General features: G+C 36.8%; 13 protein-coding genes, 3 long non-coding RNA genes and 4 pseudogenes across 28 annotated transcripts; 12 read left to right on the top strand and 8 right to left on the bottom strand.

Moving 5' to 3' along the window:
• Positions 1-447: 447 nt before the first annotated feature.
• LOC104724026 (polyubiquitin-like) lies at positions 448-1,260 on the top strand. Its single transcript, XM_087472595.1, has one exon. The coding sequence runs from the start codon at positions 448-450 to the stop codon at positions 1,258-1,260; it is 813 nt and encodes a 270-aa protein (XP_087328721.1).
• Positions 1,261-1,302: 42 nt separating this feature from the next.
• LOC147934330 (ubiquitin) lies at positions 1,303-1,601 on the top strand. Its single transcript, XM_087475476.1, has one exon. The coding sequence runs from the start codon at positions 1,363-1,365 to the stop codon at positions 1,597-1,599; it is 237 nt and encodes a 78-aa protein (XP_087331602.1). The 5' UTR covers positions 1,303-1,362; the 3' UTR covers positions 1,600-1,601.
• Positions 1,602-16,376: 14,775 nt separating this feature from the next.
• LOC147934329 (uncharacterized) lies at positions 16,377-17,816 on the bottom strand. Of its 2 annotated transcripts, none has more exons than XR_015570921.1 (3): positions 17,728-17,816; positions 17,570-17,651; positions 16,377-16,570 (listed from the first exon to the last, which is right to left on the bottom strand). It is a non-coding gene; the product is annotated as an uncharacterized LOC147934329 (long non-coding RNA). The 2 variants fall into 2 exon arrangements; XR_015570922.1 differs by having other exon boundaries at positions 17,570-17,656; positions 17,728-17,810.
• A 2,937-nt stretch (positions 17,817-20,753) lies between these two features.
• On the top strand, positions 20,754-22,919 carry LOC104724023 (uncharacterized). Of its 2 annotated transcripts, XR_015572597.1 has the most exons (7): positions 20,867-21,071; positions 21,808-21,855; positions 22,007-22,050; positions 22,115-22,144; positions 22,240-22,370; positions 22,450-22,486; positions 22,590-22,919. It is a non-coding gene; the product is annotated as an uncharacterized LOC104724023 (long non-coding RNA). The 2 variants fall into 2 exon arrangements; XR_757486.3 differs by lacking the exon at positions 22,450-22,486 and having other exon boundaries at positions 20,754-21,071.
• A 564-nt stretch (positions 22,920-23,483) lies between these two features.
• LOC147934328 (uncharacterized) lies at positions 23,484-24,493 on the bottom strand. The gene is made up of 2 exons (XR_015572598.1): positions 24,122-24,493; positions 23,484-24,042 (listed from the first exon to the last, which is right to left on the bottom strand). It is a non-coding gene; the product is annotated as an uncharacterized LOC147934328 (long non-coding RNA).
• Positions 24,494-33,815: 9,322 nt separating this feature from the next.
• On the bottom strand, positions 33,816-36,764 carry LOC147934327 (uncharacterized; annotated as a pseudogene).
• Positions 36,765-46,498: 9,734 nt separating this feature from the next.
• LOC104724022 (receptor-like cytosolic serine/threonine-protein kinase RBK2) lies at positions 46,499-49,931 on the top strand. 2 transcript variants are annotated; one of them, XM_010442474.3, is made up of 8 exons: positions 46,499-46,916; positions 47,653-47,998; positions 48,201-48,452; positions 48,544-48,698; positions 48,787-48,866; positions 48,957-49,092; positions 49,272-49,421; positions 49,498-49,931. In XM_010442474.3, exons 1-8 carry the CDS (start codon positions 46,914-46,916, stop codon positions 49,603-49,605), a joined length of 1,230 nt encoding a protein of 409 aa, XP_010440776.2. In that variant the 5' UTR covers positions 46,499-46,913; the 3' UTR covers positions 49,606-49,931. The 2 variants fall into 2 exon arrangements, with proteins under 2 accessions (XP_010440776.2, XP_019087175.2); XM_019231630.2 differs by lacking the exon at positions 46,499-46,916 and having other exon boundaries at positions 47,371-47,998.
• Positions 49,932-50,220: 289 nt separating this feature from the next.
• Positions 50,221-61,027, bottom strand: LOC104728203 (jacalin-related lectin 41 pseudogene; annotated as a pseudogene). Its single transcript, XR_015571356.1, has 3 exons — positions 61,023-61,027; positions 50,836-51,301; positions 50,221-50,698 (listed from the first exon to the last, which is right to left on the bottom strand). The product of XR_015571356.1 is annotated as a jacalin-related lectin 41 pseudogene (transcript).
• A 5,042-nt stretch (positions 61,028-66,069) lies between these two features.
• Positions 66,070-66,530, bottom strand: LOC104728202 (heat stress transcription factor A-4a-like). The gene is made up of 2 exons (XM_010447223.1): positions 66,321-66,530; positions 66,070-66,243 (listed from the first exon to the last, which is right to left on the bottom strand). Exons 1-2 carry the CDS (start codon positions 66,528-66,530, stop codon positions 66,070-66,072), a joined length of 384 nt encoding a protein of 127 aa, XP_010445525.1.
• A 1,582-nt stretch (positions 66,531-68,112) lies between these two features.
• Positions 68,113-76,215, top strand: LOC104724021 (putative acyl-activating enzyme 19). 5 transcript variants are annotated; one of them, XR_015571721.1, is made up of 17 exons: positions 68,113-68,528; positions 68,642-69,037; positions 69,635-69,831; positions 70,378-70,581; positions 70,885-71,604; positions 72,113-72,778; positions 72,989-73,064; positions 73,143-73,229; positions 73,339-73,427; positions 73,929-74,037; positions 74,169-74,228; positions 74,491-74,575; positions 74,654-74,718; positions 74,855-74,914; positions 75,004-75,048; positions 75,511-75,620; positions 75,706-75,790. XR_015571721.1 is itself a non-coding variant. In XM_087473694.1 (16 exons), the coding sequence occupies exons 1-16, from the start codon at positions 68,662-68,664 to the stop codon at positions 75,917-75,919; spliced, it is 3,135 nt and encodes a 1,044-aa protein (XP_087329820.1). In that variant the 5' UTR covers positions 68,627-68,661; the 3' UTR covers positions 75,920-76,215. The 5 variants fall into 5 exon arrangements, 1 of the variants encoding a protein (XP_087329820.1); XR_015571722.1 differs by having other exon boundaries at positions 73,326-73,427; XR_015571723.1 differs by having other exon boundaries at positions 72,113-72,791.
• A 373-nt stretch (positions 76,216-76,588) lies between these two features.
• On the bottom strand, positions 76,589-78,788 carry LOC104728201 (TATA box-binding protein-associated factor RNA polymerase I subunit B-like). The gene is made up of 3 exons (XM_010447222.3): positions 78,384-78,788; positions 77,421-78,283; positions 76,589-77,314 (listed from the first exon to the last, which is right to left on the bottom strand). Exons 1-3 carry the CDS (start codon positions 78,772-78,774, stop codon positions 76,670-76,672), a joined length of 1,899 nt encoding a protein of 632 aa, XP_010445524.2. The 5' UTR covers positions 78,775-78,788; the 3' UTR covers positions 76,589-76,669.
• Positions 78,789-86,868: 8,080 nt separating this feature from the next.
• Positions 86,869-90,125, bottom strand: LOC104728200 (uncharacterized). The gene is made up of 3 exons (XM_010447221.2): positions 88,877-90,125; positions 87,720-88,793; positions 86,869-87,630 (listed from the first exon to the last, which is right to left on the bottom strand). The coding sequence occupies exons 1-3, from the start codon at positions 89,184-89,186 to the stop codon at positions 87,287-87,289; spliced, it is 1,728 nt and encodes a 575-aa protein (XP_010445523.2). The 5' UTR covers positions 89,187-90,125; the 3' UTR covers positions 86,869-87,286.
• Positions 90,126-90,611: 486 nt separating this feature from the next.
• On the top strand, positions 90,612-96,614 carry LOC104724020 (protein RRP6-like 2). The gene is made up of 14 exons (XM_010442473.3): positions 90,612-91,506; positions 91,900-92,055; positions 92,400-92,558; positions 92,639-92,722; positions 93,227-93,306; positions 93,393-93,443; positions 93,520-93,628; positions 94,310-94,392; positions 94,549-94,594; positions 94,689-94,776; positions 94,867-95,036; positions 95,347-95,526; positions 95,602-95,700; positions 95,770-96,614. The coding sequence occupies exons 1-14, from the start codon at positions 90,814-90,816 to the stop codon at positions 96,388-96,390; spliced, it is 2,619 nt and encodes an 872-aa protein (XP_010440775.2). The 5' UTR covers positions 90,612-90,813; the 3' UTR covers positions 96,391-96,614.
• A 166-nt stretch (positions 96,615-96,780) lies between these two features.
• LOC104724019 (phytochrome C) lies at positions 96,781-100,693 on the top strand. Of its 2 annotated transcripts, none has more exons than XM_010442472.3 (3): positions 96,781-99,062; positions 99,204-100,023; positions 100,130-100,693. In XM_010442472.3, exons 1-3 carry the CDS (start codon positions 97,046-97,048, stop codon positions 100,626-100,628), a joined length of 3,336 nt encoding a protein of 1,111 aa, XP_010440774.1. In that variant the 5' UTR covers positions 96,781-97,045; the 3' UTR covers positions 100,629-100,693. The 2 variants fall into 2 exon arrangements, 1 of the variants encoding a protein (XP_010440774.1); XR_015571540.1 differs by having other exon boundaries at positions 96,823-99,062; positions 99,167-100,023.
• Positions 100,694-102,587: 1,894 nt separating this feature from the next.
• LOC104728199 (ABC transporter F family member 4 pseudogene) lies at positions 102,588-116,492 on the top strand (annotated as a pseudogene).
• Positions 110,897-112,004, top strand: LOC147934326 (uncharacterized; annotated as a pseudogene).
• Positions 112,197-113,172, top strand: LOC109127316 (uncharacterized). Its single transcript, XM_019231911.2, has 3 exons — positions 112,197-112,403; positions 112,496-112,723; positions 112,810-113,172. Exons 1-3 carry the CDS (start codon positions 112,197-112,199, stop codon positions 113,170-113,172), a joined length of 798 nt encoding a protein of 265 aa, XP_019087456.1.
• A 5,639-nt stretch (positions 116,493-122,131) lies between the features above and the next one.
• Positions 122,132-123,124, top strand: LOC104724018 (uncharacterized). The gene has a single exon (XM_010442470.2). It carries the CDS (start codon positions 122,292-122,294, stop codon positions 122,883-122,885), a length of 594 nt encoding a protein of 197 aa, XP_010440772.1. The 5' UTR covers positions 122,132-122,291; the 3' UTR covers positions 122,886-123,124.
• Positions 123,125-127,817: 4,693 nt separating this feature from the next.
• LOC104728198 (uncharacterized) lies at positions 127,818-129,959 on the bottom strand. The gene is made up of 4 exons (XM_010447220.3): positions 128,992-129,959; positions 128,843-128,903; positions 128,184-128,320; positions 127,818-128,052 (listed from the first exon to the last, which is right to left on the bottom strand). Exons 1-4 carry the CDS (start codon positions 128,993-128,995, stop codon positions 127,835-127,837), a joined length of 420 nt encoding a protein of 139 aa, XP_010445522.1. The 5' UTR covers positions 128,996-129,959; the 3' UTR covers positions 127,818-127,834.
• Positions 129,960-133,355: 3,396 nt separating this feature from the next.
• On the top strand, positions 133,356-136,748 carry LOC104724017 (glucose-6-phosphate 1-dehydrogenase 1, chloroplastic-like). Of its 4 annotated transcripts, none has more exons than XM_010442469.3 (8): positions 133,356-134,226; positions 134,536-134,773; positions 134,869-134,983; positions 135,095-135,300; positions 135,396-135,545; positions 135,617-135,737; positions 135,819-136,249; positions 136,333-136,748. In XM_010442469.3, exons 1-8 carry the CDS (start codon positions 134,001-134,003, stop codon positions 136,577-136,579), a joined length of 1,734 nt encoding a protein of 577 aa, XP_010440771.2. In that variant the 5' UTR covers positions 133,356-134,000; the 3' UTR covers positions 136,580-136,748. The 4 variants fall into 4 exon arrangements, with proteins under 4 accessions (XP_010440771.2, XP_087329865.1, XP_087329866.1 ...); XM_087473739.1 differs by having other exon boundaries at positions 133,887-134,226; positions 134,510-134,773; XM_087473740.1 differs by having other exon boundaries at positions 133,900-134,226; positions 134,326-134,773.
• The last annotated feature ends 5,297 nt before the right edge of the window (positions 136,749-142,045 follow it).

Here is a 142,045-nt window from a genome sequence, read left to right as displayed (position 1 = left end):
ACCTAGTACAATCTTATGAAATTTACATTACTGTACATGCTTTATTTACATACGTCTTAAGATAATTACACGGCAAAGTTTTCCTTTATCTAATTTGACACCAGATTTTCCTTTTTTTTTTCTCTTTGTAAGCTGATATTTCCAATTAGAATAGTACTAGATTTTTGTTTATTTTCCTTTTAAGTTTAACCAAAGGCGGTGTGAATTTTCTATATGAACAGACCTTACCCTCCTCTCATTGTATAATCATTCTTATTCCTCTCTCGAAATCGCAAACCCTAGATCGCTCTGCAAAAAGTTTCCTCAATACCTCTCTCAAGGTTTACGTTTCCCTGATCTCTTCAGCTCCTCTGTTCGATCTTTTGGTTCTATTCACTTCTTTACTATAAACTGAGATTATAAATTAGGGTTTCTCGTTTTTGCGTGTTTAATTTCCAGATGAATACGATGATGCAAATCCACGCAAAGACTCTTACAGAGAAAACCATAACCCTTGACGTTAAAAGTTCCGACACCATCAATAATGTCAAGGCACAGATTCAGGACAGAGAAGGGATTCCTCAAGACCAGCAAAGACTTATTTTTTCCGGTAAACTGCTAGACGATGGCCTTACTTTGGCTGATTACAATATCGAGAAAGAGTCTATTCTCCACTTGGCTCTTAGGTTGAGAGGAGGTATGCAAATCTTTGTTAAGACTCTTACTGGTAAGACCATAACCCTTGAGGTTGAAAGCTCCGACACGATCGACAACGTCAAGGCCAAGATCCAAGACAAGGAAGGCATCCCTCCGGACCAGCAGAGACTTATCTTTGCCGGTAAACAGCTTGAGGATGGTCGTACGCTTGCCGATTACAATATCCAGAAGGAGTCAACACTACACTTGGTTCTTAGGTTGAGAGGTGGCATGCAAATATTTGTAAAAACCCTCACCGGAAAAACCATTACTCTAGAAGTTGAAAGCTCTGACACCATTGACAATGTCAAGGCGAAGATCCAAGACAAGGAAGGAATCCCTCCGGACCAACAGAGACTTATCTTCGCTGGCAAGCAACTTGAGGATGGTCGAACCTTAGCAGATTATAACATCCAGAAAGGGTCAACTCTGCATTTGGTTCTTCGTCTGAGAGGTGGCATGCAGATATTTGTCAAGACCCTTTCCGGAAAAACCATAACATTAGAGGTTGAAAGCTCAGACACGATTGACAATGTTAAGGCCAAGATCCAAGACAAGGAAGGGATCCCTCCGGTCCTGCAGTGACTTATCTTTGCGGGCAAGCAACTTGAGGATGGTCGGACCCTTGCGGATTACAACATCCAGAAGGAGTCTACACTTCACCTTGTTCTGCGTCTCCGTGGTGGGATGCAGATATTTGTCAAGACTTTGACGGGCAAGACCATCACTCTAGAGGTCGAGAGCTCTGATACGATTGACAATGTGAAGGCCAAGATTCAAGACAAAGAAGGGATCCCACCGGACCAGCAGAGACTAATCTTTGCCGGAAAACAACTCGAAGATGGTCGCACTTTAGCGGATTACAATATTCAGAAAGAGTCAACTCTTCACCTTGTTCTCCGTCTCCGTGGTGGAAGCTTCTGAACAAGAACTATGACGGTCAATGGTTGCTCGAGCGTTAACCACTTAAGTCTTTAATTTTAGTCTAGTGATTCAGTTTTCATATACTTTTTTCAAGTTATATTTTTTTCATGGGGTCGTAATTGGGCTTATATTTTTCGGCTTCATTTTTTTTTTGTTTTTGTTGTGCACCTTTCGGCTTCATAATGTTTTGTTTTTCTATATTAATTTAAGTTCTCTCTTTGGTTTTTTGCATTTGCACAGAAAGATGAATGGTGATATTAATCATATTTAAGATTTTCGCTAATTTGAAAAATATACATGCCCGACCATCTATGAAAACATTATTAAAACACTCTGTTTAGTTCAGTATATTTTCTAATAGAAAAAAATGAGGTAAAAAGCTAATGATTGTGAATATGAAATAAAACAATTTGAAGCTCAAATAGTATTTCAATATTAGCTTTCTACATTTAATGGTATTTCAATATTCCGTAAGGATTAGCTACGCGTCCTTGTAACAAATTAGCTTCTATTACATACGATTTGATGAGTAATAAGTAATCTATGAGTTGTAACAATGACATTGTAACAAATTAGCAACAAAAGGCTTCGTGGAGACTGTTAGCAATAGTTTTAAATTGCTTCGAAGTCGTTTCGTAGAAACAGTTTTGTAGCGTTATACGTATCGAATTCGAAATGTAAGTTTGTTTCGGAAATCGTTGCCTTGTGATGCAAGGTTTATATGTAGCGCCAAATGGGTTATCTGAAATTATATATGGAAAATGAAATTATACATGGAAAATGAAATTACAAAATAGATAGATAGAGTTTTACCAGCAGACAAAAGACAAAAGACTACAGAGCAGAGTTTTAAATCAAATTACGAAGCAAAGATTTAAACCAAAAGACTACAGAGCAGAGTTTTAAACCAAACCAACAGGGATGAAAGAAAGCTGAGAGAACAAGTTCATCCGAGGAGAGCACTACCTACAAGCTTCTCACCGTCATCGTCTTCTTGCTCATGGATGTCAGCAGCCATTTGCGGAGGTTCAGTCACAACTTCAGGATTGGCATCTCGGTTTTCTGTGTTGTTGGCTTGAGAGGAGCTGGTCACTAACGCACATATACCATTAGTTGGTTGAGCCAATGGGAAAGAGCTTGAGGAACCTTCAAGCAAATATTGCTTCATATATTCGACAACAGTGGCCAGCTGTTCTTGAAGAGAAGTCAATTGACGTTCAAGAGAGATTCTTTCCACTACACCAGCTGAGCTTTCTCCACGCTCACGTATGTAGTTTTGGCCCCCGAGATCGAAGATCCTCCCATTCTGAGATGGTACCACCTATTGAAAATAATATTGTCAATATCTTTTCTCATAAACACCAAAATCTGGTCTCATAAACACTAATGCAACTCCAAAAATCAATTAAATAGTTATAGATTCTCAATAAGTGTAGACAACAAAACCAGTAAATTCGTTGAGTTAATGATAGATGAACAGTATAATATATAGTGTAAACTGAAACCAAACTTAGAGTAAGTACCAAACTGATCAAAATAGATATCATATGAGAAAATGTTACCTTATAGAACAGGTCATCTTCCTCAAGCCAAGTCAAACCTGTGGAATCTGAATCTCCTTGTGAGGCGCCATCCGAAATTTGAGAGATTGCATCAATCTGTATTTGACTCTCTTCTTCGATCGACCTCGCCTTATCATCCACATATGTGCCATCAGCTTTGCGGTGAGTCTCTCTCAGAATTCGACACATAGAAGGCAAGATTCCTTCTTTTTGTCGCTATAAAATAAACACACATAGTTAAATCACATTACAACTCTACTATATATATTTCTTCAAACATAATAAACTCATGGTCTCAGTATAGTTACAATTAACTCTCGGAGCTGGTCGTAGGAACGTGAACCAAAGGTGTGAGCATGTGGACCAAAACCATCACGAGAAGCCAAGTGATTATCTGAAGCTATCTTGCTCTTTTTCCTAGATGCGTTGGTGCCTTAATACTCCTGCATTGTCTCTCAGATCTTCCCACTTATCCATTATGGCTTATTACCAAAAACTTTAGGCTTTTAGATCATGTCTCTAAGGCGGCCACCAAGAACATGATACCACAAATGATACACTTCTTTGCCAAGTGCATCATCCCAGTAAAAACTTTGCTGGAAAAGGAGACAAAATGTTCAGTAGTTAACAAGTATGTTATATATGGAGATGTTTTAAAAAAAAAGTGTGAACACATGACTTACGATGAAATCACCCCACCATTGCATGAGTGCCTCATTGTGAACAAAAGATATGTTATACCATGGTCCATCAAAGTGCCTACAAATTGAAGCAACGATTGCTCGCCGTGGAGGGTTATCAAGACCAAACCTGCCATCAAAAACACAAACATTTTGTTTGAGAGAATGTTATAGTATTGTTTTGTTCATTCACTATCTAGGATTGTGTTTTACTTTCTTCTGAAGTAAACTGGTTTGTACCTGCAAATCGTATCTACCAAAATGTGATGCAAAAGACAATTATATAAAGACACATACCACATTCCACCATAAACATATAATTGGTCTAAGACAACACAATCAACTTACTAGGACTAAATTTTTTAAAAACTAGTCAATATATTCAACAACTCAATCATTTTAAAGACACATATAGCTTCATTTAGTCTCTCCAGATGAAGAACTGTAATCACTCTATTGGATTCTTGTGCTAGTAAGGCATCAATGGTCAGTTGGGCATTGTTTATTCCCCTTCCGCCGTGTCCATCTCTGCCCTGTCCGTGAAGTCTCCCTCCACCGCGTCCACCACAGCCGTCACCACGACCATCACCAAAACTGTAACACCCCCGAACCGTTCTAGGACTAAGAACGAATCGGACGCGTCACGTATGATGCTCGTAGACAATCCAACCAAGGTTATTCGAACAAATCTAATACCTTTGTCACTCCATCCGCGGGTATCGTTCCTCTCGTACACGGCCTAAGGCTTTTCAACCCGTACCATGTGCGCGAGTTGTGTTAGTCCGGCCAAGACTAATATCGAGTGGAACACAAGGCTTTTTAAAAAAATCTCATTTTATTAATTTAAATCGTTGAAAACACTTACAAAGGATTGGGATCCCAGAGCATAAGGCCCAAATCGAGTCAATAACAATAAATTTAGTTTTACAAATATTTCTTTACAAAGGCAACAAACTCTACACCGGTGTCCAACGTCCGTGCTTTCCCAAAAGGTCTCCCAACTAAGGTTACCTGAAAAACAAAAGGTAGAATCTTGAGTAATCTAAGATTACTTAGTGAGTCCGGGATCTAACAATCAACAACCCCAAACCCAATCCCCCAAACAACAATCAAGCACACAACACACAATAAAACTTAAACAAGCAATCATACTCTATACAGAGTATTCACAACGGAAGCTAACAAACACAAACAAAATGGCACCACAACCATCACACTACTCACTACCAATCCTAAAGGCCTTTACTACTAATAATGAGATTCTGATTTCCCACAAGGAAATGTCTTCTGACCCTTAGCCACAAAGGCTAGAAGGATCACATCCCTTCTCTAAAACCGTGTACAAGGGACCTATTCCCTTACGGCAAAATTTACTACTTCGTCAAGTAGTGCCCGGTGGTAGCGAACCGCTCCGAGCCGCTGGGACACTCACGACCTCGCCATACACTAGCCATAGAAATGACTAACACCATACTACTAATTACGAGCCTGACATAAAGTCAGTACTACTCACAACCATATCTACTAACATAAACATGTTAATCAAGCAACAACAGGATTAACTAACAACAAACAAACAATCAATCAAAAAACAATCAAACAATCAACAAACAAGCAAACAAATAATCAAACAATCAAAGAATCAAAGAATCAAACAATCAAACAACTACACACAAAACGCTCGGTTATCATGCCAATAAATACCAATTATTGACTATGAACAACCAAGCAGCATAACGGCTATACCAGCGATAGCCTAACCTCATAAAATTGCATAAGCAATTTCACCACATCAAATAGATCTGGAAACTATACCAAGTATATTTCCTAAACCTCACACACACTTCACAAAACAAAAATAGATCAAGCAAGGATGCTAGATCTAAACCAACCAAACAAATCGATCTAACGTAAAAACGTAGATCTAACTATCAAATACAAATATAAACCTACAAAATCAATCCTAAACCCATACACAAAATAAGATCCTAGGCATGTGCTACTACAAATGCTTCGGTACTCACCTTGGCCTTAACGTCGAGAAAACGACATCTACCCTTGCCCGCCCATTGATCTCGATCCGACTAGCTTTCTCCAAGGATGGATGTATGCTTCGGACCGAACCAAGAACTTAGAAAAATATTCTAAAAAGAATAAGAGACTAAGGGCAGGAATTACTTACCGGAAACCCAACCACGACTCTCGACTCGACCAACTTCTGCCCGACTCGCCTTCGCAAGCTTCAAGATCTAACTACCTATCTAAGGTGGGATTTTGGTGGAAAGTTAAAGAACTAATCTAGATTTCGTGGCTTATATATAGGGAGAGGAGTCTTAGCCTCCAAACTAAGGCAAGCATGAGGTGGTGGATAAACATTATCCAAAAGCTTATCGTTATCCACTTTCATTTTTATCCTTATCCAAGCTTGTGTCAACTTACACTCAACACACGCCAAGCTCATCCAAACGTGTGGCACCTCGTGGTCCACACACACCAAGCTGGTGACACACCTACTTACACCACAAGCACCTCTAAGACAAAGCAGCTTCGCGGCCAAAACTGATCCGAGAGTCCTTCGTCCGATTTTTACAGCTAAACACATGTAATGTGGCTTGTCCTTAACCACTTACTAACCTTGTTGTCCCGTATCCAAACCCGTTCGATCATCGCCCGCTTGTCTCGGCCATAACAGCTCCTTCTCGGTAAAACTAGTTTTCTCGATACAATTGATCTTTCCATCGACCAAATTTTTTAACCCTTGATAGCAAACTCAATAACCTTTAGTAAACATTCGATCATGTCCTTTGACCGAATGCATATCATCTTCCCATAGCCTTACTGCCCATTGCCACTGATAGCCGGTCTTTCCCTTCTTGATACTTGACGATAGCCGATAGAAATCTTTAACTCGCTCATGGTTTGATATAGAAAATCAATTCAACCATTTTTCTTTGATCAATCCTTCGGATAAGGCCTGGTTCGCTGATGGCTCCATCGAATTTTTCTTTTCGAAAATTTTTCTAAGTCTCGGCTGCACGGCCATGTTCGCGGCCTTCCGTCCGTATACTAGGTCAAAATCAAGGGTATTACATTCTCCTCCCCTTAAAAAGATTTCGTCCTCGAATTCTAAGCATATACAACTGAAAATTCTCTTGATCTAGTCTGTAATAGTCTTCATCTCTGGAAGTAACCCTTCTCATTCTTTGGTTCTTCTTTCGCGCGTTGACGCTTTGTCTCGAGTATTTTGATAATTACCTTTATTATCAAATAGATTCGTACAATCCTCCTCTTCTTACCATGGTTTTACTAGGAAAATTTGTGTGGGCATCAACTCCATTCCCTTTAGCTTCGCTAGCCATTACTCTTCAATCTCTCTTTTTCAATCTTGATACCACTCTGGGTACACTTCCCTTGTGAAGCACTGCTCAGGCAGCCTTCAGAATTTATTCTTTCATCTTTGTGTCGCTTCCATTACAACTCTGAATTGGTTTTCAGAATTACTTCTCCATCCTTGATAGGCTGGTACGTACTACGCTTCATACATTTTCTTCTTCTTCATTATTTTCTTGCAACCTCTTTGGAGTCTTTAGCTCTTTCTTCTTCTTTCATTAGCTCTTAGCCCAACATCTTCATCTTCTGGTTTATTTCCTCTTTACTTTTACATGTCTTGATTTAGACTTCTTTCGTTGTACAACTATCCTCCTCTTTGCTTGTTGTACGGGTCATTTCTTGTCTTCACCCTCTCCTCAAATATGGTGTAACAGTCCCCTTTGGTTTACACCTTTCAATCCTCTTCGACTTCATGGTCTTCTTCTTCGTCTTCATCTTCGTCTTCGTCTTCGTCTTCGTCTTCGTCTTCGTCTTCGTCTTCGTCTTCGTCTTCGTCTTCGTCTTCGTCTTCGTCTTCGTCTTCGTCTTCGTCTTCGTCTTCGTCTTCGTCTTCGTCTTCGTCTTCGTCTTCGTCTTCGTCTTCGTCTTCGTCTTCGTCTTCGTCTTCGTCTTCGTCTTCGTCTTCGTCTTCGTCTTCGTCTTCGTCTTCGTCTTCGTCTTCGTCTTCGTCTTCGTCTTCGTCTTCGTCTTCGTCTTCGTCTTCGTCTTCGTCTTCGTCTTCGTCTTCGTCTTCGTCTTCGTCTTCGTCTTCGTCTTCGTCTTCGTCTTCGTCTTCGTCTTCGTCTTCGTCTTCGTCTTCGTCTTCGTCTTCGTCTTCGTCTTCGTCTTCGTCTTCGTCTTCGTCTTCGTCTTCGTCTTCGTCTTCGTCTTCGTCTTCGTCTTCGTCTTCGTCTTCGTCTTCGTCTTCGTCTTCGTCTTCGTCTTCGTCTTCGTCTTCGTCTTCGCTTTTGTCATATAACTCTCCCTTTTTGATGTCTTCTTTTAATGAACTTATCGTCCCACATTTCCACGTTTTCGCGAAAGCAACACTTCCTTTGATTCTTCATATACGTCCTAGGCTCACAACACGTTCCATTGTGTGTAACCCAACCTTTTCTTTCTCTACTCCTCTGTCATATAATTTCTTCTCCTTCTTGTCTTCACAGTTCATCTTCTTGCATTTTACAACTTTGATTTTTTTCCTTATATCTTGCTTTACTAAGCGTCTTCCATCCCTTCACTAGCAACTGTTACAAACTTCGCCTTCTCTTTGCTTCAGCTAACTTCTTCTTCAGATAATGTCCTCTTGGCCTCATGATTTCCATCTCACGGCTTTTACGTTACCCTCCTTCTTCTTGGTTTGCATAATTTTTTTTTTTTTTTTTTTTTTTTTATAACATTTGCACTCTCTGCTTCCATGTTAGACTCCAACGCCTCTGTCTCTTCTTCTAATTACCCTTTCCATCGGATTATTCTTCCTAGTCCTCTTCTTCTCTGCTTCTAAGTTGAATCTTCATCGCTCATCTTCTCTTGATTTTTTGGAAATGACAATTTCTTGACACTAAAGCTTGATCATGAGCTCGTGTCCTTCTAGCTCCTCCAATTAACTTCATGCTTTTGTTCCTTGATGATATTAACTCCTTCCTTCGAGTTAATATAACTTCTTCGTGGATCCTTAGATATTTGGACTCCACATCCTTCAAAGTTGTTATTACAACTTCTACGTCAACTCCTTTCTTGATAACTTCTTCATTTGGCTGACACGTTCCTTCAACCTCCTCTGGATCGCCTTTCGCCTGTACTTGACTAATCTTCACTCTTCTCTTGCCAAACTCCTTTTGCAAGTCGAATGACTACTCCTTCTTCTTTGCAAACTTTCTTCACGCTCAACTCATCCTTGCAGATTATTCTTGTCTCGTGAGCAGAATACCTACTCCGCTCTCGCTTCTTCCCAACAATCTCTCATTCTTCGTACGGCTATCTTCTGCTAAATTCTTGGTGAAGGTTCCTTCCTTCATGGATATTGGCATTATAACCGTACTAGGGCTGTTCCCATAATAGATTTGGCAGTGGCTCTTCCTCTTTCATACTGACTCTCTTTTCTTCTTCTGAAATGTGATGTCCTAATCACATGACACCTTGACAAGCTTACTGATCTGTAGGTTGGATCTTGCACGGTACAACTTCTACGTTATCCTGTAACTTCACTCTCGCATATGTGATTCCCTATCACATAAAACCTCACTATACTTGTCACTCCAACCTCTGCTTTTGCTCCCACACACCCCTAAAGCCCCACAAAAACAACTAACGGGTTCGACCTAAAATTCTAGGGTTCAACTAAACTCTCAGATTCTAACTCTTAGGGTTCTCAAGGCTCCTATAAACACTAGAATAACAACCCTAATTCTCTCCAAATCCAACACTCGAAACTCTTAAGCCGACAACACAAACATGGGCTTACCATTCCACATGCCTGGTCGCACTTAAGACAAACAATGCAAACACTACACTACACTATACCACCAATGCAAGCAACAATTTCTCCAAATTAAAGCTAGCCACCTACCAAAATACTATATGCTAGCACTATAAAAATAATGCAAGCATCAACCACACACAAAAGAGAGTTAGAACCTATACTTACCTTCGCCGAAACCTCATAAGGTCATAGAAGTTAGGGTAATCTATTCCTAAGGTATAACACAACTTACTTGTGCCTTAACTTCCTCCTCCTCTGGATTACTAGACAGGGCGGAGTGGATAGACCAACGACTACAAAGACCGAATCGGGTGAGAACTCATATTCTTCGTCCTCTTTGCTCGATCCTTTGCTCCTTTTTCCATTAACTTACTTCACGAAATCTCCTTCTTCTCGGTTGTTCAAGCATACACAACTTCTTGAACGATCTTCTTGCAACATCTACTAGCATGGAGACGCCTTACACCATTATAAGCATGCGTCTGATCGTCCTCCTTCATCAATCACTCGGAAACAACTACTCTGCTCTTGCACCATAACTTAATTTTCTGACTCTTCTCGAAGAAAGTTACCTTTGCAACCTCCACTTTCGTCTTCTACTCCAACAACTTCTTCAACGTATGAGTTCTCCACCACAATTCTTAGCCTTGTCGCAGTCTCCACAAACCTTCCTTCTTTCACCCCTTAACTTCAGATCTGCACCAACATCCAAAGGGTAAAACCTAACCTATCCTATCCCCTCTACCTATAGCACATGGACACACCGGTTTCCTAAAGTTACCTTTGCGACTCATTTTGACTCGATAAAACATATTGAAAACTTGTGTCCCTTGAGCATCTTTAACCATGCTCTGATACCACCCTTGTAACACCCCCGAACCGTTCTAGGACTAAGAACGAAGCAGACGCGTCACATATGATGCCCGTAGACAATCCAACCAAGGTTATTAGAACGAATCTAATACCTTTGTCAATCCATCCGCGGGTATCGTTCCTCTCGTACACGGCCTAAGTCTTTTCAACCCATACCATGTGCGCGAGTTGTGTTAGTCCAGACAAGACTAATATCGAGTGGAACACAAGGCTTTTAAAAAAAATCTCATTTTATTAATTTAAATCGTTGAAAACACTTACAAAGGATTAGGATCCCAGAGCCTAAGGCCCAAATCGAGTCAATAACAATAAATTTAGTTTTACAAATATTTCTTTACAAAGGCAACAAACTCTACACCGGTGTCCAACGCCGTGCTTTCCCAAAAGGTCTCCCAACTAAGGTTACCTGAAAAACAAAAGGTAGAATCTTGAGTAATCTAAGATTACTCAGTGAGTCCGGGATCTAACTATCAACAACCCCAAACCCAATCCCCCAAACAACAATCAAGCACACAACACACAATAAAGCTTAAACAAGCAATCATACTCTATACAGAGTATTCACTACGGAAGCTAACTAACACAAACAAAATGGCACCACAACCATCACACTACTCACTACCAATCCTAAAGGCCTTTACTACTAATAATGCGATTCTGATTTCCCACAAGGCAATGTCTTCTGACCCTTAGCCACAAAGGCTAGAAGGATCACATCCCTTCTCCAAAACCGTGTACAAGGGACCTATTACCTTACGACAAAATTTACTACTTCGTCAAGTAGTGTCCGGTGGTAGCGAACCGCTCCGAGCCGTTGGGACACTCACGACCTCGCCATACACTAGCCATAGAAATGACTAACACCATACTACTTATTACGAGCCTGACATCAAGTCAGTACTACTCACAACCATATCTACTAACATAAACAAGTTAATCAAGCAACAACAGGATTAACTAACAACAAACAAACAATCAAACAATCAACAAACAAGCAAACAAATAATCAAAGAATCAAAGAATCAAAGAATCAAACAATCAAACAACTACACACAAAACGCTCGGTTATCATGCCAATAAATACCAATTATTGACTATGAACAACCAAGCAGCATAACGGCTATACCATCGATAGCCTAACCTCATAAAATTGCATAAGCAATTTCACCACATCACCTAGATCTCAAAACTATACCAAGTATAGTTCCTAAACCTCACACACACTTCACAAAACAAAAATAGATCAAGCAAGGATGCTAGATCTAAACCAACCAAACAAATTGATCTAACGTAAAAACGTAGATCTAACTATCAAACACAAATATAAACATGCAAACTCAATCCTAAACCCATACACAAAATAAGATCCTAGTCATGTGCTACTACAAATGCTTCGGTACTCACCTTGGCCTTAACGTCGAGAAAACGACATCTACCCTTGCCCGCCCATTGATCTCGATCCGACTAGCTTTCTCCAAGGATGGATCTAATCTTCGGACCGAACCAAGAACTTAGAAAAATATTCTAAAAAGAATAAGAGACTAAGGGCAGGACTTACTTACCGGAAACCCGACCACGACTCTCGACTTGACCAACTTCTACCCGACTCGCCTCCGCAAGCTTCAAGATCTAACTACCTATCTAAGGTGGGATTTTGGTGGAAAGCTAAAGAACTAATCTAGATTTCGTGGCTTATATATAGGGAGAGGAGTCTTAGCCTCCAAACTAAGGCAAGCATGAGGTGGTGGATAAACATTATCCAAAAGCTTATCGTTATCCACTTTCATTCTTATCCTTATCCAAGCTTGTGTCAACTTACGCTCAACACACGCCAAGCTCATCCAAACGTGTGGCACCTCATGGTCCACACACACCAAGCTGGTGACACACCTACTTACACCACAAGCACCTCTACGACAAAGCAGCTTCGCGGCCAAAACTGATCCGAGAGTCCTTCGTCCGATTTTTACAGCTAAACACATGTAATGTGGCTTCTCCTTAACCACTTACTAACCTAGTTGTCCCGTATCCAAAGCCGTTCGATCATCGCCCGCTTGCCGCGGCCATAACAGCTCCTTCTCGGTAAAACTAGTTTTCTCGGTACAATTGATCTTTCCATCGACCAAATTGTTTAACCCTTGATAGCCAACTCAATAACCTTTAGTAAACATTCGATCATGTCCTTTGACCGAATGCACATCATCTTCCCATAGCCTTACTGCCCATTGCCACTGATAGCCGGTTCTTCCCTTCTCGATACTTGACGATAGCCGATAGAAATCTTTAACTCGCTCATGGTTTGATATAGAAAATCAATTCAACCATTTTTCTTTGATCAATCCTTCGGATAAGGCCTGGTTCGCTGATGGCTCCATCAAATTTTTCTTTTCGAAATTTTTTCTAAGTCTCGGCTGCACGGCCACGTTCGCGGCCTTCCGTCCGTATACTAGGTCAAAATCAAGGGTATTACATTCTCCTCCCCTTAAAAAGAATTCGTCCTCGAATTCTAAGCATATACAACTGAAGCTTCTCTTGATCTAGTCTGTACTAGTCTTCATCTCTTGAAGTAACCCTTCTCATTCTTTGGTTCTTCTTTCGCGCGTTGACGCTTTTGTCTCGAGTATTTTGATAATTACCTTTATTATCAAATAGATTCGTACAATCCTCCTCTTCTTACCGTGGTTTTACTAGGAAAAGTTGTGTGGGCATCAACTCCATTCCCTTTAGCTTCGCTAGCCATTACTCTTCAATCTCTCTTTTTCAATCTTGATACCACTATGGGTACACTTCCCTTGTGAAGCACTGCTCAGGCAGCCTTCAGAATTTATTCTTTCATCTTTGTGTCGCTTCCATTACAACTCTGAATTGGTTTTCAGAATTACTTCTCCATCCTTGATAGGCTGGTACGTACTATGCTTCATACATTTTCTTCTTCTTCATTATTTTCTTGCAACCTCTTTGGAGTTTTTAGATCTTTCTTCTTCTCTCATTAGCTCTTAGCCCAACATCTTCATCTTCTGGTTTATTTCCTCTTTACTTTTACATGTCTTGACGTAGACTTCTTTCGTTGTACAACTATCCTCCTCTTTGCTTGTTGTACGGGTCATTTCTTGTCTTCACCCTCTCCTAAAATATGGTGTAACAGTCCCCTTTGCTTTACACCTTTCAATCCTCTTCGACTTCATGGTCTTCGTCTTCGTCTTCGTCTTCGCCTTCGTCATATAACTCTCCCTTTTTGATGTCTTCTTTTAATGAACTTATCATCCCACATTTCCACGTTTTCGCGAAAGCAACACTTCCTTTGATTCTTCATATACCTCATAGGCTCACAACACGTTCCATTGTGTGTAACCCAACCTTTTCTTTCTCTACTCCTCTGTCATATAATTTCTTCTCCTTCTTGTCTTCACAGTTCATCTTCTTGCATTTTACAACTTTGATTTTTTTCCTAAGATCTTGCTTTACTAAGCGTCTTCCATATTACACCCTTCACTAGCAACTGTTACAAACTTTGCCTTCTCTTTGCTTCAGCTAACTTCTTCTTCAGATAATGTCCTCTTGGCCTCATGATTTCCATCTCACGGCTTTTACGTTACCCTCCTTCTTCTTGGTTTGCATAATTTTTTTTTTTTTTTTTTTATAACATTTGCACTCTCTGCTTCCATGTTAGACTCCAACGCCTCTGTCTCTTCTTCTAATTATCCTTTCCATCGGATTATTCTTCCTAGTCCTCTTCTTCTCTGCTTCTAAGTTGAATCTTCATCGCTCATCTTCTCTTGATTTTTGGAAATGACAATTTCTTGACACTAAAGCTTGATCATGAGCTCTTGTCCTTCTAGCTCCTCCAATTAACTTCATGCTTTTGTTCCTTGATGATATTAACTCCTTCCTTCGAGTTAATATAACTTCTTCGTGGATCCTTAGATATTTGGACTCCACATCCTTCAAAGTTGTTATTACAACGTCTACGTCAACTCCTTTCTTGATAACTTCTTCATTTGGCTGACACGTTCCTTCAACCTCCTCTGGATCGCCTTTCGCCTGTACTTGACTAATCTTCACTCTTCTCTTGCCAAACTCCTTTTGCAAGTCGAATGACTACTCCTTCTTCTTTGCAAACTTTCTTCACGCTCAACTCATCCTTGCAGATTATTCTTGTCTCGTGAGCAGAATACCTACTCCGCTCTCGCTTCTTCCCAACAATCTCTCATTCTTCGTACGGCTATCTTCTGCTAAATTCTTGGTGAAGGTTCCTTCCTTCATGGATATTGGCATTATAACCGTACTAGGGCTGTTCCCATAATAGATTTGGCAGTGGCTCTTCCTCTTTCATACTGACTCTCTTTTCTTCTTCTGAAATGTGATGTCCTAATCACATGACACCTTGACAAGCTTACTGATCTGTAGGTTGGATCTTGCACGGTACAACTTCAACGTTATCCTGTAACTTCACTCTCGCATATGTGATTCCCTATCACATAAAACCTCACTATAATTGTCACTCCAACCTCTGCTTTTGCTCCCACACACCCCTAAAGCCCCACAAAAACAACTAACGGGTTCGACCTAAAATTCTAGGGTTCAACTAAACTCTCAGATTCTAACTCTTAGGGTTCTCAAGGCTCCTAGAAACACTAGAATACCAACCCTAATTCTCTCCAAATCCAACACTCGAAACTCTTAAGCCGACAACACAAACATGGGCTTACCATTCCACATGCCTGGTCGCACTTAAGACAAACAATGCAAACACTACACTACACTATACCACCAATGCAAGCAACAATTTCTCCAAATTAAAGCAAGCCACCTACCAAAATACTATATGCTAGCACTATCAAAATAATGCAAGCATCAACCACACACAAAAGAGAGTTAGAACCCATACTTACCTTCGCCGAAACATCATAAGGTCATATAAGTTAGGGTAATCTATTCCTAAGGTATAACACAACTTACTTGTGCCTTAACTTCCTCCTCCTCTGGATTACTAGACAGGCCGGAGTGGATAGACCAACGACTACAAAGACCGAATCGGGTGAGAACTCATATTCTTCTTCCTCTTTGCTCGATCCTTTGCTCCTTTTTCCATTAACTTACTTCACGAAATCTCCTTCTTCTCGGTTGTTCAAGCATACACAACTTCTTGAACGATCTTCTTGCAACATCTACTAGCATGGAGGTGCCTTACACCATTATAAGCATGCGTCTGATCGTCCTCCTTCATCAATCACTCGGAAACAACTACCCTGCTCTTGCACCATAACTTAATTTTCTGACTCTTCTCGAAGAAAGTTACCTTTGCAACCTCCACTTTCGTCTTCTACTCCAACAACTTCTTCAACGTATGAGTTCTCCACCACAATTCTTAGCCTTGTCGCAGTCTCCACAACCTTCCTTCTTTCACCCCTTAACTTCAGATCTGCACCAACATCCAAAGGGTAAAACCTAACTTATCCTATCCCCTCTACCTATAGCACATGGACACACTGGTTTCCTAAAGTTGCCTTTGCGACTCATTTTGACTCGATAAAACATATTGAAAACTTGTGTCCCTTGAGCATCTTTAACCATGCTCTGATACCACCCTTGTAACACCCCCGAACCGTTCTAGGACTAAGAACGAAGCAGACGCGTCACATATGATGCCCGTAGACAATCCAACCAAGGTTATTAGAACGAATCTAATACCTTTGTCAATCCATCCGCGGGTATCGTTCCTCTCGTACACGGCCTAAGGCTTTTCAACCCATACCATGTGCGCGAGTTGTGTTAGTCCAGACAAGACTAATATCGAGTGGAACACAAGGCTTTTAAAAAAAATCTCATTTTATTAATTTAAATCGTTGAAAACACTTACAAAGGATTAGGATCCCATAGCCTTAGGCCCAAATCGAGTCAATAACAATAAATTTAGTTTTACAAATATTTCTTTACAAAAGTAACAAACTCTACACCAGTGTCCAACGTCGTGCTTTCCCAAAAGGTCTCCCAACTAAGGTTACCTGAAAAACAAAAGGTAGAATAATGAGTAATCTAAGATTACTCAGTGAGTCCGGGATCTAACTATCAACAACCCCAAACCCAATCCCCCAAACAACAATCAAGCACACAACACACAATAAAGCTTAAACAAGCAATCATACTCTATACAGAGTATTCACTACGGAAGCTAACTAACACAAACAAAAATGGCACCACAGCCATCACACTACTCACTACCAATCCTAAAGGCCTTTACTACTAATAATGCGATTCTTATTTCCCACAAGGTAATGTCTTCCGACCCTTAGCCACAAAGGCTAGAAGGATCACATCCCTTCTCCAAAACCGTGTACAAGGGACCTATTCCCTTACGGCAAAATTTACTACTTCGTCAAGGAGTGTCCAGTGGTAGCGAACCGCTCCAAGCCGCTGGGACAGTCACGACCTCGCCATACACTAGCCATAGAAATGACTAACACCATACTACTTATTACGAGCCTGACATCAAGTCAGTACTGCTCGAAACCAGATCTACTAACATAAACAAGTTAATCAAGCAACAACAAGATTAACTAACAACAAACAAACAATCAATCAATCAACAAACAAGCAAACAAATAATCAAACAATCAAAGAGTCAAACAATAAAATAATCAAACAACTACACACAAAACACTCGGTTATCATGCCAATAAATACTGATTATTGACCATGAACAACCAAGCAGCATAACGGCTATACCAGCGATAGCCTAACCTCATAAAATTGCAAAAGCAATTTCACCACATCAAATAGATCTCGAAACTATACCAATTATAGTTCCTAAACCTCACACACACTTCACAAAACAAAATTATATCAAGCAAGGATGCTAGATCTGAACCAACCAAACAAATCGATCTAACGTAAAAACGTAGATCTAACTATCAAACACAAATATAAACATGCAAACTCAATCCTAAACCCATACACAAAATGAGATCATACTCATGTGTTACTACTCATGCTTCGGTACTCACCTTGGCCTTAACGTCAAGAAAACGACATCTACCCTTGCCCGCCCATTGATCTTGATCCGACTAGCTTTCTCCAAGGATAGATCTAAGCTTCGGACCGAACCAAGAACTTAGAAAAATATTTTAAAAAGAATACGAGACTAAAGACAGGACTTACTTACCGGAAACCCGACCACGACTCTCGAATCGACTAACTTCTACCTGACTCGCCTCCGCAAGCTTCAAGATCTAACTAACTTATCTGAGGTGGGATTTTGGTGGAAAGCTAAAGAACTAATCTAGATTTCGTGGCTTATATATAGGGAGAGGAGTCTTAGCCTCCAAGCTAAGGCAAGCATGAGGTGGTGGATAAACATTATCCAAAAGCTTATCTTTATATACTTTCATTCTTATCCTTATCCAAGCTTGTGTCAACTTACACTCAACACACGCCAAGCTCATCCAAACGTGTGGCACCTCGTGGTCCACACACACCAAGCTGGTGACACACCTACTTACACCACAAGCACCTCTACGACAAAGCAGCTTCGCGGCCAAAACTGATCCGAGTGTCCTTCGTCCGATTTTTACAGCTAAACACATGTAATGTGGCTTGTCCTTAACCACTTACTAAACTTGGTGTCCCGTATCCAAACCCGATCATCGTCCTCTTGTTTCGGCCATAACAGCTCCTTTTCGGTAAAACTAGTTTTCTCGGTACAATTGATCTTTCCATCGACCAAATTGTTTAACTCTTGATAGACAACTCAATAACTTTTAGTAAACATTCGATCATGTCCTTTGACCAAATGCATATCATCTTCCCATAGCCTTACTGCCCATTGCCACTGATAGCCGGTCCTTCCCTTCCGATACTTGACGATAGCCGATAGAAATTGATATAGAAAATCAATTCAACCATTTTTCTTTGATCAATCCTTCGGATAAGGCCTGGTTCGCTGATGGCTCCATCGAATTTTTCTTTTTGAAAATTTTTCTAAGTCTCGGCTGCACGTCCACGTTCGCGGCCCTCCGTCCGTATACTAGGTCAAAATCAAGGGTATTACAACAACCCCACCACATCCACCACCAAAGCCATAACCACGGCCACCACCACTAGCGCCTTCACCACGACCTACACCACGTCCACCACCAAAGCCAGGACCAAGGCCACCACCACAGCCTTCACCAATTCCACCACCAAAGCCAAGAACAAGGCCACCACCACGGCCTTCACCACGACCATCACCACGGCCACCACCACCACGACCACGGTGACCACCAAACCCACGACCTGGAGCAGCAGAGCCATCAGAACCTTGTGATCCATTTGGATTCATCTACCACGATTCATCATTAAGAAATAGATATGTGAGTAATATAAAGCACGAGTTTCTTATTACTTAAAGGAGTGTACCAAATAAAAGATATTCCATATTAATGAACTCATGAAAAACCCTAGGAAATGAAAAACCTACTTAAAGATCTGTTATTTTAAAACCCTAGCTTCCTTACCTTAGCGTTGAAGAAGGTAACGACATCGTAAGCTTCTCTGATGGAGAGAGTTTGTACGAATTGATAAAGTGGAGATGGTGTAAGAAGGGGAGCTGAATTACCGGCTGTAGCAGTGGCTGAATTACTACGTGACAGACTTCTTGATGTCCAACCTGACGAACTTCCCAATAGACTGCCTGAAGTACTTTTTGGAGAGAACCAGCTCGTACCAGTTAAGGAGAACTTTGATATCCTTCTGATATGTGCAAGAATCAGAAACAAAACATACTTTGGAGCTGACCACTGGAACTAGAAGTGATGCATACATTCAACGAGCCGGAAGATCATATCGTTGGAATGGGACCGTTGCACTCTTTTTCCCTTATCTAGGGTTTTTCCCAATGGGTTTACCTAGAAAGGTTTTTAACGAGGCAACATCCTTCCACATATCCTCCTATTCATATTTTAAGGAAGAAGATCAAAGAAAGCCACTCTTGTTTCGAGCTAGTTCAAGACATGGTTCAGGGAACCTTTCCATAAGTCAATTACCACTCAAAATGGATCTTTCCATAAATGGTTCAAACCAAAGCATCCCTTGGCGTCCTGGAGAGCTTCTATATCATTTGGAGACTTTACCACACATCTTAGGATGCACCCCACCTCACTTGATTAGGCGGATCAAGTTAAAGTGCAACTTTCCTTATTTGGATCTGTTTGTCTTTATGACACAACGACTTTTTCCTTATTAAGTGTTGCGCCTTTGTGAGACTCTTAAGACCATCCAGAAGCTTCCTAGAATGTATCTAGACGTCTCAAGAAACCACAACTTCGGCCCCAAGTTATCAAGACTCAAGGTACATCACAACTTTCCCAATTTGGCTGATATTCTCATTCAATTCCCAAAGACCATAATTATCATTAATTGTTGAGATTTCTTTCTTTATTTCAGCATATAGATGTTGTACTTGAGCCTCTATATAAGCTCTATCACGTTTTACTTTTCAATACACGTTTTTTGAATAATAAGAAATTTCAGTTTGCTTCAACACTTTGTGTTTTGAATCAAATCATTGTTCATGCAAGTTCTAGGTAGTTTGTGGAATCAAACAACTAGCTTTCGCGTAGAGTCTCTGATCCTTGCGAGGAATAGGCCTTGGATCATATTCTCTAGCTCTCGGTGTTGTGGAATCAGCATCAAACCGGTTACTTTCCATCAAATCATTTCCACCCAAGCTTCTAAGTTTTTGAGTCCGTGAGTTTTGTTTTGGTGGATTCTGAGGCTTGTATCAGGAGCGGAGATAGAAACAGGGAGTGAGGTATGAAGGTTATGGAGACAGTCAAACTAGTGTTTAGGGAGAGTCAATAGGATCCCGGAGATGAAGTAACAAGAGATAAAGAAGCTGAATGTTGAGAGAGATATGAATATTCTGAGTTGGTTACCAAAATTTCACTGGCGATGGAGATGGAGAAGAGTGATTTTGGAGAGAAGCTAAAGAAGCACACACAAAACAGGTTCTTCAAGAGTTTTCGGCAAAACCCATCAATAGTTTATGTGATTATATTTTGTTACAAAAGTTATAATTACACACCCACTTGTGTCAAATTAAAATCTTAGATTGACGTGTTAATGTGTAGATGAAGGACAGATGTTGTATGATAAGAGTGCATAATTATTTTATACCTTAATTAAGTCCCACTTGCAACATAATTTCGTGGGAACACACATACTGTACTGGGCCTGTTGGGTTGTATTCAAGTTTTGCAATCCTGTTGGGCCTGATTAGTTGTCTATCGTATAGCCCTTGTGCTTCTCCTTTCCCAGATCTCGAGTGACCGTCTTCTTCTTTCACAAACAATCAAACATTGTCCTTCTCTGTCTAATTGGTCATTGCTGTGACGATGGAGGATTGTGTATAAGTTTCTCAATCTTATATTTCTTGTGCTTATCCACCTTCCTCCTCCTCTCCCCCAACTTTTCATCCCCCTGCTCACTCAACCCAATTAATCTCCGCGAAGCGTCCCTCTCTTAATCGTAAGTAATCGAAATCATGCCAGCTGCGTTCTTGTTGCGTAAATCACGATATAAATCTTATGATTTGTTAGGTTATCTAAAATCAATTGAGTTATTGATGCTCTTGTTTGATCGGTTCTTAATTTCTGATGATTAGGGTTCTTAATTTCTGCGAAGTTTCTTGTAGAGGAATGCAATATTTTTCTGAATACAGTTATTAAAATTTTGTAGAGTATCGAGTGGATGTCGATTAGAAAATCGTGGTCATAGATCTATTACTGTTTTTTTTTTTTTTTTTTTTTTTTTAAATCTATTGATTGATCTGCACTTTTGTCCTGTGTATGTAATGGTTCATTTTCATTATAGCTACTTTGTTGATAAACATTTTGATTCTCTTAAGAGAATTATGAATGCTTATATTTCACTTTTCTGAGAAGTGGTCAATAACACTTGTTATCCTGCACCTGCATTTTATGGAGGCAAATTTAGATTGTGAAATTGGAAATCTTAAGATAGTGAAATTTATTAGGCATTAATTTGGAAAGTACCTTACAATCTTATGTTATTTTAAAGTTTATGAAACGTTTCTATATTCAAACTCGTCGTGTTGATTTTTTTTTTTTTGTCTTAGTAAACATTTGTTTGTGTGGAAATATTATTCAAGAACGTTTGTCCATGTTTATGGATTCAATTTAAGAATTTATGAAACTCTATCTTTATTGTAACTGTTGTTTATGTTGCTTTCTTCCACAATCAGCAACTGAAACAAGGAGAGAGAAGATGAACCTCAATCTAAATGACACAGGTTTGGCCGTTTACGGATTCACTAAGGGAGCTTGCTTCGGATTTTCCTTTTGTTTATACACCTTTGATTTGAGATTCAATTGTTGCATGTATACAACTTCTATTTGTTATCATTGTCCGATTATAGTGATACTTTTTTCCTCATCATGTAGATCATTCTCATGAGGTTAAGAGCAACAAAGAGACAGATGAAGATGTAAGTACTTTTCAGATAAAACTTCCTGTGTAACAAATAGAATTTAATCTGTGGTCATTTTCAGAGTCGGCTCTTGAAGACTCCATAATCGTTGGTAAGTATCCTTTCCTTTATGGTAGTTGTTGATGCATTTTCCCTTACTGGTAAGTATCCTTTCACTGATGCTGGTTTGATCCGTTTTATGCACAGAACCTCCTCATATAAGGAATTGGTTTCCGTGCTATGTTTCTGAATTGCAAACAAGTGATGAAGTTTGTTTGTCTCCTATTGGAGAAAATAAATCTACAAAGGATACAGAAGTTAAGAAAGATATTTCAAAGGTATAGCTATTATCTTTCATCAAGTTTTAAAAGTTTTTTCAACTAATGAATTAGTCACTAGTTATTTGTGTTTTCTCAGGTTAAAGATATATATCACTTGTATATTGCTAATGCATGTGAGAAAATAGATGTTTGTATGTTCATTCTTATAAAAAAAAAAAATTACTCCGTTTTAATCATAGGAGATGACTGAACTTGTGTCATTTCATGTTCTTATAGACCAGATGGATGTCGGTGAGGACAGTCAGTTTGACGCAGACAAAACTGACAGTATTTCTTGAGAAACTATGAGGAAGAAAGAGACTTCGCAAACAAGCCATGAAGGTGAAGTCATTGCCTTGAAGAACAGAGTGAAATATGTAAAAACGGTAGTGGATAATTTGCATGATCTTATCAATCATTTAGTTAGTTCCAATGGCAAAAAAATAATGTAATGCTATTAGTTTATAAGTATTTTCGTATTTTATGTAATGGCTGATGGAATGTTATGTGTGGATGTATTCTTATGGCTTATATTATTAGATTATGAATATGGCTTATGATTGTTTATTTTGTTGTTATTTTTTAAAATGATACTTAGACATGTATGTTGAACTTGAGAATGGATGCGTGTTCTATAAACTTCTTGTTAAGAAAATAAGTGATGATTTCAAACAAATTAAATTATTACACTTTTCATTCTCCATCACTAACTAGTAGTCTCCAATATCATTATTTTACAACATATTATAAAACATATAAATTTTGAATATAAATAAATATTACAAAAGTGTCCATTTGAGAAACAAAAATACAAAAGAAAAACATGTCCTTTTAATTGGTAATTATTCTTTCTCTTCAGAACTAAAATATTCTGATTTATCTGTCATCTCCACATATGTATCATAATCTTCAGAATCTTGGATCTTCCAGATCTCCTCCAGGTAAAACAAGTGACCTTACATTCAATACATTAACTGAGGTCGGATACAGAAGTTCATTGTCGACTTCTAATGGTGCTCGTTGTTTGATGACTATGTTAAGTATTCCTCTCGGGTATACTTTCAAAACAACCAACCATTCTTTTAATTGGTGCTTTACACGTGGATATGAGAAAAAACAAACTTGATCTGCTTTTGTTGTCAAAATGAATGGATCATACTTTTCATACACCTGAGACGCACAAACTACAACAATACCAGCTTTACGCATTCTAGTCCTTGATCCCAAAGTAGTATTAAACCAATCACATTGAAATAAAGTTACTTTTAATACAACTGCTCCGTGATAGGCGATCTGAATTACTTGTTGAAGTTTTCCATAATATGTTTGTTTGTATTCAGAACTCCCCTGGACACAAATCACGTAATTGGTTGTAACTTTATTAACTGTAACGTCCCCACCGCCATCTCTCAATAGGCCCCATGTCCACTCTCAGTCCATGGGCCCACTTTCCTTAATAAGCTTCACGTCCTCTCACTAGGACTATGAGCCCATTAATATCTGACGGTCGGTTTGTTACGTCCGGGAGGCTTCAAAGACTTATTACCGTCACTACAAATCATCACATGATATTTCCCTGTGTTTTGTCCTCACTCGCACAATTCTGACAATGACTTCCCAGAAGGTCAGCCATCCTAAGACTACTCCAGCTCAAACACGCTTACCTCTGGAGTTCTCTCAGGACCGTTGACTGAAAAGATAAGTGCACTTTGGTGACATAGATGGCCAAATCAATTTTTTTAAACTGGGTAATCATATGAAAGTTATACCCTCGTGAAAAGTATGCATTCCAACATGTGTACTTCCTTATTGGTTGTCGCACAAGCTCATGTAACAACATTTGTGCGAAGAAACTCTCCAGTTTTACACTTCCAGCATGGAAACCAAATTCTCCCCCCCCCCCCCCATATAATCGTTGATTTGCAAAATTAACGAATTGCTCAGACCCAACTTCATATTCTACAGAAAATTTTGGCATATATGGATCCATACACTTCTACATCTATCCTTGCTGAATTTCAATATTATTACTTAAAGGTAGACATTTGAAGAGGAAAAAAAAAATCTTATATTGATGATTAAAGAAAGGAGAGAGCAAAAAAAAATATATAATGGAAAAGAATGAAGAGAAGACGATTTCTGAATATGGAAGAGAAGTCGTATTGTGTTTTTATAGAAGAGAAAAAAATGTATATATAATAGATTAAATAGAACCATTATTGCCAATGAAAGGTGATGGTTTCGCAACTTGTTGATGTGATAATCCACTATAATTGCCACATTCAATCTTTTGTCAGAAACCAATAATATTATCCACCATTATCGACAACCTGATGCGCTACTAAATCACTACGAAAAACGACAAGCCCACTATGTAGCTAAATTGCTACGCCCATTTTTTGAATATGATTGCTACGTGTAAAACTTGTTACTTTAGTTACTACTTATTTGTAGCAAATTATTAAAATATTATTTTCAATATTTTACATTATTTTCATAATTTTTAACTACATTTTGTGACTACTTATGTTGTGTGCAACTTGGCTACAATACGCTGTGTCACAAACTTTGTAGCAATTTTCCTACATTTTTCATTTGTTACTTTCCGTCATTATTGATGTTTATATATTTCACCTTGTTTTACTTTAGTATATTCACATCTTTTGCATGATTTACTATCTAGTTTGGCCATTATTGAGTAGTTTTAAGACTGTTTATGCATTAGAGTAGAATTGCATTGCATTTGCATAGTTTTTAGCATAAGCAGGTGATTTTGAATCCTAAGGAGCATGGAAGGATGCTGAGGAGGATTAGAGCTATCAAGTGAGGAAGACAAAGAAGCTAGAGCAGAAGAATCAAGCTTCGGAAGTCCACTCGACCACAACACTCGACCAAGCACTCGACCGTGTGAGGAGAGGGACTCGACCGATTGGAAGAATCAGAAGAGAAGGCCACTCGACCAACCACTCGACCGAGTACATGGTCGAGTTGACCGAGCCCCCCCCCCCCCATTTTGTCTTCTAGCTATTTTAGGGCTTCCCCTCTCTCCTATATAAAGCCTTGTACCCTGCAGCCACCAAAAAAAGGAGAGAGACTTTTTAGGAAAACAATATCTAAACCTAGTATTTACCCTTTTGGGAATATTAGCTTTTTGCTTAGATCATTAGCCACTTTTTGTATTTTCTCATAAATCTTTGATACTTGTTGGTTCCATAACTTTCTAAGTATTAAGACTTTGAGTTTGATTTCTTCTTCAATATTGTAGATCTCTGTCTTATCTTTCTAATCATGCAAGTTTCATTGATTTCTGGGTTTATGATTTTGTTCATCATGTTTAGTGATTGTGAGTAGTGTGTAGAGATCTTAAGGATGGATTAGGCTGGGTAAAGGTTATGGGTGTTTAGATTGATCAAGCTTTATTGTTATACATCTCTTCTAGATTAGATATGCTCTATGCTATTCTTATACTGAGAGGGTAAGGATAGATCTTAAGCTTCTTAGCATCACACCAATGTCTAAGTTGTTAGATAAGGCTAATGCTAGAGATCATCATGCTTAACCTAAGAGATTAGATGTTTAAGGTGATTTTTGACATTGATGATCTGGTTGTTTAATGTCTTCTTTTATATGTAATAGCTAGTGAGGACTAGGTCTAAGAGTATCTAAGCTTGATTGTTATTGTCATGAGAATGGATTAACAAGTATTAGAAGATCATTGTCTAGAGATAGCTCATTGTTGATTGAGGTTTGTTGATCAGTTTAGATAACCATAGCTTGAGCCCAACCCATGAATCCATCCTTAGGACCTTTCCTTGTTAATTGATTTCCCTGTTTGAGTATTGTTATTCGCTCGCTGTTTGATTTAATTTCGTTTTGCTCTGTTTTGATTGTTGTTCTATCTCTGTTCTTCATACTAAGTCACTCGATCGAGCATCCGATCAAGTGCCTGCTCGAGCATAATCCAGTGTTCTTGTTTATGTTTTGCATTTACTTGTTTCCCTACTTGTTTCATTTCCTGTTTCATTCATTTTATTTCTGTTTGATCCTGTTTCATTGCTTGTCTTGCATTAGTGTAGTACTTGTTCTTGCTTAGTATCATCACTGCTTGGTGTTCACTGTTTGCTTTGCATTTAGTATCTTGTTTTAGTAGCTTTACATTCTGCATTTCATAATTATCATTAAGTTGTTAGTTAAAAACATTCATCACATTTGGCTTGACTTAGATAAGTATTCATATCCTGATTGCTTGCATCACACTCATTATGGTTTGACATCCTTTATGCTACAACTACATAAGAGTAATTGAAACACCTTGCATCCATCTGTTCAGTCATCATCACTATCTTCATTCATATCATCACACACACAAGAAATGCTAGTTTCAATTATATACCTTCGTTTACTGACATATTAGTTACAAATTATATTAACTAATACTTTATCACTGATTTGTAACTTCTATAGTTATTGCTTGCTACTACTTTTTCCGTAACAATCACATGTAGCTTTATGAACATGTTTTACTAGTGATAGGTTTGTTTATTGAAAAAGAATTAAAAATACAAACTACCTTTTCCAAAGAGATGAGCGCAGGTAGTTACTAGTTTAGTAACTTAGTACAGACACACATCTTCTTCTTTACATCTCAAGTTTTCAATCCTTTGATGTCTTGTAAGGTTGAGATAAATAACACTCATTATTTCATCCTCTTTGATCATGGTAGAATGAGCAGAGCACCAATTCAGATCCCTAAGCAATTTGCATGTTATTACTAATTAAAGAAGACTATATAATATCATTCCGGGTCTTTCTCTTTGTGTATGAACTTATTATATTGACGGAACACATATGTTTCTCTTATACATGTTTTAACGGATATCTTCTTTTTCTTCTTTTTTTCCTAAAATTGAGTCATAAGTTTTTTTTTTTGGTCAACGTTTGCCATCATCTTTTTTCTTGCGACAATCTCCAAATAATTTATGTTTGCTCGATCACTTGGTGTGATTAAAACTTTGTAAAAATACTTCCAAGGATTTTTATCATACAAAAAAGATTTGAAAGCATAATTATTTTATATGCCAGAACCATATTTACGACAAAAATACAACATTAAAAACTATAGCAGCCAATCTATTGCCTCAAATTCAATAGGGCTGCTTTCTTTCACAAAACAAACTGAAGAAGGAAAGGTATACAATAGAAGAAAACTCAATCTAATTAAAAAAAAAAGCAATTTCGTCAGTTAGATCCAAATACTTTGGTTGTCTTATACCAATATTAAACCGAGCAACTAATAAATTTCAACCAATAAAAAAGATTTGATTACAGAAAACTGGTTGAGCTTATGCTGGAGATTCTTTTTTCTTTCATATGTCATAAGACAAGGGAGAATCATATCGATTAAAACTTCATAAATTAGAAAACTCAACTATATGATGGGCGTAGTTGTCAAATATCTACGGAAGTGTACTCAAAAATATTGAAATACAACTTGAAGCTCAAACATTAGCAAATGCGTAAAGTCAATTTTTTATAATTTAAAATTCTAAAAACATAACAGAAATTTAGGGTAAAGTCTTCCTTTTTGGGTTATCAAGATTTATTAAAATAATAAAATAAAATTTTTTATAATTAAATAAAATTAAATTAATTTCATGCTTCGCACACAAGAAAATACGCATTTTGCGACTACACTATTAGTCGCCTTGTAGTCGCAAAATCAAGAGTTACGACTAATTAGCGACTATTTCATACAGTCGTGAATCGAGAGTCGCTAATTGTTGTAGTCGTAAATTTAGTCGCCATTTTGCGACTAAATTACGACTATATACATGTTGTCACACAATAGTCATCATTTAGTCGTAAATTATAGTGACTATTTTGCGACTACTTTACGATTGTATACATAGTAGTCATCATGTAGTCGTTATTTTTAGTGACTAGGTTGCGACTATATGGTGATTATGAAACCTGAACACATGGGTTGTAATGTGGTCGGGAAATAGTCGTATAAGTTTTGGTGACTTTCTGGCGACTAATATATGTAGTAGTCACTATATAGTCACTTTAATTTTTGGCTATATTGTTAAAATTTGATGACTATTTGGCGACTAATGTTTTCTGAAATTGGATATAAAATATTGTAATTTCTCTTTTTTCTTTTTAATCCTGTCAACCAAACCAAAAAATTATTCTAAATTGGAAACCTAAAGCAACACATAATATTCATGCCAAAATACATTGTACTTAAAAGTTATTATAGTTTCCAAAACACAAAGTACAACACTTGAAGAGTTCATTAGTAGGTAACACATAGAGTAACTGTAATGCCCCCAGACCGTTCCTAAGCCCCGGACAAGAGCACAGACGACCCGGCGGAACGTCACGTGTGGGAACCGCACCCTGGTGGTCCGGCCGAGGGGCGGAAGCTGCAGCTTCCCGACCAGTCCTCCTGGACGCGACTCCGCCCACGGCCGAGGTTCGCTTAGGCTTTGCAACCCTTGCGGCCTTGGCGCGTTGTGTTGGCCCGGACAAGGCCAATTGTATCAAATGCAACATGCCATGTTTCCCCCCAAAAACCGAATTATATTACTTTAATAAAATATTACATCAAAATAAGTTATCAAAGCAATATACATAGCAGTCGGATATTTCCGTAGAATACATTTTAGGAAAATAATAGGGTTTTACAAAAACACAGAAAACAGCCCCTATCTGGTACCCTAAGCTCGCTCCAGCTCTAGGCTTTTTCTAGACTTCCTACAAGACAAAATATTATCATGAGTAATCTAAAGATTACTCATGTGAGCCTGGGTACCCCTTTCCTAAAAATGCTTCTACTTTCCCCACCCCGACTACCCCAACAAGGAAGGAAACAAGCAAGGCAAGCAATCAAAGCTACGCAACAGAAACAATAGCGGAAGCAACAAACAAGCAAGCAAAGAAGGTTAGTTCAAGCAAGACTCAACTTGGACTCGACACTTAGACTCTTTACTCCTACACGATGAACAAGACGACTAGAGTGGAACAAGGGTAACTTGAATACTCTAGACTCTTTCACCTAAACAACACAAAGACGACTAGAATAATTAAGGATTACTCAACTATCCTAGACTCTTACACCTATGGGCCCTCCATAATCTGTTCCATTCCTCACCTCTGTCCATGCGGAAACCACAAAGGGATCCCGCATGACCCCCAATGCTACGACATCAAGTAGTTGTCGCTCTAGTAGCTAGCTAGACGTCGACGTTGTCCTGTGTAAGTGGTCGTTGAGAACTTCCCACGAGACAATAACAACAGGTGGAACAGAAGATCGACTACTCTATCATAGCTACGACTCGAGAAAAATAACAAATATAATTCACGAGACTAGCTAAAATAAGTACTAAACTTCTAAGAGTAAAAACGCAAAGAATTTAGTACTAACACAAGCAATTCAAGCAAGATAAATCAAGCAAAGCATGCAAGAAAAATCAGGCAAGAAAACACACAACAATCAACAGGAAACAAGAATAATAATTCAAGCAATCCTAGATTGTTCTACATGCATGCACCCAATTTAATCCGATTTTTAAGCAAGAAATATTGCGACAAACTGCGCCTACGTACCGCATCTCTTGAGCAGCGTTCACGTACAGCGTCTCTCCCCGACCACGAACGGCGTTCCGACAGCACTTCGCTCCGGTCTTCCTCTCTCTCGACGACGAGAGAGCAAAACTTAGGGAAATTTTTAGAAATTTTTCTCCTTTGAGTGAGAATGAGTGAATGAGCAAATGAGTGAGGATGGGCTCCTATTTATAGGGGTTTTTGGGCGGCACAACTCGCCAGTGCATGGCGAGCACATGGCGACGCCTCCTCCAACACTTGGCGCGCAAGTCTTCACAAAATCGAGACATAATCTCATCATTCCTTCGCATGAATCTCGATTGGCTGATTTGAAGAATAAAAATCTTCCTTGTCTCCCACTTTTGTGCATGAATTCTCATTGGTCAGTTCCTTAGAGACACAATGATTTTGTCTCTCCTTTTTTATTTCAACAACACAATGATTAGCCTCCAAGCTTGCATGAAATCCCATTGGTTGATTCTATGAGAAAAAATCTTCTTGATCGCTAGACAAACGCTCCTTAAATTTAGGATCGTTGTTTGGTCCGTACAGCGTTTCTGCGCAAAACTGTGTTTGCCGTACGCTTCGTCCATTACGTATGCACATCCTTTTTCCTGTCCGTACGTTCTTCGCCCGCAACGCATCTATACCGTCATTACCACATCTTCCTGGCAGTACCGCATACTCCCGACTGTACTGCGTACTTCCTGACTGTACCGCATCCTATCGGTTTTTACCGGCTGTACTGGTCCTTGACCGTCTGCACTCAGCATGTGTTCGTCCTTCCCGTCCTTACTCGGCCTGTACCTTCTCTGTCTATGTACGTCCAACCTGCGCGTACCATCTCCGTCCGCGTACGTCCGACTTATGCGTACCATCTCCTGTCTGCGTACGTCTGACGAGTCCGACCATGTACATCCGTACGTACCGCCTCCGACTATGTACGTCCGTCCGTACTGTCCCTGTCCGTGTACGTCTGTCCTGACCGTACCATGACCATTTTGTGATTTTTGACTTGGCCATTCTTCTTCTTCAATCTTCTTTTTGGTCTTTGCCTTTTGACTTCAATCATTGGCCATCTTTCGACTGATTGATTTTTCTTCAGACTTTTCTTCAGTCATTCTTCTTATTCTTCTTTTCTCCACCTTGCTAAATCTTCTCCGGGTCCTTTTCTCCAAAATTTTAATTTGGATTTTTACTCTTGGTGAGGGTCATTACAGTAACACATAGAGTAACCTATGGAGTTGAAGTTGGATCTTCTTGTTGAACAGGCTCTGTGGTTGTGGTTGTCTCTTTAGCTAAATTGGTTGTCAAGAACTGCTTGAACCGTGGATCACATTCCCGCAGAAACTTCCCTACCAAGTCGAACTCGTCAATCTTCTCCTTCTGCCCAGCAATAATTTCGGATTGTTTAGCAATTTTCTGCATCACGCCTCAACATATGAGCAGCCTGCTCCTCTATCTTGCGTTGAGCTTCCTTCAGCTGTTCTTGCATAGCCACAAAGGTAGAAGTGTCTCCTGCTTGCTTCTGCTTGCCATTGACAATGTAGTCATGGAGGCTTCCAACTCGAAAAGGTCTTCCTCTTGAATCCTTCTCAGTGGACTGCAAAGTACGAGAAAATAAGATATTAGAGGATGGCAAATTAAACTCCAAGATAACATTTGTGTATTGTTAAAATAAACCGTAACCTGAAGAAAGATTTCTGTATATTCTTCTGTTGTTAGCTCCCGGGGCCGTGAATAACCATCTGAGATGGCTGAAGGATCTTCCTTGAGCTGAGACAACCTCTCTTGCACATTCTTCTCATATGTTTCTGCTATCTTCTCTGACTTCCGATCAACATATGTCCCATCAGGCTTTGTATGTGCCTTGATGAAAACCTCATCAATACGTACTTCTCTTCCCAATTCCTCTTCATTTAATGTTAAGAAACAGACAAGTAAATTTTTAATGTAACAGCTAGGTCAAAAATAAAAGTGGCGAAGGTGTAAGAACAGAATTGGCTCACCATTTCGCCTTGAATCTGTCGATACGACTTTCGCCCTGAGAGGTGGACATGAGGACCGAGGCCATTACGGTCAAACATACGGGCATCAGAATATGTTTTGCTCCTTCGTTGTGTTTCTTCAGTGTCCCAGTATTCTGTCATTGTTGTCCATAGAGTAGTTCCAATCCATTTAGGTTGGCGTCTAGTAGTTCTCACGGTGCTAACCATGTCTTTGAGCTGATTTTGACAGATGGTCTCGAAGTTAGCTTGAACAGTCCCAGTTATCAAAGGATCCCAAGTGTGGGTTTTCTACAAAAAAAACAAAAAGAAAATAGCTAATGTGAGTGAAAAGTAGCACAAGTAAATAAAGCAATATATGAAGAGTAAAGCAGTATAGGAAGATTAAAGCTATATATGAAGGCTAGAGGACAGAACACTTAACTGCAAACTCAATGAAGTATCTTTCATGTTTATCCCGAGGAACACATCTCCAGCTGTAGTAAGGACCTTCGAGTTTGTTTAAAAGAATTTTATTAATTTTCCGAACAAGCTTAGATCCAGTGTCACGATCAAACCTCCATACACATGAAACAATAAAACCAAAGTCAACCATCAGAGACACTCAAAAAAACAAAACCAAAGGCTAAAGCAAATCAATAATCAAACTTAATGCTAAGTCTATGATATCAACTAAACAAAGAAGAAGAAGGATGATCTCTTAAGAAACGATACACCATAGCTTCAAAATTGACCATCAAGAGTTGTGTGCACCATTATTCAAAGAGTTTGTAATCACATCAAACACTTCAAAACCAAGACCAATGAGACCTAAACAATGAGACCTAAACAAGACCTAAACACTAATATGAAATGAGACGAGACCTAACCATACCATTCGGTCTTTGGTAGGGGAATGGGAGAGAGGACGGTGGTGAACTCATGTCTGTTTGGCACCACAAGCAGCACATTTAGAGCCTGCAATGTGTCCTCCTGGAGTTCCGACAACACCGGAGGATAATCAGCTTCAAAATTGTTGCCTTGAGACGATGGATGCGAACGACCGCGAGTCTGAGAGACTTCAACTGGAGAAGGCGGAGGATCAACCTGAAGAGTTGGAGGATGCGACGGATTGTAGTGGACTTCTTCAGAAGGAGTCAGGTGTACTTGAGGTTGCGGTGGGTGAGTGTAGGAGTTCTGAAAAAGCTGTTGAGGCGGAGGATAGTTCCAGATCTGGGCCGCCGATGACTGTCGTTGTACTTTAGGCGTCTGCAGTGGAGGAGGAGATTGGACCGCTGGCGTGAAGTTGTACTGACTGGGTAGAGTGTGCGGCCGTTGATTTGGTGTTGACACTCCGACTCTCTGAGAAAGGTTAGGAGCAACTTTCCTCTTTCTTCCTCGATTAGGAATCATGTAAGAGATGATGCGAAGGATGCGAGATGAGAGATGAGAAGGATGCGAAGGATGCGAGATGAGAGATGGTGCGAAGGATGCAAAGGATTAGAGTTATAGATAAGTCGGGGAATTGAGAGGAGGCAAAGGATGCGGGATGAGAGATGAGAGCTTCGATGATGGATTAGGGTTTGGATTAGAGATGAGAATCGAGAGGAAGAAGAGAGTTCAGAATGTTTTGGGTTTGGGTCTGGGCCTGTAATCTAAGCCCAAATTTAAAAATTTGAATTACAAAGATTAATTAACCAAGGTTTATTTATAAAATTCTGAATAATTTTTACAATATTACACAATAATATTACATAATATTACACAATAATATTACATAATATTACACAATAATATTACACAGTAAAAAAAAAAAAATACAAATACATAGTAATTTTGCCAAATAATAATACATAATATATTAAATATACTATGCATATTGTTCTTCGTCTTCTTGTTCTTCATCATCAGAAGACGATAAATTACACTGAAATTCATCTTCTGGATCCGCATCTCCTACATCATAATCAAGGTTTATTGGATTAGCGTCTTCTACCAAACTGTCGACTATGAGATCTTCAACTGTAGTCATCAATACAGCATCATCATTTTCTGTTTGCAACAGAGTCGGTTCATTGTTTTCATATTCTCCTGAAATTTTCCCCTCGGATTTACTTTCAGAACACTTAGCCACTCCCGCTTTGGTTTCTTTGTGTATGGATACGGAATATAGCAAACTTGATCCGCTTGAGATGCTGTTTGAAAAATCGCAATTTAGTATGGATAGTTACATTAAATAAACTTATATCTAAATTATATTGAGTCTTACGTACCTAAAATGAATGGCTCATATTTGTTGTATTTTCTCGAAGAGTTCACGTCAACAACGCCACTATTGCTCTTCCGAGTCCCTCTACCAATGACAGGATCATACCACTTACACTTAAAAAGTGTGATTTTCAAATTGGTCATCCCTTCGTACTCAAGTTCTATGATATCAGTTAAGTTCCCATAGAAATCTGCACCATCAGATGCATCGGTGTAATTTTCACCTTTAACACATACACCATAGTTACATATCTTCCGTCCAGCGCCGTGATTCTGCGTATGAAACACATAGCCTCTTGTAAAGTATATTGGCCAAGTTTTGGCCTTGTGTAAAGGTCCATGCACTATCTCTTGAACCCAAGTAGGAAATGGATTTGTGGCGTTCCAGTATATAACCTGGATATATATATATATATAATAAGGTCAAACATTATTATATACATATAAATATTATCAATGATATAAATAAATATTATTATATACATATAAATATTATCAATGATATACTTACATAATCTTTCACCCACACATGGTATCCTTCAGCTCTTTTCGTGGACAGTTCTTTTTCGGTTAATTCAGGATATTTGGTAGAAAGAAAATCCTCGAACATATTTAGAAAATAAAATATATTTAATATATATGAGAAAAAATTGTGGAGTCTATATATTTGCGAGTTGATATTATATACCTCTCAATTGGTTGAAAATAGTCACAATTCCGTAAAACATATGCATGTGCGCACTGATAGTCTCTCTCTGAAAGCCATACTTCATGCATTTCCCCACCTGGACGACCGGCATGAGTAAATATATTAGGGACTCCAGGGACATGATGTACTGGGACTTCACCTTCATAGAATCTTGTTAACCTGATCAAATATGATAATTAAAAGTAATTCAAATTAAGTCTAAATTATAATTTCATTTACCTATATATGCATTTAATTATACCTTTATTTTGTTTGAATATGATCGGCAAAGTAGTGCTCAGAGAAGTAAGCAATCTCGTCATTGATATATGACTCAACGATTGATCCAACCGCATATCTTTTGTTCTTCGCTTTTCCTTTCAACTTTTTGAAAAATCTTTCAAAAGGATACATCCACCTATATTGGACAGGGCCTCCCAATTCTGCTTGATATGGGAGATGTATAGACAGGTGCTCCATCACATCAAAAAATGATGGTGGAAATATCTTTTCAAAGTTGCATAAGATCAAAACAATGTTATGTTTAAGAATTTGAACGCGACTTTTTTGCAAAGTTCTTGAGCATAAGTCCTTGAAGAATGCTCCAATCCCTGAAAATATATGCAAATTTCATGTCTTAGGAAATTATATTTAAACATATATAGTACTTATTTAATTAAATAAGTAATCTGTAATACCTGATAATGCAAGGTGAATGTTCCGGTCTAGGAGTTCTGTGAAGATAAATGGAAGAAGTCGCTCCATAAAAACATGACAATCATGACTCTTCATTCCTGAAAACTTGCCATTGATCAGATCAACACAACTAGCCAAGTCTGACGAATAACCATCTGGAAATTTCACCGCATGCTTGACACATTCCAATAAACTTGTTTTGGCCTCCTTTGTCAATGTATATGCTGGGAATAGAGCTTTACCCTTCCTATCAATATGTAAGTGTGGTCGAGAACAAAATTGTTCTATGTCCAATCTTGACATGATGCTGTCTTTAGATTTATCCTGTACACTCATAAGAGTATACAAGATGTTGTCCACAAAATTCTTCTCGGTATGCATCACATCAATATTATGTCGGAGATTGAGGTCTTTCCAATAAGGTAGCGACCATAATATGCTTTCTTTGTGCCAATTATGTTCCTCTCCATAGCCTGACATCTTCTTTTCATGACCGTTACCACCGACTTCCCTCGTTTTTGGTGGATTTACACATTTCAAACGCTCGTAATAAACTTGCTCACCAGTTAAAGACTGCGGTGGATAGTCGTTAGAAGCGTCTCTTCCCTTCAGGAAATCTTTTTTGGTCTTCCTTAATTGATGACCATGAGGCAGGAATCTTCGGTGACAATCAAACCAACATGTCTTCTTTCCTTTGGGTAGATAAAACGACTTTGTACTTTCCATACAAATTGAACAAGACAATTTACCGTGGGTGGTCCATCCCGATAACATGCTATACGCCGGAAAGTCGCTTATCGTCCACATCAGCACTACTTTTAGATTAAAGTTTTGATTCAAAAACAAATCGTATGCATCGACTCCAGTAGACCACAACTCTTTTAACTCCTCAATAAGAGGTTGTAGGAAGATATCGAGGCTTGCTCGCGGATTATTTGGCCCAGAATTCAGTATTGTAAGAAACAAGTACTCTGTATTCATGCACATACCAGGGGGTAAATTATATGGAGTCAAGATCACAGGCCACAACGAATGATTACAAGACATGCCAAATGGATTGAACCCATCGGTACATAATCCAAGGTAGACGTTGTGGGGTTCTTCCGCAAACCGAGGGTTAAGCTCTTGGAAATATCTCCACTCCGCTGCATCAGAAGGATGATTCATTTATCTCATTGCCGCTGCAGTCTTTTGGCTCTGCATGCCATCTCATTGCCGCTGTAGTCTTTTGGCTCTGATACATTCTCTTCAACCTATCAGCAATAGATAGATACTACATACGACTATATAGTACTCTTGTTCTCCGTCGGTCCTCCTTAGGCTTCCATCTTGGTGAACCACAAAGTAGACATGTCTCTTCCTTTTCGTCTTCTTTCCAGAAAATCATACAATTATTAAAACAAACATCAATTGTATAATATGGAATGCCCAAATTACGCATCAATTTCCCTGTCTCGTAATGTGAACCGGTAGATTGGTTGCCTTCTGGTAAATAATCCGTCAAAATTCCGCAAACCGAATTTACTAACTTTTCACTCATATTATACTCCGCCTTATTTTGCATGACTCAAGCAGCTAATGACAATTGCGAGTGACCTTCACGACAACCATCATATAAAGGAGTTTTTGCACTATCTAACAAGTCGTAAAATTTCTGCGAATGGTTTTGTACCAGTTCTTCCACATTCTCATAACTATTATTTTGATGATAATTATCATCTAAACCCACATTATAACGAAATGCATCATTCACCATATCCACATATGGATCTTCTACTACATTACCCATTTCTTCATGACTCCCATTATAAGTCCTATCAGTGTAACTACTTCCTATATCCAAATTGATTTCTTCTCCGTGGTTATACCAAACATAATAATCTGGCATAAATCCATTACTAAACAGATGACTCATAACTCTTCTACCCGAGAGACATCTATTGTTCTTGCAAACACTACATGGACAGAGAAACTTACCCCCATTATTCTGAACTGTATCTTGGCTACTTGCAAACGATAAGAACTGATCCACCCCCACTTCGAATTCAGATGAAAAATTTCTCGTCACTTCATCGAACCTCTTGTACATCCACTCCCGATAATTACCGCCGTTACCACCATAATTGTAATATTCCGCAATTATAATATATATATATATATATATATATATTTTGGGAGAAAATATAAGATTATATAAAGCCAAACTTGTTATTTTTATTTAGAATTGTTTTTTTAGGTAAGGAAAGTGTCTTGTTCGGAATGAAGAGAAACAAATGAGTGCAACTCGTTTTTATAGACTTTCCTAGGTGACTAATAGGCGACTACATAATAAAAGTTGGTACACCAATCCCCACATGGAAAACACGTTTTTTTTAACTGTATTTTGCGAGTATTTGGCGACTACACTATGACTATGTAATGACTCGCCGTATGAGTCGCCGTGCAGTTGCCAAATATCCGACTACCTAATGTGGTCGGTTACGTAGTCGTTAATATAGCGACTATTTTACGACCACATTACGACTACCTTATGACTCGCCGAATGAGTCGCAGCTTAGTCGCCAAAGTGTACGACTATTTGATGTGGTCGTACTGTAGTCGTTAATTTAGCGACTAAGTTGCGACGACATAATTCCATTAACAAAATAGTCGCCTCGTAGTCGTTAAAATATGACCAACATACCGACTGCATGAATTAGTCGCTAAAGAGTAACTCCGTAGCGACTAATTTCTTGTAGTCACAGAATAGTCGCTAAGTTGTCACTATGTAGTTGTTATTTTTGGCGACTTCATATGTAGTCGCTATTTGTATTCACTAATCACCTGTTTTCTTGTAGTGGCATGAGTCTTCTTCTAGTATTATATATCTGAAACAATTAAAAAATACTATTTAATTTCGAACACCGATTATCACAACAACATTCAAAAAAATCCATATCATTCAGACAAGTTAAACTATTTATTTAGTGGCTATCGTCTAATGAATATGAATTCAAATGGATGAACTTTACCTTTTTATTGGTAATTTTCTAGATAAGAATATTTACTAAATAATGTATACTTTATTTGCAAATTTCGTAAATCTAAAACAGCTAAAGCCGATAAATCTAAATTTTCTAAAAAAGAAAAATCGAAATTCAAAGACTTCTTAGTAAGAGTATTTTTGATTTTTCACGTTTTTTCATGTATTTTTAATGTGTAGATGAATATATTGCATATCTACAGAGGATAACGAAGAAAGAACAAAACACAAACATATATGTCTTCTGGCAAAATCTGTTTTTTGTTTGCTTTTCTCATTTATCTAAGAACAAATAACATGAAGCAAAACAACAAATGTAATCAGTAGGGTAATAAAGCAACTAATTCTGAAACATTCAAAAAAGCTCCTAAGGATACGGTAATTAATTTGCGAATCCTTTTAATCTAGCTAGAATGTTTAACAAACTCAATCAGAGCTACTCCCTAAACAAAAAACATCAATCAAAGCTAATCCCTAAACAAAAAATATCTCATGACAAGCACACTATTACAACATGTGGGCACGATTGCTTGAATTCACACTTGGTGTATTTATATAACCTCAGTGAACCATATTGATATGCCAACATCTCAGATGATTTTGGTTACATTGTATCATTCCTCCATCTCCACAATGATATTGGGAAGAGGCAAGACGACCTACTCAGATAACTCGAAGATCCAAAGAAGTTCCAGGTACAATCTTAGGCCACACTTTGTGATTCTTCAAACAATCCGACCTGTTTTTTTTCCACCTTTGCAAAGAAGATTCTCACTCTAAAACGACAGGTCTAATAGCAAGCTCCTACAACGATCCCACGTACATATCTCCACTCCACAGGCAAGATCTCTCAGGAAAAAGCTAAAAAACTCCAAAAACCTACAAGAACAGTTTCTCTCTTCTTTTCTCTCTAAAAAACGGCTAAACCTGACTAAAAACGACAACAACTCCTTTTAAACTCGACTTTTAGGGTTTTCTGCCCCAAAACGCAGCGTTTAACTTATTCGATATGCGACCAAACCGACTTTGTATCGACCGATGCAACACCTGCATCAAATGATGCACATCCCAAACCGGGATTCCGGTTACTGTCGTGGAATATATCCGCAAATCACAATCGATCATCTCGAAAGCTATTCAAACAGCTTTGAATGACTATTATTTTGTGTAACCAGAAGGAAAACATCATCATGCCAAAATATTGAGATTCTTTTGGTTTTTAATCATCAGATAGTGCAACAACAACTATTGAGAAAAATAGGAAAGAGAGCAGCCAGATGGTATATTAATGTTTTTGTGTACCTATTCAAAATATAAGAGAATTTTGTTTTTGGTTATAGATGATAATACGGAGAAGTAGTGATATTGCAGTTGTATTGGTTATTCACAAAAGTATTGTCAATTCATTAGAAGATTTGACGATACAAAAAATTCAGTTTTCAAACAAAAATGATGGAAAAAATAGATCTATTACTATTGCATTCATAAGTTATTTTATCATAATTATAAAATTTTAAATCTTAAAAAAATATTTTCTCATTTTCTCATTTTCTCATTTTCTCATTTTGGTTTTGGTTGTAGATGATAATACTGAGAAGTAGTGATATTGGTTATTCACAATAGTATTGTCAATCCATTAGAACAAATGACGATACTCAAATTTAGTTTTTAAACATAAATAATGAATAAATAGATCTATAAGATTGACTTCACAAGTTATTTTATCATATTATAAAATTTTAAATTTTAAAAAGAAAATTTTTCATTTTACAATATTCAAATTCTTACATTTGCACCACACAAAAAAAAAACACATTTTATTGAAAATATTGTATATAAAATATGTATTTTAGAATTAATTGGAGTTATTTTATATGGAGACGTTTTACCGCATCTAATTATGCATTGTTTATATTTTTTTTTATACTATTAATTACTCATAAAGCTTTTGTATTATCAGTTGGGTCCAATATAAATATACAAAATAAGTCTCTCAAAACCTCATCACACAAGATATAAAAGTATGAGTTTCAGCTAATAATTTTAAAGCGATGAATTGTAGTAATAACCTCTTGATCAAAACCCAAATTATAACGTTATATAGTAGCTTCGAGATAAAGCACTTGAAAAAAAACTTATGATACTGTTTCGAAAATTTTGAATTTTTTTTTAAACAACTTTATTCACCTTTTTTTGAAATTTTGTATTTGAGAAAAGAATCATGTTTTTACATGTGAATTGAGATTATTTACGAAAAGATCTTTAGAGTTTTTGTCAATACCATTGCAAATGTAAGATTATAGTATAGTAAAATTGTAATAAACAAAAATATCAAAACATTTGTAGTAAAAAGAATATATTCAGAAAAATATTAGAAACTATTTTTAAACACGAACAAATATTCTCATTTCAAAATGTAAAGGAAAATAAATAGTGGCTACATATATAGAATTTTAATTTCAATTTTAATTTCAATTAACAAAAAACAATACAAAATCTATTTAAAATTAACTTGAAACATTTCATTTGGAAAGACAAGTAATTTATGAAGTTAACCCATTTCATCACACATATCATCATATCAACACTATATCTTTGAGGTAATCCAATAGAGTTACCTCAAGTTGGCATAATTTGAACTTTATAAACCTTACCTTCCTCGCTGCATTAGATAATAAAAAAAAAAATTGCTCCTTGCTCCAATTTGCATTTCACTTTACTTAATATAATCTACTCATTTCTTCATATCCATTCAATAATGTCTTCACTGCCATATTGTGAGAAGTCCGGTTCATCTTTAAAAATTATCTTTGGAGAAATCTAGAGAAAATGCTAAAATTCCTCAATTACATTTAGAACAAAGAAATATATGTAACTAAAACTCAACTAACCATCTTAGAAACATTAAAGTATATGAAATGTTTCACACAAACTAAAATATACCATACCCGAGAGCTAATCCAAAACTAAGGTCTACATATATATACACAATATTTCAATGTTAGATTGTCGTTACATTTTTCTTATAGAATATTTAATTGACCGTTAAAAATAATTAGTGTCTAAGTAAATGATATATATGAATTTTAATTTATTAATACCAGTTATAAATAGTAGACGTTATAAAACCATTTGAAGAGGAGTTGATGAGTGTCAATTTTATTATCCCATAACGATTTACAATTTGAACTTTTGAAGACTCCTGGGAATAAACAGAATGAGGGTGAAGGTTATGATGAAACAAGGTATGTCTTCTTCACAAGTCATTATGTGATCCTCGACAGTCACCTCGTTATTGATATGCAAAATTTGCATCTGCTTTGGTTGATTACGGCTTCACTCAATGCATCTCTGACTGCTCACTTTTTTTATTTTACATTGATATAAAACTCAACTTACAATGTTCTTGTATATGTTGATGATCTAGTGATTACTGGGAGTTCTCCGGAGTTAATACAAACATTTAAGAATTACCTCAGTTCTTGTTTTCCTATGAACGATTTGGTGTTTGCAAGTACCTCTTGGGTATTGAGGTTGACCGCAGTCTGTATGGGATTTACATGTGTCAAAGAAAGTATGCACTTGACATTATCTCTGAAGTTGGTCTTCTTGGAGCAAGGCCACTGGTGTTCCCTCTAGATCAAAATCATCGGCTTAGTCTTTTCAAAAGAGCTGATTTTCCTGAATCAGCTCGTTATTGTCGATTAGTTGGAAGGTTAAGTTTTCTTGTAGTTACTCGACCTAATATCTCATATATTAATTCATATCTTGATACGGTTTATGAAGCAACCATAGATATATCGTTGGGACGGGACACTTTGGGTGGTCCGATTCCTAAAAGGTAATCTGGGTCAAGGGATTTTACTCCAAGTTGATTCTCCTCTAACGTTGACATCATAGTGCGACTCTGACTGGAATCGTTGTCCTCTTACAAGCTATTTCATGCAACTTGGTCAGTCTTCAATTTCTTGGAAAGCGAAAAAACCGAAAACAGTTTCCTTATCGTCTAGCGAAGCAGAATATCATCTTATGCAACACATGGTTCGGGAAATTATATGGCTCAAAGTCTTCTTCTTAGTCTCAACATTAATCATTTGGCACTTGTTGATCTCTATTGTGATAGTAAGGCTGCTATATATCTTGCAGCTTCCTGTTTTCCATGAATATAAGAAACATGTGGAGAACGACTGTCATTTCATCTGTAATGGAGTCAAGAGTAGAATCATTGTAAATCGTCATGCATCAACGACACAACAATTGGTCGATATCATGACTAAGCCTCTTGGGCGGGATGATGATGATGAATTTAAGTCCAAGATGGGCATTTCTACCTCCATGCTCCATCTTGAGGGGATGTTATGATATGTATTGAGTAAATATAAGGGTAGATTAGTCTTTCTATCTTTTATGCACATAGGTCTTACCGCTTGTATAAATATGTAGCCTCTTGACTTATTATCAATAAGAAAAAAAACCAATTTAAATCTCTTACACGTCTTTGTGATTTCTAACAAATAATGCGGAGTTGATCTTCGAATGCACATCTCACTCGGGTTCTCTTCTTACGGATTGGAGTCGAGCTTGAAATCATAAAGAAACTACAAAGGGTAAGAAATTGCTCATAAGGAAGAACCGAAGAAGATGAAGACAAAATTAAGACTCTAGATCCGAAGAAGAAGACTCTAGAAGAAGACTGAGCAATTTCTCTACAAGACGAATAAACGAACACAAATAACGAAGGAGGCAAGAACCAGAAGACGAAGACTTCAACGGAAACAACGAGAATGATTTAAAGACTATTTTAACTCATAGCCCTCTCCCTTATCTATACTAAACCTTCCTCTCTTTACAACAATATAAACCAAGTAACACGCTTCAGCTGCAATTTTGCAATCTCCACCTTTATTGTTACGCCCTTACACTTATTTTATGAATCCTCTTATTAGCTTCAATGGTGACCTTTATTGCTCCCAAGTATCTGAAGACTCAAGACGTTTTAGATCTGAATTCAAATTGTCAAGGCTGTGTTTATTGTCTTAAAGGTTTCTCTACCAACAATTCTAGCTAACTACTTCAGCCACCACCTTGTTGCCATCACTTCTACGATTTGGATCCTATAAGCCTTAGCTTGCCTTAAGGAAGGTTTAGACTCTTTAGTTAGTGTTAAATATGTTACATGCCCCGGCCGCCACTTTTTAGTGGATCTCATTTTCACTCCCAGTCCATGGGTCCACCTTCCTTAATTGACCTCACGTCCTCTCAATAGGCCCGTGAGCCCATCCATATTTGATGGTTGGTTTGTTACGTCTGGGAGGCTTTAAAAGACTTTTTTACCGTCCCTACAAATCACCACATGATCTTTCCCTTTATTTTGTCCTCACTTTCACATTTCCGACAATCACTTCACGGAAGGTCACCCATCCTGAAACACTTCAGCTCAAGTACGCTTAACTCTGGAGTTCTCTCATGATCCTTGACAGAAAAGTTAAGTGCACTTTGGGGACATAGATGGCCAAATCAATTTTTTTAAACCTCTCTGCAAGTCTCTAAAACTGGGAATTCACCCCCACTAATAGATCACAATGTCCTCGTTGCGCACCAAGACCATCACCCCCGATGGTGTGAGCCCACTCAAATCCAAACTCGTCAAGGTTTAGCTCTGATACCACTTGTAACGCTCCGACCACCACCTCTTAGTGGATCCCATGTCCACTCACAGTCCATAGGCCCACCTTCCTTAATGGGCCTCACTTCCTCTCACTAGGCCCATGAGCTCATCCATATCTAAAGGTTGATTTGCTACGTCCGAGAGGCTTTAAATATTTGTTTATCGTCCCTACAAATCACCACATGATATTTTCCTGTGTTTTGTCCTCACTCGCATAGTCTCGACATTCACTTTCCGGAAGGTCACCCATCCTGAAACTACTCCAGCTCAAGCACGCTTAACTCTGGAGTTCTCTCAGGACTCTTGACCGGAAAGATAAGTGCACTTTGATAACATAGGTGGTCAAATCAATTATTTTAAACCTCTTCGCAAGTTTCTGAAACCGGGGTGTCACAATGCTCCACCCGATTATAAAACCATAATCTCCCAGTAACATAGGTGGTCAAATCAATTATTTTAAACCTTTTCGCAAGTTTCTGAAACTGGGGTGTCACAATGCTCCACCCGATTATAAAACCATAATCTCCCATGGTTTGGCCTATGCACTACTTCAAGTAGCTCCGCTCGTGCTGGCGAGACTCACGACCATGACTACATTATCAACGTCATTTAGTCTTGTGACAATGACCAACTTGTCTACCATTGATCTAATCACGGAAGACTGTTCGACAAACCTTGATCACACATATGTCAAACCGCTTCTTAGCCTTTGTCTTAAAGCTTGTTTGATCTCTGTGTCGATCACTTTTATCTACCTTTGTTTGGCATTGGGAATGGCATTTCTTTATGTTTTACTTTAAAACTTTGGATCTTTGAATCATTTTATCTGTACTTGGCTTTATGGAAAAATGAAATCACGTCTTTGTTCAAAAAAGAAAAAAAAGAACGTTAAAAGTTGAATTCACATTATAAAACTTTGCAATAGGAAGACATATTGATGAATCACTGACCAGAGGGGGCCATTGGTAACACTGTTGAAATTGTATCCAGTATTTTTATATATTTATCAGTTTGATATGCAAAAATATGTATTAGAGAAAAACAAGCTTTTACGAGAAAAAACAAAAACCAAATGAGAGAATATAACTTATTAGAACTGAGTTCGTGACCCTATAAAACGCCTAATAAAAAAAATAAAAGTTCACGTTAAGTCGTTAACCATCCAAACTTGGTGAAATTATCGTATTTCGAAGTTGATATAGAAACTTGAAAGAAAGCAAAAAATATACTAGCTAGAATTTTAAGCTAACTACAATGTCTTGGTTTGATTTGAATATCATAATTTTCAAGATTTTCGTAACTAATAGCTTAGTAAATTATTGAAAGTGTAAGTCGATCGTACTGAAAAGAAACAAGAAAGCAAAAAAAAACGAATAACAAGTGATGGTTATAATAATTATGCCTTGATTTGCTCGTAAAGTATGCTTCGGTATTATTTGTACCACGTAAGACGTAACAACAACTAATGACAATCAAATGATTGTTTAGTCTTATATTAATGTAACTTCTCCTGGAAGAAAAATCCCTTAATTACTCTAAAATGATTGCAGTTTGGTAGATACGTTATAAGTAATTTATACTACTTATTCGGAGATTGGTGGATCTACTATAGCCTCATCATTATCTATATCCATACATGTACGTGTCTAATAAGACGCATTGTCTAAAAAGTAAAAGCATATAGTGTGTAGTCCAATATGGAGTGACAAGAGATCTAAACGATTCTTTTGGAGTTTCATTAGATTATTTGCACCATCTTGAAGTTTTGTGAAATTCAGCCCAAACATCTAGTTCAATCACCACCTTTCTAAGATTATCTACCCGATTGATAAAAATTATTGATTGGAAATAGCATTTGCACTCTTTTGATGAACCATCATAAAAATTTGTCAATGCTTTCATGGAATTGGACGCAAACCTTCACATTCTCTTGAGTAAATTACTAACGTGTCTTGAGGAGAACACTCTAGTTCAAATATATATTTATCATTCATGGCTTTTTCATATTTACCAAAGTGTACCCATAGCAATACACGAAAGAATTTCTCATTTTGACTTTATTAGGAGGAATGGTTTAAAGTGTTTCATACGTTTTATAATTTCGTCAATATCATATAAGGATTTTTAGAGTTTAAAGTTTATAAGTGTTTTAAATATTCAGTGAATGTGTGCGAATTACTATATAAATTTATCTACTACACACCAAAAAATATATATAGATTTATCTACTACATTGTGCATTACACATCTGAAGGAAAAAACGTCAATATAAAAAATTGTTATAAAAAAATAAACTAATTTTTTTTCTTGTTTTTGCAAGTTCAAAAATCCTTCTAACACAGAAGATTTTTTTTTCTTTAAGTTTAATTTTCAGGTCTCCTGTAAAATATATATCTAATTCACATATCTTATTTATTTATTTTGCCTATTTCAATTTCTATTTCTTTCATCGTGATCATTGAAAGAGGACAGGCATTAATTGGACTGTCCTATATATTTTGGTAATTAAGAAAGCGATGGTTTATCACACCTGGAGTGATAGTCTCCACTCTCCACAAACTCTCTCTAGCTCACTTCATCCAGCAGAATATATTGAGTTTCAGATATACTTGGTTTCTCTTCTTTCATGGTATATTTCTATTTTAAGATATTTATCTGCTTTTCTTATTTTCTTCTCATCATCTTCTTTTTATGTCGAATTGAATTTTTTATTTTCTTAATAATTTATTTCTTGGTTACTCTTCATCATCAGTTCTTGGCTACATTAGATAATAATTCAATATCGAAATAAAATTGGCTTGATATGTGTAAAAAACATTTCGAATAGGTTAATGTTCGGACATCAGTTCTTGGCTACATTGTGATGTGTCTTTCAACCGTATTGTCCGTAATTAAAAAAATTAAAAATTAAAAAAAAAGTTTGCCAAAAAAAAAAGATATTGTCCATCATCTTTTTTGAATTTAATAAACAAGAGATATGTTGTTTAATTTCTCATGCACAATGTGTACTTGTGTCACTTCCTTACCAAAAATGGTTTATAGAAAATAGTTTCATAAACGAATAAACATTTGTCGGTGCACTAGCTACGGTTGTTGCCTGAACATTCACTATCGCTTCGGACATTCTTCTCTCTCCTTTGATGTTTTTTTGCTTAACTTTGCTTGCAAAATTTCTATGTCTTTTACAACAACAAAAAAAGTATATTTTTTTGATTAGAAAGGGGAAAAAGAAGAATTAATAATTTTACCTTTTTTCGCGGAAAATTAAAAAAAAATGCGCCGCTTCAAGTTCAAAATTAGATGCTAAAAATGTGTCTGTCCAAATTCAAACCAGTTTTGTCTCTCTTCTTCTTCTTCTTCTTCAGAGCATTGCAATGAAAGTTCCAGATTCTTCTTCACCGACCGGAGTTCTCGAAGAGTTCTTCAGAACGGAAGAGTTCGGTAGCTCCTCGGAGACGGTAAAGAACCCTTCTTCTTCTTCTCGTTTCCGCAAGATGGTTCAGCTTCTCAGAAGCAGATCCAAGAAGTCTCTTGAAAATCTCAAGATTCCGTTTCACAACAATGGCGTTATCCAGAGCTCTTTGAGAAGATGCAATAGCATGAGGGAGAGTTTCAGATTTGGCTCCAATGATTCTCCCTTTCTTCTACACTCTCCTAGAAGAATCTTCACCTTCTCTGACCTCAAGTCTGCTACAAACAATTTCGCTTTAGGTTCGTACCAAATCCCATTTGTCTCCATAGGTTTGAATGTTTTTGTTACAATTCGTATTCTGAATCCAATTTTGGACTGTAAACATTAGCAATCCATTTTAGGTGAATTTTGTTTGTTTTGAAGTAAATTTGGGTCATGAATGTGTTATTAAGGATAGGTGGAAAGTTTTTTCATGTAATTGTTGAAATATTTTGTAAGCAGAGAATCTAATTGGGAAAGGAGGTTATGCTGAAGTTTACAAGGGGACGTTACCAAATGGACAAATGGTAGCGATAAAACGGCTGATGCGGGGAAATAGCGAAGAGATCATTGTGGATTTTCTAACGGAGATGGGTATAATGGCACATGTTAACCATCCAAATATTGCTAAGCTTTTAGGCTATGGGGTCGAAGGAGGAATGCATCTTGTTCTTGAGTTATCACCTCATGGCAGCTTAGCTTCAATGCTTTATAGTATGTTCTCTTTTTTAATTACCTTTTTTCTCTCTAATTACTTACATTCTTAATTGTTATTGTATTTATCAATTGTTTGATGATATTATAGGTTCCAAGGAGAAGATGAAATGGAGTATTAGGTACAAGATAGCATTGGGAATTGCAGAGGGTTTGGTGTATCTTCATAAAGGATGTCACAGAAGAATTATACATAGAGATATCAAAGCCGCAAACATTCTTCTCACACATGATTTTTCGCCTCAGGTACAATACCCAAATGATGCTCTAAAAGTAAAAACATACACTTTCAATTCTTAGCCATGTGATGAAAATGTCTTGGGGTTATATATAGATATGTGACTTTGGCCTTGCGAAGTGGCTACCTGAACACTGGACACACCATATTGTTTCAACGTTTGAGGGTACATTCGGGTGAGTCTACGCGTAAGGGAATATTCTTTCTTGGATATTGGTTTTTAGCAAGGAGGTCTTAGAGACAGATTTTGTGTCCTTTTGTTTCAGATATCTTGCTCCGGAGTACTTAACACACGGGATAGTAGATGAAAAGACTGATGTATTCGCCTTGGGTGTACTTTTACTGGAACTAGTTACTGGACGACGAGCTCTTGATTACTCCAAGCAAAGTCTTGTTCTATGGGTAAGTTCTCTTCCGTTTACTTTTCAGACAAAAGAACCTGACTAATGTGGGGTTGAGAAAACCCTTGAGAAATAGTTTCACGCAAGCGAGCATTGGTTATAGCAAACTGTGCCTGTGCCACCATGTGCGGGTTGAAATTGCACATTTGTTCTTAGTTCCTTCCCTTTTTTGTTTCTTAGGCAAAACCTTTGATGAAGAAGAACAAAATTAGAGAGCTAATAGATCCATCACTGGCGGGTGAGTACGAGTGGAGGCAGATAAAACTTGTGCTTTTGGCTGCTGCATTATCAATCCAACAATCATCAATAGAGAGGCCAGGGATGAGTCAGGTACCTAACCGGCCCCAATTTTCTTGTTGAACAAGTAAGAAACCGCATTGGTTTTGATATATTTTGTCTTCATTAGGTTGTTGAGATCCTCAAAGGAAACTTGAACGATCTCAAGTGCATCATGAAATGCAAAGTTCCCTTTTATAGGAAAGCTTTCAGAGACGAAACTGGCAAGAGAGTTTAGTAAAAAATCTACGAAGCTGAAGCACTTCTCTCCCACATGTAAAGTAGTTTTTGCTATAAAGAAAAAAAAAGGTATAGAGATGACTAAGCCTCTTATCATTTTTGTTGGTGATAAATAAGTATCATGGATCTCTCGTCAACAATAAGATGTTAATGGCTGTGGTATCGCGTATATTTAGTATTTGTTGTGAATTTTGTGTAATTTATTAGAGATCTATACATGTATTCAAAAGCAAAGGCCATATCCAGTTAAAAAAAGTACAAGTCTCCCTAGGGAGGAGGACAAACAGAGCATTCAATAAAATGTTGTGCTTATAATGTTTAAAACTCATTAGTAGGACTAATAATTTTTTTATTTTTTTATTGTTGAAGACTTATTTTATGAGCTCTTTTAAAAGTGGTTCATGTCTTTCATTACAAACTCGTTTTCGAAGTTTTTTCATTACAGAATTCCCTAATGTACTAATTGGAGTTTTTTTTTTCCAGCCGAATTCTTTTCAATTTTCTACTAATTTTGTATGGAAAAATTTCTAGAATGTTTTACCATCTCTATTTTTAATGTAGAACAAATTTTCTACCAAAATTTGTGTCGAAAATATAATAGGATTTCATGATGTTTTCTTGTAGTATATGAATCATAATAATACTGTAATTAAAAAAAAATCAACAACGACATGAATGACATGATTATTATCTTATCTGAAAAATGAAAATAGGTTAACGATGCATAATGGAACACAAACAACAAGCAGAGGAGAATATTAATTAATACAGATTCATATATAAAAGCAACAAAAACCAAAATTTGACAGAGGATTGTAATTCAACCAAGCTGTGGATGGTCACTCAGTGATGGGAACGACATGAACTCCAATCTGATGAAGCATAGTACTAGATTTTCCATGGAACCCAGTGATCTTGTGACCTTCCTTCTTGAGGACAAAGTTGACTCCAGCTTCAAGTCCAAAGGGTGGAGAGGTGCGTTTGTTTGTCTTGAACCTAACCATCGTTATAACTCCTGTTTCAGCTCCCATAACCTTGTCGTGGCAAGCCTCTACTGACGTGATGTATTCACTTGGATAATCCACCTCGAACTATATGAAGTGTGAAAATATTAATTAAACTTGAATGTTTTTGAGATTAGAAAAAATATATAACTCAAGATCTTTACCGATATATATAGTATAGTTTTAAACAAAAACAAGTTAATTAATTAAGGAGTAATCATCACCTCTTCGTATCCAAGCAATGTTGTCTTTCCATGTTCAACCCCAACAACCACCTCACTGGTGTCGTTCTCGTACTCAAACTTAACAGAGACGATACTATACTCGCCTTGTCCTATGTATACCTTCTTCACATTTTGGAAAGCACCATCGTCCCAAGACTCTCCTCCAGCACCACCTTGTCCCTCTAGTTTCTCTGTAGGAGGAGGAGAAGGAGTAAACGGAGCGTAATATGCACCGATACTATCAACACAAGAACCTACCCGTCCATGGGATCCAACAATAGCATTGCCTTGGCTCTGCAGAGAGAACTTGGTTCCAGTGACTGTTCCAACTACTAAGGTTCTCCCATTTGATGTTTTGAAAGTAAACGACCTAAGGACAATACATCCGTAAGGTTGGGTGTTTGCGTAGCTTCCTTCGACGGATGTGATACATTCATATGTGTAATTTGCATCGGTCGATGAATACCTTGTGTCGGTCGATGCATCCCCATGTGGTGTCGGTCAATGCATGTTGGTGTCGGTTGATGCAGAGTCTTTGTTTGTTATTTGTTGTTTGTTGATTGTTGGTTGATGGTTAGAGGTGTCTCTATTGCTTGTGTGTATAGCCCAGTAGATGGGAGGATTGCCTTACTGAGTGTTTATAAAATACTCATGCATTGCAATTTGTGTTTGTGGTGCAGGTAAAGGCAAAGTGTGATCGTGGAATCAAGGCAATGAAGAGGAGGATGTTCTAGGGACTCGATTGGATGTTGTCTGGCATTGCTAGGTTGCTAGAGTTGAGTCATTAGAACATTGCTAGGTTGCTGGTTCTATGATTATTGTTATTTGGTTATTTGATATTGCTTATGTTATAATATTGGTTTATTATTGGATATTTATTGGATATTGGTTTTGATTATTTCGCTGTTAGTTGTGTTTGTGGTTAGGTGGCTAGTGAGTATGGGACTACTAGTTGTAGTTATCCATTATTATTATTATTATTATTATTATTATTATTATTATTATTATTATTATTATTATTTATTATTCTATTTAAAAAAAAAAACGGGTCGGGTCGTTTCAATAGTTATACGAGATGGTAGATATTTTCATACGGATAGACATAATTAAAACCAATAGAGTTATGAGTTAATGAAGTGGTAGGCATATTTGTTACTAAAATAACAAAAGTTAAGTAGAGTTAAACATATAGACGTGATAGAGTTAATTGGTTTGACAAATTTATACAGTTGCTGTTTTAGGTCAAAACAAAGCATTTTACGAAATATTGCTGTGTTTATTTAATATTAGGTTTATATATGATTTTAATTGATAATAACATTGTAAGATAAGGTAGTCACTACAAGAAAAAAGGGTCATTGTGACGTTTGCTTGAGACGAATTTTTTTGGTCACAAATATGTGACATTTTAGATACTATGTTGTGATATTTTTTTTTAGTAATAAATTCGTAATTATTTCGTCACAAGATTATTACGAATTAAATCGTCACTAAAAATTGTCTCTATTAGCGACTAAATGGTGTCGATATTATTAACCGTAACAAAGTGTGACGGTTTTACTACAATTATGTAGTCATAAATAGTGATATTTATTTGAGACAAAATATTTGTCACATATTTGTGACATTTTAGATACTCTATTGGAAAGAAAAAAATTGTAACAAATTCGTAATTGTTAAGTCATAATACTACGGTTACGGATTAATTTATGACAAAAGTTGTCAGAAACAGTAACAAATTTTTTATGATAATTTAAGTAATAACAATTGTAATGGTATTATGACATTTTGTCAAACATTGATTAACCAGTTAAATATAGTTTTACATAGAGAATGATCATTATATTTTATTAAGGTAAATACAAACTAATAATTAAAAACTTTCTTTTGTAAACTAAATTAATTAGTGGCTAAACATAAAATAGTGTTATATTTCTTAATAATTAATATTTTTATGTAGGTTGTTCAATGAAATCATGGTTGCTGCTAATCTTGGCATAAATGGAGATAATCTAACCTTGCTTAGAGAAAAATAATTGTAAGTTGGTTACAAGAACATGTAAGGAATTATGATTATTATTTTTAAGCTGTTTTGAATTTATGTTTAAATAGGAGCCGATTAAATAGTCTCATTATTATTTAATTAAATTTAAGAAAGATGTTTAAGATATTGTAAACTAGATTTTTATTTTTTAGAAAAGATTTTATTTTTATTAATAGTTAGAACTTCTAAGTACTCAAAAAGCGCCTAAATTTTCAGAAATATTTAATAATTTTTGGAATTTCCCTCTAAAACTTACTAAATATTTATTATACCTTAAAACTTCTCTTGTATTATATAGGGGATATACCTAATACTTAAATTGTAACCCTAACTAAAAACTAGATTACTATTTCTTCTCGCCGCTTTGTTTCTTTGGTTTTCACCGATGCAAAGGTTAGAGGCCATATTTTTATTGAATCATTAAATCTATATTATGCAATCAACCATTGAAATTATCTTTTTCTACCGTCATCTTTTTCTATTATCACTCAGCATATATACTTGCGGAGTGATTTGGTTCTGACTAATCTTATGGATGTATATAATGTATATAGATTTTCTGTTTGACTATTCTAATCGATCTATATATTAGTATATATAAAGGATTTGAAGTGATGTCACATAGTTAAATTGATTTGAAGAAACTGTTGTGATGCCATCTACGTATATATTTTTTTGTTTATATTTCTATGGAGTTATTGCAGAGAAATTTGATGAACATGTGCAAGAACACTTGTCAAAGAGATAGTCTTCAAACGGTGAGGGTTTGGCAAGAGACAGTCTAACCCAAAATGAGAAAAATAAATTTATGTTAAGGTAATATTTTTAGACTGAATTATGCATAACTACATATTTGTTGATGAGTTAAAAATTTACTATTTTTATTTGCGTTTGAAAATATATATCAATGTTCATATACTTGTGTTTTTTTATAGATTGCTGAAATATGAAGATAAGGCCGTGTATTTGGACTAGTCAATGCAAAATGGAATTTTTATGTCTTTGGATGATTCATCAGTCTTCCCACAACCTACCGAAGAAGAAGTGAGAATATTAATCCACAGAGTTGAAGAACTTGTAAATAAATTGAAAAAGAGTCATGATGACAATTTACTACTCGAGAAATGTCTCCAAGCACTTGAAAACATCTATGTCTCCACAAGTTTCTGGAGTTGCTATTTAACTAAGTTTTGTTTTGTTTATTCATAATAGGTTTTCTCATATTGGTTTTGTTTACTTTAATTTATAAATGAATAATTTATTTTATTATATATTTTTTCTAGTTATTGATATACAGCTTATTTAATTATTATTGTGACAATAATTTAGTAAAATATAATATTAAGAAAATAGGAGACGATGGTTTGGATAATTCATTGTAATTATTTTGATACTACTGGTTGGACTTCATGAGCTAAACATTATAATGTAATAATAGTAACAAATTGCATTACGGTTTTGAGACTAAAATTTTGTCATAATAAATGACGGTCTTTAGTACATGTTCTTCGTTAGTAGTTGTGATGGGCAAGTGATATTTTACAGGTCACTAAGTGTGATGTTTTGAGAGTACAGCGGCGTCGTAAACAGTGACTAACTTGATACGTGATTTCGGTCATGAAGTAAAACGTATTTAGGACGATAATTTTAGTAAGCAATTGTGATATTTTAGATACCTTTACAAATCGTTACATTTGGTGACGAAATAGATACGTATGAGTTAGTCGCAACTCTTGTGACGTTTTAGTGACTAAAAAAAATTTGTGACTATTGTATTGTAACCATTCACCAATTGTCACAGATTCGTAACAATATTCTTATTGTGACGAAAAAAAATTAATGTGACGGAATATTACGTGACAATAGACTTATTTTCTTGTAGTGAGTGCAGTGGTTATAGGTTGTTTGATAGTAGGTTCGAAGCTTAGTAGTTAGCAAATTTTTTTTTTAAAACTTAATTGAAAATGGTAAATTCATAATTTGCTCAGGTCACATTCTTCCTAAAAATCCTAGCAGCCGCTACACATTTCCTGCATTTTGTTCTTCAGATTTTTTTCGTTTCTTTTTTTTTCCGTCACTTTCTCACATTTTTTGTCCAAAAAAGCTTAAGTACACCTTTCATTAGGGAGAAAATATAAATATTACAAAATATCAAAAAAAACCAACAAACCAAACTAGGGATTTGTTCCTAGATTGACTGATTCATCCTTTGATCAATGGAGAAACTTCTCTCGTTCTGTTAATTTTCTTCTGTCGATTACATGCATATAAAATGAGCAATCGATTACATGCATATTTGGTGTGATTCTTCTCTATAATTTTTTTTTTGTCGGCCAAATTCCATTGATGTGGAAAGCCCATTAAGAGTAATACAAGTGGTTTACGGAATAAGTCTAATAATCTAGACTTTTACATATTAAAGAACAAAATATTTTAGAATATTTTACACAATAAAAGTCCAACTTGAGGACATGTTTATGGACGTGTGTGATGCGTTTGATTAGATTCCCAGTGCTTGCTAACAATAGCCTTCCGCCGCAAGCTCCATTCATCTCATCACCACTTCACCATCAAAGGCTGATATCCTTGCAGATCCATCAAACTCTGAACACAATCAGCTAATTTACTCTGATTAGCCACTTGATAAATCCTTCTACAGAATAATCGCATCCCTCACGTTGCAAGCTCAATGATAATTGAGAAATTCAGATTCTCTTCATCTCAACCAAGACCCAAAGACAGAAGCTCTGCCTCCATACCTAAACCATGAGGTCTACTTCGTATTAACGAAGTAATTATGGCGAAGATATTACTCCATCGTTTGAGAAAGAGTTAAGTCGACGTCTACTAAAACCAAACCAACTGATGACAAGCGGAATTAAACTGAGGTTCCTGTAGAAAGATGAGAAACAAAACCGACTTTTAGCTATAAAACGATCTAACCTAAGTCGGAAAAGAGACTAATCCGCCTAAAGCGGAAAACGAGATCCGATCTATATATATATAAGGAGATCGGAAAAACTAAAAAACAAAAAAATCGGAAAAAGATTCCGGTTATTCGGAAATCTCCATTTCTTCTCTTTAATTTGCTCCTATAATATGAGCAAAATAATTTGTTTATATTTTGATTTTAATCCTTTTATTTTTTAACTAATGACATGAAGTATATAACACAAAAATATTTATTTTAAACTATAATGGCATGATTGTAAATAACAGTTTGACCTAAAGCTTTAACGTCATTTTTCAAATTATATGTGTTGTACGAGTAAAAATTTGGTTGCAAAGTGTTGTTTGAGTAAACGAACAACTTATAAGTGTTGTTTGAGTACTTTTCTCTTTTACATATCACACACAAAAAAAATTTGTTTGACAAAAAAGAAAACCACATGTATCATTTTCATCTAGGACGATCGGGCTGCTGTTTCTGATGAAATACCACACTGTATTTAATTTCGGTCAAAGAAAAAATGAATTTGTTATTGCTGCGTTAATCAACCATGCTCTTCAGTTGCAACAAGATCTACCTGTTCTTCATTTGCAACAAGCTCTATCCCGTTTTTCATGATTTGTACCAAGAATATTGTGGGTTTGAAATTAGTTTGATTGTGTTTTAGGTTTAATTGGTGTGTTTGAATTCAGTTTGATTGTGTGTTTAGTTTTAGTTGGTGTGTTCGAATTTAGTTTGTTTGTGTAAGGTTATTTATAATGACAGTATGTTATTTATACATCGTACCAACATTAACTGAAATGAGACATGAAGAAATTATGTTTTCCTATTGCCTCTTTTTATAATTTTAACATTTTTGAATTTTGTTTAAAAGTATGAAATAAAAAACAACAAAGGGGAGTAAGTTATATCTTAAAGACTTCCGCTAATGACCACATGTTGTTTAATAAAAAATATAAGTAACCACATGCACATTTTTCAATTTATAATGATCGGATTGCCAGTTCTGATGAAATATCACACATTATTTAATTGAGTGGAAAGAAATATTTGATTTGTCGTTGCTGCGAAAATCTATCACGCTTTGTCACCTCCATCAAACCCGCATCAAAGCCGCTCTTCCTTTTCTATATCAAAAACATTGTGTGATTGAATTTAGTTTGATTGTGTGTTTAGTTTTAATTGGTGTGTTTGCATTCAGTTTGATTGTGTGTTTAGTTTTAATTGGTGAGGTTCAATTTAGTTTGTTTTTGTAATGTTATTTATATTGATATAGTATACATCCTACCAGCATTAATTGATATGACACATGAAGAAATTATGTTTTCTTATTCTCTCATCACATTAAAATCATATAGAGAAAAAAATGGTAGTTGGATTTTCAATACCTAGTACAAAAAAAAAAAACAGTTCATTAGTAGAGCATCTATTGGTTCACAAGATTTTTGGATAGTTGTTTGACACTAGGAGTATGGATATTTGGGTTTCTAGTAGTGATTATGTGCTTGCACATCTATTGCACATAATCACTACTAGAAACCCAAATATCATTACTCACAATGTCAAAACTACCCAAAAATAACAAATCATATTTACTGATATGGAACTAACTAGCTTATTGGGAAAAAGTAGCATACAATTGGGTTCACAAACTATTAAGAAAATGCTCTTCATTTGTAACAAGATCTATTCCGCTCTTCATAATTTGTACCAAGAAATATTGTATATTTAGTTTTAACTGATTTATTTGAATTCAGTTTGATTGTGCGTTTAGTTTTAATTTGTGTGTTTCAATTTAGTTTGTTTATAAAATGTTATTTATTAGCCTTATAATTAAATAACTATATGATTGTCCACGCGATGCTTGGATGATGTATTTTTAATTGTTTATATATTTTTATTGATTTATGATTGTGATAAAATTATATATAATATACGTGATTTGATTGTTTGATACATATATTGAGTATAGTTTACATTAAAATTTATATAAATATAAATTGTAGGTGTGATTGTTTATATATGACAACAAATTTGTTATTTTTGTGGTTCTTTGAAATGTTGAATAGATATAGTTATTATTCACAAATCACAATAAAATTTTGTTCATCTTGTTACAAGAAACATTTTTTTTTTTTCAAAAGAGTTGATGGAGAACAAATTACATGTTGCTTAAAATTACTAAAATGTATTCATTATGATTTACATTTAGTATCTAATATCATCTTTTCTCCATAGAGAAATTTTCTCAAGCGATTTTCTAACATCATAAAATTGAAAACGTATTAAGTATTTTACAACTTATTTCACAGATAAAATCTTGCATTTAACATCTTACATATATATATATATATATATATATATATATATATTAATATCAAAAAGGTAATTCACAAAAAAAAAGTTAGCAAAATATATGTAAAATGTAAGCAAAACGTAAGTAAAGTACTTTTACGTATGTTTTTTACAACAAATAAAATAGACTATTAGATGTCATAACATCTCTTTTTTATTGTCAGGTTAGTATTTTGTTCATTAAAAATGTCTTTTCATATAAAATTTTAGTACAGATTCTCAAGTTTCATATGGTTTTTCATCTTCCTTTAAACATCTAATACATAATATAATACTCTCTTAATACAAATAAAAGAAAAAAATAGAAAATTGGATTCATATTTAATACTGTATTATTGGTTTTTATGTCTCTAAAATAGATCTTTAGTGAATTTTTAATTAATAACTTAATAAAACTAATAGATTTTAGACATTAAAATTTAATAGAATGACACAACTCAAAAGAAGCTTGATCCATGGCGATGGGTTTTTCTGATTTTACTCCTTGTTCTTCTTCTAGTTTTGATTTTCTTCTATTTTGTTATAAAACTGTTTTGTAGTTCGGTTGAAGACGTTGTTGATGTGGAGCTTCAACCTATTCTTTCCGACGATTTTTATTTTCGGTATAACACCAACTAACCGATATGTTTGGTCGAATTTAACCACTTCGGAGATGTTCTCGCATATACCGCATGAGCGCATGCATATCCCCTCCAATGCTTAAATAGGTGGAAGAGACAATGTCCATTTTGTGATCGTAGCTTTTGAGCAATAATATCCAATGTATTGGTGTTGATATATACTCTATATTGTTTTCTATATCTCTAAAATAGTTTTTTAGTGAATTTTCAATTAATAACTTAATAAAATAAATAGTATATAAGATTGATGGCTCAATAACTTAATTATCTACTGAATTGATTTTCTTCTCTGATCCTCTCATATGCTAAAATGCAAAAGACACCAAAAAATGGATTTAAGAAAAATTATCTTATTTTATGCATTCAGAACTTTTTTTCCTAAATCATCTAAAAACATGATAAAAATACTCAAGGTAGAGCAAATGTTAGATTGATCGTGGTCATGTTGTAAATTCGTTTTGGAAAATGGTAATTTCCTAATTAATATGGCCTAGTTGCTTTACTTTAGTTTCACCTAAAATGCAAAGGTATTTGGATTCCGGTCTAATCACGTTCTGAGTCTTCTCGAAAATCCTATTTGGCTTTGTGGTTGTAACGCTACGACCGCTATTTTTTAGTGGGTCCAATGTCCACTCCCAGTCCATGAATCCACCTTCTTTAATGGGTTTCACGTTCTTTCTCTAGGCGCGTAAGCACATCCATATCCGACGACCAGTTTGCTACGTCTGAGAGGTTTTAAAGACTTATTACCGTCCCTACAAATCACCACATGATCTTTTCCTGTGTTTTGTCCTCACTCGCACAGTTCTGACAGTCACTTCCCAGAAAGTCGATGACTACTCCAGCTCAAACACGCTTAATGGTTTGTGTCTGTGTTTTCTTACAGGTGTTTTGCACGCCTCGATGTTTATGTAGCATGCTCGATATTGTCGTCTACATGGCTATAATGCGATATATATATATATATATATGTGGGACTGTTGAATATGGGACTGCAACTGAGACCAAAGTAATTAGAACTTGTCTGTGATGACGGTTTGTGGGATCTAGACGTGTCTTGAAATCTTTTTTTGCAGTGTGGAGGTTTATGGTAAAGTCAAACTAGGATCAAAACTTGTTTTAAATAGTCGAACTCATTTCCAAATTTTGTTTAGCAATAGGCAAAGCTGACTCTAAGACAAATTAATTAGGAGCACAGGGAGTACCTCTACGACGGTATGGGAAGGCCAAAGATTTTACTAAGAGAGTATTGGAGAACGGGAAGCACACTGAGGCATGTACATTATTGGTGTTGGGTTTCGCCAGTCCAGGGCCCATAAGAGAATTCTGTTAGGCGCCAATTGTTCTGTAGCAATGGTAGGCCTGCGACGGGCCCATGAAGGGTGGATTGACTAAGAAGAGCGCCAAATCAAACCTCGAGAAATGTCCCGAAGAAGTTGAGAAGATCGTGGAGCCACGAGGCGAGATCGGAGGAGGAAATCCAGGGTTTGGTTTTGGGTTCTCCTTAGTTTAAATACGTTTTATCTAGCTCAGAAAAAGAGAAGAACTTGTAATCCCGAAATATCATAAAATCAGTGAATACAAATCCAGTTCGTCATTCTTTCACAGTTCATATCGATTTCTACCGAAAGCCTACCCTAGATCCTTTCAACCCAAATTACCATATTAGATTGTTGTTCTCTTTGTCAACAATTTGGCGCCGCCTGTGGGCACATAGGTCTTTCTATTCTCAAAAATCGATTTTGTCGAAGAGATTAAGACGAAATGGATCCATCTAACGCAACCATGCCAGAAATAACTCGCGATCACACTCGGGCAACATCACACAATGATCGCAATGTGACCAGTGATAGCTCGCCACTGCTAACGTATCAGCTTGCCACTGCTAGCAATCACTCCTCTTAGGAGGAGCGATCTCAAATCCAGTATAAGCATGGGAACCCAAGCTCGGCAGGAGTAGAGACGAGCCACATGCCCAGCACCATCCAAACAATGGACAAAGGCTCCTCCGATGGTCTGGGTATCATCCGCCAAGAACATGTTTCCCTTCAAGGTCTCAGAAGCGCGATCAAAGGAGGACTCTCTGCGGTCACATCCACGGGCCCCTAGATTCCCTCGGGAAACAGAAACCAGCCCCGAGTATGAACTCGCCCCTAAACAAACGGGACAAGCCAACCTGGGCAAATTCCGTCACCCCCCCGTCGCGTCAGCAACTCACAGCATAACCGATCTTGCCGAGATATGAGGAATGCTTGCCGTCTTAATCGACAAAACTCAAAATCAGGACATAACAAACCGAGCCCTAATGAGTAGAATAAAGCAGCATGAGCAAGAGCTCGCTCTTTGCGGAAACCTCGACGCATCCCAGGGGAACACACGCCCACCCAGCACGGTTCCCACGAGTCGCACGAAAACAACACTTCCTCGGACACGCCTGGACTTTGCGACGATCAACGTTACATTGCCTGGGATCAGAACGTTACCAGTGTTCGCATCCTCGACCGACCCTAACATTCCCGACACCGCTGGACATAGCGACAAAGCGAGCACTTAACCTGTTCACCCGCTTTCGGTGGAGTGTGGTAGCTTGGCATTACCGGGACCTGATACTCTTAGCGCACCCGTGAACCCCTTAACCAGAACGGATGCAACACTCACAGAGGAGCTCGTGGCAAAAACGGTCCCCTTCATGATGACCAATAACATTCGTCTACCTGAACCTCCAAGAGACGACGCAGTAAGCGCCCTCTTCCTCGCAAAATACATGAACAAGGAAAGCGCGTAAATAGCCGAGATCCGCTCAAAGGTTCATCTAGCCACCAGCGCGGCCCCAGATATCGATCGCGTTATTGCGGAGATTAGACAAACCCCGTTTACCGACCGAATAACGAAAGTTTGCCTTCAGGATGTTGGTAAACTACGCCTACCCGAGGACGCAGGTGCCTCGGATCCCGGGGCACATCTCCGTGCATTCAGATTGGCAATTACTAAAGCTTATCTTACTGACGACGAATGCGAGGCCGACTACTACCGCTACTTAACTAAGAATCTTGTCGGACCCGCTTTAGAATGGTTTGCCAGCCTCGAATCCAACTCCATAGATAATTTTGACCAGCTCGCCTCAGCATTCCTGAAGCAGTACTCTATCTTCTTCCAGGCCAAGGTGATGGAGTCAGACCTTTGGCTCCTCGTCCAAGGGAAGGACGAGTCACTCTGTGAATACATCACTCAGTTCAAGGAAACCAAGGCTAGAATAGCTAACCTAAACGACATGGTAGCTCTGGCATCCCTCCGGCACGGTCTATGGTATACTTCAAAGTTCCGAGAAGAACTCACCGTGCAAAAACCCCCATCTCTCGATGACGCACTCCACAGGTCCATTTTCTTATCCAGAGTCGAGGAGGAACGAGCCGTTATGGCCAAACTCCACAAATCGGCAATGACACCTTTCAACCCTCCCAAAAGAACCTTTCAAAACGAACTTGTGACAACCCGTCCCGTGACCACACTAGCCCACCGCTAGCTGCCTCTCACTGTGAATATGAACTATTCATCCAAATCCACCAGTAGATTATTGGTGCGCCAGACGTTCCTCTTACCCTGGTCCACACCATTTAACAATCTTTTCACAGGACAAGTTGTCACCAATTGATTTTATGTGACAACCCGCCCCAACAGACCCCAAGCTGACCCTGCTGGGCATCGATCCTAACCCCTCACTGTGGACAGGAACTATTAATCCGAATCCACCATTAGGTTATCGGTGCGTCACGCGTTCCTCGAACCCCGGTCTCCAAATGCTACATGGGCAGCTACGACCTGATTAAAAAAATCTGCCAAATAGCAATTAATGGTAAGCGACAAGCTCGAAGCTCGTCACCTCCTAGGCCATAAGGACCTCGTGGCTTGCAGCCCGCTCATGACTGCGGTCGACCAAGTATCCATCATGGAGGTTACGCCGACCGATGCATTGGAATCGGAGCCGATCTGAGCCCTAACACCAGGAGCAAGCTGGTTCAGTTCCTAGGACAAAACTGCAACACCTTCGCCTGGTCCTCATCGGACATGAAGGGTATCGACATCAGTGTCACTTCACACCAGCTTAACATCGACCCCACCTTCAAACCAATAAAACAGGGTCGATTTGGGAGGTTCAGTATGCCGAATGGCTTAGTCAAAAAGAAAAACGGGAAATGGCGAATATGTATCGACTTCAAGGACCTCAACATGGCGAATATCGATCCGCTCGTCGAAGCCACCGCCGGGTACAAGACTCCGTCCTTTATGGACGCCTTCTCGGGGTACAATCAAATCTTAATGGATCCTACCGACCAAGAGAAAACCGCTTTTAGATCAGACCGAGGCACTTATTGTTACAAAGTGATGCCTTATGGGTTAACAACTGCTGGCGCGACGTACCAGCGGTTGGTCAATAAAATGTTTGCCGACCATCTCGGGAAAACAATGGAAGTTTACATTGATGACATGCTCGTCAAATCAACGCGCGAGCAGGATCACATTTCCCAGCTCAAGGAATGTTTCAAGATACTGAATCAGTATGGGATGAAGTTAAATCCAACAAAATGTATGGCATCGCGTCCAGCAAATTTTTAGGATACTTGGTCACCGAGCCAGGGATCGAGGCAAATCCCAAGCAGATTGCTACGTTCCTTGAAATGCCATCCCCAAAAACCACTCAGGAAGTGCAGAGGTTAACAAGAAGAATAGCCGCTTGAATCGCTTCATCGCCCGATCCACAAGGATGGACACTGACTGCAGTAACTCCAGCCACCAAGTTAATGGCATGCTCTCTGCCACGAATAGGAGGAAGACTAATAAGCTCAACAAACACTGATGCAAATTGCTGTAAAGCACTGTCCACGGCCGCATGAACCACCATAGCTTGCTCCGAAGGAACGTCATGAGATAATAACTCACAAGGACCATCACACTCGAGAAAAGGAGACGAACCTTGGAAAGCACAACCGGCCAACTGCAGCTCACTCTCACCAACCAAATTCACCAACTGACCCTTATAAGTGAACGAGTACTCGTGACTGTCCCAATCAACATTACATTTACCCAAAGTCCGCAACCAGTAAATGCCTAAAATCACAACCACCTGTCCCAACTCCAAGATAATGAAATCCGAAGAAAAGGACCACCCCTGAATATTGAAGGCAAGGTTGTTACAGACTCAAGAACCATGTAATATCACTCCAGTTCCCAACTTAATTTTGAGATTGGCACAAGCTTGAGCTTGCAACTGTAACCTTGCCACCATCTTAGGAGTAATAAAATTGTGACATGCCCCACTATCAATCATCATCAATACCTCGCCATGATTAATAAGTCCTCGCATCTTAGTAGTCGAAGGAGAAGACAACCCCATAAAAAAGCTATAAGACAGTTCCATCAGTTGACCTGCAGCAACGACCTCAACCTTTTCCTCAGTTGGAGAATGATCCTGTAGGACCTCCACAAGGTAATCATCAAGGACCGTGAGGACCTGTAGCTCCTTGTTCGAGCATTCATGACCACGAGACAATTTACCTTGGCATTTAAAACAAATCCCCCGACGCCTCATATCATCCAAGTCAGCATTAGAGTGGTGTTTCTGAGGACGTTGAACTGCATTAGGCGCTTGCCTCTCAGTAACCTTGCTAGGCCAAAAAACAATCGGTCTCCCTTTCCAAGTCACCACAGACTTAGATTATTGTACACGCGTGGATTGATCGACTTCACTCACCACTGCTCCTGGCTGCATCACCCTACGAAGGTGGCTTGTTTCAATGGATAAAGCGACTGCCACCACCTCAGGAAGGCTCTGAGGCTTCATCATATACACCAATTCCTGCATCTTAGGTTTCAAACAATTAAGAAAAATCCCCTCCAGCTTATGATCATCAAGTCCCCTGACTTGAGAAGACAAATCCTCAAATTGGCGAACATAATCAGCAACCGAGCCAGTTTGTTTGATGCAAAACAAACTCTGACTAGGACCTTTGACCCGCAAATTCCCAAATCGTAACAGCAAACGACCCTTAAACTGATACCAGCTATCAAACAGCGCTCAATTAACCTGCCAATTAAACCAACCGAACGCATCTCCAGCTAGATGCACCGACACCAGATCTAGCTTCTCCGACTCCGAGAAACCCCCAATTCGAAAATATCGTTCCGATAAAAACAACCAACTATAGATATTCTCACCAGAAAACACAGGAATCTCTGAATTCTTAAGAAATACCTCACGAGATCTAGGACCTGACTCACGACGATGAGGACCCAGAGGAGTTGAAAGTAACTTGCAACGGCAATTAACCGAAGGATCTGCAGATTGAGATTCCGACGAGTCACAATCCACATCTCGCGGCGATTGATGCGTCAATAACATCTTCATCGATTGTCGCACCTCTGCGATTGCCTCCTTCACGAATTCCTAATCTGACACCAGCTCCTTCTGAATCGAATGGACATTCCGAAATAATTCCTCCACTTGCTTCTCTTCAAACTCCTGAGACGTCTCCGAAACAATAGACGAAAGCTTCGGATCATAGCCCATCTCTCTCTGAACTTGTGATTTCTCTCGATCAAACGTCACGACTCACCAATTTGATAGATTCAAGATATGAAACTGTGTATATTTCTATAAACGATGTATAAGAATACGCTTAGAGCATCAAGTTCTCTAAGTCGCCTTCCTTAAATCCTCACGCAGGAGAAAGTTATACATTAACTTACATAAGTGTTCTCAATTGAATAAAAGAAAGCTTTATACTCCTTCTGCAATCGAGTTAGTTGCATATATTATTCTCCACTCGAAAATATCTCCAACGGCCTTCACACGTGTCAGTCCCATGTGACTTCTTCTTATGCACGTACACACGGTGGGCTTATCAGATATCTGGCATTTGTAGGGTAGGTAACTCATATGCATAAGACGACAACTCAAAAAGTACCACCCTACCAACCACATGATTTGAACAAAGGGTTACTTGGAAACGGTATTTGTTTCATCGGACCACTACTAATTCCAAAGAGTGTTTTTTTTTTTTGTAAGCGCAAATGAACAATCATAAAGCTATATCTTACAGTAAGTAGCAAGATCTTGGGCATGGATATGTACATAGCAATAGAGTAAACATATCAACAAAAACATACATCGTATCAGTAACCTCAAACTTAAACAAAAGCCACCAAAGTAATCAACTAAAAGAAGAAGAGGAACAAGAACAGTAATAATAACAAACTTGTGAAAAAGATCAAATTCGCAAATGTTGCAAGCGAGCCGTTGCGTCCTCTGCTCTAACATTTGCCTGATATTTACGGAGATTCTTGTCAAAAGACTTCCGCTGCATCTTCCGCAAGAGCTCGGGTTTACCTCTCACAAAAGAAGCATTTCCGAATTCCTTTAACTCTTCAACTCTTTTAAATCCCTACAAACAAACAACATGATTCAAAATTGTGCGATAGAAGAGAGAGAAAGAGAGATGAATCATTTGTTAAAACTTACATAATACTTGAGGTCATAGAAGAACATTTTGATACTGGCGTAAGGAAGACGTGAGGGCCTCGAAATCGAAAGAAGCTTGCTGTGAAGCACTCTCAGATTCCAAATGATGAAACTGATGTTGCTTTTGCCCCACGATATTATTGAATCCAATGAATGATCGTTCACAACCTCATATACACAGGTGTAGAATGAAGACAAAAATTCCGCCATCGCTAAACACTTCGGATCTTAGAAATCCCCAAAACGTACATGAATGATGAAACAACCCCCCCCCCCCCCCCCCCAAAGACCACAACTTTGTACAATGTTAAAAAGACCACAGCTTTGGGCTTTTCCATATACAACCTAGTGTTTGGGTAAATATAAAATCAAATAAAATTGAAAATATTTATGTTTGAATTAGGTTGAGAGATTTTCTTATCTTTTAAATATTACCTAAAATTGATTTTAGAATTTTGGTAACTAAATATTTTAAATGTCTATGGATTTGGGATTTTAAATAAGTTGAAATTCCAAGATTTTTTTCCCAAATGTACTTCAAATATATATATATATATATATTATTATATGCAGAAAATAATGACAAATTTTATTAACTAAATCTATTATATAATTATTCAAAATAATTTAAATATAAAATCAAATAAAAGTGAAACAAAAATCACATATTTATGTTTTAATTAGGTTTTCTTATCTTTTAAATATTACATAGAATCCCGTTTATAATAAAACGGAAGTATACAACAATATTTTGTAGACTATATAATTTTAAGAAGTTGGTTACAAATGGGTTATAGATTAATTGGTTACAAGTTAAATAGTAGGTGCAACCTTAATTTATTTTTGGAATATTTTATTACTAGAGCACGTTGTTTCCGAAAATCATAAAGAGAATATCCTAAAGAATCATTTTATATAATCTAACTTACCATATTAATTTCCTTTATTAAATTATGCATCAAATAAAATCTTTTGATATCTAATTTAACATATTAATTTATTGATTATCATTATACTTCACCTCTCATTTTTATATATGAGTCTATTTTGTGAAACAAATAAATAATCATATTATTTAAAATAATTAAAAATAGTTTTATTTTCGGATATACCATAAGTTGAATTTTTAAAAACAAATTTAAATTGTTCAATCTATATAATATTTAAGTTTTAATAATATTATTTTTTAAAAATAATATCTATTGAATTAAAAATTTTACTGAGTAACATGTCAAAATTTGAATATTTAAATTCAATTTCATATTAACCTGTGTTGATTCACCTTAAATATGCACGCGTGCTAACGCCTAGCGATTAATATATCGATCAAGTATTAACCAGTGTTGATTCACCATAATTTATTTTAAATAAAATAAAATTTAATCAGCGTTATAGCACGCATACTTATCTTGAATTATTAACAATATAAAATTTACTAAATAGGTGTCTTTTTCAAATCATCATATTTAGCATATAATTTTATTGTATAATGTTTTATCCAAAAAAACTTTTTAAAAACAATACACATAAATTACATTTTATATAAAAATTATAATATAAATAAAATAAATTTCAACTTGTGCTCTAGCACGAGTCTTAATCTAGTTGATTTTAGCATTTTGGTAACCAAATATTAAATCCCAATGGCATGACACTATAAGCAAGATTTTCACTGAAATCAAAAGTCTGTTTGGTTCTTGTCTTTTCTGAAGCTATCCTCAAGGTATCCTTAAGGTTTATCTTATGTAAATTAAGTTATTTTCTGCCATTTATAGAAAACAAGCACGTGTTTGAGTGTTTGAGTGTTTGAGTGTTTGAGTGTTAAGAACGTCGACAGAACTAGCTGACCAACAGGCCTGAGGTCACTGATGCTTCTAAGGACATTTTTGTCATTTACCCAGTCATTTTTTTATTTCTACACTAAAAAAAGTAAACAGCTTTCTGGTGAAAGCGGCGGCAGATGAGTGAAAGCGGCGGCAGATGAGCCGGAGAATTGCTGCATTTCTCATGAATTCGTCGATGCAGCCTCCAAAAACCCTCATAAAATCGCCGTGATTCAAGCTTCAGGCTTGATGGCGAGGAGGATTAGCTCGGAATCAGTTGAACCTTCTACTTCTCCGCCTGTATACGACGGAGACAAATGTTTCACGTTCGCCGAGCTTTCCTCATCCATCGATTCCTTCACCTCTCGTCTCCGTCGTTTCCTCGGTGACGATGATTCTCGAGATTACCCTTTTAGGCTCTATCAATATTTCTAAGGTTCTGTGAGTGTTAAAGCTCTTTACTTATCTGATAAAGTTTTAACCTTTTTGACATTGCAGAGGCTGGTTCAGCTGTGTATATGCCAAAGGTAGTGGCTTTATATATGCCACCATCAGTTGAATACATAGTCAGTGTGTTCTCTGTTCTGAGGTGTGGGGAAGCTTTTTTGCCTTTAGATCCTTCATGGCCTAGAGAAAGGGTTTTGTCTCTTATTTCCTCTTCAAATGTTTCTCTTGTTATTGCTTGCGGCTCTTCTTCTGAGAAATCACATTGGCTTGTGGAGAGCAACGTCTGCCCTGTATTATTGTTTTCAATGGATGAGAAATTGAGTGTAGAAACTGGTTGCTCAAGCTTTATTTGGCCTTGCCAGAAAGAAAGGCAAAGAAAATTTTGTTATCTCATGTATACTTCAGGATCTACTGGGAAGCCAAAAGGAGTTTGTGGCACTGAACAAGGTTAGGATTTGTTTCTTTTCATTATACAACTGTTTGAACCTGTTTCTGCTAAATGCAAATAAATTGTTAGGTGTGATGATCTTGAAATTCGAAGTTCTTATTAGTTCGATAAAGATATACAGGCTTATAGAATTCGGCATTTATCAATAATAGATCACATGTTTGACCTTAAAATGGATGGGAAAAATAAACCTCTTCGTTCTGGGTAAATATAGTTTGCAATGTTGGATTGCTATTGCTTCTTTGTGAAGATGGTAGCTATAACTCTCTCGACTTGCATAAAAACTTAGACCCTTTGTGATATTTGCATATCTTGTTGGAATAGATATGCTATATAGCATATCTGTAGCTCATCTTATACATTTAGTTTGTCCAAGGTTTTCTCATAGCTGTTTTCATATATTTTAATCTTTCTGTTGATTGATTATTCTATGATTTATTTTCTATCCATTGTAAGTGACATGGTGTATCTAATGGTAGGTAACTTTTTTTTTTTTTTGTAGCTGATGGAAATGAATCCATCTATAGTTTTTTGGTCTTTGCACTTCTTTTTCATACAAAATGATAACATTTGATATTCCTGTCCCTTCTCTGCAGGACTTTTAAATCGCTTCTTGTGGATGCAAGAGTTCTATCCTGTTGTCGGAGAGCAGCGATTGGTGTTTAAGACTTCAGTTGGTTTTGTTGATCATCTGCAGGAGTTTCTTGGTGCTATTCTTAATTCCACCCCATTAGTCATCCCTCCATTTACTCTACTAAAAGAGAATATGCTATCTATCATTCACTTTTTGGAGGTGAGAGTTATGTTTTCTATAGTTTGGAAAGAAAAAAAATCACTTTCTGTAGGTGTCATATTGTTTGAGAACTCTATAATATTTCCTAACCAAAGTATTTTTGTTGCCAATATATTTTAGATGTTAATCAGCCGTTTCTCCTTTTTCTGTTCTTAACTATCCATTTCAAAATTCTGAAATTGGTTTAAGCATCTTCACTAGGCTGCATATTAGTAATAAACAATGCATAAAGTAGTACTGTATCATATCTTATCTTTGTTATGATAAATTCATTGGATGCCATGTTGCATAATGATAGTTTTCTAGTTTCTTTTATTTAACTTCATTCTACTTATGATTTATCTTTAAGAACAGCATATGGTGTGACTAGAATTTTTTGTTGGATCATGAATAATGTAACTTTATCCATGAAGAACAGATCTAGCTTTTCTTGTTGGTTGCTTGAGTTAAGGTTCCTATCATCAGAGTAAAACTGCTTTATCTTTCCTTTTATTACTTTTACTTTCCATTTAAGTAATGTTCATGAAAGTTTATCCATCTTGATAGGTGTATTCTATCAGTAGGCTCCTAGCTGTCCCATCGATGATGAGAGCTATTCTACCAACTTTACAACATCGTGGACACAATAAGCTTCAAATGTGCCTGAAGCTGGTAATTTTAAGTGGCGAACCCTTTCCTGTGAGCTTGTGGGATTCACTTCACAACCTACTTCCTGAAACATGTTTTCTGAATCTATATGGGAGTACAGAGGTGAGAAAATTATGCTTACCATAACTTGATATTAGAAAATCTTCTTAAGGTGGTGTATTTAAAAAGTTTGTAGCAGTGCCAGCTATTGTTTATGTTTTAAAAGATGTCGAGAATTACTATCTGCTTTTGATTTGAATGTAAATACCCTGAAGACTTCTTAATTTCACTTATTTGATACTTAGGCATTGTCTAACTTGTTGTAGCTGGTCAGAGTAATAATATATCCTTTATGCATTCTCTTTACTTATGGAGTAGTTTGTTGAAATTGAATGTGTATGAATTAGCGTTTTGTTTTGTTAGTAGGTGTCAGGGGACTGCACTTATTTTGACTGCAGTGGGTTGCCAAGACTCTTGAAGACAAACGAGATTAGTAGTGTTCCTATTGGCAAGCCAATTTCCAATTGCAAAGTTGTACTTCTTGGGGACGAAGATAAACCTTATGAGGGAGAAATATGTGTTGGTGGTCTCTGTCTTTCACAAGGGTACATGCATTCCTCAGTAGAGTCCCAAAGCTACGTAAAGCTACATAATAACTCGCTCTGTAATCATTTAAAGAATGATTGTGGAAGCCAGCTTTATTATAGAACTGGTGATTATGGACGACAGCTTCCTAGTGGTGATTTGGTTTTTATTGGGAGAAGGGATCGAACTGTTAAACTCAATGGAAAACGCATGGCCCTTGAAGAGATTGAAACAACTCTCGAACTAAATCCAGATGTTTTTGAAGCTGTTGTACTACTTAGCAGAGATGAGAAGCAGCTTGCTTCACTTAAGGCTTTTTTGGTGCTGAACAAGGAAAGCAATTCGGGTGATGGTATCATATTTGCTATCAGAAAATGGATGAGCGAAAAACTTCCTTCGGTGATGGTTCCAAACCATTTTTTTTTGGTGGAGTCACTGCCACTTATTTCAAGTGGAAAAGTTGATTATGAAGCACTAGCAAGGTTGAACTGTCTTACAACCCTTGCTCAAAATATGATGCATAGCAATGTAACTAATAGTTTACTGCAAACTATTAAAAAGGTCAGACAATTTCCTGTGCTTACATACACGTTTTATTTTCTCCTTATGAGTAAGCCTTTTTGGTATCTGATTGCTTCTTATTCTCTCTAAACCATATTAAAAATGAAATATTTGATCATTTTCTTTGGGTAACCTTTGGACGGTTGCCATTCTGGGTGGGAGATATAGTTGGAATGAGAAACTAGAGTTGGTCATAAAGGTAACTGTTTAGGGTGTAAGGGTGTTTAAGGGTATTTTTCTGTCAGATTTGTGATCATAATGTTGAGCCTGGAGTAAAGGAACACGGAGTAGAGAACATGAGGTGCAAGGAACTTAAAAGCAAATGCAATACTTGTGTTAGGATACTAATCTAAATTTCTTTGGAAAGAGAGAAGTTTAGAATCTCAGTTTTTGGTTGATTAATTATGCTTATGAAAAATGTAGAGAACATTGTTTGTTTATTTTTAATCTTCAGAATCTTATTGATGATAGAAGAGGAGTTATATCATTTCGTTAACTTTTGATATAGGCTGTCTGTGATGCATTACTGGTCAAAGAAGTTTCAGACGATGATGATTTCTTTGCGATTGGTGGAGACTCCTTAGCCGCAACACATCTTTCACATAGTCTTGGTATTGATATGAGATTGATTTACCAATTTCGAAGTCCATCTAGGCTTTTGATCTGTCTGTCAAACACGGAAGGTAAGGTGAGAGAAGATATGCAACACAACACCACTCAGAAACTAGACCACAAGACAAAGAGTCAGAATGGTAATGGGTTGGTTACTAGAACTGTGTCACTACATTCTGGTGTTACGTCAGGCCCAACACCTTCAGGAATGCAGTGTGAGAAGAATAATTCCCCAAAGCGATTTAAAATTGATTCAGAACATTTTTCTCCCAAAAGAATGAAAGAAAATAAATCATGGGATTCAGGATTTTCTCAAATACAATGTGCATTCAGTCGATGTAATAAGGTATATTCTATAAAGTCATGTAGTATTGAAGAGGCAAACCAAGAAAACTGGTTGGTGGAGATTCCAAGGAACCAAATGGTCTCTATGCAAGAATTATGGAAAGTTCATATGGAGTCTTGTGTAGATGCCTCGCCCCTAGTTGTATTGAAGCATTCAAAAACTTATCTATTCATTGGGTCTCACTCACGCAAATTTTCGTGCATTGACGCCAATAAGGTATGCATCATTGGTACGTTATCATAATCAAAGAGGTGTCATCATCGTTCTAGTTAAATTGAAATCACTATCTAGCATATGAAATTTTAAGTTTTTATTGAACTACTGATTATTGGAATGGATCTAATATGAAATGAGAGGTTTGTGTTTATTTTTGATACGAAATAGGCTGGACTTCTAACAAATGATACACTTTACTGTGCTAATTAGTGGCGCTATATATTGGGAAACTATTCTAGAGGGAAGGATAGAAGGTTCAGCCATGGTAGTTGATGATTTTAGTCAGGTTAGTCTTCTCATCAATTTGTAAACATCACTGTATCTTTCTATACTTGAACAGTTTTAGTGACATCTCCAATGCTAGGTCGTTATTGGTTGCTACAAAGGAAAATTATATTTTTTAGATTTCTCAACTGGAAGCTTATGTTGGACATTCCAAGCAAGTGGCGAGGTATGATCTGAAGGAAAATTGATCGTTCACCTTGTACTTTGTTTGTCTACCTTATTGCCGCTTTAATTTCTGTTTCATATATCTGCTCATTCCTAGAAATTGTTCTCAGATAGCTAGCTGACTTAAGACAATTTAATTTCTTTTTCGGATGAAGATAAAGTGCCAACCTGTTGTGGATACATCTTCGCAACTAATATGGTAATACCCTATGACTTATTCGTTTATCATATCCACCAAGTCACTTTACTGAATTGAAGAGGAGTGGTTCTGTGATCATAGTCATAATATTTGTGCCACATGTTGAATTCCTTTCTTCCAGTCTCGCTTTTGTTGGAGTGGACCTTACATTCATACTTACCAGTGGTTAATTTTATGGTTTTCTTTACATTGAACTGATGATAGTTTTATTTATTTTTCATAGATAATACGTTAGGTTCGTCAAAAATTGTTATGATAACCACTTCGAACTGAGTCTGTGACAGGATATCACCTTAGTGAAAATAAATAGTGAAAATAAATAGAAACTGACAAAGAAGTTTGAAGATAAATTTAGGAGCAGTGATTATAGTAATATAATTTTACTGTTTTAGCTCCCTTTGTGTTTACTTCAAGTTTTTCTTTGATTCTGTAGACTAGATTTTGCCTAGAGTTCTTGTAAAGTCACCAACCATTAAGCTTAATATTCCATCATTCATGCAGGTGCGGATCACATGACCACAATCTTTATGCCCTTGACTATAGGAGTCAACGCTGTGTTTATAAACTGCAATGTGGTGGGAGCATATTTGCTTCACCTATAATTGATGAGGTGCAGACTTTAACTACTTTATCCAAGGCATAGTTGCTTGCACAGCTATAACATGTCGTCTGTGCTCAAATATTTTTTTAATTACTGAAATCTCTTGATATTACCTGATTCATCTTTGATGCTTCACCCAGGGTCATAGTTCACTTTACGTGGCTTCTACAAGCGGTCGCGTGATAGCTGTATCAATAGAGGTATGTGCCTTCTGATCTATGTGTTGTTTATCCTATATCTTTTGTATGTAAAATTTTCTGCTTTACATAAATTAAGCAGAATAGTCCTTGGAAGCAATGGTTCACTACAAAATTTGGTCCTCTATGGTCTGCCTTACCCTATAGAGATGTTTAGCCTAACTGATCATAATTACATTTCATTTGGCTCCAGAGGGAGATTTGTTCTTATAGACTAATATTGGAGATAGAGCCTTGTTAATTCGGGTTAATTTTGCAAATGCAGGATTCTCCATTCCACACCTTGTGGTTACTTGAACTAGAAGCACCGATTTTTGGTTCCTTATGCATTAGCCCAACAAGCCGAAACGGTTTTTCTTCCTCCTTAACTATATTCTTTCTGTTTCTTTGATTCCAGTATCATTGTTAATCTCAATTTTCTGTCACAGTCATTTGCTGCTTAGTTAATGGCCAAGTTATTGCTATGAGTCCGTCTGGAACTATTATTTGGAGGGTATGTGTATGAGTTGATCCCAGTTCACTTGAATGATATCATAAAGTCCATACGGCTTTCCACATCTTTTGTTCCTGTCAGATTGTTTTGGTCATCTCATAGTGCTCAAACTTAGTTACTTGTTACATTGATGCAGTATAGGACTGGTGGACCAATATTTGCTGGGCCTTGTATGTCACATATGCTTCCTTCTCAGGTGCTCTTGATTACTGAGTACATCTGCATTCCACCCTTTTTGTGTAGAGATTTCTCTCTAAGGCTAATTACACGTCTAATTTTCTGCAGGTGCTTGTGTGCTGTAGAAATGGAAGTGTTTATTCACTAGAACCGGTACGTTCTTATATCCCTTGGACATCGGTCGTGTATAGTTCACTTATGCTGTCTACCGATATTTATTCCAAGTAGACTTATGTGCATGCAAGTACAACGTTATCATGTCTATGCATAGTCTAAACCATATTTCTTTCGATGCATCTTGAAGGAGTCCTTTCTGAGAGACACCATTTTTATAAAAGTCTCCTGCCTTCATTGGCTTATGATATCTGCGTTTAGGTCAAAAGGAATATACTCTCTTGAAATCAACAGCTTGTGAATGCACTAAAGATATACTTGGATCTGTAGCAAAATTAGTGGAGTCAAATTTATTCCAAGGGAAATCAGTTTTAGTTTTGTGTTAATCACCTTTATAATAGGTTTGACGTTGTTAGGGACGTTCATGAGGATTAGTTGTTGTGGCGCTAGTCTCAAAACTTCAGTATAATGATCATGACTGTTCTGTGGAATTCACTTCAGGAATCCGAGTGTCTTGTGTGGGAATACAGTATCGGGGAACCGATCACAGCATCTGCATACATCGATGAGAATCTGCATTTTGAATCGTATCAACTGCTTGCATCCGACAGGTATTAATTACACGAATAAGCACATATGAATGTATGTAATGATCATGAATGTATGATGATAGCTCCTTGTGTTTCCATTTTCCAGGTTGGTGACTGTATGCTCGAGCTCGGGAAGAGTTCGTGTCCTTCGTGTGAGTCCCATACTCAACAGAGATTCACATGACTCAAAAGTTGAAGAAATCACGAGGCTGGAGCTGCAGAGAGACATTTTCTCCTCACCAGTGATGATCGGTGGCCGGATATTTGTTGGCTGTCGTGACGACTATGTGTATTGTCTCTCTCTTGATAGTTTCAGGTAGGGGAGGTTATAGCTCTACATACCAATGGAAGAACCAAGGAAATTTTGTAGTTGTTGTTGTATAGACAAAGTAAAGCCTACTGTTCCCTAATGTTGTGAATGAGAAAATATCATAAAGCAGATGAACTTTTCAGTTGCAGCAACAATGGAAAAGAAAAAAGCATTAGTAGGTCATTGGAATTTGGAAATACATAAAAATAGGAACTAATGTTAACAAATGGATGACAATACTTGTAGACATCCACAGTAAGCTGACCAAAGATAAGGTTTATCTCAGATGTCACCCTCACCTTGCGATTATTATTGTTGTTGGAGTTCCCTTTCAACCTTGCAGGACCTTTTTTTTAACAACGAATCGGACGTAACTTACGGTGCTATCATATTCAAATATTAAGAGGTGCTGCAATTTGTGCTAGTTTGCTAGAGAAAAATAATTCAAAAAGGCCAAACGCGTCAGAAGCATCAGCAGACAGTGACAGTGGCAATAGAGTCCGGAGATTATGAGAAGTTTCTCTCATATTGCTATAAGTGAAGCCAAAACCTGTATCATATGGCATGCTTTCCATAGAATCCACAGACAAAGGGCGTACACCCACTGGGACTGGGGTAATAAATGTCTTAATAGCAAAGATAGGGATGAAGGGACACCAGGCATATGTACTCTTTCCAATAAAAGGCATAGGCGATCGGATCAGACAATGACAATAAGATTTTGTTAACATTAGTTCATATTATTATATATTCATCACAATCAGACACTGACAGTATCTCTACTCGCCAAATCAATGTGGATATCCTTACAATAACTCGAAACATCCAAATCTGAAAAAGATTTACTCTCTAGGCTCGGCTCATCCAAATGCGTCTTTGTGTCTCTATTACGGATAGAAAGTGGAGCTAGCTGCAAAACATGATCTATCTTTTTCTCAATCCAAGCCAATCTTCTCTCGAAGCTCAGCACAGCTCTATGCATATTCCTCGCATCAATCTCAGCGACCTTAGCGCAAACCCGTAAAAGAATATAGTAATCTGCATGAGCCGCGTATATCAATCCTCCACCATCTTTTTTCCTCCCATATTGAAGATAGTCTCCTCTCTTTACTTTCTCGCGAGGCGGTATGTAACAGAACCAATTCTCCCCCATGTCTGTTATTAGTCTTCGTATCACTCTCTCCTTTGATTTCTCTTTGTGATTATGATTATGTGGTGATGATGAAACACATTCCAAAGATGGCTCATCACAATCCATTGACTCGGTTTCCCTTTCTCTTGAATAACTACTACAAGGATTGTTTCCATCCCTCAACTTATCATCGTTCAAGGACAGTTGGTTAAGTGATAAATCATCTTCCCAATCTCTTCCCCTCTTGGATGGAGTCTGAAACCGTTCAAAATCCTACAAAATGAGCGTAAAAAGAGAGATAGTTTATAAGATCTAATTTTTAACATATCCGACAGTAGAGTTTAGAACATAGATGAATAAGCTCGTACGTTATATATACCTCGTCTTTCGGGTAACTATTCCACAAGTTATAAACAGTTCTGTATCTGTCATCAGCTGATGCTTCTTCTAAACCAGCAAAGAACTCGTCTTTGCCGTGTAATAAATATGACAAGAGACCCTTTTCATACTCAAATGTTTCAGCTGCAACCTCGTAATATTTCATTTCAAGATTCTTCAAAAGCTCCTCACTGTCAAATTCAGTTTCTTTCGTGACATCTGAAAACTCTGTATCTACTTCACTAGCTTCAACAAAACCCAAACTCCGTTCCCAAACACCAAAACCATTGATATTATAAAGCATCCTTATAGCTACAAGAATTATAGACATGACATAGACACGAGTGGGAAGCCTAAGCTTGTTCGTCGACAAATATAAACCCGAAGGCATCGACCAGTTCTTAATGAGACACACCAGTTCAAGAACGTTATCCTCTGGGATAGATAACCGCTTAAGATAGTTTGAAGCTATACCATAGAAATTCACAGGAGGTAAAGGCAAACCAATAATGTCAGCAATCGAAGCGGCTCGAGCTTCTAATCCCTGAGCAGAAAGAATCTGAATAGGTCTAAACATGGCACTTGCTGATACAGGACACGCAGCTGATCGCTCTCCCATATGCTTACGAATCTTGAGAAAACAAGAAAGGTACGGAATCTTTCCTTCTCGCGCCCATCTCACTATATCCGTGGGTAGAACCGGTGATCCAGCTTTGTGACAAGCAAGGAAAGATATCGCTAGAGAAGTCGATACAGGCAGAACCCTTTTAAGCTGACTTAACCATATCGTTACTGCTCTTTTACCGTATAAGTTGCGAGGTTCTTCTGCTTTATACCTCTTTACCTCTCGATTCCTTACTTCTCCTGAACACCAAAAAGAGTGAAGAGTTAGGAACAAACCAAATTTACAAACAGTACTGTAGAAACTTTAAAGATCAATAGAGACGAAGCAAAAAGCAATTACCATTTGATTGAAGCTCGGAGTCTTCAATGGCCTTATCAGCCCAACCATCATCGAAGACGCCAGAGAGTGACACGAACCGTAAGAAGATAGGTCCGAGCAAACCGATAATAAACGGCGTCACATTAAATTTCTCAACCAATGCATCGCACTGATAAGTTATCATCATCAGTAAACCTTTGACGTATCTCTCTCTTGTCTCCTTGTAATAATCCTCGTAACTGATTATCTCATCTACGTTTGGTAATGGTAAGTCAGGACGAGTGTGTAGATAATCATCGCGGTCGTCGCCGGTTTGGAGAAACCCCTTCGCCTGAGTAGAGCATTTTTTGCAGTACAAAAACCCATCTCCTCCATCGTCAAAGGCATCGTTATCGCACTCATTGCAGATCATCGTCACTGCAGGAATTATACAAAAAAAAAAAAAAAAAAAAAAAGGAAGAGACTTGTGACTGAAGAAAGGAAAAAGCCCTAGGTTCAGATCAATAAAATTGTAGAGAAAGGGGGATTTTTGACAGCTTCAGAAATCAGCTAGCTTTGGTTACAAGAATCTTGTATTTGGTTTCTCGTGGCTAGGGTTCTATCATCTTCGATGATTAATCCAACTTCTCAATTCAATTGGTGGGTTAGTTTCCAAACCGGTCCAATTACTCGGTTCTACTTCAGGTTATATTTAATGGTTCAATTGGTTCCTTAATTAACCACTAATGGTTGCTTGCTTGGGCCCTTTAATTAGGTGGAAAAAAACGAAAAAGAGTTAATGAAGCTTATTTGATTACGTATTCAATGAGAGGAGGTTGGATCGGAATCAGACACTGACGTGGATGTGTTGATGGGTATTATGTTATCAAAATCTAATCTCTCATAGGATTAGTGTGGTCATCGATGACATACACAATGAGAATTGATTATTACTTTGAAATTCTTGGGAAAATTTAAAATTGTTGTTTCTAATTAGGCATTTGGTTAGATGCAAGTAGAGAAAAAAAAACATCTTATGTATCTAACACCGAATTCCAAAGATTAAAAACGCAAGTTATAGTTTAAAGAGGTTAAGAAAAACTAAGAAATTGAAGGTTTTTAAAAGTTATAATTAATCTATATACAATCTCACTATCATATGTTTAGTTTCAAATTTTATCATGAAAGGGTTCAAACAGAGCCGGTGTAAAAATCACAAAAATTGTTGTAGTCCTGTTCAATTTTCAGAAAATAGGACTCAATTACATAGAAAAAATTTTGCAAATTTTTTTGGTCTTAAAATACAATACTTTTTATACTAATTAAATATGGTCCTATTGAAAAAAAAAATATATTAAAAAAAATATTTTTCTCTTTAGGAGATTCTTTTGGCGATCGTCTTCATGCTTCTTTCGATTTCTTCTCTCCGATCTGTTTTCTGATTAGGAGTTTGTTTCCGACCGAACAATCCTTCCATAATGTCTTGGGGATCAATGTCGGCGGTTTATTTTTGTCGGTTAAAGAAGACAATTATTTTTCTCCCTCTTTCCCGGGAGACAACCGCCAACGTAAACCACCTTGGCTTCCCTATAAATTCTCAATTTTCCCACGCTTTCTCTCAATCATCTTCACAATCCACACTAATCTTTCTAATCCACTGAAAATCATGAGTGATAATATCTGCAAATCTGTCCAAGATCTCGATTTGGGTATCGATGATGCCCCAATCTCTACCACCAGAGTTCCTCTCTCGTGCATATCTCGGTCAATCGACACACTTTGGTAGTTACCCCTGTCAATCCTCGTAAGCAGAATTTTCAAGCCCTTATCCGGCAGATGCCACGAGTCTGGGGATTCGCTGATGAATGTTTAGGACGCATCTTCGATGGAGGAAGAGCACAATTCTGATTTGAGTCTGAAGATTAGCTGAATTTAGTGTTGTGGAGGGGTCCTTGATCTTTTAACGATTGGATGTTCACCACACACCGTTGATACCCAAACATAAGTGAGACCAACATGAAGATCATACCCTTTTGGGTACAAATTCAAGGTATCCCAACTCTTTGCTTAACGAATGATATGGCTAGGTGGGTAGGGAACAAGATAGGATATGTTTTGGAAGTAGACTATAATGAGAATGTAACCCAAATGGGGGCTGTTCGTGCTAGGATTGACTGGAATATAGATGATCCTCTGTGTTTCCAAAAAAACATCCAATTTATTGCTGATGAAAATACAATTGTCAAGTTTCGCTATGAGCGTTTAAGAAACTTTTGCACAAAATGTGGTTCACTCAAACATGATGCAAAGGAGTGTTCTCTCGCATTTGCTGATCCTGAACCAGAGGATTCGGACAATGATAGTGATGGCGAGAACTACAATGATGGTGACAAATACATGTCTGATGCAAACACCCTACCGTCAATGGATCCTGCGAGCCTTATACCAGGTACAAATGCCACCACCCCCAACTGTTCTTGTGCAAGGTTATGCTCCACACACGGTGGTAAATAGGTCTCTTCCTAGTGTCTTTATAGACAAGGACTTAACGGCTCAGCGCATCCGCTACTTGAATGCTAAGTACGCATGACAGTTTGCAGATCATCAAGAACCAAGGAACTTTCTCGATGAAAATTCTGACAATACACGACCAGAGTTTGTTTTCATGAAGCGCAAGCGAGTGCAGTTTGAGACATCCTTCAATAAAGCAGAACCAGCGGAGGAGTTGGTGGTCCTGAACCAACTTCGTAAGAAGAGTTCGCGTACTATTTCAGTAGGTTCGTGTTCTGTCAACAAAGGATTCGACGGAGGCGCGGGGGGCCCAATACCCCCAGACATTCCAATATGAAAATCCTCTCCTGGAATTGCCAGGGCGTAGGTCCTTCTCTAAAATCTTCTCGTTAAAAAAAACTATGTTTTACTACTAAGCGTAACATTCTCTTTCTCTCTGAAACTCTAAACCAAAATGATGTAATAGCTAAACTTAAGTGTGATCTAGGATTTTCAAATGCTTTTATTCAACCCCCTCAAGGTCGGAGTGGTGGTTTATGTTTGTTTTAGAAGGACAATGTGATCTTATCCTTACTTTCTCAGGATGAGAGACTCATTGATGTAATCGTACACCATAATAATATTATGTTCTACTTGTCTTGTGTGTATGGTCATCCTATTCCCAGTGAAAGACATGAGCTTTGGGAACGGTTTGATAGCACTCTTGCGAGATGCTCCATGGTTACTGATTGGAGATTTTAATGAGATAACTTCTAACCAGGAAAAGATTGGTGGACCAATACGTGAAGAATGTACATTTTGAGACTTTAGACATATGATAGCTATGTGTGATCTTCAAGATGTCCGCTCAAGAGGAAATTCCTACTCATGGGTTGGAGAACGTCATTCTCATACGATCCAGTGTTGCCTCGATAGAGCAATGTTTAACTCTCAAGGAGCTGCAACTTTCCCAAATGCAGAGGCTCAGTTTTTAGAATTTGCAGGCTCGGACCACAGGCCTATCTTACTTGATTTAAATGACACTACCAGGCACAATAGACGTATTTTCCAGTTCGATAAACGATTATTGGATGTGCAAATTTTTCATGATGCGGTTAGAGATGGATGGTTAGCTAACAATGATAGCCTTGACATACCAATCAATGAGAGAATAAAGAATTGCAGACGAAGTATGGCAAATTTAAAGAGAGAACACCATTTAAACTCTGAAGAACGCATTGTCACAATTCAAACTCGTTTAAACTACGCAATGGAGAGTTTAAATCCAAATTTTTGGAGAAATATACCGAACCTACAAGATGAATTGACAAAATCTTACAGTGACGAAGAAAAACACTGGCAACAAAAGAGTCGAAATCAGTGGATGACTGCTGGAGATCAAAACACAAGTTTCTTTCATGCTTGTGCTAAATCTCGGTTTGCCAAAAATTGGATTACTTCCATATCAGATGATCAAGGTAATGTTTATCAGGGTGATAAGGAGGTTGGTGACCATGCTCAAAGTTTCTTCACAAACATTTTTTCAACCATAAATCATTATGTCTCCCCCTCGGTTTTTGCTGATTTTAACCCTAAGGTCTCGGAGGAAGCAAATGAGCATTTAACAAGAGATTTTACTAGTGAGAAAATTTATAATGCAGGGTGTTTGATAGGTGATGATCGTGCTCCGGGTCCATACGGTTTAACAGCCAGGTTCTATAAAACTTGTTGGGACACAATTGGTCCACAAGTTATACAAGAAGTACATCACTTCTTTGAGATAGCAGTAATGAAACAAAGCATTAACCACACAAACATTTGCATGATACCAAAGATTGATAACCCTCAAACTCTCTCAGATCACCGACCTATAGCGTTATGTAACATCCTATATAAGATTGTATCCAAATGTTTGGTTCAACGACTAAAATCTCATCTGAACGACATAGTCTCAGACTCGCAAGCAAATTTTATTCCAGAACGAATAATTCAAGACAATGTGATGATAGCACATGAAGTTATGCACAAAAGTCAGGAAACGAGTGTCACACAACTATATGGCCGTAAAGACGGATGTCAGTAAAGCTTATGACCGAGTCGAGTGGAACTTCCTTAAAATAACCTTGAAACTATTTGGTTTTTGTGACAAATGGATTAACTGGATCATGGCGGTTGTGACTTCTGTCAACTATTCTGTTTTAATAAATGGAGCTCCTTATGGCCACATTAAACCAACAAGAGGTATTAGACAGGGTGATCCCCTATCACCATATCTTTTCATTCTCTGCTCTGATATTCTCAGTCATTTAATTTCCTCAAGTGAACGAGAAGGTGATCTATGTGGAATCCGGATTGGCAATGGTGCTCCAAGCATTACACATCTGCAGTTTGTCGATGACTGTTTATTCTTTTGTAAAGCAAATAGGAAGAACTGCCAAGCTCTGAAAGATATCTTCGACATCTATGAATACTATTTAGGGAAAAAAATAAATACCTCCAAATCTATGATTACATTTGGGAGCAGAGTTCATGGGAATACTCAATTACGACTGAAAGCAATCCTAGATATACCTAACCATGGAGGAGGAGGGAAGTACCCTGGCCTTCCTGAACAGTTTGGTCGAAAAAAAGGAAATGTTTGAATACATTGTTGATAGAGTAAAACAACGCACAAACGGATGGACTGCAAAAAGATTATCTCCTGAGGGTAAAGCAATAATGCTTAATTCAATGGCTCTATCAATGCCGGTTTATGCTATATCCTGTTTCAAACTACATTTGTGAATCACATCCGAAATAGAATCACTCTTAATGCAATATTGGTGGGAAAAGGGTTCAAATCACCACAATATACCGTGGATTGCTTGGAAAAAATAATAGAGTCCAAAAAAGGAAGGGGGATTGGGATTCAGGGACCTAGCAAAGTTAATGATGTACTCTTGGCAAAGCAGGCATGGCGACTTATCCAATATCCAAACTCACTATTTGCCCGGCTTATGAAAAACAGATACTATAGAGATGATCTTATCCTAGACGCTAAACAAAGGAAAAATCAATTCAATGGATGGTCTTCTATCTTAATAGGGTTAGATCTCATCAAGAAAGGAAGTCGATATATTGTGGGGGATGGTAAAACAATACGCATGGGAATGGATAACTTTATTGAAGAGCATCCACTTAGATTAGTACAAACTTTACCCCTGCAATCTCCTACACCACTAGAACATATAATCTCCAAAGTTGGTGGTACTCGAATTTGGGACAGCCAAAAACTTTCTTCATTGGTCCTACAACATGAGAAGGCGATCATACAAAAAATTCACCTTTCACAAGAGGAACAACCGGATAAACTTATATGGAACTACACCCGATTAGAAAATTACTCTGTCAAATCAGGGTACTGGTTCATTACTCACTATCCTTTTGAACCGAGGGAAGTTTTGAATATACCTCATGGATCAGTTGAACTCAAGAACAAGATATGGAAGTTGCGTCTACTACCAAAGATCAAACATTTTTTCTGGCGTATAATATCACAAGTTATACCAACCACAACAAGACTACGAACATGTGGCATGAATATTGATCCTTTATGTTCGAGATGTTGTCAAATAGAGGAAAAAATCCACCATGCTCTATTTACATGTCCCGTTGCGCTAATGGCTTGGACATTTTCCAGTACTTCTTCATTAAATATCAATCAACTACCATCAAATGCAGAGGAGACCATTGCTGAATTAATATCTTATCAATCACAAACAACCAACACCTTTGATTCTCTTCTACCATTTGTCCTTCTATGGCGTATTTGGAAAACACGAAACAGTCAAGTCTTTAATAATTATCGTGAGAGTGCATCTAAGGCAGTTCTTCAGGCGAGGTCAGACACAAAAGAATGGATCAACAATTTACAACAGACATCATCACCATTGTCTGTTCCAAGAACAACCACAACCACGTGGATACCTCCAACACATCCGATTCTCAAATGCAATTTTGATGCGAGCTATGATTATCACACACAACAAGCAACAGGAGGATGGATATTCAGGAACCATCAAGGAGAAGCTATTGTTTGGGGTGCAACTAGACTAACTAATACACGATCTCCCTTAGAGGCTGAAACAAAGGACTACTAGCTGCAATACAACAAGCCTGGATCAGAGGATATCATTCAATTGTATCTGAAGGATATTGCGACATTTTAATTAAATTAGTTAATGGTCAACTCTTAGATGTCTCTTTAGCAAAACTTCTCCATGACATAAGAACTTGGGCTTCCAAATTAAGACAATCTTCCTTTACCTTTACAAAGAGGGAATGTAATAGTGTGGCACATGCTCTAGCAAAATTTGGTTGTGTTGATACCCCATATTACACTGATTATCTATTAAAGCATCTTTGGCTAATCAACTCTCTCTGTAGTGACCAGTTTTAATCAATATATTTCATTTGTGGAAAAAAAGAAATGGTCCCAGTGCAAATACACACCTTACACCACCCTATCACCGGCCCCCCTGGGTTCAAAAGGTACTATTTTATCATGCAAATAGTACTAAGTTAAACTAGATGCTCTTCAATACAAGACAAATCTAGATATACACCTAACCCTAGCTAAACATTATAGGAGAAGGATGGGAAAGTCAGATTACTCAAAACAGGAGATAACAAGAACCCATGGCCACAGAAACGAGAAACATCACCTAAGAGATCAGTTGAACGTCGGATCTGACAAAGGCAAACAGAGGCTTCTCCTGAAACCGCTGGGGGAGGACGAACAGATGCTCAAAGACCATCGAGCAAACCTCATTGTGAAGACTATCTCAGTTGCTGAGCACACTAACCACACCATTGAACTACCAGATCTAGCTAAGGCGACACAAAAAAAAGCAAAACAAATGAACTACAGAGCAACAGGGGCCCTCTCACAGCTACGGCGAGGAGCACCGGTCACCGGAGAGGGCAAACGGAAAATTGATCTTCTGGGTGACGGCTAGCGAACAGGGGGAGAGAAAAAAAACCACAAAATTTGTTTTCTTTCTCCTCCCGATTCATCTCCTTTCAGACCAGTAATTGTAATGCATAATCAAACTTCTAGAATCCATAATTGTTGATCCAGGCAAAAATAAGATTATGAAACGGAAGACAACTAACTCTGTCAAGCTGAATTGCCGAGTTCATAAAATCCAGGTATGTTCGTTTTCCTCAATTGACTACTTTCCCAAAAAAATAAATCTCGTTTTCTTCTACATATCTACATTTTCGACTTGCTTTCAATCATTAGGATCTAATACAATGGGCATATTTTATTCATTTGTTTGGACTTGAAGTCAATATGCTAGCTGTTGCAACAATCGACTTGGAAACTGTCATAGATTTTAATATTGGAGAAACAAAAGCGATATAAGTTTAAAACTGTATATCCTATTGTAATTAGCACCCAGTGGTTATCAATTAACAATTCTCGGATTACGGCAGGATAATTCCAAATTGAATTCCAAAAACTAAAACTTAACCTCGCCAATCTAAATTGAAATACTCATGTAGCCTTTATTCATGAACATCATACTATTTGTTTATATTCAACTTCGAAAAGCAAATCCTTCTCTTCTCGGTTGCTAATCAATAACACTATGTTTTTCATGGATCGATTATGTAATTATAAAACTGGTTCTCATTTCTATTCGAAATAATCTATTTCCCCATTTAGATTAAAAGTGTTAACTGTTTGAATATACATTTTGTTTAAATTTTGCAGATGAAACTAAATCAATCTATACTTCAGGGGAATATAGACACTGAATTGGTAAACATATCCATACAAAGGTTAGAAAAAAACATTCACTCGTTTGGATATTGCATATAGTTCACACATGATAGTTATAAATTTTCCTGTTATGTAGGTTGACGATTGCTTATCAACAACATAAGGGGCAGCAAATTAAAGATCTGGGAGAGCTAAAAAAAATGGTTAGTAGCTCATGACTCTTGTCCTTTGTTTTCGACTTCGTAGATAATTTTTAAGTTGAATTGACTGGTAATTGAAAATAACCATTGCATTAGAGCATTTAACGTTTGATAAAGGGAAGAGACCATATACAATGCATCACATAACCTAACAAAAAATACATAGAAGATAAAGCATAATATGTTATGAAAATTCAACGCCTCTTTCTTCTGAAACATTCTCTGTTGACTGCCATGTACCATTAAGAGCAGAAGTTCTATAAATTCTGAAACACTTCTTTGAAAACAACATTACTTGTTTGTCTCTCAATCTTCCCTTCTTTGTTGACAATCAAGATTTTCAATCCTTTCCTTGAAGTGACTCTAGATAAGGCAACATATAATTGACCATGTGAAAACACTGGTTTTGGTAAATATAAACCTACATGCTCTAGAGATTGTCCCTGGATTTTGTTGATAGTCATAGCAAATGCAACTGAGAGTGGAAATTATCTTCGACGCATTTTGAATGGGAGTTTCGTATCTGATGGTGTGAGAACTATCTGTGGAATCAACACTATATCACCAATCCTATCTCCTGTTATTACTTTTGCTTCTACAACATGATTAGTCATTTGTGTAATCTGAAGTCTAGTACCATTACATAGACCACCCTTAGGATCAATATTTCTAAGCAACATAACAGGAGCTCCAACTTTCAAACGTAGGGTGTGATGTGGCAAACCTGATAGCTTTATACTATTTAAAAAGTCAGGTGTAATCGCTGGATTCTTCAGGGAATCTACATATGTAGGATCAATGCTATCAACACTTAGGTAGGTCATCTCTTCACCTACAGACAATAACATAAAACGTTATTATTTAAGATAGATTTACGTAAATATTATAACCATAAATAGGCAAATTATTAAAAATACTTACTTTCTAATTTCTCTAACATATACTGGTTTATTATGTTGACGTCATCATTGGTTGGTGCTAAAATGACCCTCTTCTGAAAGAATTCAACATTACTGTTATCACACAACAATTCAGGATTGCCATATATTTCCCTACATATAGCTTCGATTGGATTATCTGCTTCTGTGATCAAAAATTCTTCTGGAATATCAATGACTGCTTCACCATTAGGTTCAGAAATCCTTCCATCACCAACAGCTAATAGCCAATCTGAAAACTCTTGAATCTCCCTAGTTTCTTCCACGCTTAAGTTTTTTTTGAGTAAGCGCATATTCTTAGTCAGCTTGAGCACCTCACAATGATCCCACAAATAAGAAGAATTTAGAGATAATAACACTATTTCAGCCCTTCCAGCACCATTTATGACATGAAGGATCTGCCTAAAGTCACCTCCAAAAACCACAACCTTACCTGCGAAAACCTTGTTCTCGACGTTACCAAGAATGTCAGAGAAGCTTTGGTCTAAACACTCAAAACAGTACTTGCTCATCATTAGTGTTTCGTCCCAGATAATTAGAGATGCTTCTTTTATGAGATTTGCAAGATCCGAATTAGGCTTTATCTTACATAACGAATAATCATCCACTACCCAAGGTATAACAAATCTTGAATGGGCTGTCCTACCACCTTCTAACAACAAAGAAACAATTCCACTGGATGCAACATTAAGTACTATCAATCCTCTACATCTAATAGCAGCTGATAAGGTCTTCCACATAAAAGTTTTCCCTGTTCCGCCGAAACCATAAAGAAAGAAAACTCCACCAAGATCTTTAAAAACAGCGCCAGTTATCTTATCATAAACATCTTTCTGCTCAGATGTTAGCATTTGAACCCATTCACTATGTTTTTCTTTTAAATCGTCACGATCATACCTCATTTCTTCCGCAATTAACCGATTAGAATTATCAAGACCTTCAGTAGATGGTTGGGGGAAGTTTCCAATATTTTTAAGAGACTCTCCATTAGACAGCATAATCTTTTCTATCTCTTGCAGAGCATAGTTCTTTATTTGTGCTTCAGTTAAGTTGAGATCTATAAAAAAATAATGTCAAAATATAAATCAAACAAATAGCTGATTCATATGGACATTAAAAAAAAAACAACTGTCTACAAACCTGGATTGTTATATTCTTCTCTCTTCTTGTCTTCAATATCTTCAGATAAAATATTCCACGTTTCTTCCCAAACATGTTCTGGTCTTGATAATGAATGAGAAAGAATCATCATTGCAAAAAAATTCCTTAGATAGTCAGAAAAGCACCAATAACTTGCGTCTATCAGACTATCGATCCAAAACTTATCATCAGCTAGTATTCCACGCGCAAAACATGTTTCTTTGTAAGTTTTATAGACAACTCCCTGGTAGGTTTTGATGTCATCGAAACATGTTGGACCCTTGACAATGTTAAGTAACACTCTTGACATACACCACCAAACATGATGATCACCGAGAACAAGTTTAAAAACCCAAATCAGTCACTATAATCTTTTGTTTAACAACCCAAATCAAGAGAACGAGCCACATAGATACACAAACACCAAGAGTAGCGATTCTAAGATATGAAAACCCAGAAAAAAAAACAAAACCCAAAAATCAAAATCCATAAAAAAATCAAAACCCAAAAAAAATCAAAACCCACTTCGAGATTTCAATGACTAAAGGAGAAATCAAATCAATAATCAAACCCATGAGACAAAGAGACAAAGAGACCAAGAGATAGACAAAGACACCAAGACAGACAGAGAGAAGGAGAGAGAGAGAGAGAGAGAGAGAGAGAGAGAGAGAGAGAGAGAGATAGAGAGAGTATGAGAGAAGAAACAAACCTGAACTCAGGCGAAGATCCGGCGAAGATGAGAGGAGCGAACGAGCTGCCTGGTTCACGCCGGAAAAGATCCAATCCAAATTTTATTTTTTCTCCTCACCCTCAAATCACGATGAGGAGAATACACGAATTGAGATTATTTTGGTTTTCTCTGATTTTGGGAAAAATCAAAGCATTAATCGGTTTATACATTTTGATTGGTTTACAGATTTTTTGTTATATTTAACTGGTTTAACCATTTGACTCAATAAAAATAGAATTGATGGATTAAATGGTTAACTATTACCCATTACAACTCAATTCATTTGATTCACTTAACCAATTAACTCATTAACCCATTTTATTCATGAACTCATTAGGATAAATTTTGTTAACTCATTAGGGTTTATGGGTTGGATTGAATTGAGTTGATCCATAAAACTTGACCCATTTTGACAACCATACATCTATGACACAAAATTAAAAATGGTAGTTTTGAAATTTAAAGTTAGAAAATGGCATTTTCCAAAACTTTTGTTTGGAAAGTGGTATTTCTAAGAGCATCTCCAATGATTCTCTATTTTTGTCTTTAAAGCAGCGACTGCTTCCCGGACATTGTCTTTATAAAAGTCATCCAATAACCCAAATTTTTTAAGATTTTAAATAACTTTTTACAAATCACAAACTAATAACACAAAACTGTAACAAAGTTTAACAAAATCTTGATATAATAACAACAGAATCTACATAACATTTAAAATCTTTTCAAATCTCAAACCAATAACCTGCAGTGGTACAGTTCAAAAAAACAGAGATCAAACCGTAGTAGATCAACTGCGGACTGCTTTTGTTTACAAATAAAGTTAGACCGTAGCAGTTTATTGTCCATACTTAAAACAGAACGGTCTGATCCATAGATAAATTTGTCCACTCCGATTGCGGTTACCATTCAGACTCTAAAATTTTTTAACCTAGTGATTTTTAACTAATTAAAAATATTCTAAAAGATCTACAAAGTTTTCATATTTCGATATCAGCCCTAAGTCACATACCAAATTATTGTAAAATCTTGATCAAAGACCAGATTATTACGTTATTGCCCTAAGTGTATATTCTAATTAAAATAGCTCCACAGTACATTTTTTCAATCAATGGTGTTCCTAAAGCCCTAGCCAAGCCGAGATACCCTAAAATCACAATCTCTCTCTCACTCTCTCTCTCTCTCTCTCTCTCTCTTTCTCAAGCCGAGAATGAGCGACGGTAACATGGACGTCGACGATTCACCGCTTTCTTGGAAGGTAAAGTCCCTGGAAGCATTAGTCGATGGTTCTTTCTCGAAGTCTCTCTCGAAACTCTCATCGTCTTCCCGTTTGATTCCGGCGAGTAGAGATTTCCATTTTTACTACAATTTCGATGAGTTCAAACGCCCAATCGACGAGATAGCTGGAACCTCGCAGTCGGTTCTCGAGACGATCGGTGAATCCGAGCAGGTTTGGGAGAAATCGATGAAGTTCCCTGGCGATGTTGATGAAGTTGATGCCGAGGATTGGCTCTGTAACGTGAATGATGAATTTATCGAGAAATTTGATGTTTCGGTTGATGAGTTTAAGAGGATTAGGAAGAAAGAAGAGGAAATTGGTCGGCCTGTGGCTTACGATGGGGATGATGGGTTTCAGATGGTTTATGGGAAGAAGAAGAAGCCGGTTGGTAATGTGATTACTGGCTCGGCGGCTAAGAATGCTAACGGTGGTGCTTCAGTGATTGATGTTAAGTTGGCTGAGAGGGAGAGGAATTCATCTGGCAAAGCTAAAGTTCCTTTCCATGTACCAACCATAAAGAAGCCTCAAGAGGAGTATAATATCTTGGTGAACAACGCTAATCAACCCTTTGAGCATGTTTGGTTGGAGCGGAGCGAAGACGATCAGCGGGTTATGCATCCCCTGGTTAGTGTTTTGTGTTTTCTTCAGAATAATCTGTTTAGATTTACCTTTGGAAAAGTTAACTTTATATGAAAATTGACTCAACCAACACTGATTAGGGAGGATGCTGATGGTATAGTGTAGAATGAGAGAGTTTTTATTTGAGTGTAGTGAAGTTATTTGGAAAAAAAACCTGCCCTGTGATGCCAATAGTGTAGTATTCTGATTAGCATTATCTATGTTTGTAAGTGCTTCATTAAGACTCTGGACTCTGAAAGCTTACTGTATTGTATTGATGACATTGTGGCTTGGGAATAGATATGCTCATAACTCTCTTATGCTTAATTTTTGGCTGTCTGCATTTGGCCTTTTCTTGGCAGTTGTCTTCTCGTCTTATATTTTTATAATACTATGCAGGAGAAACTTTCAGTGATTGACTTCGTTGACAAAGATGTAAACGAGATGGAACCTGTTAAACCCCTTTCATTGGAAGAGACTCCATTCAAGTTTGTTCAAGACGTGAAAGATCTGAAAGAATTAGTTGCTAAATTGCGTAGTGTTGAAGAGTTTGCGGTAAATTTCTTTTCTGATTTTCTTTAGTGTTGAATAGTTTGCGTAGTGTTGAAGAGTGTATTTTTTTACCAGTCGTTTGGTAGAAGTAGTAAGAAATTTGAGAATTCTATCATTATTATGTGATGGCTTGTTACTTGATCATTCACTTAAACAGAGCCTCTTTAAAATAATACTAAACTACCATGGGTTTCAGAATTTTGGTTTGGAGAATATAAAGTTGCATTCTCTAAAAATTTTCCTTGATTAGATAAGCCAAAAAACAACTCAATTTGTGAGTTGCCAAGGCTGATGCCTCGCCCTTCTCTTATTATTATTATTTATCGTTTTTGGTTTTCTTTGTTTAGGTTGATCTGGAGCATAATCAGTATCGATCTTTTCAAGGATTGACATGCTTGATGCAAATTTCCACCAGAACAGAGGATTATATAGTTGATACATTTAAGCTTCGTATTCACATTGGTCCTTACCTAAGGGAGATATTCAAAGACCCTAAAAAGAAAAAGGTTTTTCCTTGATACATTAATCTTCTTTATATAAGACCTAAATATATGTTCTGTACTCTGAAATCTGTTTATGTAATTAGGTAATGCATGGAGCAGATCGAGATATTATCTGGCTTCAACGGGACTTCGGCATATATGTCTGCAATCTCTTTGACACAGGACAGGTTTGATGTTCTTTCAGCAATGGTTTCTTCTTTTTTGTTGTTTTTTTTGCGCGATATTTACTATAAAACATAGTATATTCATGTTCCGTAATATACACCTTTTGCTACATGGGAGAAGAATGATGGTAACTTATGGGCATTTGAACTGGGTATCAAGCTTTCTTCCTTTTTTTTCCTATATGGGTTGGTCATGGCAAACTAGAATTTTCCTCCCTTATAAAAGTACACTGAACTAAGAAACTCTTTTGAGAATGGTTTTAGTTAACTATACCATCAAAGGGAGCGCCATCGATGGTTTTAGTTGTCCTTTAACAGATGCTTTCAACACCCTTCTGACTTTTAGTAACTTCTGGTATGTGTTGACTGTAGTAAGAAACTAGTCAATAGGTCAAGCTTTGGATCTCATATTGTGGTGACAAAGAAGCACCTACTGGAAAGAAATTTTAGTTATTTAGCCCTTTTCCCCTAAGTAGAAACATTCTTATTCAGATTTAATTCTTTCAGGCCTCAAGGGTGCTAAATTTGGAGAGAAATAGCCTGGAGTTTCTTTTGCAGCATTTTTGTGGAGTTACTGCAAATAAAGAGTGAGTACTAGTATGGCCCTATCTGGATTTTTTTTCACTCTCGTCTCTCACTTTTCGTTCAACTTTTTATTTATTTATTGCTGTAGATACCAAAATGCAGACTGGAGAATACGACCCATTCCGGAGGAAATGATAAGGTCAATCTTCTCCGTCCTGTGTCTTACTGTTCTGGCATCAGTTGACTTGAGCTCACATTTTTTTATTTCACTGCAGATATGCAAGAGAAGATACCCACTACCTTTTGTACATATATGATGGAATGAGACTAGAACTGCAAAGAATGGCAAAGGATGACGCGCATACTGATTCTCCTCTGCTTGAGGTAGTCATCATCAAATTATGCTGACAAGTAGCTTTCTTCTTACTATCTTTCTGTTAGTTTCCCACACTGGCCAAGTAGGAATTTGTGTGACTCAAAAAACTTGATCGCATAGTATTATTTTTTGTGGAAAATGATGTGTGGTCAAGTTGTTGGGGGTATTTTGGTGAGTTAAGTCTTCTTGTAGGGTAATTAGATTTTCAATATTCGTATTATATTAGCTGCTAACCTAGGTGATTCTTCACATTTACAACATTCTTATGTTTTTTAGAGGGACTTTGGGAGGAACTGGTCAGTTCTAGATAATTGGTCATTTTTGTTACAGCATACAGTAATTGGAATTTCAGTGTTCTTATTGTATGCTACGTGCCTCATCTAGGTTGTTTTTGTTAGGCAACACTCTTATACTTTTAAGAGAACTTTCAATGTTATCTGTTATGCATAATATAGCTCTCTGGCTAAATTCTTTTTTTTGTAACCACAGTCAAAAATCTCCCGACCACATTTTGGGAACTCACTATGGTTATTGATATTCACATTTGTCTAATATTGGTGATAACTCCATTGACTCATTAACATCTTTGGTTGTCTAGATTTAGTTAAATCCAGTGGATGTATAGCCTAGGAAGAATATGCTCTTTCTTCTTCAATATTTTCACTATGTTGTCTTGCTGTTTCTTACAGGTCTACAAGCGGAGTTATGATGTGTGCACACAACTATATGAGAAAGAGCTATTGACCGAGAATTCATATCTTCATGTCTATGGGTTTGTTGTTTTTTCTTGAGAGAATCAACATACTTAAGTTTTCTTTTGTTTTAGCAGAAAAACTGTATGCGTTTGTTCTGTTGTTTCATAAGCTGGCTTCTCTTAAGCTAAGATATGTAAACCAGTATTATATTTACCATCCTGGCATTTTGGTAGGCTTCAAGCAGCGGGCTTCAAAGCAGCTCAACTTGCCATTGTTGCGGTACGATTTTCTCATGTGATGTAATGAATGATGCATACTTACTCTCTTTTTTCTTATACTATATAAAGCTAACTTAGAATTTTCTTTCTTTTAGGGGCTCTGTGAATGGAGGGATTTCATTGCACGTGCAGAGGACGAGAGCACTGGTTATGTGTTACCAAACAAAGTTCTCCTTGATATAGGTATGTAGCTGAGATTTCAAGTTTACTGTCTGCCAGAGAGTTGATTTATTTGGCAATGACTAACTTGGTCTAATGTTGTTATCCTAATAGCCAAGGAGATGCCTCTTAGTGTTGGCAAATTGCGTCGGATGTTGAAAACAAAGCATCCTTATATCGAGCGGAATGTTGATTCGGTGGTCAGTGTCATCAGGCAGTCAGTGCAAAATTATGCTGCATTTGAGTCTGCTGCTCTATCTTTAAAAGATGCGTCTCCTGGAACTGTAAGATATCACTATTGATTTGTTTTCTTGTCTCTTTCTGTTTATTTTTAGTTATAACTGTTAAACTTTCTGTTGAGGTGTATAAGCTAGTTGAAATCCGATTAGTGTATTGAAATCCTCTGCTACTCACCTGCAAAGAAAGCCATAGCCTAGAGTTGGAAAAATGTCAAGGGTTAAATGTGACTCCGATTTTTTAGTTCTGAAACCTCACCAAATAGCTCAAACTGAAAGTGCACGTGCTGCTTTTTGGTTTCTACTGTTTTCCTGTATTCTTCATGTCTGTTTTAACTATGGCCTTCTTTGATTGTAGGTAATGGATAAGAATATTGAACCTATTATTGAGAAGAAAGACGTTTACACAGGAGATGTAGCTTCTCCAAGTTTGAAGGATAATTTTTTGCAAGTTGAAAGTACCAGAGGCCTAAATACGGTTGCAGCAAGTACTAGTGAAGGGAGAGGTTTAGGCACCGGCTTGTTTGGTTCTGCTAAGGTGACAACTAGTTATTTCTTTTTGTTGGTGCTAAATCCATGCCAGTCTTTCAAAGACATGTCTGTCATTTATCAGGTTTCTGCGGCTGTTCGGATCTCTAAGAAAACAAGCAGTGGTTTAGGAGCATTGCTGGGAAGTGCAGCATCGAAGAAGAAATTTCGAACTGATGAGAAGGTGAGTTTATTTATTTGAAAACTCTAAAGCTGCTTTTGGTTGCAGAATGATTGATAAAAATGTATACAGGTGAAGGAAGATGTGAAGCTTGAACAGATAAGATCATCTGTAAACCTGTCATTCCCGTCGTTTACAGAAAAACTTCCCGAGTCAAGGTCAGCTACTGGAACATCGAAGGTTCATGGGAAGCCTGAAGAGGTGTCCACTACTATGCCAGCCTCTGTTTCCAAGGAGGATGGTGTGACAGAGTTGAAAGATGATTCAGAAGAAGCCTCAGAAATTGCTGGTACTTCGGGTAGAGTTTCAGTGTGTGAAGTATCTAGTTCTGAGACTGGTGATATTATACTATTAGAAAATGATGATGGTGATGCGAAAAAAGTTGAGACTGAAGATGAACCAATGTCTCTCTCGGAGTTGTCCACAAACTTTCAGAAGTGCTTTAACTCCATGAAAAAGAGCAACAAGGCCCAAAAGCAGACCGAGTTTATAAACATAGAGCCGTTTGATTATGAAGCAGCAAGGAAAGAGTTGAAATTTGGGGAAGGGCAAAAGGGCAGACAAGGAAAGAAAGAAGCTGGAGCAGGTCAGAAAAAGAAGGGGTCTGGTCCGGAGCAGTCAGAGTTTGGTCAAGGAAAACGTCGTCAAGCCTTTCCGGCATCCGGGAACCGAAGTGCGACCTTTAAAAGTTAGGTTGACAAATTCTTAACCGCTCTCCAACTGAATCCAAAAGGACAAACTGATCTTCTGGCAATCAGTATGGTTAAGTTTTTAATCATTATTCATTTCGGAGTTGGCCAATGGTGATTTTGTTTGACCGTTTTCATTTATCTACTACATAACTCCCGCTTTCATGGGACTTAGGATACACAAACTCGTTTGTTCGAAACTTCAAATCTGATTCATAGTTCAAATTATGAACCTGTGTCACTTTTCTATATCTGATTTGTTTTGTAAGTCTTATCGTTCCAAATAAACGGGGCCGATTTCAGCATTCTAAACACCAACATGACAAAACGGCACGCAGTTAGACTCTTAATACATGAGACAACAGTTATTGTGCTCCGTGCTTCAACCCGCCACGCAGTTCCCTTTATTCAATTAAATAAAAAAGCATGACGTTTTGACTCATCTATCTTCCTCTCTCAGCTTCTTTCTCACACCACCAAGGAAGAACACTCCAAAGATCCTCTCTCAGAGAATTCGCAGCAAAATCTCCAAGAAAACGAAACCCTAATGAGGATTCATTTAGATCCTTGAAATTTTTGGGCTTTTCTCTTACCTCCACTTCTGATAATTTCGAAAAAGCTTTGTGATTCTTCTTGCAGATTCGTTTAGAATTTGAGTGATGTCATCGAATAAGTCACGAAGCTGTTCTACTCGATCTAGACCAAACTCCCGAGTCTCTTCACAGGTCCTTGTTGATGCAAAGCTAAACAGAAGTTTCGAAGAATCTGAGCGTTTGTTTGACTACTCAGCTTCAGTTAACTTGAACATGCCGAGTTCGTCATGTGAGATACCTTCTTCAGCTGTCCCAACTTATTTACAGAAGATTCAGAGAGGGATGTTGATTCAGCCCTTTGGTTGTTTAATCGTTGTTGATGAGAAAACCCTCAAAGTTATTGCCTTTAGTGAAAACACTCGAGAGATGTTGGGTTTGACTCCACATACAGTGCCAAGTATGGAGCAGCGTGAAGCTCTCAGTGTCGGAACTGATGTGAAATCATTGTTTCAGTCTCCAGGTTGTTCTGCTTTGCAGAAAGCTGTTGACTTTGGCGAGATTAGTATTCTGAATCCCATCACGCTTCATTGTAAGTCTTCAAGTAAGCCCTTTTATGCGATTTTGCATCGGATTGAAGAGGGGCTTGTTATAGATTTGGAGCCAGTTAGTCCGGATGAGGTGCCTGTTACTACTGCAGGGGCTTTGAGATCGTATAAGCTTGCAGCTAAATCGATTTCAAGGTTGCAGGCATTGCCTAGTGGGAATATGTCGTTGTTATGTGATGCTCTTGTCAAGGAAGTTAGTGAATTAACAGGTTATGATAGGGTGATGGTGTATAAGTTTCATGAAGATGGGCATGGGGAAGTGGTTGCTGAATGCTGCAGGGAAGACATGGAACCTTATCTTGGGTTGCATTACTCTGCCACTGATATACCCCAAGCTTCGAGATTTCTCTTTATGAGAAACAAGGTTAGGATGATTTGTGATTGTTCTGCTGTTCCGGTTAAAGTAGTTCAAGACAAGAGTCTCTCACAGCCAATAAGTCTTTCTGGATCTACTTTGAGAGCTCCTCATGGCTGTCACGCACAATATATGAGTAATATGGGCTCAGTGGCGTCTCTTGCCATGTCTGTAACAATCAATGGTAGCGATAGTGATGAGATGAACATAGATCTACAGACTGGAAGACACTTATGGGGCTTGGTGGTTTGTCATCACGCAAGTCCTAGATTCGTGCCTTTTCCGTTAAGATATGCTTGTGAATTCTTGACTCAAGTATTTGGCGTGCAGATCAACAAAGAAGCGGAATCAGCTGTTCTGTTGAAAGAGAAGCGTATTTTGCAAACTCAGAGTGTGCTATGTGACATGCTTTTTCGTAATGCACCCATAGGTATAGTCACTCAATCACCAAATATAATGGATCTTGTTAAATGTGATGGCGCAGCCCTTTATTACAGAGATAAACTCTGGTCTCTGGGGGTTACTCCGACAGAGACACAAATTAGAGATCTAATCGATTGGGTTCTTAAAAGTCATGGAGGAAACACTGGCTTTACCACTGAAAGTCTAATGGAGTCTGGCTATCCGGATGCTTCTGTTCTTGGGGAGTCAATCTGTGGAATGGCTGCCGTGTATATTACTGAAAAAGATTTCCTTTTCTGGTTCCGTTCTAGCACTGCAAAACAGATCAAGTGGGGTGGTGCAAGACATGATCCCAATGACAGAGATGGTAAGAGGATGCATCCTAGATCCTCGTTCAAGGCTTTTATGGAAATAGTAAGGTGGAAAAGTATGCCATGGGATGACATGGAATTGGATGCAATTAATTCTCTGCAGCTAATAATAAAAGGCTCGTTGCAAGAGGAGCATTCAAAGACTGCTGTGGATGTCCCGCTTGTGGATAGTAGGGTTCAGAAGGTAGATGAATTGTGTGTTATCGTGAATGAAATGGTGCGTTTGATTGATACAGCCGCTGTTCCTATATTTGCGGTTGATGCCTCTGGTGTTATAAATGGTTGGAACTCAAAAGCGGCCGAGGTAACTGGACTGGCAGTTGAACAAGCAATAGGCAAACCTGTATCAGAACTTGTTGAGGACGATAATGCAGAAACCGTTAAGAACATGTTAGCATTGGCACTTGAAGGTAATGCTAACATGTTCCTCTCCAGTATGGAAGCAAATGTCCTTTTATCTGGTTTCTGGCTTCCTTTTATATTTTGTTTTCATCGTTTTTGACTGTTTTCGCAGATTTTCATCTGTGCCTTGTGTTCATAATACATAATAGGTAGTGAAGAACGTGGTGCTGAAATCAGGATCAGAGCATTTGGTCCTAAAAGGAAAAGCAGTCCAGTTGATTTAGTTGTCAACACTTGCTGTAGCAGAGATACGGCAAATAATGTTCTTGGTGTATGCTTCATTGGACAAGATGTTACAGGCCAGAAAACACTTATTGAAAACTACAGCCGTGTGCAAGGAGATTATGCCAGAATCATGTGGAGCCCTTCAACACTCATTCCGCCAATTTTTATGACCAATGAGAACGGATTATGCTCAGAGTGGAACGATGCAATGCAGAAGCTCTCCGGGATAAAGAGAGAAGAAGTTGTCAATAAAATGCTTCTTGGGGAGGTTTTTACCTCAAATGATTATGGTTGCCGCCTTAAAGACCATGACACGTTAACTAAACTGAGAATAGCTTTGAATGCTGTGGGTTCTGGCCAGGAGAACATAGAGAAGCTTTTCTTTGGCTTCTACCATCGCGATGGTAACTTCATCGAGGCATTGCTTTCAGCAAACAAAAGGACTGATATTGAGGGAAAGGTTACTGGGATTTTGTGTTTTTTGCAAGTACCTAGTCCAGAACTCCAATATGCTCTACAGGTTCAGCAAATATCAGAGCAGGCGATCACCTGCACGCTCAATAAATTGGCATATCTCCGCCATGAAATGAAGGACCCCGAAAAGGCAATATCCTTCCTTCAAGATTTGCTACATTCATCTGGATTAAGTGAAGAGCAAAAGCAGCTCTTGAGGGCAAGTGTTTTATGCAGGGAGCAGTTAGCCAAAGTCGTAGGCGACTCAGACATAGAGGGGATCGAACAAGGGTACCAAAAACCTGAATCTTCTGTAGTTCTCATTAGCTTAGTTTCGAACTCTAGAATCTTCTGTTCTAATCCTGTTACTTTTGTTTATTTATGGCTTTTAAATCAGCTATGTGGAACTGGATTGTAGCGAATTCAGCCTGCAAGAATCCCTAGAAGCAGTTGTAAAACAAGTGACGGAGCTCAGCATGGAACATAAAGTGCAGATCATCTGCGACTATCCTCAAGAAGTTTCATCAATGAAACTGTATGGAGACAACCTAAGGCTTCAGCAAATCCTCTCAGAGACACTGTTAAGCAGCATACGATTCACGCCTGCGTGGAAGGGATTATGCGTGTCATTCAAGGTAATGGCGCGGATAGAAGCTATAGGTAAAAGAATGAAAAGAGTGGAACTAGAGTTCAGGATAATACACCCGGCACCGGGACTGCCTGAGGATCTGGTAAGAGAGATGTTTCAGCCGTTGAGGAAAGGAACCTCAAGGGAAGGTTTAGGACTACACATCACCCAGAAGCTGGTGAAACTCATGGAGAGAGGAACGTTGAGGTACCTGCGAGAGTCTGAAATGTCAGCCTTTGTGATCCTCACACAATTTCCCTTGATTTGAAGCACAACACCACCTGTCTTCAATATTTCCATTATTGTTGAGAATAAAAGTGGTGCTTTTGAAAATATATGCTTTAGTTACTGTAACTGTGTTACATAATTTTGATAACAGTATCTATATATACATTTTTAAAACACATTTTGGGTTTTACCTTTTTATTTGTAATTATTTAAAAACTTATTTACAAAGTTAATCTCTAAAAATTTTCAAAAAATAGTATTACTTCAGATTTTGTTTCTTAAATATTTTACATACCCCTATGATATATTTAACCCCATCTTCTATTGTGTATTGAAGATATTTTATCTATGAATCCGCTCAAACAAATAAAACAACAATTTGATTCCTATTTTGTTTCCCAAAACCTATGAGATTTGATTATTAACGTAAGAAGAAATTCGATTCACATTTATTTAAATATTATAGTTAATATATATAAACTTAATAAAATTTTAAAATATTACGAATATGTGAAATTAAAAAATTTAAAATATTATAGAATAAGGTTATATAGTAGATGGGTTATAAAGAAGACATATTGGAATTAACAAAATATCATTAAATTTTTGCTAACACGGATTAAATCCTCATTTTATTATTTGTCAAAACTATTAATATTATAATATTTGACATATAAAAATTAAGATGATTTAACTAAGATTGTGTAAAATAATTAAATCATTAGGAAAAATGTGACTTAATCATAGCGTAGAAATGATTTACTATGTATTTAGATCCCTTATTTTTTGTTATAATAATTAAAAATCAAAACAGAATCTCAAGTACTAAACAAAATAAACTAAATATAAAAAGCAAATGGTTATAAAGTATATTGCGGATTAAAAAAATTAATATAAACATTTAACCGCACAAACTGTCGGAAAATTTAATTATTCTTTATTTGAAAAACATCCAATATTTAACAAACAAATATAATATTAAAAAAAATATATAAACTATATGCACGTGGTGTACTGCGGGTTAAATTCTAATATACATTATTATATCGTATTATATGTTGTTTATCCGGATTGGCTTATTTGAGTCATATTACAAATAGTGAAAAAGTAAAGAAAAAAATTAGTGGTGGGCATTTAAACAAAACCAAACCAGCCGAACTCAAACTGTTCCAAATCAAACCCAATCTTACACTCCAACCATTCGGTTCGATAACCTAATGTGCTTATTAAATTAATTAATTAATAAAATTGTAAATATGGGATCTTACTTAGTACCACTTGTGTTTGGTTTCTATTTTTCTTTATTTTCAATTTTCTAATAAAATTAACTAAATAGAAATATAGATTTAATTATATAGTTAATATCACATAATTTATTTTAATATGGTTAAGTTTTTCTTTCTTTTCTAATTTGTTGGATTAATTCACTTACAACTTGTTGCTTATCAAACCACAATAAATTTTATTTTGTTACGTTAATTGATGTTTAAACCAAATTAAAATCAAACCAAACCAAACATAATCCAATCCAAACACAAACCAAACCAAACTAACTTTGGTTGAGTTTGGTTAGGGTTTTACCAAAATTGAATAAACCGAACCGAACCAAACCAAACCTAAACTTAAACAGAAATGCCCATCCCTAAGAAAAAAAAAATCTGGTTCAGTTGAATAGTAGGTGGGCTTTGGGCCTAATTGATTTTAATTGTCTGACTCCGATTTTCTCACCGAACAAATACGAAAAGGACGCCGCTGTGTGAGTTTTATGGTGTTGCACCAGTTACGTATACAACCCGCTGCCTACTACTCTCTCTGTTATAGAGCTCCCTTAACCTCTCGATCGATTCCGGTTTCGCTTCCCGGAGGTTTGTCTTGAATCTCGAAGTAACTTACGTAAAGATTGAGGATACGTCAAACTGTTCCCAAGTTCTGTTCTGTTCGTTAAAGATTTGGTCCATTTGGAATCCAAAATTTCTGCCATACTGTTGAAGCTTTTAGTATGGAGGAAGGTTCCAGTTCCCAAGAGGTGGTCGGTGATGAAACTAGTTCCCTGGATGTAGTTGTTTCTGCCAATGAAGAGTTGGTTAAACTAAGGAAAGAAGCAGCAGCTCTGGAAGCTCTGAAAAGTTCGTCTAATTGTGATGATGATGATACTGGCCGAGTGAAGCTTACTGAATTGTATGACAAGCTACAAGAGTTGGGCTCAGATGATGCTGAAGCTCAGGCTTCCAAAATTCTTGCGGGTTTAGGTTTCACAGAAGGTAAGCTAGCGAGTCCAACTAAGTTACTCAGGGGTGGCTTGAGGATACGGATAACATTAGCTAGAGCTCTCTTTGTGCAACCTACTCTATTGTTGTTAGATGAACCAATCAACTATCTCGACCTGAGAGCTGTTTTGTGGTTAGAGGAGCGTTTGTGTCGCTGGAAGAACACCTTAATTGTTGTTTCACATGATGTTGATTTCCTCATCAACACTGTCTGTACGGACTTAATACATTTGCATAACCAGAATCTCAACCGCTATCGTGGTAATTTTGATGCTTTCGCAACTGGATATATTCAGCGACGTAATGAGATGTACCAAAAAGTTTTGAGATATACGAGAAACAGGTCAAAGCAGCAAAGAGGTCTGGGAACCGTGCGCAGCAAGACAAGGTAAAGGAAAGGGCCAAGTTTGCTGCAGGGAAAGAAGCATCATCCAAGCTTAAGGAAAAGGATGAGGTGCTATTTTGATTTTCCAGAACCAATCAACCTCCCTCGTCCTCTTCTGCAGTTGAGAGAGGTTAGCTTCTTGATGTGATTCTCCCAAGGAATCGACGCTCTAAGGTAGGTAGACTGATAATCCTAGAACTCCGATGGCTCGCAAAGCTGGATGATAAGGCGCGAGATAAAATCGAAAATCCTTATGCTCCAAGCTCTCTTAAAACAAACCAAACAAAGCAAGGCGGTAGAACTTTAGATAGAAGCTTCGCGGAGACAGATGACAAGGTGTGAGACGAATCCCGAAAATCCTTGTGCCCTAGACTCTCTTGTAACGACTCTTCAATCCTCAGCTAGTGAATGACAACGTCAAGTGCGGCGGAATCACTTGATATACCAAAAACTCTTTGATGTAACCCACCAAGGAGAACTCTTTGATGTAACCCACCAAGGAGAAAGAACAAGTTCCAAAGGAACAAGGGAGTTTACCACTCTCAAATCAAAGATAAAAGATTTCTTGATCGAGTTATTTTCTCAAGTGAGATTACATGTGTTTATATAGGGATAGAAAACTTGGTCACAAAACCAAGTATTGATTATTCTTGAAACTAAAAACATTAAAGATACTAAGTTGAATGAAGACCCAACTCTTGGTGCATGTTTCCAAAGTGACTCTTGATGCATGTATCTCTTATTTTCGTCACTCTTCTTTGACCACAAAATAAACTGATTATTTTGGGCTTTCTTGGGCTTGTATTAGGCTCAAAGTGGCTTGGACTTGATAGATATCATCCCCAGTAGAATTTCCCATGCTCTCTTTGGCCATAAGCTCTTCAATCAACCCATTAAGTGTTTCCTTGATTTTCTTTGACCTTGACTCTTTGATCCAACTTGCTGATGAGAAACAACATGGGCTGTATGATTTCTTCACCATGGTCTTAGTAGAAAAATCTCCTGGTTGCCAAACATAATCTGGAAGCTCCTAAACCAGTTGGACCTAAAACTCTTTAGGTGAAGAACTAGATTGACCTCTTTTGGCAAATGAAGCGTAACTTTGTGGTTAGTTGGCCAAATCTTGTTTTCTTGAACTTGTTGGAAACATACGAGATCCATTGACATCCTCCAATGGATTTTGTGTCGAAATTGTTGCTGAGTTGTTCTGTGTAACACGATCTTTGGTTCAGACGCGAAACTGGAACTGGGATAGATCCACTCACTTGAAATATCCATATCTTTCACATATGAACTGATCTTAATGTGATTCCAAATCTCCATGGTTCCGGAATGGATCAAGATTCCAGAACAGTTTGTTTCATAGCTTGAATCTTTCTGACTTGGTCGGAACCCTCTGTTGAATGCTCGTAGGTCCAAATCGCGTAACCATGAGTTCACCTGATTTGTAAAATGGATAACTCCTTCATCTGAACTCTGATTGGACTGATTCCACTTCGAGATATGCTCTAAATGAGGTAAGAATGTATCCCAGAAGTCGTTCGTCTGGAAGAATTGATCTTCGACTTCATTTGTGTTAAACAAGACTCAAGAGTCGTCTTCGATGCTTTCATGATCATATCATACCCCTCCTCTTGAAAAAAGTTTCGTCCTCGAAACTGTAAGGCTTTGGGTTGGAGAGTGTTGAAGTGACTCTAGTGGCTGACCATGAGGTTGATTTGCACCGTTTTTAGCAAGACTTTTCTTGGTTCCTACAAAATCTAAAACTTGCTCTATCTTGCTTGACCATAAATTGAATGTTGACTTTTCTCTCCTTGTTGGTGCATGAGCTGAATCATCCATACTTCCAAGGTTGTGAAAGGTCAGACTTTCCTTTGTGACTTCCTCAATTTGATCTTTGCATACCACTTTGTGCTTTTGTTTCTCTTCCTTTTGTTCACTTGGTGAATTTGTGATTTCCAACAGATCATCCTGAACCTGCAACACCTTATGCTCCTTGTCTTGAATGTGGCATTTTGTATGAACCAGATTATCTTGCTGCACATTCTCCTCACCATTGACTTGCACACTTAATGGTATTTTGGGATCCAACAACTCTCCTTTGGCAACAAGTTCCCCACAGTTTTCTCTTGCTTCTTTGGAGGTAGTAGTAGGCTTTGCTTCAATGCTCAATTTTGGGGTTGTCTTCTCCTCCATAGAATAGCTTGATTTCAGGTTTGATGATCTCAAACCATAAGCTTGATGTGTTGGACACCTCCTCTTGAGTTGTTTCTCAACCAAATCCTCCTTAGGCAACATACCCTCCATGCTTCTACTTCTCTCAGATAACCTTTGCCTTCTTTGGTGTAACTCTTGGTGATCATGGTTGGGAACAAATCTCTTTCTCATGACTGCTTTCATTTCATCCCATGTGTCAACTGACCGGTCTCGGTGGTGCATCTTTCTAGTAACCAGCTGATACCACCAATTGATTGAATGATCATAAAACTCTGTAGCAGCCACTTGAACTTTCTCGCAATCCGAATAGTCTTGACATTGAAAGACTAATTCCATTTTCTTTTCCCACTCCAAGTAAGCATCTGGATTATTTTTTCCATAGAATGGTGGTATTTACAGCTTGATTCCTCTCAAATCATCATCATTTCTTTGTCTAGACTCTTTGTTTCGTCTCGGACGCCGTTGACCATCAATCACTACAAGAAAACAGGTGATTAGCGACTACAAATAGCGACTACATATGTAGTCGCCACAACTAACAGACTACATAGTGACTATTTAGCGACTATTCTGTGACTACAGATAATTAGTCGCTACTGAGTCACTCTATAGCGAATAATTCATGCAGTCGGTATGGTGGCCGTATTTTAACGACTACGAGGCGACTATTTTGTTGATGGAACTATGTAGTCGCAACTTAGTCGCTAAATTAACGACTATAGTACGACCACATCAAATAATCGTACACTTTGGTGACTAAGCTGCGACTCATTCGGCGAGTCATAAGGTAGTCGTAAAGTGGTCGTAAAATTTGGCGAATGCACGGCGACTCATACGGCGAGTCATTACATAGTCATCGTGTAGTCGCCAAATAGTCGCAAAATACAGTTAAAAAAACGTGTTTTCCATGTGGGGGTTGGTGTACCAACTTTTATAATGTAGTCGCCTATTAGTCACCTAGGAAAGTCTATAAAAACGAGTTGCACTCATTTGTTCTCTTCATTTCGAACAAGACACTTTCCTTTCCTAAAAAAAAATTCTAAATCAAAAAAAAAAAAGTTTGGCTTTATATAATCTTATATTTTCTCCCAAAAAATATATAAATATATATATATATATATATATATATATAATTATAATGGCGGGATATTACAATTATGGTGGTAATGGCGGTAATTATCGGGAGTGGATGTACAAGAGGTTCGATGAAGTGACGGGAAATTTTTCATCTGAATTCGAAGTGGGGGTGGACCAATTCTTATCGTTTGCAAGTAGCCAAGATACAGTTCAGAATAATGGGGGTAAGTTTCTCTGTCCATGTAGTTTTTGCAAAAACAATAGATGTCTCTCGGGTAGAAGAGTTATGAGTCATCTGTTTAGTAATGGATTTATGCCAGATTATTATGTTTGGTATAACCACGGAGAAGAAATTAATTTGGATATAGGAAGTAATTACACTGATAGGACGTATGATGGGAGTCATGAAGAAATGGGTAATGTAGTAGAAGATCCATATGTGGATATGGTGAATGATGCATTTCGTTATAATGTGGGTTTAGATGATAATTATCATCAAAATGATAGTTATGAGAATGTGGAAGAATCGGTACAAAACCATTCACAGAAATTTTACGACTTGTTAGATAGTGCAAAAACTCCTTTATATGATGGTTGTCATGAAGGTCACTCGCAATTGTTATTAGCTGCTCGAGTCATGCAAAATAAGGCGGAGTATAATATGAGTGAAAAGTTAGTAGATTCGGTTTGCGGAATTTTGACGGATTATTTACCAGAAGGCAACCAGTCTACCGGTTCACATTATGAGACAGAGAAATTGATTCGTAATTTGGACCTTCCATGTTATATAATTGATGTTTGTATTAACAATTGTATGATTTTCTGGAAAGAAGACGAAAAGGAAGACACATGTCTATTTTGTGGTTCACCAAGATGGAAGCCTAAGGAGGACCGACAGAGAACAAGAGTACCATATAGTCGTATGTGGTATCTACCTATTGCTGATAGGTTGAAGAGAATGTATCAGAGCCAAAAGATTGCAGCGGCAATGAGATGGTATGCAGAGCACCAATCAAAAGAGGGAGAAATGAATCATCCTTCTGATGCGGCGGAGTGGAGATATTTCCAAGAGCTTAACCCTCGGTTTGCGGAAGAACCTCGTAATGTCTACCTTGGATTATGTACCAATAGGTTCAATCCATTTGGCATGTCTCGTAATCATTCATTGTGGCATGTCATCTTGACTCCATATAATTTACCCCCAGGTATGTGCATGAATACGAGTACTTGTTTCTTACAGTTCTGAATTCTGGGCCAAATCATCCGCGAGCTAGCCTCGATATCTTCCTACAACCTCTTATTGAGGAGTTAAAAGAGTTTTGGTCTACTGGAGTCGATGCATACGATGTGTCTTTGAATCAAAACTTTAATCTAAAAGCAGTGCTGATGTGGACGATAAGCGACTTTCTGGCGTATAGCATGTTATTGGGATGGACCACCCACGGTAAATTGTCTTGTTCAATTTGCATGGAAAGTACAAAGTCGTTTTATCTACCCAAAGGAAGGAAGACATGTTGGTTTGATTGTCACCGAAGATTCCTGCCTCATGGTCATCAATTAAGGAAGAACAAAAAAGATTTCCTGAAGGGAGGAGACGCTTCTAACGACTATCCACCACAGTCTTTAACTGGTGAGCAAGTTTATTACGAGCGTTTGAAATGTGTAAATCCACCAAAAACCAGGGAAGTCGGTGGTAACGGTCATGAAAAGAAGATGCCAGGCTATGGAAAGGAACATAATTAGCACAAAGAAAGCATATTATGGTCGCTACCTTATTGGAAGGACCTCAATCTCCGATATAATATTGATGTGATGCATACCAAGAAGAATTTTGTGGACAACATCTTGTATACTCTTATGAGTGTACAGGGTAAATCTAAAGATAATGTCATGTCAAGATTGGACATAGAACAATTTTGTTCTCGACCACACTTACATATTGATAGGAAGGGTAAAGCTCAATTCCCAGCATATACATTGACAAAGGAAGCCAAAACAATTTTATTGGAATGTGTCTAGCATGCGGTGAAATTTCCAGATGGTTATTCGTCAGACTTGGCTAGTTGTGTTGATCTGATCAATGGCAAGTTTTCAGGAATGAAGAGTCATGATTGTCATGTTTTTATGGAGCGACTTCTTCCATTTATCTTCACAGAACTCCTAGACCGGAACATTCACCTTGCATTATCAGGTATTACAGATTACTTATTTAATTAAATAAGTACTATATATTTTTTAATATAATTTCCTAAGACATGAAATTTGAATACATTTTCAGGGATTGGAGCATTTTTCAGGGATTTATGCTCAAGAACTTTGCAAAAAAGTCGCGTTCAAATTCTTAAACATAACATTGTTTTGATCTTATGCAACTTAGAAAAGATATTTCCACCATCATTTTTTGATGTGATGGAGCACCTGCCTATACATCTCCCATATGAAGCAGACTTGGGAGGCTCTGTCCAATATAGGTGGATGTATCCTTTTGAAAGATTTTTCAAAAAGTTGAAAGGAAAAGCGAAGAACAAAAGATATGCAGCTGGATCAATCGTTGAGTCATATATCAATGACGAGATTGCTTACTTCTCTGAGCACTACTTTGCCGATCATATACAAACAAAATCAAGGTATAATTAAATGAAATTATAATTTATACTTAATTTGAATTACTTTTAATTATATTATTTGATCAGGTTAACAAGATTCTATGAAGGTGAAGTCCCAGTACATCATGTCCCTGGAGTCCCTAATATATTTACTCATGTCGGTTGTCCAAGTGGGGAAATGCATGAAGTATGGCTTTCAGAGAGAGACTATCAGTGCACACATTTATATGTTTTACGGAATTGTGACTATTTTCAACCAATTGAGAGGTATATAATATAGACTCCACATTTTTTCTCATATATATTAAATATATTTTATCTTCTAAGTATGTTCGAAGATTTTCTTTCTACCAAATATCCTGAATTAACCGAAAAAGAACTGTCCACGAAAAAAGCTGAAGAATATCATGTGTGGGTGAAAGATTATATAAGTATACTCGAACGCCCCTAACCGACTCTGTTTGTGCATTTATTTATATCATTGATAATATTTATATGTATATAATAATGTTTGACCTTATTATATATATATATATATATCCAGGTTATATACTGGAACGCCACAAATCCATTTCCTACTTAGGTTCAAGAGATAGTGCATGGACCTTTACACAAGGTCAAAACTTGGCTAATATACTTTACAAGAGGCTATGTGTTTCATACACAGAATCACGGCGCTGGACGGAAGACATGTAACTATGGTGTATGTGTTAAATGTGAAAATTACACAAATGCATCTGATGGTGCAGATTTCTATGGGAACTTAACTGATATCATAGAACTTGAGTACGAAGGGATGACCAATTTGAAAATCACACTTTTTAAGTGCAAGTGGTATGATCCTGTCATTGGTAGAGGGACTCGGAAGAGCAATAGTGGCGTTGTTGACGTGAACTCTTCAACAAAATACAACATATATGAGCCATTCATTTTAGGTACGTAAGACTCAATATAATTTAGATATAAGTTTATTTAATGTAACTATCCATACTAAATTGCGATTTTGCACACAGCATTTCAAGCGGATCAAGTTTGCTATATTCTGTATCCATACACAAAGAAACCAAAGCGGGAGTGTGTTCTGAAAGTAAATCCGAGGGGAAACATTTCAGGAGAATATGAAAACAATGAACCGACTCTATTGCAAAAAGAAAATGATGATGCTGTATTGATGACTACAGTTGAAGATCTCATAGCCGACAGTTTGGTAGAAGACGCTAATCCAATAAACCTTGATTACGATGTTGGAGATGCGGATCCAGAAGATGAATTCCAGTGTAATTTATTGTCTTCTGATGATGAAGAACAAGAAGAAGAAGAACAATATGCATAGTATATTTAATATATTATGTATTATTATTTGGCAAAATTACTATGTATTTGTATTATAAATTTTTTCTTTTTACTGTGTAATATTATTGTGTAATATTATAAAAATAATTCAGTATTTTATAATTAATCTATGTAATTTAAATTTTAAAATTTGGGCTTAGATTACATACCGAGATTAAAATTACCTAAACCCAACTAATCCTAATTAAACCCAAATCCAAATCGATTTATCACTCTCTTCTTCCTCTCGATAACCCTAATCCATCAAAGCAAATAATCTCTCATCTCCCACACAGCATCGCAGCCTTCGCATCCTTCGCATCCTCTCGATTCCCGACTTTGTAAACCCTAACCCTAATCCTTCGCATCCTTTGCATCCTTCGACATACTCGGATCAATCTCTCATCTCTCAGACTCTCACACGATGCCTAATCGAGGAAGAAAGAGGAAACAATCTCCTAACCTTTCTCAGAGAGTCGGAGTGTCAACACCAAATCAACGGCCGCACACTCTACCCAGTCAGTACAACTTCACGCCGACAGTCCAATCTCCTCCTCCACTGCAGACGCCTGAAGTACAACGATAGTCATCGGCGGCCCAGATCCGGACCCATCCTCCGCCTCAACAGCTTTTTCAGAACTCCTACACTCACCCACCGCAGCCTCAAGTACACCCGAGTCCTTCTGAAGAAGTCCACTACAATCCGTCGCATCCTCCAACTCTTCAGGTTAACCCTCCGCCTTCTCCAGTTGAAGTCTCTCAGACTCGCAGTCATCGTTCGCATCCATCGTCTCAAGGCAACAATTTCCAAGCTGATTATCCTCCGGTGTTGCCGGAACTCCAGGAGGACACATTACGGGCTCTAAATGCGCTGTTTGTAGTGCCAAACAGACATGAGTTCACCACCGTCCTCTCTCTTATTCCCCTACCAAAGACCGAATGGTATGTTTAGGTCTCGTCTCATTTCATATTAGGGTTTAGGTCTTGTTTAGGTCTCATTGGTTTTGGTTTTGTTTAGGTCTTGTTTAGGTCTCATTGGTCTTGGTTTTGAAGTGTTTGGTCTCTGATGCGATTACAAACTCTTTGAATAATGGTGCACACAACTCTTGATGGTCAATTTTGAAGCTATGGTGTATCGTTTCTTAGACTTATCATTAAGTCTTCTTAGTTTAGTTGAGATCATCCTTCTACTTCTTAGTTTAGTTGATATCATCCTTCTTCTTCTTAGTTTAGTTGAGATCATCCTTCTTCTTCTTAGTTTAGTTGATATCATAGACTTAGCATTAAGTTTGATTATTGATTTGCTTTAGCCTTTGGTTTTGTTACTTTGAGTGTCTCTGATGGTTGACTTTGGTTTGATTGTTTCATGTGTATGGAGGTTTGATCGTGACACTAGATCTAAGCTTGTTCGGAAGATTACTAAAATTCTTTTAAACAAATTTGAAGGTCCTTTCTACAGCTGGACATGTGTTCCTCGGGATAAACAGGAAAGATACTTCATTGAGTTTGCGGTTAAGTGTTATGTCCTCTAGCCTTCATATATAGCTTTAATCTTCCTATACTGCTTTACTCTTCATATATTGTTTTATTTACTTGTGCTTCTTATCACTCACATTAGCTATTTTCTTTTTGTTTTTTTGTAGAAAACCCACACTTGGGATCCTTTGATAACTGGGACTGTTCAAGCTAACTTTGAGACCATCTGTCAAAATCGGCTCAAAGACATGGTTAGTACCGTGAGAACTACTATACGCCAGCCTAAATGGATTGGAACTAATCTATGGACAACAATGACAGAATACTGGGACACTGAAGAAGCACAACAAAGGAGCAAAACATATTCTGATGCCCGTATGTCTGACCGTAATGGCCTCGGTCCTCATGTCCACCTCTCAGGGCCAAAGTCGTATCGACAGATTCAAGACGAAATGGTGAGCCAATTCTGTTGTTACACATTTGCCACTTTTATTTTTGACCTAGCTGTTACATTAAAAATTTACTTGTCTGTTTCTTAACATTGTAGGAAGAGGAATTGGGAAGAGAAGTACGTATTGGTGAGGTTTTCATCAAGGCACATACAAAGCCTGATGGGACATATGTTGATCGGAAGGCAGAAAAGATAGCAGAAACATATGAGAAGAATGTGCAAGAGAGGTTGTCTCAGCTCGAGGAAGATCCTTCTGCCATCTCAGATGGTTATTCACGGCCCCGGGAGCTAACAACTGAAGAATATACAGAAATCTTTCTTCAGGTTACGTTTTATTTTAACAATACACAAATGTTATCTTGGAGTTTAATTTTTCATCCTTTAATATCTTATTTTCTCTTACTTTGCAGTCCACTGAGAAGGATTCAAGAGGAAAACCTTTTGGAGTTGGAAGCCTCCATGACTGCATTGTCAATGGCAAGCAGAAGCAAGCACGAGACACTTCTACCTTTGTGGCTATGCAAGAACGGTTGAAGGAAGCTCAACGAAAGATAGAGGAGCAGGCTGCTCATATGTTGAGGCGTGATGCAGAAATTGCTCAACAATCCGAAATTATTGCTGGGCAGAAGGAGAAGATTGACGAGTTCGACTTGGTGGGGAAGTTTCTGCGGGAATGTGATCCACGGTTCAAGCAGTTCTTAACAACTCATTCAGCTAAAGAGACAACCACGACAGAGCCTGTTCAACAAGAAGATCCATCTTCAACTCCATAGCTTACTCTATGTGTTACCTACTAAGTAACTCTTTTTTGATGAACTCAATGGCGACTCTATGTGTTGTACTTTGTGTTTTGGAAACTATAATAACTTTTAAGTACAATGTATTTTGGCATGAATGTTATGTGTTGCTTTAGGTTTCCAATTTAGAATCATTTTTTTTTTGTTGACAGGGTTAAAAAGAAAAAGCGAAATTACAATATTCTATATCCAGTTTCAGAAAACATTAGTCGCCAAATAGTCATCAAATTTTAACAATATAGCTAAAAACTAAAGTGACTATATAGTGACTACTACATATATTAGTCGCCAAAACGTCACCAAAACTTATACGACTATCTACCGACCAAATTAACAACCCATTTGTTCAGGTTTCTTAATCACATAATAGTCGCAAACTAGTCACTAAAAATAACGACTACATGATGACTACTATGTATATAGTCGTAACGTAGTCGCAAAAGAGTCACTATATTTTACGACTACATGATGACTACTGTGTGACAACATGTATATAGTCGTACATTAGTCGCAAAATTGTGACTAAATTTACGACTACAACAATTAGCGACTCTCGATTCACGACTGTATGAAATAGTCGCTAATTAGTCGTAACTCTTGATTTTGCGACTACGAGGCGACTAATAACGTAGTCGCAAAATGCGTGTTTTCTTGTAGTGAATAGACGAATTGCCTCTTTGGCTGTAGTAGTCGTCTTCTTCATTTCTGTGACGCCTAGGTCGATCTCCTTCTCTGCTATGATGCAAAATCTGTGGTTGTCTCTGTTGTGCCTTTGCTTTAACTTCATTCAATCTCTCGTAGAGGGCATTCATCTCAACCCTCAACATCCGTCGCGTCTCTCCCATAAGTGCTTGAACTTGTCGATCATTAGACATTTTTTTTTTGTGGAATACACAGGTTCTTCTTGTTTTCTTTCCTTTTTTTCCTTTTTTTTTTTGAAAGATAGAAGATGAAAGAACGACAATGAAAGAAAAAGATGAAAAGATAGATAGATTAAAAGATGGATAGATTAGAAGATGAAAGGTTTTGATTAGAAGAATACCAAAAGTCCTTGAGCGGGCTCTGATACCACTTGATGTGATCCAATTGCTCTGATACCACTTGATGTGATTCTCCCAAGGAATCGACGCTCTAAGGTAGGTAGACTGATAATCCTAGAACTCTGATGGCTCGCGAAGCTGGATGATAAGGCGTGAGATTAACTTGAAAATCCTTATGCCCCAAGCTCTCTTAAAACAAACCAAACAAAGCAAGGCGGTGGAACTTTAGATAGAAGCTTCGCGGAGACAGATGACAAGGCGTGAGACGAATCCCGAAAATCCTTGTGCCTTAGACTCTCTTGTAACGACTCTTCAATCCTCAGCTAGTGAATGGCAACGTCAAGTGCGGCGGAATCACTTGATATACCGAAAACTCTTTGATGTAACCCACCAAGGAGAAGTCTTTGATGTAACCCACCAAGGAGAAAGAACAAGTTCCAAAGGAACAATACCACTCTCAAATAAAAGATAAAAGATTTCTTGATTGAATTATTTTCTCAAGTGAGATTACATGTGTTTATAGGGATAGAAAACTTGGTCACAAAGCCAAGTATTGATTATTCTTGAAACTAAAAACATTAAAGATACTAAGTTGAATGAAGACCCAACTCTTGGTGCATGTTTCCAAAGTGAGTCTTGGTGCATGTTTCGTCACTCTTCTTTGACCACAAAATAAACTGATTATTTTGAGCTTTCTTGGGCTTGTATTAGGCTCAAAGTGGCCTGGACTTGATAGATATCATCATCCCCATTAGAATTTCCCATGCTCTCTTTAGCCATAAGCTCTTCAATTAACCCATTAAGTGTTTCCTTGATCTTCTTTGACTTTGACTCTTTGATCCAACTTGCTGATGAGAAACAACATGGGCTGTATGATTTCTTCACCATGGTTTTAGTAGAAAAAACTTCTGGTTGCCAAACATAATTCTGGAAGCTCCTAAACCAGTTGGACCTAAAACTCTTTAGGTGAAGAACTAGATTGACCTCCTTTGGCAAATGAAGCGTAACTTTGTGGTTTGTTGGCCAAATCTTGTTTTCTTGAACTTGTTGGAAACATACGAGATCCATTGACATCCTCCAACTGATTTCGTGTCGTAATTGTTGCTGAGTTGGTCTCTGTAACACGATCTTTGGCTCAGACGCGAAACTGGAACTAGGATAGATCCATTGACTCAAAATCTCCATATCTTTCACATATGAACTGATCTTAATGTGATTCCAAATCTCCATGGTTCCGGAATGGATCAAGATTCCAGAACAGTTTGGTTCATAGCTTGAATCTTTTTGACTTGGTCGGAACCCTCTGTTGAATGCTCGTAGGTCCAAATCGCGTAACCATGAGTTCACCTGATTTGTAAAATGAATAACTCCTTCATCTGAACTCTGATTGGACTGATTCCACTTCGAGATATGCTCCAAATGAGGTAAGAATGTATCCCAAATAGTCGTTTGTCTGGAAGAATTGATCTTCGACTTCATTTGTGTTAAACAAGACGCAAGAGTCGTCTTCGATGCTTTCATTATCATATCACTTCTACTATCCCAACAAGCAAGATTTCAGGCTCTCGAATGTTGATTTAGCCATAGATATGGGGAAACGAGTAGCGATCCTTTGGGCCTAACGGAGCTGGCAAGTCCACTCTTTTGAATCTTCTTGTGGGGAAGGGAGAAGCAGGAGGTTCAGATCCAACTGAGGGTGAAGTGATTAGAAGCCAGAATGTGAGGATCGGCAGTTACTCTCAACACTTTGTTGACCAGTTAACAATGGAGCAGACACCGGCTCAGTATCTTCTTCGTATGTATCCTCACCAAGAAGGATGTAGCAAACAAGAGGTGGTGCGTGCGAAACTAGGCAAGTTTGGCCTACCACGTCACTACCATTTAACTCCAATTGAGAGATTGTCTGGAGGACAAAAGGCTAGGGTTGTGTTAAACTCCATCTCAATCAAGAAGCCACACATTTTGTTTCTTGACGAGCCAACAAATCACCTGGACATGCAGACTATAGATGCGTTGGCAGATGCACTAGTTGGGTTCAAAGGAGGAGTTGTGTTAGTGAGTCATGACTCGAGACTCATATCTCGTGTCTATGAGGACGAAGAGAAGAGTGAAATTTGGATTGTAAATGACGGAACAGTGACTTTCTTCCAAGGCACGTTTCAAGAGTACAAAGACGAACTCATTGGAGAAATCAAAGCAGAGGTTGATGACTTGTTTCCTTCAAAACAGAAGAAGAGGTTAATGAGTTCCCTGTGAATTCATAATAACAATCCCTCTGTTATTCTTAAAGTTGATCAACGACTTTTTATTAAATCTTTATGTATTCTTAAATTAATTCGAGTTTCATGAACTACAATGTTTAAAGATCAAATTGACATGAATCTTTTCTATCGTAAATTCGTTATAATTTGATCATTTCTATAAGTAAGAAAAAGATGATTCAAAAATATTCAACTAACTAGTTTTTGGGAAGTAAACCTCACTCTATATATTTTGCAAGGGAAGTATTTTGATCAAAACATGATCTTCTAGTTTCACTAGATTGTGAGGATGGTCCACACCACACCACACGTACGGGTCCCGGCCCCTCGTCAAATTGAGAAGATGGTCCCCAATCTCCTAGTTTCACGACATTCCTATCGAGTTAATGCCACTTCCTATGCAATGCTCATCAACAACTTAAATTAAAAATTTTGTTAATCAAGAGATTTGCTTGGTAACTAAAGCTGTTAATTCATGGTTTCAAGGTGTTTTGTACCCAAAACTTCAAACAAGAGGATGCTTAGCTCCTACCTTTGCAACTGGCCGACAAGTGGCACCTGCTTTTTTTTTTGGTGCTTTTCTTGTTTTTTTCTTCTTCTTCTTTCGTTCCAAAGCTATTGATTGCATCATTTTTGTAATCTTGTTTACCTAATTTATAATATTAGTAATTTTGTATTAGGACCATTTTTAGTTGAACGCAATTTTTAGTCTTTTTTTTTTTTGTTGATTCTTTTTATGTCTGCTTGATCAATGACACTTTATACTGTTTGACATGTGTTGGTTACACAAGCTAAAATTATATATATATATATATATATATATATATATTTCTGTTTTATGTAACATATATTTTTTGCATCTAAAGGTTTTTTTGTGTGTTAAATTCTATAAAAAAGTGCATTTTGATATATATATATTTTTTTTTTGTCTCGTTATCGTAGGTGTACGTGCAGAAAAATAGAGGATGTTCCAGTTTACATGCTACGATAATAGGATTGGAACGTTAAATTCTTAAAGAGATTATAACTATATATCTAGAGGTGTGTGAATATAATTTGTTTCAGTTTCACTCAAAGTAATAGTGCGAACAGAGGTCTTGGCATTTTTCGGTGCGTGAAATTTATCAATTTTACTGTTTACCATCCAAAAATAATCATGTTCAGTTTTAGGGGACACATCCTCATTCATAGCTTCCAAGAGTCTTTTCATGTCCTTTTGGTTAGACGTTAGTACGTTACACACAAAATAATATGCATTTTTTGGTGTTTGCTAGAACAATATAAATTTTTTTATCAACAAAACATATACATTTTAGACACCAAAACATACTCTTTTTTCGTTCAAGAAGTACTCTACATATATACCTTATTATATAAAACTTGACTTAAATGATAACACATAAATTGGCAAAAAAATAAAAATTAAACTTAAAAGAAAGAAATGAGAGGATGTAATGAAGAAATACGAACAAGAGAGATTAACCTAAATTTCACCTCAATGTTAAATGAGATGGCGAATGTGGTCGGTGACAAAGGAAGATATTGGAGTCAGCAACATGGTAAGTGGCTGCATATAGTTTCGGCAGTGGCAGCGGCAAGTTTTGTGGATAGCTTTTTTTTTTTTTTCATTAGAACATTTTCATTAATTAAACCAAGGTAAAATACAATGGTGAAATGCGGTTTTTGAAATCCTAAAGCCGGCGAAAAACAAAAATATCTCCAGAAGCTTAAACATGATACACGGGGAACATGTAAAAAACTAAAGCCAAAAAGAAAAGCTCTCAAAATCATTGGAGAAATCGGAAGAAAACATTAGTCGCGGGACTATGTACTCAAGAGTCAATGTCAAAAAGACCTGCAAACGCAAATGGAAGAGACCCAAGGATAGAGGCCACCGTGAAGATTTAACCCAACTAAAAATGAATACCTCGAACACAATAAGCAAGGAACGCGAATCTAATTCCTACCCACCTAATCTTATACCGAGAATCTACGTCTAGGACTTTGCGTCCCCACAAGAGGTTAGCCTTACAAGAACAGACAAACCACAGAAAAGACCTTATTATTTTTTGGACTAATGGCGGTGGTAGGAGACTTGGTTTAAAGATTCAACGAACAATTAAGAGGTACCCGAAAGCTATCCTAACCCAGACAGAAGACCCGGCCGTAACTTCCTCGAGAACGAAAGCTAAACTAGATGACCTAACAAACTAGTAAAATAAACAAGAAACAACATCTAAAAGCCAACATCAAACAAGCCGGGGATATACCAAACTAGCTTAATTTGATGAGATTGAGCTCAATTATCGGACAGAAGAATCGACCGCACCACCCAACTGAAGAGACGTCTCCAACGAACACCACCGACCACCTCGATGGACCAGATCTGTTTCTTCCGGGAAGAGCGAGACTCAGAGAACACGGTAAAGCGAGGACGAATCAATGGCAAAACAAAGCCGAAACACCGGTAGAATGAGCAAGACATCATCATCTTCAAAGTCATCAACAAATCTACACATGGAAACCAGAGTAGATCTACTTCCGATCTCGTCGAGAGAAGCCAAACAGCTCAAAAGAACTACACAGCCGACAAATATACTACATCAGAAGGAAGAAAAACAATAAGAAAAACACAACGAGGGGGCTAGAAAGCCATCAGACGTTGGCCAAAAAACAGGGGCGGCGGTTTTGAGTTTTTTTAGAGGAGAAAGGCGAGAGAGAAATACTAGGGTTTTGTGGATACCTCAGTGTAAACGATTTTGTTTAGATCTTAAAAAGAGATAAAAAAGAGATAGAAAATATATGTATTTACAATTTAGCGATTTTTAGGTAAATACTGCAAAATATATGTGTTTTTCGCTTATTTTTTATTTTTGTCAAAAGAAAAAAAGAAAATTTTTACTTATTAATTATTTTTATTTTAGCGTTTGTTGATGGGACATTTGTAAAATTACTTTTTTTTTCAACCAAACATTAATTAAAAGAGAACTCCAAGGTTAGTTACCCAAACCGGAGGATAAGAGTTTACAAAAGAAGTTTTTGAAGTTAAAGAACGTGAAGATCGAGACAATTTGCACGTACGTTTGTCGCATGGGGAATTCTGGAAAGAGTGAAGGAAGGAAAGAACGATCTGAGCAAGGTGAAGTCGTTCAACAAATTCGAAAAAGCAGGTCAATCATCAGGTGACTGCACCATTGCGTCTAACTCTGCACAATCCGTCTCAAAGCTTGAACAGTCAATATCTGCCGCCAAAAGAGATTCCATAGCCCAAATCAATGCTCCTAAAAGTATCGTCGTATTTTCACTATTACGGTACCACCAGCCTAGACCCATAAATAGATCAAAATTTTTTCATAATCCATCCACTTGACATCTGGGAGAGGAATCCCTAACCTCCAAAAATGACGAAGTATCCAAATATTTTTCAGAGAAGAACTTAGCCTCCTTCCACATAAATTTATCATTAACCTGAATACCCTAAAATTACTTTTTTTTTAAAACCATTTGCAAGAATACCCTATCTTGTAACTAAAATCGTAAATTTAAGTTTTAGCCAATGAATACTTGGGAGAGTTTTTATAAATCGAAAACCCATGACCAACTACTTCGCCGAAGATCTATCAAGTCTTTTTTTTTTTTTTTTTGTCGTAATGTAGCAAGTCAACTTAAGTAAACTTTGGCTTGTAGTGAACTTTTTAGAGACGGGAGGAATTAAAATGTCGCCAGATGGAAAGGAGGGAGGGTTGCACATGGCTCACCGACACTCTCAAGTCTTAAAAAGCCTTGGTGAATGGAGGAGCATTTAGCAAGTACAATTAAAAGGTTTATTAGTTATGGTCTTTCTGCTCTTTTGGCTTCTCCGATTCCAAAAGAATAGACTACGAACTTTTTTTTTTTAATTTTTATAATTTTTATAATTTTTTTGTTTTTTATATTTTTTAATTTATCTTTCACTGTTTTTTTTTCTTGTTTTGTAGTTTGTACTACAACATATTTTTCTAGTAAGATTATTAACAATGGTTAGAAAGTTACAACAATCACTTTTTCATTTTTAATGTTCCATATCATCTTCTCTTTTCCACGTTATAATTCACTGTTTCTGTTATTTTTACTTTCTACTATAGTTTTGTTTTAAAAAATTACAACATTTTATCCCACTATTTTTAATTCATCTGTTCTACTTTATTTATGTTTATGTTTCTGTAATTAAATATTATTAATTATAGTTACTATCAAATAATATTAAAATAATTAGAAATAAATTAAAATAAATATTGTTTTTGGCTTTATAATTTTATAAAAAATATATAATAAAACAAGAGCTAACTAAATAAGTATCATAAAAAGGATAAAAAATTTCTGTATCCAAATTAAATGAAAATAGTCTCTAATTGTACAGTATAAAAAATGATAAATTTTGGTGTAAAAATAAATAAATAAATATATATATATATATAATTTTTGATAAAAATTGATGTTAAACAATTCGAATAGAAAAAAAAATAGCAAAAGTCTCACAACCAATGAGAACACAACACCTATAACAACTTGACCATACTCAATTAAATTTAGGCTGTTGAAGTTTTTCAACACCAATTTTGCCGAGATTCAACACTCTCCATCATAGACTTTCAACTGTTGTAAAAGTTTTACAACTGTTAAAAATATCACCATTATAACTAGTCTAAAGATAAGTATTAATATATTTTGAAAGATAACTGACGGCTTCATTTTAAATTGAAAAACTGTCTGAAAACAATTAATATGACTGATCAAAGGTTATAAGACCAGTACAATTAATAGCAATTTTTAAATAACTTTTTTTTGTTAAAGAGCAATTTTTAAATAACTAAATCAGAAAATTCTCACGTTAGTAGCGATGATCCGACTATGAATTTAGTTTTTAATTTCTGACGTTTAAATATTTAGAAAACAATTTTTTTTTAATGATAATAATTTATTATAAATAGTCAGAAAGAAGTGTTTGTCTAAACCAAAAATGCATTTTGGTTCACATAAACGATTATTAAGTTTGAACTGTTAAATCTGTTGTAGTCTTCCAACAAAATGGCCCTTTTCATAAATTTGATGATTTCCATTTACTAAAGATTTTAACTTTTAAAAAGGTAAATTTGCTATATATAATTAATTAATATGTTAGAAAAATACTAGCAATATTAAAGAATAATTGAATTTTGCTAGCGTACAAACTGAACCCGGTAACTTTTTTTTATAATAACTATAAGATGTTGAAAGTCTAGTTTTAAATAGATTTTTAGCTTTTTAGCGTTTTACAACTTTTCTACAAATTTAGTTATTCATTATTTTGCTATTTATCTGATATACGAAATGGCCCACTATTGTATTTTATTTTTGTATTGTTTGCGATATTCAAATTCCAGCATATTCTAACAAAAATTATCTAGTTTAATGTAGGGTGATTTATCTCGAGATTCCAAATTTTCGTTAATGAGGAGGACTAATTAAGGATTGAGCTGTTGCTCCTGATCAAATCTCGATGCAAATAGAAAGACGAATATAATAGTTTATGTTCAATCTTCTTCCTATAATTCACCTATTTATAGACCCTTTCACGTTTGATTATTTGAAGTTCATTTACGTATTAAACTTTTTTTGGAGTCCTCTCTCTTTATTATACCCACTATTTCCTAGTGGAGTCTCTTTTTTTTTCATTTTTTTTTCTTCCAGATTTATACATCAACTCATAGTTCTCTAGGGTTTTTGTTTTTGAAAAGTGTTTCAATCAAGCAACATCTTTTGAGAGTCATATAAAATGGTTGAACTCTTGTTTCTTCTATCTTTTTTGGTGGAGCTACAAAGTAATTGCTTTCATATGAATCTTGAGAGCATAAAAATGAAAGAAGGGGTGAGTTTTATTTCATTGCTTTTTAAGAGACCAGTTTCATGGTTGTCTTTTCTTGCCCCACTACTTCTTCACATCGTAGGACTTGGCTTCTCGCAAATCCTAGTTACCTCAGCTGCTTTGTTCTTCTCATCTTTCTTCTTCCCTCTCACAATCCAAAAACCAAACTCCAAGGTTCAAGATCTTAGTCAACAAGATCAGTACTCTCTAGGAGAGACTGAAGTATCTACGACGACCACTGATGATATTGTCAAAAATAATGACGAAGACGACGGAACAATCCCTGATGAGGAAAGCCTCATAGAGCTCTCCTTACCAAGTGGTCACTACGTTGGCCACCACTATAGTACTATGATTGGACAACAAGATCAAAAGGTCATGTACAACAACATCCCAGATTTCAGGCTTATCCAACTATCAGCCGAGTATGAAGACGATAATCTGATCGAAATCGACATTTCCATCGGATCCATCAAGTGTTCAAGGTTCCAGATCAAAGCCTGATACATCTTTCATATATTTTATATCACTATAAAGCTATTAAAATATCGGATGTATAGACCATATATGGTAATATTAATTGCGGTTTATTTTTGCACGTCACAAGTGCTCATGTGCTTTTTTGTTTGTTCTAGATCTCTCCATTCATGGGGTTTTTCTGTTGTTATATATTACTAGATGAGTACCTGCGCACTGTACGGATTATTTTTTGGCGATATGAACAATTAAATATTCATTGTTAATATTAGATAGTGTATTGAGTAGTCAAAAACGAAAGCACAAACCATTGTGATCAATATCATGTGACTGAAATTTGGATTAGCCACCACACATAATTGAATCTTTTTTTTCTATGGCATTGTAGCAATAATAATAAAAAATCTGTAGTAAATTTGACCAATTCTTAAGTTTCATGATATATTCTACTTCTTAAGAATCAAACACAAAATGACCTGTTTCTTCTTGTTCTATAGTAAGATTACATTTAACAACACACCTACCGGTCCTAGATACATTAAATTAAAATTTAGAAACAACACCACTCAAAGATAAGATCCTTAAGGTTCACCAAAGTGATAATGAACTTGCAATCGTATGTATAGTTAAGCAGATAGAGTCATCAAAAAAAAGTTTGCAGAAAAGGAAAACAACACAACAATGTTAAATTAAGAGAGAATTTTGATTTCTCTTGTTTGATATCGAATGAGAATGAATATAATCACTTACAAACTAACAGTTAATGACATAGTATACGTAAGCTACAAAAAATAACCAGTTACAACCAATATAAATTCGTTCATGCGTGGATATAGACTCTTGAGAAGCGTTAAAAGCCACAAGTTGTATCCATCATCTATTTGGAACAATAAGCATACTAATCAGTTCCAATTAGACAATTTCTAGATGATGTTAAGATCGTCTTAACATTAGTAATAAGAAAATTTTCTTTTTTAAGGAAGTTCAGTTCTCTGTTATCTTCGACATTCTAATCTATATTGTAAAGTCGAGTCTCGTTGGTGATTTCTTCAAAAGAGTAATCTCTGATTATGCTTGATCTTCAAGTTCTCCTTTCACTGTAAATTGACGCATAGATCAGACTCAAAAATGGAGGCATATATTGATTACTCTTTTAGTATGATATATTCCAGCATGGACACTTGGCCTAAAATTGACTAGAAATTGAGGCATAAATCAGAGTTGATATCACATGTGGAAATCAACCACAAATCCCCGTTCAAGTACTTTTCCGGTTGATCTCTCAAAACTTTCTGTCTCGAAAATATTTTTGTTTTCTCTTTAGAATTCTCTCTTTGTATCAATATGGTCACATGATTATTGGTATGTCCTCTTTACAATCATCCTTTCATAGACAAAAGAAGAGGAGCAATAGAGAGACACTAATACCATGAAATGACACGAATTGCTTTAGTGTCTCTTGAGAAATAATTCCCGTTATACCATTTAACTAAACTAGTTTTAGTATGCTGAAAAATAATGACCATAAACCAACACATTAATATTATCTCCCTAACTAGATCTTAGTAAGAAAAATATAAATGACAAACATATTAAAAAAAAATTCATGTATTTAATAGCATATATATATATATATATTTTTGTACATCCTTCATAGCATAGAGATTAGGGTAGGGCAATATACCAAACATATCTACTAATGAAATTGATATCATTATGAATAAGAGAAAACAAATCAGATAACGGGATCACTACAAGAAATAGGATGGAAGACGTCGGTTTATTAACGTCACTTGTTAAACCGACTTTAACTTTTCTAATAAACCGACTTTAAATTTTAATATGAAGAGCTCTAATATGAATGGGTGTCAGTTGATGAATGAATGTCAAAAGAGGAATGTTATAAATTCCTAACTCTCCGCCGTCGTAACTTTCGTGTTAGATTTAGGGATTTGATTTGGTTCGTCGATGAAATTGGAATCAATTTGGCGACGATTCCGTAAAAGGATTATGGAATCGTGTCCATTGTGTGCTTCGTGCTTGGGAATAGCTCCACATTCTGAAATCGTGTTCTTCTTTATGGTGCTAGTAGTCGCATTTGAGTTTGATTTTCTGGATCTCACGAGTTCTTCTTGACGTATTCTGATTCATAGTTTAATTACTTAGGAGGAAATTGAGGAACCTAAGCTAGAAGATGTGATGCGTAGAGCTGTAACTAAAGATGGTACAATGATTTTGACAACTCTGAATGAAGCTTGGGCAGCTCTGGGATCTGTAGTCGATCTCCTCTTTGAGAGTTTTAGAATTGGTAAAGGAACAAGAAAGCTTTTGATGTGCTGTGTAGAGCTGCAACTAATGATGGTGTTATTTTCTTTGGATGCTAAAGAGTATTCCCATTTTGGTCTCGAGGATGCTGATGTGATCAGCAGTTCAGGAACTTATTTGTTTTTCAAAGCTTTCAGTATTTAATGTTGTCTTCTGATTTTATTTATTAACTGCATATGATTGAGAACTCTTGTGAGATCATTCACATACTTACGAAGCCTCAGACTGCTTGGCAGGGAATATTGTCCTTTTAGTATGATAGACTCACATGACACATATGTCATGCACTTTGGGTGGCTAAGCGTGGCATTTCCCAAGATACATATTGTATGGTATTAGCATGAGGAATTGAGCTAGAAATTGTGATATATAGTGTTTTTATCGGTTCTGAGTCTTTATTTTCTCTCTTATTTTATATTTTTTATTGAGTCAAAGTATGTTTTTGGAGTCTTTTGGTTCTTTATCGAGTCTTTATAGATGTTAGAACACTTTGGAGGAAAATGGAAGAAACATGAGCAATTCTGGATGCAAACAAGCATATGAGATGGATGTTGGTTCACGTGAAAACCTGCCTATTAGAGGAATCCGCCTGGCTAAGCAACAAAGTCTAACTCGGCAACTTTCACGTTAAAACACGTCTATCTGAGGAACCTGCCTGGCTGAGAATCAAAGTCTAATCCGGCAAATTTCACGTCAAAACCCGCCTATCTGAGAAACCTGTTTGGCTGAGAAAATGTCCTAACTAGGCTGTTATCTTTTTACCTTATTTTCAGAACTCTATAAATACTTTCTATTTGTTGGGAGAAAAACTCTAAGTTTTATTCTACGCTTTCTTTCGGCAGCCTGAGACTTTTTGTAAGCCACTCTTTTGGGATTCTAGAGATTCATCCTCATTGACAATTTGGAGAAAATTTCTAAACCCTTCATTATTATTTCTGCAATTTAATCATATTTTCTTCATCTATTATTTTTGTTTTCTCTTTTGTTATGTGTGAGTAGTTCTCCAATTAGGTTTTAGGGTTTCAATTAGGAGATTCAATGAATTGATGTTTTACTTATTGTTTGGAGTTCTTAATCATTAGGTTCTTTGATTCACATGATCTTAATGCTAAAATAGGATTGATCACGTTGTATTATACTTTAGGTTTTTCTATGCATCAAAAGTGTTCGATAGAATGCATGAATGAGTGTGAATTAAGCAATGTATTTCTAGCCTGCGAAAGTTGATGCTAGGACGTATTGTAAACTAAATGAACTTGATTGTAATGCAAATTTGGCTAGGAGGTTGCAAATGAAAGTTTAGCAAAACTAATAGTCAAATTTAGTTTCTAATGCCTTGAAAGAGGGTTAGTCTATTATAGTGTTCATGTTCTAGAACGGTTCTTAATTATTGAATTCCATATTTTATTTTCTCATTAGTCATTGATCTCTGAAATACCCTATGACCCAATGTTCTAATCTTATAAGTTAATCGATTTTATTTCTTTGCATTTTTATTTATAAACTTGAAAATCAAACAAAGAAACATTCGTCCGCTTTAGCTATTTACGACTCTCGCAAATCTTTAGTGTATCATTGGTCCTTGTGGATTCGACCCTGTATATATTGTCTTGCGGTTAAGTGTATCGGGTAATTGGTTGATATATGTGTTAGAGAAGGATGTATTTTATTTGTTTTATGGTCTTTGTTGAATTGTTGAACATTGTAGCATGGCAATTTTAGTTGGTCTCTCCATCTGCGTGAAACTTCGATGAAGCCAACCTTCTCCTCAAAAGGTACAAGTGTTACTGACATTTTGGGGTTTAAAGTAATCTTTAGGCATATGTTTAATCTATGAGATACGTATTAGTATTGTCCTTTTATCTATATGTTTTCATTTTAGGCAAATAAATAGTATGACAGAGCAAGTTATCATTAATTATTAAAGTGCTCATGAAATCAGAATTGTATTTTGGATTTGGTTTGATACTTAAGCTGCTCATGATGTATAAGACTGTTTTTATGATTGATTTCAGATCTTACCAGAGCTCTGGTTTGAATTTGGAAGAGCGGCAAAACGTGTTGCTGTTTTCTAAGCTTCAGGCAAATAGCTTACGATTTACGAAGGCTCCAGTTTTAATTATGTTTTTTTTTTTTTTGACAGCCATGATATTGATGTTTTTATGTACAAACTACACTTATTATTAATTAATTTTTATATGGATTAGTTGTTGTTTCAAACTTTTATTTAAATTGAATTTTATTTTTATTTGATTAAAATATAATAAAATAACAGAAAATCAATCATTGGATAGTGTCGGATGTTAACTGACGTTACTATTGCAACAACTTATGCTAAATTTCCGCCGCTAAATCTAAAGTCGGTTTTTAATCCGACGTAAAAAAAATTTACGTCAATGAGAGTTGCGTCGCTTTCGTAACCGACGTGTATATATTTTAAGTCTGTTAATTACTTAAAGATTTTCCGATATTGAAAAAACTGACGTAAAAAGCTGTATAGTTTGTGTGGATGTAGTTAAATCAAAGATTTGGGATCTTCGTATTGTTCGATAATAGTTCTAGTTCATGGAAGACATGAATAAAATATGGATGAAAAAAAATTATTAAAGAATGAGATAGAAGACATGAGAAAAATGTTCAACAAAACATCATTAAATTTTTCCAAAAATACTCAAAGTCTTACTTTGGTCTACGAAATAAGTTGAAATTGTCATGAATATAAAAATAATGTCCACATGTACTATAACTGCCAATAAATTATTGAACTCATCTTTGTTGGTTTCCTCAATTTCATGTTCTTGCCCTTTTAGAGGATTGACCTTGCTCTGATGCCTATGCTCACATGGTGATAGCAATGCCACTAACTTATCTGACAAAAAAGAAACAAGATGAATCAAATTTCCGATGATATACAACAATGTCATACTTAATTATTTTCTATAAAACTCACCTAGACATTTGATATACAAGCAAGGTGAGAAAAAAAACAAAGCAACTTACTTTCAGTGGCTGCAGTAGGTTTCACTTGACGAGTACGCTTCTTAACATAGTTATCGGCAAGGGGTCTTGGCAATTGGAAGGAGAATTGAGAAATATTAGCACCTTCTCTTATGTATTCGGGGTGGTCATTCAAGAACCTGCAAACCAACGATGAGGCTTATAAATAATTGAGAAAGCTGTTTATACGTTACTGAGCACAATATGATATATTGTTAAGCTTTTCTTCTATAATTAGTTGATCTCTCAAATGCTTCAGGGATGTATTCATCAAAATAGGGATGATATTTTAATTTCTTTCTTGGCATCACACATTAATTGTAGTAAGTAAAACAATGCCCATAGCTTTAAATATCTCCACACGACATGAGGTTCCAACTAAATGTTCTTACAAACCTAGCTACTAATTCTATATTTAGGTTAGAAAAAATGGAAAGACACGGATATCCCAAGACATTATTCTTATATATACTCAAATAAAAAAGACAGAATTCCTAAAATATTATCCTAAATTAGAAAATAGAAAGCGTGCATGCCAATCAACGTGTCGATTTCTTAGAAATTACATGACACCTTTGAAACAGGAAGATGTTGTGTAACTTATAAGAACTTGACATGTTGGAGTGCTATAAAAGAGAGGAGAATGAGTGCTAAAAACTTACTTTTTGACCTCGGATGGTGATAAGCCTCTCTTTTGATAATGGAGGAGGAGGATAATAGTAGCTGAATTACAACGAAAAAAAACAATAAGGAAATTAGCTTGGTACTATACATACAACGAAAGAAACAAGAGGCCAATGGAACTACTTACACATCGGCGAATTTTCCGCACTCTTCACGCCGAACCTTCACTACACGTTTCCAGCAGGTCGGCGGACAAGGGATGTCAGGCACATCAATAGCCCAAATACCACATGATGTTTTATCTCCAGGAACATCACATGACATACTTGGCTTCCACTCGGAAGCTGTCTCACAGACAAAGGGGGTTTCGACATGTTTTTCCCTTAAGATTTCATACTTCTCCATCGAGGGTATGAATCTCCATTTGTGACAACGCCCACACTGAACCATTAATCCTTCATGACGGGATGCTTAGTTTTGGATTGGATATGTTTCGCTTCTTCTGATCCTATAAGCGCATCCCATGGAAGGGTGTTGAGCTCATGATGTATAGTCTCATCAGAACTTTGAGCAACCAGACTGTTGTTGGATTCGTTTCCAGTGCCAGCTGACGATATAACTCGATACAGACTGCATGTTATAAATGAGACAAGGTCAGAGATTTGTATTGAACCACAAGTATATAATATCTCTTACGACAATAAATAAAAGTATTGTCAAGCAAATAAAAATAGAAATGAAAAATACATAATAATCACCGATTAATTATTCATTAAATTAATCAAGAGTCTACGTATCGACATCATGTATATATAAGAGATAACATGATACAATATTACATGTATAGGAATTTAGAGAAATCAACAAGTAACACATCCAGTTTACGGTATAACCCTTTAGGCATAGATGAAATCATTTAGAAATCACAACATAATTGAGTAAAACAAATAATCAAAATCAATCTGAAAGTATCTAGATTCGTAATCAAAATCAATCTGAAAAAAAAAAAAAAATCAAGAAACGAATTAGGAGAGAAGACAGATCGTGAGATCGAAGCTTTCTAGGTATTTTTCTGGTTTTTTGTTATGAGAGTTTGATGAAGAGGGGAAACAGCTGTGAGATTTTTTTTTTTTTTTTTTTTTTTTGGGTTTAGTTAATGATGAGATCAGATGAACGACATGGTGGTGATGATAATGAAATCGGTTGGAAAATTTTAGTTTCATAAATCTTTGTGATTGGATCCCTTGGGTTCACTAGATTGTATCCCCTTAGGGTTTAGATTCTTTCATCCAAAATAAACTAAATTGAATCTATTGAATTTATTTGATCTGAGATGTTGTTGGCGACAACGCGATTTTGTATATTGGAGGCCAAAGAGCTTGTGTTGGAGATGGTGTTGATGGAGCACGGTGGTGAGACGCCATGGTTGTGGTCGAAAGAAGAAACTCTTGTTTTGATCGGAAAAGGAGAGAGCTGGTTGAACGAAAGAGAAGAGCAGAGGGCAAAAACGTCTATTCCCTTCTCTAAAAAATGCCCAATCACGCAAGTACGGACAAAAGTACTTCATCTCAAAGTTTTAACTCATAAAATGCCTATTTCTATAAATATCCCTTTAATATGATCATGTCATTCATGAATCTTTGATAAGTAACCCCTTGTCCACCTTATTAGTTATGCCCAGTCTCGCATGTTCCTTTGATACTGGACACCACTCCAACCGTTTATGTCTGAGATTTCCTTTTTTTTTTTGTTCGGCTACTGTTTTATCCTTTTGTCTTTATATTTTAGTGAGTCGGCCAAGATTCCTCCGAATCACAATCATCCGACAACTTTTGTCTCCGTATTTCTGTTTGGTACCAGTACCACCGTCCGTATCGTCCCCGATGATTTGTTGACAATTAGTTAAGCGATATTGTGTATGTTCGGTAGCAATATTACCCATGCCCAATAGCGGTAATTGTGCATGTCCAATAGTGGTAATGTGCATGTCTGATAGCAGCACAAAGTCTCAATCATTTCATGTCTGCTCGACAACTTCCCTCGGTCAATTCGTGTGTCTAGTACATATTTACTCGATCAGTGGTACGTGTATCTGAGTAACGGTATGTGTGTCTGACAACCTGCTAACAATAAAACTGACGTATCGTGTTCTTTGTTAGACTATCAACAATGAACCTGTTAGAATATTTTTTTCAACATGTTGAATGGAAAAGAAATTGGGTCTTGAATGTGAAGTGTTACGCTGTGATCGGAGAAAATAGTGAGAAACACTTTTTTTTTTAATACATGTATTGTTTTTCTATTGGTTATCCAGATTTTTGTGTTTTTTATCTCCTCCCAATTATTTGTACTCAAACATTTTGTTGTAATCAATTTTTTTTTAAGAAAATTATATCAAAATTCATCATTTTTTAAAGTCTATATATAGAGACTACTTTCGTTTCATTTGGACATAAAAAACAAAACTTTATTTCTCACTATAACTTTTCTATTATCTTTCAATCAACTCTTCATATTTATTTAAACTTTTATTCTTGTTAAATGGATCCCAATAATAATCTTTTTAACACTCAAAATTATTCTAATCATCCGTTCAACTATTCAAATCCTAACAATTATCAGTTTCAAAACTAATCTGCAAATCAATCCCAAAATGTACCAAATTATAGGTTTTCACCAAATTTTTTCATGCCATCAGATGTTCCCAACAATTGTTGTAATCTGTTACTTTCGAATTTTATCAAAGAATCTAATCCATATCTATTAATTAAGTGAATGTATTGATTGTTTAGAATCTGATGATATCAACCACTCAAATTCTTATAAATTAAACCTCATTAAATCATTTTATATACCAATAACACAATCCTCATCTTACTAAACGAATATCAATGGATCCATCTGAATTTTCTTTGGACAGTATAAATTGAAGAAAGATGCATTGTGAACCGGATTAGAGAGCGTCAAAACAAAATAGAGGAAGATTATCCACTTCGTAGCAAGAGAAAATACTTCAAGAGAGATCTTGTCGCCACGAACCAAAGATTGATTGACGACTACTTTGCCGATCAACCTACATATGACGATGCCATATTTTGTCGGCGATTCCGGATGCGAAAAAAATGTTTTTCTTTGGATCGTTGAGGACCTATCAAGCAATGGCAAATACTACACCCAACGAGTTGACGCAGCCAATAAAGAAGGTATATCTCCATTAGCAAAATATACCACGGCCATGCGGATGTTAGCATCTGGTGTGGCGTCCGACGCAATCGATGCATACATCAAAATAGGAGGTGCTACAACATTTGAGTGCTTATGAAGATTCTGTAAAGGAATCATACAGTTGTATGAGCAAGTCTATCTCAGCTCCAACTTAAGAAGACCTACAAAGAATTCTATATGTCAGCAAAATGCGACGGTTTCCATGGATGATTGGAAGTATTGATTGCATGCACTAGGAGTGAAAAAATTGTCCTTTGGCGTGGGAAGGTCAATTTACACCAGGAGATAAGGGAACTACCACTATTATTCTTGAAGCAGTTGCATCTCATGATCTCTGAATCTGAGATACCTTTTTCAGGTGCCCCGACACATTGAACGATATAAATGTTTTAGATCGTTCACTAGTATTTGATAATATTGAACAAAGAAATACTCCAAAAGTAAACTTCTTCATGAACCAACGTCCGTATAATATGGCATACTATTTAGCTGATGGTATATATCCTTCTTATACAACTTTTGTCAAATCAATTCAACTTCGTCAAAATGAACCAGATAAGTTGTTTGCACAACATCAAGAAGGATGCCGGAAGGACATCGAACGTGCATTTAGAGTGTTACAAGCTCGATTTAAAATCATTTCGGGAACCAGCTCGCATGTGGGACATAACCGATTTGGCTATCCTCATGCGGACATGTATCATATTACATAATATGAGTGTGGAGGATAAACGAGATACATATGTTCAACATTTGACTGATTATGATCAATTTGAAGCAAGTGGTTTTAGTACACCACAACCACTCTCGACCGAGGTATGACCTGCATTTGCGAATCATATACATGTAAGATCTGAATTACATGATTCAAATGTACATCACGAATGAAACGACCTGACCCGTTTTTTTTAATTAATAAATAATAAATATATAAATATAATATAATAATAAACAACTAAGCTAGTGGTCCCATACCCACTAGCCACCTAACCACAATCACACCAAACAGCGGAAATTATAAAACCAATAAATAACCAATAAATTGTAATAATTCCAAAACCATAAACTAAAGATCCAATCAACATAAACCAAAGAACCAGCAATCCTAAAAAATATTCTAGGACTCAACTCTAGCAACCTAACAAAAGCCAGAAAACAACCAAGCGAGCCACTTGAACATCCTCCTCTTCATTGCCATGATCCCACGGTTACACTTTGCCTCTACCTGCACCACAAACACTTTGCCCACACCACTTCAAATTTACTAACACAAATTTCTATTTATTGGTCTTCTTTGTTTTTCTCTCAGGAGGTGGTGCAAAAACCAACACATACCGTTGTCAAAGGATCACAACAGTGGCTCCCTGCAGCAATATGGAGTGGGTTAGTTTGCACTCATGAGACGTGCTTATAGATAAGTTTGCACTCCTTCTAATTTATTCACTGATCCTTCTAATTTATGCACACATTTGTGATTTCTGCTTCTATTTTTATATGTTTTTATGTTTTGTATGTTTAAAAGTTTATGAATGCAATAATAAAAACTTCATTGTTTAAACATTTAAAAACTAATTTTTTTTTTTTTAAACTAAGAACCTCACTTATAAGAGTTTACCATTGGAGGAGTACAATTTTAATTAACAAACAAAAGGTTCTTATTTTATAAAAGTACACTTTTTAATACTATAAAATGTAAGAACCCAAAAATACAAACCTACCAATAAACATGCTCTTAATATGGTTTTTTGAGAAAAAGAAATGGACCAAAAAGAAATAAAAGTTTTTCTTTTTTGCTAAAGTAGAAAAAATGAAACTTGTTTGGAGTATTTTGACAAGTAATATAGATGTGGATAATGCGAGAGATATAATAAAACTACCGTTGTGGATAACGTTAAGAGAGATAAAAATGGCCTCACACGAAGCAAAACACAATGGCATCACATTTGTTTTTGACGATCCAAGAAGATTTGCATGGCGACACATTCTATGATCATTCCTTCTTCGTCTTCTTCTTCCTCATCTCTCGCCGCTACTGCGTCTCCGTTTAAAGAGACTCTACCACTCTTCAGTCGATCTCTCACATTCCCGAGAAAATCTTGGTTTTCTCAGTTTCGGTTGAGATTCTTTGCTGAGAAACACTCTCAGCAGCTCGAGTCCTCTAATGGCTGTGCCACTAATTTCGCTTCTTTACAAGAATGTGAGTTTCTTTCTCCAATTTCTTGACTAGATCACTATGTCTCTTTGACATGTAATGCTTGTTGAAGTTTCTTGCCCCTGTCGTTGATTTTGTTGTTAGGATTGGAACAGAGATCATGGTAATGTAAACTAGTTCAAGATTGTATCTTTTATGGCCTTTCATACTCAGAGATACCATTTCTCATGTAAATTTTGTGTCTGTTACTATTCTAGGACTGAGTGTAGAAGATTAGGTAGCAATTAGTAAAGTCTCTCTTTTTATGAGTTGAAGTAGTTTTTTGCAGCTTCTGTATGTTTCCAAATGTTTCAGCTGGAGATCATCTTACAGAGGAACATGTCACAAAAGAAGAGTCTACTCTTAGTATTACGGTGGTTGGAGCGTCTGGGGACTTGGCCAAGAAGAAGATATTCCCTGCATTGTTTGCTCTCTTTTATGAGGGTTGTCTTCCTCAGGACTTTACTGTTTTTGGTTATGCTCGGACCAAACTCACTCATGACGAGCTTCGTGACATGATTAGTAGAACTTTAACTTGCCGGATTGATCAAAGGTATAATATTCTGCTATATGCATTTTTTAGTTTGTTTGTATGTTTGTTAAAACTCTAGGGTTTGGTTATATGACAAAAATGGTTTGAGTTAACAGGGAAAATTGTGGGGACAAAATGGATCAGTTCTTGAAAAGATGCTTTTACCATTCGGGTCAGTATAACTCGGAAGAGGATTTTGCAGAACTAAACATTAAGCTCAAAGAGAAAGAGGTAAAAATTTCTTCATTCTCTCCATGGTTACTTCTTGTACCAAAGTCAGTGTGATCGTTTCTGTTCAAGACATGGCACTAAGCACATTCTTGTTTGGTTTCTTGTTATTAGGGGGGAAAGCTAGCAAACAGGCTGTACTATTTGTCTATACCCCCAAACATATTCGTCGATGTGGTAAGGTCTGCAAGCCTTAGAGCTTCCTCTGCGAACGGCTGGACAAGGGTCATTGTCGAGAAGCCATTTGGTCGTGACTCTGAATCATCTGGAGAGTTAACTAGATCTCTGAAACAGTATCTCACAGAGGAGCAAATATTCAGGTTAAGCCATTTCCCTTTGCCCACAACGAACATCACCGCCATCTTTTTCGTTTCTAAGTTGGAACTTAACTTTAATGTTCTGTTGGCATACTTAGGATTGACCACTATTTAGGAAAGGAGCTTGTTGAGAACCTTTCCGTGCTTCGATTCTCGAATCTTGTTTTCGAGCCGCTATGGTCAAGAAATTACATTCGCAACGTTCAACTGATTTTTTCTGAGGATTTTGGAACAGAAGGACGCGGAGGGTAAGCTTTTTATAGAAAACTTACAATGTTACAAGCATGGAACAACCGTATCTAATGTTATGTCACTGCAGGTACTTTGATCAGTATGGAATCATACGAGACATCATGCAAAACCATCTCTTGCAGATACTCGCACTTTTCGCAATGGAGACGCCTGTGAGCTTAGATGCTGAGGATATAAGAAGTGAAAAGGTAAGAGTCTTTTTCACTAACAAATATGTAGGTTGGTAATATGTAAAATACTCTGCTGATGATTACGCTTTCCGGTGTCAGGTGAAAGTTTTGCGATCAATGAAACCGTTACTTCTTGAAGATGTAGTTGTTGGACAATACAAAGGGCATAGCAAGGGAGGAAAGTCTTATCAAGGTTACACAGACGATCCAACGGTTCCAAATCACAGTCTCACTCCTACATTTGCTGCAGCGGCCATGTTCATCAACAATGCGAGATGGGACGGTGTTCCTTTTCTTATGAAAGCTGGGAATGCTCTCCATACGCGAGGAGCAGAGATCAGAGTTCAGTTCAGACATGTCCCAGGAAACTTGTACAAGAAAAGTTTTGCTACTAATTTAGACAACGCAACTAATGCACTAGTGATCAGAGTTCAGCCTGATGAAGGCATATACCTAAGGATCAACAACAAAGTTCCTGGTCTTGGAATGAGACTAGATCGCAGCGACCTTAACCTTCTGTATCGATCCAGGTATATATAACAGTAACATACTATATCTGACTATAATCTTCATATCTGAGGTTATTTATTTTTTATTCTTTATGGGTTGATAGGTATCCAAGAGAGATACCAGATGCATATGAAAGACTGCTTCTTGATGCAATCGAAGGAGAGAGGAGGTTGTTTATCAGAAGTGACGAGCTAGATGCAGCATGGGATCTATTCACACCGGCTTTGAAGGAGCTCGAGGAGATGAAAATTGTTCCTGAACTCTATCCATATGGAAGCAGAGGTCCTGTTGGTGCACATTATCTTGCATCTAAGTACAATGTGAGATGGGGAGATCTTGGAGACGCTTAAGCTTTTGACAGAAACAATATGATTTGGTGATATCAAATGATATGGTGCCAAAAACTATGTGTGATTTGTTTCTTTCCAAATTATACATAGATTCTGTTATTTTGGTGGACCATGATTCATATCGTAGATAGAATCCATGGCCAAATATTAGAAAAACCACTTTCATTCATCCCCTTTTAATTAACCAATCAGAATACAACAATATGTCATATTATATTTAAAAAAAATCAAAATTAAAAAAAAAATACAAAACAAATTATGTAGATCTTTTATTAAAGAAATTATGACGGATTAGATTTATAAAAGAGGATTAGAGTTTAAATTTATAAATTTAAAAATTATATGTCGCTATGAGTTTATAAAAAAAAATTTAGGATTTAGATTTTACAATTAAACAAAATTATATGTTGGTTTGAGTTTACAAAAGAGTGGTTAGGGTTTAGATTTTACAATTAAACGAAATTATATGTCGGTTCGGGTTTACAAAAAAGTGGTTAGGGTTTAGATTTTACAATTAAACAAAATTATATGTCGGTTTGGGTTTATAAAAAAATGGTTAGGGTTATAGATTTTACAATTAAATGAAATTATATATCGGTTTGGGTTTATAAAAAATGGTTAGGGTTTAGATGTGACAATTAAAAACTGTCATATAATATTATAACTAAAAATTTTAAAATTGATTGATTTACATCATTTGTTTCCTTAATTAAAATTTGCTTCCTTAAAATTAAGGGGGTGAATAAGAGAGGCTCACCCGAATTATCCCCAAATATTAGGAGTTGTTATGTTGATGTAAAGTATAAGCTTTTAGAGTTGCTTGTTTGACTGATTCCAAATGAACAAGTTCAAACTTGAAAAAGTATCTGATTTTTATGTGCATGGTTGAGAGTTGAAATTACGGTGAGCTTTTTTGACCTTGGGTCATCATCCATTAAGAATCTCTAATCTAAACAGAGGTTCAGAGAGTTATACTTAAAACTATTTTAGATGGAGAAAATTTCATTATTCATAAACACAATAATAAGTTCTAAGTGTATCCATTGAAGGTCATTTTTGTTATTCATAAAAACTATTTTTGCAAAAAAATTCCCTCATGTCGCCAATTTTTGTAACTTTACCCTCTACCTCCTAAAAATGCAAATGGTCATACAAAATCAAAAATAATACGTTGTTGAGTCCAATTGTGATATTCTGGTTAGGAGAAAAAAAAAAGGGTGTTGTTTTCGTAGAAAGGTTGATGAGAGATTGTGATGGAAGATTTAATATTTACTCTCACAAGAATGACATTACAAAATACAAGTATATATATATAGGAATGTCACTTAATCTACATTCCTAACTAATGAAATCATATAGAATATTCAATATTTACAAATCATTTTTAGGATTATGGAAGATTTACATATCTTCTGGATATCCTCTTATACGTCCCTTCAATCTCAAGGGGATAATAGAGAAATCACCGAATTAGCGTCTTGAGATTGATTTGGATTATTAGGCATAGTTAAGGACTTAAAAAAAACTGAGAAGCGTTGATCGTTGGACGTATTGCTGTTGCACGTTGGACGTATTGCTATTGACGATGGGTCGAGGCTGAGATTAAAGATCTTGTATTGGTGACATTATGAGATGGCTTGGTTTTGGAACTGTTTTGACTTTTGACAAAAGTAATGATTGATAGTGATAGATCTGATGTGGTGCAGATGAAGGTGCTATGGAGGCCATGATTGGTGATGAACCTTGTCTCGAGGAAGAGAAGCGGAAAACTATCTTTTTTCTTGTTGTTGTTGTTTTTTTAAAACTGAATTGAAACGGAACAAATTAAATTTTGAAGAAGCATTAATGGCTTAAAAACTGGAAAATAAGATGGTTTTTTTATAAAAAATTTAAAGAAGTAATATGGCCTGATTCAGAGGCTCATAAGAAACTTGAACGATGAAAACATTTTTTTTTACTTAAACAAAAAATAGAAAAAAAATTAAAAAGAAGAAGCAGTTGGCTTAGATTCTCAGATCTATGATAATAGATCTAAATGAAAAGAAGCTTGATAGCTTAGATTTAGAGGTTCATGATGAACTTGAATTGCGGAAGCATATGACTTAGCAGATAGTAAAACAACGTGTTTGATTGTTAGATAAAAAAATACAAGAGCAAACCTGCTCTTATACCATGTAGAAAGGTTGATGAGAGTTTTGTGATGGAAGATTTAATATTTAATCTCATAAGAATGGTGTTACAAATGTCATTTAACCTGCTTTCCTTACTAATGAGATCATATAGAATATTTACAAATCATTCTTATGATTATGAAAGATTTACGTATCTTCTAGATATCCTCTTATACTTTTGCCATAATAGGGATTATAGCTGTGGTTTATAACTGGATTTTACTTTAATTCCCAAATGGATGTGATAATTTCGTTTCAGTCCCACATTTCATATTATTATACACAATTTTCTAATAGAAGATCATGAATATAAATGCAAACAAACTTGTAATTTTGCATGGCTACGTATTATAAATCCCACATTTCCATATCAGCTCACATTGATCGGAGAATAGCCACGTCACCACCTCCTATGCTTCCGGATTCTATGGTCTTCTTCTTTCTCAAAACCATTCTGCTTATGTTTCTCACAATCTTGAAGAGCCAACTCCAACGTTCTGTGTGTTTTTGGTCTTCTTTGGAGTCACCAACATAATTAGTGTCGTCTTCAGACACATGATCTGATTCATATTGATAGCTCCTTTCAATGCTCTCGTCGGTCCAGATCTTGGCACCACATTCAATAACTTGAAAATCATGGGATTCACTACAAAACTCGATCAAGATTTCTCTGTTCACTTCCAATGGGTACATTTCTTTAATGCGTGAGTGAAATATAAACATATCTTGCTTTTGAAATCTGTAGACATCACCCTATCTAACGCGGGTGTAGGGCAAATGTCAGCAACCAAGTCGTGCAAGCCAAAGTACAGTAAAACCAACTCAGTCACTCGCATCTTGCTAGACTCCTTCTTACAGAGAAATGTGTTCCCAATAGCACGAACGACATATCTCAGGACCGGATGTCTAATATCTATCTGTGTAGATGACTTGGAATCATATTGCCCATGTCCGAACAGGCTCCAGAAATCTTGTACATTAGGAAACTGAGCAGGAAGTGAAATCTCTGTAAAATCTCTCTCAAATACATAAATGCCACAGAGATCCCTAAGTGATAGCTTGTAGCATAGAAACCCTTGATAAAGAAATATAGAAACCTTTCTTGCATGTTCTTAACCGTCTCATTCTAATAGTAAACTCCCATTGTAGCCATAAACTGACAAACAAGATCTGGATATATATCATATTGCCTAGATGCAACAGTTCCCAAACCAATCCTACCCAGCATAGCAAGAACTTCACCCTCAATACCCAACTGTATCATAGAATCCAAATCAATGCTCTAGTGGGTTTAATATCAACTCATATCCATCCATTGTAGAATAATATATCATACTCATCCCAATCCTCTGAAGCAGGCTTATTGATGTATTCTGGAGTCTCAAATTCCTTTCTAACATCATTATTTCAATTCCTAGAAAATCGGATCTTTCTACCTTCTAACTTGGGCCATGGAGGATGAGATGGAACTGTAGGAGCAGGAGGAGTGGTCGTCGATGGCTGGGAGAGGCTCGCGGAGGTGCACGGTGGCGTGGTTGGCGAGAAGAAGAAGTTTCACTGGTGTTTGTCTTTGAGCGCTTGTTGTTGCATTCCATGACCAAATTTCGCGAAACTGATACTTCGAATGGATAGGGGGTGAAAAATCGAGTGGGTAGGAGCTTTGAATCGAAGGATTTGGTGAAGAATCGAGAGAGATAGGAGCTTTGAAAATTGGTGTCGCTTGCGGCAGTGAGAAGGAAGGAGGAATAAGAAGACACTGGCTGAGGGTTTTATAGGGAGCCCTAGCTGCAGTGGTGTCGATCAACTCTATTTTTTGGGTCGCATATCTTGTTTCTTCTTCGGCCCAACCGTTTGTGTTGCTTAGTCCAACAAGATTGTCAACCGACACCCTGGTGATGCCGATCGATACCGACCTCTGTTCATATTTTTTTTTTAAAGACTTACCTGAAACACTTAGACTCAAAAACTAAAAATCAACAGATTAGTAACAAAAAGAAATAAAAATATGAAACAGAAATATAAATAAAAATTTAAATGGTGGGTTGCCTCCCGTCCAACACTTGTTTGTAGTCGTTTAGCTTGAATGTTCTGCATTTTAGGCACAATGGAGAGTGGATTGAAGAGGTGAATGCCTCTGTGAAAGTGATCTCTGCATCCAAAGTGGTGTATAAGCAGTTAGGTGCATGAGATCTGCCAAGGATGTGAGGAACAGTACCAGGACGGGACTTGGGTATGGGTGATCTTCTTTTATATCCTGCAAAATCATCAACAGAAGAAACAAGTGCTCTACGATAATCTCGTGGTTTGGTTAACTGCGAAACAGTTTTACCTGCGAAGTCTAGAGTGTGAGATTGGGAGTTTTCAGCTTTACAATCGTTCTCGGATTTGCAGCTAAGGAATCAACCTGAGAACCTTCAGTTTTTGTCAAGTCCGAACTGACTCGTTGGTTGATGTCGAGCAAAACTAATGGTGTCTCCATCGACATTGTGCATGCTGCTCATTTTTCTTTGATGTTTCCGCAATTAATCTCAGCAATCTTCTCAACAGTCTCCAACTCCTTAACATATTCAACAGTAATGTCTTTATAAAGCTCTATGATCAGATTATTATCAGAAACAATCTCTACAAAAAATGTATGACCGTCAATAGTGGGAGCTCTCCTCAGCTTGTCCATCTCAAAGTTCATTATCAAATCATCCACATTCAGGGCTATGCGTCCCCTCTTTACATCTAAGATGAGAGGATCACTAGGCTCTTTGTCATACTCCAATACCAAAAAGTCATGCAATTTCCAATCTTAATCGGAATATCTTCTAAGACATCTTCAAAAATCCTTCGGGATTGATCAACTAATATAAGAGAGATCTTAGTTGGCTTGAAATTTGTCACCCCGAGTCACACAGCAACAGAATATAGCATCAAGTTGATACTAGAACTGAGATCACAAAGTGAGTGAGCGAACCGTTCTGTTGATATAGAGCAATCAAGTACAAAGCTTCTAGGATCTGGCAATTTCTCTGCAATCCTATTCTAAATCATCGCACTCACTTTCTTAGAGACAACCACTTCCTGCTTCTTATATTTCTTCCTCTGTGGAGACTGGTTCACCATAATTGCGCTGACATCCTTGGTAAGTAGTGCTCCTTCCTCATAGCTCAACCCATTTGATACCATTCTCGTAACATACCGCTTAAGTGGCGGTGAAAGCTTTACTGCATCCTGTAAAGGTTACTCAATCATTACCTTATCCATCATTGTCTTGCATCTAGCTTCCTCCATCTCCTGCTTGGACCTC

The sequence above is a fragment of the Camelina sativa genome, chromosome 11 (genome assembly GCF_030686135.1).
Source record: "Camelina sativa cultivar CO46 ecotype springtype chromosome 11, ASM3068613v1".
In the NCBI taxonomy this organism is placed as follows: Eukaryota; Viridiplantae; Streptophyta; class Magnoliopsida; order Brassicales; family Brassicaceae; genus Camelina; species Camelina sativa.
This window is presented reverse-complemented; position numbering and strand designations above follow the sequence as displayed.

What these genes read in the sequence shown, in the direction of transcription:
- LOC104724018 (XM_010442470.2), top strand. Translation starts at nt 122,292, where the DNA reads ATGGTTGAACTCTTGTTTCTTCTATCTTTTTTGGTGGAGCTACAAAGT.
- LOC104724021 (XM_087473694.1), top strand. Translation starts at nt 68,662, where the DNA reads ATGCCAAAGGTAGTGGCTTTATATATGCCACCATCAGTTGAATACATA. An exon ending in TAGCCCAACAAGCCGAAACG is followed by an intron (nt 74,576 to 74,653) that starts GTTTTTCTTCCT and finishes TTTCTGTCACAG; the next exon opens with TCATTTGCTGCTTAGTTAAT. An exon ending in CAACTGCTTGCATCCGACAG is followed by an intron (nt 75,621 to 75,705) that starts GTATTAATTACA and finishes TCCATTTTCCAG; the next exon opens with GTTGGTGACTGTATGCTCGA.
- LOC104728200 (XM_010447221.2), bottom strand. Translation starts at nt 89,186, where the DNA reads ATGTCAAGAGTGTTACTTAACATTGTCAAGGGTCCAACATGTTTCGAT. An exon ending in AGAAGAATATAACAATCCAG is followed by an intron (nt 88,794 to 88,876) that starts GTTTGTAGACAG and finishes ATTTTTTTATAG; the next exon opens with ATCTCAACTTAACTGAAGCA. An exon ending in TATGTTAGAGAAATTAGAAA is followed by an intron (nt 87,631 to 87,719) that starts GTAAGTATTTTT and finishes TATTGTCTGTAG; the next exon opens with GTGAAGAGATGACCTACCTA.
- LOC104724017 (XM_087473738.1), top strand. Translation starts at nt 134,001, where the DNA reads ATGGCGACACATTCTATGATCATTCCTTCTTCGTCTTCTTCTTCCTCA. An exon ending in ACAGAGGAGCAAATATTCAG is followed by an intron (nt 135,301 to 135,395) that starts GTTAAGCCATTT and finishes TGGCATACTTAG; the next exon opens with GATTGACCACTATTTAGGAA. An exon ending in AGGATATAAGAAGTGAAAAG is followed by an intron (nt 135,738 to 135,818) that starts GTAAGAGTCTTT and finishes TTCCGGTGTCAG; the next exon opens with GTGAAAGTTTTGCGATCAAT.
- LOC104728201 (XM_010447222.3), bottom strand. Translation starts at nt 78,774, where the DNA reads ATGATCTGCAATGAGTGCGATAACGATGCCTTTGACGATGGAGGAGAT. An exon ending in CTCCGAGCTTCAATCAAATG is followed by an intron (nt 78,284 to 78,383) that starts GTAATTGCTTTT and finishes TTTGGTGTTCAG; the next exon opens with GAGAAGTAAGGAATCGAGAG. An exon ending in ATAGTTACCCGAAAGACGAG is followed by an intron (nt 77,315 to 77,420) that starts GTATATATAACG and finishes CTCATTTTGTAG; the next exon opens with GATTTTGAACGGTTTCAGAC.
- LOC109127316 (XM_019231911.2), top strand. Translation starts at nt 112,197, where the DNA reads ATGGTTAGTACCGTGAGAACTACTATACGCCAGCCTAAATGGATTGGA. An exon ending in GACAGATTCAAGACGAAATG is followed by an intron (nt 112,404 to 112,495) that starts GTGAGCCAATTC and finishes TTAACATTGTAG; the next exon opens with GAAGAGGAATTGGGAAGAGA. An exon ending in ATACAGAAATCTTTCTTCAG is followed by an intron (nt 112,724 to 112,809) that starts GTTACGTTTTAT and finishes CTTACTTTGCAG; the next exon opens with TCCACTGAGAAGGATTCAAG.
- LOC104728198 (XM_010447220.3), bottom strand. An exon ending in TCACCATCCGAGGTCAAAAA is followed by an intron (nt 128,321 to 128,842) that starts GTAAGTTTTTAG and finishes GTTGGTTTGCAG; the next exon opens with GTTCTTGAATGACCACCCCG. An exon ending in ACCTACTGCAGCCACTGAAA is followed by an intron (nt 128,053 to 128,183) that starts GTAAGTTGCTTT and finishes CTTTTTTGTCAG; the next exon opens with ATAAGTTAGTGGCATTGCTA.
- LOC104724019 (XM_010442472.3), top strand. Translation starts at nt 97,046, where the DNA reads ATGTCATCGAATAAGTCACGAAGCTGTTCTACTCGATCTAGACCAAAC. An exon ending in GTTAGCATTGGCACTTGAAG is followed by an intron (nt 99,063 to 99,203) that starts GTAATGCTAACA and finishes AATACATAATAG; the next exon opens with GTAGTGAAGAACGTGGTGCT. An exon ending in ATAGAGGGGATCGAACAAGG is followed by an intron (nt 100,024 to 100,129) that starts GTACCAAAAACC and finishes CTTTTAAATCAG; the next exon opens with CTATGTGGAACTGGATTGTA.
- LOC104724026 (XM_087472595.1), top strand. Translation starts at nt 448, where the DNA reads ATGATGCAAATCCACGCAAAGACTCTTACAGAGAAAACCATAACCCTT.
- LOC104724022 (XM_010442474.3), top strand. An exon ending in TACAAACAATTTCGCTTTAG is followed by an intron (nt 47,999 to 48,200) that starts GTTCGTACCAAA and finishes TTTTGTAAGCAG; the next exon opens with AGAATCTAATTGGGAAAGGA. An exon ending in CTTAGCTTCAATGCTTTATA is followed by an intron (nt 48,453 to 48,543) that starts GTATGTTCTCTT and finishes ATGATATTATAG; the next exon opens with GTTCCAAGGAGAAGATGAAA.
- LOC147934330 (XM_087475476.1), top strand. Translation starts at nt 1,363, where the DNA reads ATGCAGATATTTGTCAAGACTTTGACGGGCAAGACCATCACTCTAGAG.
- LOC104724020 (XM_010442473.3), top strand. Translation starts at nt 90,814, where the DNA reads ATGAGCGACGGTAACATGGACGTCGACGATTCACCGCTTTCTTGGAAG. An exon ending in AAGACCCTAAAAAGAAAAAG is followed by an intron (nt 92,559 to 92,638) that starts GTTTTTCCTTGA and finishes TTATGTAATTAG; the next exon opens with GTAATGCATGGAGCAGATCG. An exon ending in CTCAACTTGCCATTGTTGCG is followed by an intron (nt 94,595 to 94,688) that starts GTACGATTTTCT and finishes TCTTTCTTTTAG; the next exon opens with GGGCTCTGTGAATGGAGGGA.
- LOC104728202 (XM_010447223.1), bottom strand. Translation starts at nt 66,530, where the DNA reads ATGGCGGAATTTTTGTCTTCATTCTACACCTGTGTATATGAGGTTGTG. An exon ending in TCTATGACCTCAAGTATTAT is followed by an intron (nt 66,244 to 66,320) that starts GTAAGTTTTAAC and finishes GTTTGTTTGTAG; the next exon opens with GGATTTAAAAGAGTTGAAGA.